Source organism: Ctenopharyngodon idella, chromosome 8 (assembly GCF_019924925.1).
Source record: "Ctenopharyngodon idella isolate HZGC_01 chromosome 8, HZGC01, whole genome shotgun sequence".
Taxonomy (NCBI): domain Eukaryota; kingdom Metazoa; phylum Chordata; class Actinopteri; order Cypriniformes; family Xenocyprididae; genus Ctenopharyngodon; species Ctenopharyngodon idella.
The window spans coordinates 8,200,809-8,344,987 of NC_067227.1; the positions used below are offsets into that span (position 1 = coordinate 8,200,809).

A 144,179-nucleotide genomic window follows, 5' to 3' on the forward strand; every position below is an offset into this window, starting at 1 on the left:
AACACCCACTTTTAACTGGCCATTTTGGCTGTTTTAGCAACACCCTTTATTAACAAGCATTCAAGAATAGGACACACCAAAGTAAGTTTTTAAAGCAATGATTTACTTAGTAAAGAACTTGACTGGTCCGCATAAAGCCCAGACCTGAAAACATATTGAATACTTTTGGTATAAATATGAACACTGACCTCACTGATGCTCTTGAATCTGAATGGGATCAAATCCCAACAAGTCAAGTACCAACATCTAGTGTAAGTTAAGGTAAAGTGAAATTGATGGGCTGTATATATGTGTTATTTAATGCAGGGCTCCAACAACTAATCGATAAAATCGATTATTATCCTTAATGAAAATAATCAAAAATGAATTTGATTATCGATTAGTCGCGTCTGCGCGCTATGCCCGGGAAACCATCAGCTAGTCACGTTGCAGTAGCCTAGTGAATAACCCATTTCTATGGACAAAACGCATATGGAAAGTAACGGAGGACACAGAGTAAGCTGCTGCGAAAAGGTATATGATCCAAGTTGTACGCAACATGAGACTGCTTTATATTTTACTTCAAACAAAAGCATTAGGTTTACTGCGTCTTGCCCTCTCGTTTTGACAGATGAATGTGCTGTTTGACACGTTTTTTCCTTAGCAAATAACCTACATTTTATGGTTATATCCTTATCTGTAAATGTTGGAAAGACCCGCGACTATTTCCATTTTGCATATTCTGACAACGAGCGTCTTGTTAAACTTAGCAGACTTCAATTAACGAGTACGCGCATGTGCGTCAAACAGACGAAGCGCAGTAGAAAAGGCGCGCAATAATTCTGACTAAAATACAAATTTTGCTGCACAAATATTTTTGTTCGAAATTAAGTGTATGAGAGCAGTAACAGTAAATGCACTATTGTTTGTATAGCCCATTATTAATGTAATATAATTAGGCTACTATGTTCAGACGAGTGAATGTGTGTGTTCCTCATAACTCGTACAAGTAAACATTTGTTCCTTTGTAGGTTTAGAATGTAATGTTTGTATTTTAACCATTTTTTGCCTATATAGATACTGAATTCACTATATTTGTTTTCATAGGCTTTATATTAGGCCTACACATTGTTTGGAGGACAGCATTGTTAAAAATAATGGATTACAATACATTTTTAATTAAAAAATATTTTTTAATGTATAATAATTGTTAGATTTTTTTCTGATTAATCAAAAAAATAATCAACAGGGCAATCGATTATAAAAATATTCGTTTGTTGCAGCCCTAGATAAATGCCTAAATCAGCTCATATAAAGCAACCATGTCTCTTCAGAAGATTTGGATTGAAAAGCTTGGATGATGTGAGTTAGTTTTCTTACTTACGTAATCTACTTTCAGTGGAGAGATAGAAATCTCTTTTAGGTTTATTACTATTCATTTGTGTTTTGAAGATGAATGAAAGTCTTATGGCTTTGGAACGACATGAAGGGTAAATGATGACAATTTTCATTTTGGTGTGAACTATCCTTTTAATGTTAATACTTTAGAAGTTAAAGTGACGATGTTTAAAAATAAAATGTTCAGCAAGTTAATTTCAGGTTTCAACGCATGGTGTAAAGTGTTAAAGTGTGGTGTCCAGGTGTCCACATGCTTGCGGTAATTTAGAGGTGTGTTGGATCACGGCGCTCCCATGAAAGCCCGTTTTTATTGTAATTCAACACTTAAACACCAGCAAAAAGGACCTTGATTATTAGTCGAGAAGCTTGAGCCCTTGAGAACCTGCCCTTCTAGAACATTCACATCATCCCAGTAATGACTCAGGAAAAGCTCTTTATCACTGCGGGCAAACTCAAAGCTATAATCTCCTCAGTATCCACATAGTCTCGATGCCTCGTAAATTTGTTTTGCTCTGTTTCATTGACCCTTCCCACATCTGTCCGCCTCCAGTCTCTCTCAGCATTGCCTTAGAAGAGCCTATCCGGATTGTAAGAAGTTTACAAGACTGCAACTCTTTCCTTCAAAGAGTGGAAATGCCGTTTACAAAGAGCAGGCCTCCTTGAATTAGCTAGATGCTATCAAGCTCGGCCGTAAGTTATGAGCACAGTCAGAGTGCCTTAGTCTCCCTGTTTATCATACACCCGCCACCAATTTGTTTCGGGATTGTTTTATTAATTGCCATGGAAACATCTGCGTATGATGGGATCAAATTAGAGACGGACCTCTTTGCGGAACAGCGACATGATCCCGTTCCTTGAGGGGGGAAAGCAGAGTGAGAAAAGTGGAATTAAGGATGAAAGGAAAGTTCAAATCCAATTTAGAGAGTGAGATTGCCTAACTTGAATGTGTGTCATGTGGTATTGGTCAAGAGAGGACAATTGGGGGAAAAAAAAGTACTGTCGAGTAGAATCTGCAAATGGGGTGAGATGAAGGGACAGATGAAAAAACAAGATGAGAGAAGGACATGTTAAAGCATATTGCAATTAACTTAGGCTACTCAGATTGGCCTCAGCAGGAAAATCACCACACCATGATCATTTATGGCAAATGTAATGAAAACGGTGTCATATTTTACTAAAATATGTCAGTCAGGTGATTGCTCACAAAACCAATGAGCCGCATATTGCAAAGCAAACAGAAAAGAAAAGATCATATAATCTGGAGAGTTACGTCTCGGGTTCGAATCAAAAGAATCTGGCGGCAGGTGATTTTCAAGGGTTTGTTTGCATAAAATCTTTCCTAATATTTCCATGTGTTGCTCTTCTCAAAATCAATCGGATATAGTATCAAGAAAAATAATGTATATTAATCCGTGTCAAACATTTAAGATGCTTTTCTCAAACAGCTGAAGTTATTAAAGACAATGTTTCCATATGTCCAAAAGAATGTCGGCTTGAAACGTTGCATGTTGTTTTTATATTTCTCTCTTTTTGGTATTCCAAGGCTGCATGTCGTGACTAGCCTGTTTGTGTGTAATTTAGTATTGCCCTGTCTCGGTTTGTTTGAGTGGCGTTTTCTTAACACAGGAAATTCTCCATTAGCATGGGAGGCTAATCAAGAGCGCTGAAGGAAATAGGAAACGTTCAGAGCAAAACACTGCGTCCCTCCCACTCTGCAAAGGCTATTCCAGTAACTTTTCTTTCTTCTTATTATTATTTTTATACTTTTTAGACTTCAAGTCCAAAGACTGTCTGTAAATAAAGTAGTACACTTTTTGGAATTGTAGTGTTTCTAAAATTAACTTTTAATTATTATTGTTCTGTTTTTTTAGTTAATTGTAAAATTTTACTTTCAGAAGCATGCACTACCAGTCAAAATTTTGGACACACTTACGTGAATTTGACACACTTTATTTCAATAGTCCACTTTAGACATTCTACTGACTATAAGTAACTTTGCAAGTACATGCAACTTATTCTACTAACCCTAAACCTACCAGTCTACTAATACTCTAATGTGAGTGAGTTAGTTGACATGTAGTTGTAAATAAATGAGAGCTAAGGGACGGTCACACTTTTCGTTCCATTGACTTCCATTCATACGCATGCATACGAATGCTGAAGATAGGGCTGGGCGATTTTTTTCGATTAATTTTCATGGGTGAGATGCTGCAAAAGACAGAGACACAAGTGCAACACCTAAACATGTCCGCCAAACATAAAAACAATTGGACAAATAGCGCAATGGAATGCAAAAACCTGTAAACCTATTTGATATTTCATGTTTGCATGATGGTGACAGGCTAAAAGCTGCTGTTGTTTTCTGTTTTTACAAAGCATTTGCTGTTAATAGCCTATTACTGGTGTTATTTATTGCTATTACTTTTTGGCTAAGAAATATTTAGCATTTTCTTATTTTATATTATTTCTGAGTATATAGGATGTGTTTAAGGTAAGTTTGTACAACATTTGCCTTCATATTTCAGGCATATTTTCTGCAAAGATATTTAACAAATTGTTTTACATTTACACTATGTTGATCACTTCATGTGTGGCGTGCACTTGGAATGGAATTTTTTTTAACCAGATTGTTAATAAAGAGAATGTTACTTAAATCATATTGTAGTTAAGTTTTTAAGTTGACTAGTTAAACATGAAAATAAATAAATAAATCGAAATCGTGAATCGGTCAATCATTCTGAAAAAATCAAGATTTTATTTTTTTGCCATATCGCCCAGCCCTAGCTGAAGAGAAGAAATGCAAGTTCCTGTGAAGAAGTTTTGCATTTCTCTGCGCTCCAAAGTTCAAGTTTGGTGAACTTTGACCTGTGAATTCCTATTACTTGAAGAAGTGTGATCAATAGAAGATCAGTATGACCTCTTAGCTGAATTAAAAGAATGCAAAATGTTTGTACTAAAGTGGAGTAGATTGTATATTTTTCCATTTTAGATTTGTTATTATTTGTTATATGCTGAATTTATGTTTTTAAAAAGACGTTGCAGAGTGACATCATATCACATTGCATATCACCGGTTATGTGTTCAAAGTCTACTGTGACCGCGGGATTAGTTAACATGTAGTTGCAAAATTACAGTACCTGTCAAAAATTTGGAAACATTATTTTTTTGGTTTATATATTTTTGAAAGAAGTCTCTAATGCCTACCAAGGCTGCATTTATGTCATCAAATTTACTGTAAAAACAGTAATATTTTGAAATATTATTAGCATTTAAAATATTTGTTTCGAAATAATACATTTACAATAATACATTTTATTCCTGTGGTGACAAAGCTGAATTTTCAGCATTATTACTCCAGTCTTCAGTCACATGATCCTTCTGAAATCATTCTAAAATGCTGATTTGCTGCTAAAGAAACATTTATTATTATTATTATTATTATTATTATCAATGTTGAACAGTTTTTGCTGCTTAACATTTTTGTGGAAACAATAGCATTCAAACATTTATGATAAGATTTAAAAAGAGACTGAGGTAAATTAATACTTTTATTCAACAAGAATGTATTAAATTGATCAAAAGTGACAGTGAAGACATTTATAATGTTACAAAAGATTTTGATTTAATAAATGCATTAATAAATTTAATAAATAAATGTAATAAGTGCAAATAAATGCTGTTCGTTGAACTTTCCATTCATAAAGAAATTCTACAAAAATGTCAAGCAGCACAACTGTTTTCAGCATTGATAATAATAATAATAAGTGTTTCTTTAGCATCAAACTAGAATTTTAAAATGAAGGATCATGTGACACTGAAGACTGGAATAATGGCTGCTGAAAATTCAGCTTTGCCATCACAGGAATAAATTGCATTTTAAAATATATTCAAATAGCAAACAGTTATTTTAATTTATAATAATATTTCGTATTATTAATGTTTTTACTGTATTTTTTTGATTAAATAAATGCAGCCTAGGTGAGCATAAGAGACAATCTATTTCTATCAAAGTTTTCTATCCAAAACATTAAAAAATGTTTCCAACTTTTGACAGGTAGTGTACTTATACCTGTAGTTGTCTACAGTGGGTTTTCAAAATAGTGTAACCTAATAATAATAATAATAATAGAGTAAGATTTTGTAAATGTTTTTTGAAAGAAGTCTCTAATGCTCACCAAGGCTGCATTCATTTAATTAAATATTGTGAAATGCTATTACAAATAAATGTTTTCTATTTTAATATTGTAATGTAATTTAGCTGAATGATTTGATGCTCAAGAAACATTTTTTATTATCAGATTTCAAAAATTGCTGCTTTTTAGTAATTTTTGTGAAAACTGTAATACGCCTTGTTTTAGGACTTGATGAATAGAAATTTGTAACGTTATAAATAATTTGTAACATTATAAATGTCTTTACCATCACTTTTGATCAATTTAATGCACCCTTGCTGAATAAAACTGTTAATTTCTTTTACCAAAAAAAAAAAAAAAAAAAAAACCTTACTGACCCTAAACTTTTGAATTAGTTATTATTGTTGTTGTTGTTAGTATTATTATCATTATTATTATTATTATTGTTATTATTAATCAATAAAATGTACATAAGGAAAGCATTTATGTGAAGAAGTACACCCATGGGTTGAAATGTGGGAACAAATGCTTTGGTCATAAGGACACCAGTATAAAGTTAAAAGAGCATAGGCAAGTACGTGCTCCACGGGAAATTACAAGACAGTTTGTTTCAGTCTTGTTTTGTCATGACAGATCCAACCAATGTAGCTTGGCAAGAGACAACTCAGTGTGTCAAAGTTCAGGAGCGTACCTCTCCCCTCATTGCATAATGGAGCTTTGGGAATGATGGCCAAATAATCTATAAGCTCTCAAGCAAATCTATCCAGTAATTGCTCAGAGACGTGCTAGAGTCAAAATCCACATGATTTGTGAAGCTCAGTTGGTCAATCTGTCTGCTCGTTTCAACACAGCAGGGAAAAAATGCAATTTCAACACAAGAGTCAAATGAGTTTTTGTGGTTCACTCCTCAGAAAAGACCAAAATTTAACTGTGTAGACCATTATGTCATGTTACCTACAGTAACATGAAAACAAGGAAACACATTGTGAAAAATACAAAACCTTTCCAGTCTTGATTGTACACTACATTCAGATTTGAAAAACAAACTCATTCAGTGGTGCACTTCCCAAAAGCATCATTAGCCAACTAACATCGCAAGTTCTGTCGTTACATCATTCACCAATGTGGCTGAACATCAGGTTTGCGACAATACGGTTTCGGGAAACAGTCGTGACTAGCTAGTTGATTTGTTCAACGATGCATCGCACTATGGTAGTGAGGCAACGAGTTACGTTGTTGTATGGGAAACGCACCCCAGGATGTTAATGTCCTTCATGTTGTGTAACTATTCACTGAAGAGTACATTTTTCCTTGTCTTGGTTTTTAAATGTAAATTGCTTTTTTTTTTTTTTTTTTTCTCACAGAGACATGGACTTGTGTTGAGTGCATGTGTACATGCAGCATGATGTGCGGCTACAGCTAGGATGCAATACCTGTACATGCCTGGAGAAAGCTCACGGTTTGCATTGGCATTCATCTCACCTGGCACAGGACATTCACCCTTAGATGTAAGTGACTTGAAGCCTGCCATCTTTACACATGGCCATTCAGTTGTGAGCCAATCACTAGGGGTGTGACGAAACAGTTATTTCATGAGACAAGATAAGACACGAGATTGAGTTCACGAGAACAAGATGAGATTGTTACGCAGTATTTTTAAAAAATCCTCATTTTTTTTAAGAAATCCTTAACTGCAGGTGAAATGTTTTAACTAATCATCTTGTAATGAATGTAATTGTAATTTCTGTTCTATTTTCTGAGTACAAACTATCATATGCAGTAAAAGACAACAATTCTCAAGCACTGTAAAAAGGTTTTGCCACAAACGCAACTGACTGGCTTCTCTCCTGTATGATTTCACGAGTCTCTTCAGAACTTGGAACTGTAGAACTGATTTATGAGCTTCTACAACTTTTGACCTCCTAACTGAAATCCTTTCCACAAATTGATCATAGAAATAAAAACAGTATAAATAAAAACGAATAACACAGTTTTCTCTTAGTCTTATAAAAGGGATAGTTCACCCAAAAATGAAAATTCTGTCATAATTTACTCACCCTCAAGTTGTTCAAAATCTGTATAATGTTCTTTGTTCTGTTGAACACAAAGGAAGATATTTTGAAGAATGTGTTAAACTGTTTTGGGGCACCATTGACTTCCATAGTAGTTTTTTTTCCTACTATAGAAGTCAATGGTGCCCTAAAGTGGCCTGTTTACAAACTGTCTTCAAAATATCTTCCTCTGTGTTCAACAGAACAAAGAAATTTATACAGATTTGGAACAACTTGAGGGTGAATAAATTATGATAGAATTTTCGTTTTTGGGTGAACTATCCCTTTAAGTGCAAACAATAAGTGCAACCATAATCAAAGTACTCTCTCAATACTCAAAGTGCAAATAGAGACCACATTTTTCTTCAAACATGATACAGAGCTAAGAGATGGTTACAACTACACAGCCCTGCCTAATGGGGCGTTCACACAAGATGCGACTTGCGCGAATAAATTGCGCTATTCGCGCGTAGTTGGACGCTTGAAAATTTTGAGTTTACTCGCTTCATTCGCACGTGAAATACACTTCACAACAGACGCGAATTCGCGTCATGAGAGGGGCTTCTGCCAGGCGGCTCGTCTCGTTTCTGCACACTTCCTCTGAATAAACACATCAACTCGTCAGTGGGAAAGTAGTTGTAAAATACGGCGAATAAGCTCAATTTACCGGCTTTAGCTAGCTTGTAGTCCCAATATGTGTATATATAGCTCAAATTGAGTAAAGAGCGTTTTTTACAACTTACCAGATTGTCTACTCTCAGGAGTAGCGTCGGTATTTTTATCCATGCAGCAAACATTTTAAAATATCTTGAAAAAATAGGCCCTACTTTAATTATAAACCGTTGATAGTTTTTCCTTTTGTTTAATAGTTTTACATTTGGACAGAATCTTGTTGTAAAAGATAGCCTAATTGTAGGCCTATTGGCTAAGACGGAAAATACAAGACTCTCTTTGTTTTTAATAAATAAAATGCTGTATGTATTATTATTATTATTATTATTAATATTAATATTAGTAGGCTACATGCAAAAAAAAAAAAGTAAAAAATAAATAAATAAAAATAACGGAACGTTAATAATACAGAAGGAACGCTGGAACAGAAACGTTAAAATACTGATTCTGCTCAGAGTGAATCGATTTAAATTTTTTTTTTTTTCGTTTTTAAGCCTTGCTAAAAAAGCTTTCATATTGGGAGATATTTGCTTCAGGGAGCTGCTTTCAAAATGCAGGGTATTTAAATCGCGTTTGCGTGTTTATTTTCGCGATCGTGTGTACTCTGTGAATAGGGAGCGGCGGTGCTGAGCATGCATTCTACATGGTCAGACGCTTAGGCTCTGTTGTGCAACAAATCCCCTGCCATGGTCTTGTCAGTCATTTCCTTTGTGATCAGTGAATTCCTACAGCTTCTGCACTACGTACAAGCTTGTGTTGGATGAGCTGGATGGAATTGAAGCGACCATTATCGAACTGAATTAAGAAAAAAAAAAAAAAAAATCCATAAAAAGCAAAACGACAGTGTGTAATGTAAATGGCATATTCTATCCCAGTTTCACCCTTATACTTCGTCCTGGCAAAATTGCAGCCTTTCACCTCTACAAGGTGGCACGAGATCTCGTCACACCCCTACCAATCACCTGAACCATAAATGTCATTTGAATAATTGCTTTGGAGCCATAGGGAAAGTCTTGACTAATATCATTGCTTTGACATCAAAGTCAGCAGACAGGAAAAAGTCCATTTCACATTTGAAGAGCCTCCAAAAAAATCAGAAACTGGTCAAATATCTGCTATAACGTAATTAAATATTTGTGATAAAGTTGAATCTAGCTGAATATAGTCATCAACAGAGAAAGACATTTTTGCATCCAGATGGTGTGGTTATCTACTAGCCAGGCCTTGGCCACGTGGATGACACTTTTGCGAGCAACCGGAGTTCAAACCTGGTTTGTGTCATTTCCTGATCCCATTCCCCTCATCGCCTCTCATGTTTCACTGTCTTCTCAATAAAACTGGTGAAAAACACAGAAGGTTGCAAATTGTATGACAGTAACAGACTTCTTTTTCTACGCCGCATTGTCCTTAAAACAAGATACTTTTCTTGAATATATTTTGAATTATTTTTTAGTATTTTTCTAAACCATTATTTCCTTGTTTTCTATGTAAAGCATAAATCTCACAAAATTTTGAAGTTTATGCTTAAAAAAATCAAATACAGTTTACCTATGGGGTGCATGTTGTTTTCAAGGATACAGCATATAAGAGTTATATTTGTACAGTATGCTTTCATAATTTTATGATCATATTCTTGTTGTGTTAGAAGTTATTTAGTTCTTTTCCTATTTTTGCAATTTATGTCTCCTGAGTTAAAGATGTTTTCTTCACATTTTTCTTGGGATGTAACATTATAATGTTTTGAAGGGTAAGCTCTGCTTCTTAACTCCCAGTTATGTCACCATTTAGAAAGTCAGTAACATAGAAATATGTAGAGAAATAGGGTGGAATCATCCTGTGAAATCCCAGCAGCATTTCTTCTTGTCTGTAGAAGAAAGGATGAGATCATAAAGCAAATGTTTAACACACACTGTGCAGGTTAGAGCAGTGCAACTATCAGTATGTGGGGGAAATCGCTGTTATTACACAAAGATTGGAAACAAATGCTAGTTTTTGCACTTTGCTTTTTCCCTTTTTTCCCCCCCATAATCACTCTGATGAGCTCGTGTTGTTGTGAAAACCTAATGTGAGAACGTGAGAGAAAATTTCAATTGCATTGATAAATTCTTAAGTGGCTTCATATGGTTCCTCTCTGTATGTTAAAAGCCCTTGAGTAGTGATAAGTTTCCTCTGCACCTGAGTCTTGCCAAGAGGAAACGCTTATAGAAATGAGGCCCTTTACATATGTTCACTCAGTAAGTGCTGCTTGGTTTCATGTTTACTTTCAGCTCATGAGTAGTTTCAAATGGGTTTGAAATCTGTCTTTATATTAAATACAGTAAAAAAAATGCAGTAGTTTATGTACTTAAATCCTCATAGTCACAGTTTATATGAAACGGCCCTTCATCACAGCACACAGAAGTGACTGTTGGTTAAAAGGTACTGTAGAATGGGGAGCAATGCACTCAATGAACTGAAGAGAAAAAAAGAAAAACTGTTCCATATGTTAGCTGATACTAAAGCATAAAATAAAGTTTAAAGGGTTAGTTCACCCAAAAATGAAAATTCTGTCATTAATTACTCAACCTCATGTCATTCCAAACCCGCAAGACATTTGTTCATCTTTGAAAGACAAATTATGATGTTTTTTTTTTTTTTTATTAAAATCTGAGAGCTTTCTGTTCCTTCATTGACAGCCTACGCAACTACCATTTTCATAACCCAGAAAGGTAGTAAAGACATCATTAAAGTAATACATTTTTTGCACAAAGCACTTGTGTCGCTTCATATAATAGAGGTTAAACCACTGGAGTCACACTTTAATGATGTCTTTACTACCTTTCTGGGGCTTGAAATTGGTAGTTGCGTAGGCTGTCAATGAAAGGACAGAAAACTCTCAGGTTTCATTAAAAAGATCTTCATTTGTGCTCCGAAGATGAATGAATGCCTTACGGGTTTGAAGCAACATGAGGGTAATTGAAGAGTAATTAATGACAGAATTGTAATTTTTGGGTGAACTAACCCTTTAATAATATATGCGTGTTTCTTCAGATATGGGACCTTAATCATCAGATATGGGACCCTAACATTTGAGATGCATTTTTTTTTCTTTTTTCTCAAAAAACCATGAAACTTCAGCCCACATTGTAAATGTATGTGTGATATATATATATTAAAGCTTGATATTTAACATTTTTAACATTTTTTGAATAAAATGTCTGACTCCAAAGGTTAATTTCGTATCTAGCATGTTGTGTATACATGCAATTAAATAATATTTTTACACTTTTTTGCATAATTTAACATTAAAGCTTGATTTGAAATATCATTAACATTAAACTTTAAAAGTTATGTTAACCTTGTTTTTATTCAGTCTTCTTGGTAAACAGGTGCAGTAACAACTTTATAAGGGGCAAAATTGGGTGGAATTGTAATCATCAATGTAGTCATCATTTTTTAAATAAGATAAATCTTTTCAGTATTGTGTGAAAATTGTTTATTTCACTCTTTATTTAGATTATTGTAGTTTTAAATGAAAAAATTAACATTTTATGATGGATTTTTATCATTTAAAATATTTGATCTGTGACAAGAGTAAAACAATAAAATAAACACATAACAGGCATTTGAAAAGTTGCATGTCTGATCTTCCTAGGGGGAAAAACAAAACAAAACAAAAAAACTGCAATAAAATTCAACCCCTGCACATAAAAGTGCACAAAGTTGAAGAAACACCAATCCATGTTGATCTTCAACCAAGTCAAGCGATTGTGATGTGAGCAGGGACAGCAGTGCTGCTAAACGCAAATGAGCAATTTGGTATTTTGTCAGATAAATACATTATTTGACTTTTAAATTTGTCTTTACACAGCCAAGATTAGGCTGCTTTGTGTCATCTCAAAATTCTGTGTAAAGGCAGACTAAACTATGCCTGCTCTGACCCAGCTCAACATGTGGTATCAAAGGCAGTTCTGATGCTGCTTTGTTTTTTTGTAAATAAATTTCAGTATCAGAGCAGACTTCAATTTTGTTGTCTTGATAGAGCATATATTTTATATTTTAGTCTTAAATTAATCTTGTAACATTATGCAACTGTAATCCGTTGTTTAAATGCATTCACGCAACCTCTAAACTATTAAACTGTGCAAAGAAACCATAAATGCTACTTAAGATGCAGCTTCAGATGAGGTTTAAAGATGGCTTAAATGTTTTATTTAATTTATTTTGTTCCCTTGTCATTTTTGTAGTCTAGAGCCTTGTTTTAATCCGGTTTGGAAAATGGCACCTGCACTCTTCAAATGTCTGACAGAATGAGAACTATTAAAATATCTGGTGTATGGGAATACCACCATCGTTTGTGTGTGTGCGCGCGCGTGACCCTCATGTTCTCAAATGTTCTGTATTTGGCCATATAACTGAAAGGCGGCAGTCTGTTTGATCAGTTCACATGGTGCATAGCGTTGGATTTGATTTCTTTAAGTAGTATTTATTTATGCAGCTTGCCTTCCCCTTAGCCTTCTACCAGGCTGATGGAGCAGAGTCTATTTATTAGTCCTAAATTCACAAGAAAGTACAGCAGTGGCTTTGGGGACTACACAGGACAGTGGGGTATTTTCAGAATGACCGTTATATTTCATCACTAGCAAAATTTTAAAGGCAGGAAACACAAACCAGCTTTACAAGCAAGACCTATTTTCACAGGCTTGGACTGCATTTCCCAAAAGCATTGTAAGCCTAATTAGATCATAAAACTATTGGCAACAATGCTCTCTATGATCTACTTAGGCTTATGATGTTTTGGGAAACAAAGCCCAGATTGATTGCTCTTCTTTTGTAGTGGTTAAAATGATAGTTCACCCAAAAATTGACATTATTTACTCAACCTTATTACAAAGTCATGAATGAAAGGTGGCCAGAGGTGACGACACTACTACTACTACTACTACTATTAGTACTATACTACTACTAATACTACTACTACTAATATATATTATTATTATTATTATTATTATTATTATTATGTATTAATGTATATTTTTATAAATGAATTTAATAGAAATTGAAAAACGTTACGGTAAATGGTACGTTATTACAGGATGTCCGGTCATAGGTGTGCATTTATAGTAACCATTTCATATTCTGCATTTATAGTCTATTCATTCAAGCTTTGCAAATTAGTGAAAAAGTCTTTAAAATAAAAATAATAATTAACATTTTATTACAAATTATATCCTAATAAATGATCAGAGGCTTTCAAGCTTATCTGAATTCATATGATGCAGTTGTGATGATGGAGGAAGTAAAAAATGTGAGATGTTTGCTTAAAATCTTCCCCTCTGCCCTATCTCTTAAAAATCATATGGGTGATTTAGAATGTGCATATTACAATTTGATATGTGACAATCTATTACAAAACACACAAGTAATAGTGATGTTTGGCATCATTGACATTAAACTTGATGTGACATGACAAGATATAGATATTTGAGTATGTCATATCGCCCACTTTTATGATTCTTATATGCTGCTTTTTGTCATTTTTGGAGTTGACAGCAACTGGTCACTCTGGTATTCACTTCCATTGTATGTAAAAGAGCACCATCAGCTTTCTGCTAAACTTATGTCCAACAGAAGAAAAAAAGTTATATAAGTTTGGAACAGCATCAGGGTAAAGGATGACAGAATTTTCATTTTAGCATGGACATTTAAATTGCACGTTTGAGGAGAAGGGTCTAACAAAACCATAAATGCAAAATTTGATCTTAGATCAGTGATTCTCAATTAGCCCCCTTGATGTTTGCTGAGGCCTCATAGTTAAGGGGCTCCAGCAAACATCAAGGGGTCTTTTCTGATTCAAAATAAGATAAAACAAGCATTAAAATAAGCTAAAAATAGAAGTAAAGAGCAAGATTTATTTATTTATTTATTTATTTTTGTGTGTGAGAGAAACAGGATTCCCTGGTTCCCAGAAAACAGTGATTTCAAAGAGTGATTTTTAGACCTTATGTAATTTACAACAAATAGTGTGTGTGTGTGTGTGTGTATATATATATATATATATATATACACATACACACACGTGAATTCAAGCGTGGTACCTTAATAGGTTGCCACCTGTGCAATAAGTCCATTCGTGAAATTTCCTCACTACTAAATATTCCACGGTCAACTGTTAGTGCTATCATAGCAAAGTGGAAGCAATTGGAACAACAGCAACTCAGCCATGAAGTGGTAGGCCACATAAAATCACAGAGCGGGGTCAGCGCATGCTGAGGCTCATAGTGTGCAGAAGTCGTCAACTTTCTGCAGAGTCAATATCTACAGACCTCCAAACTTCGTGTGGCCTTCAGATTAGCTCAAGAACAGTGTGTAGAGAGCTTCATGGAATGGGTTTCCATGGCCGAGCAGCTGCATCCAAGCTTTATATCACCGAGTGCAATGCAAAGCGTCGGATGCAGTGGTGTAAAGCACGCCGCCACTGGACTCTAGAGCAGTGGAGACGTGTTCTCTGGAGTGACGAATCACGCTTCTCTGTCTGGCAATCCGATGGATGAGTCTGGGTTTGGCGGTTGCCAGGAGAACGGTACTTGCCTGACTGCATTGTGCCAAGTGTAAAGTTTGATGGAGGGGGGATTATGGTGTGGGGTTGTTTTTCAGGGGTTGGGCTTGGCCCCTTAGTTCCAGTGAAAGGAACTCTTAATGCTTCAGCATACCAAGACATTTTGGACAATTTCATGCTCCCAACTTTGTGGGAACAGTTTAGGGATGGTTCCTTCTTGTTCCAACATGACGGCACACCAGTGTACAAAGCAAGGTCCATAAAGACATGGATGAGCGAGTTTGGTGTGGAGGAACTTGACTGGCCTGCACAGAGTCCTGACCTCAACCCGATAGAACACCTTTGGGATGAAATAGAGTGGAGACTGCGAGCCAGGCCTTCTCGTCCAATATCAGTGCCTGACCTCACAAATGCGCTTCTATAAGAATGGTCAAAAATTCCCATAAACACACTCCTAAACCTTGTGGAAAGCCTTCCCAGAAGAGCTGAAGCATATTAAGCCCTACAGAAACCCTACTCCATATTAAACCCTACAGATTAAGAATGGGATGTCATTAAAGTTCATGTGCACGTAAAGGCAGGCATCCCAAAACTTTTGGCAATGTAATGTGTGTGTGTGTATATGTATGTGTGTATATATATATATATATATATATAATATATTATTTTTTGTTTATCAGGTAGAAAATTTGAGTAAAAATTTACTTTTACATGTCCTTTACTGGAAAATTCATATAAATTTGTAGGTGGTATCTATCCCATAAGAACATTCAGCTCTTCTGGAATACTGACTTTTAATTTATGTAACTAGGAATGTCGTGAGGACAAATGTGGGCCATAAAGACAAAGAGGTTGAGAACCCCTGTCTTAAAATTATGATATATTTTTTTTTTTAACCCAGAAGGTTTCAAAAGCACACAGGGAGTGTGTAGCCTCTCTGCACTTCCTCTGAATGAGTGAATGTGTCACCGGTGGAGAGGAAACAGGGGTGCTGCTGCTGAGAATAATGCTATGGTGTGGCACAGACTTGAGAATGAAAGTAAAATAGTGTGTGTAAAAACAAAAGGAAAAAGGTTGTAAATTGAGATGTAAGCACAGTGGAAAGCTTTCAAAATCAGGTGAAAGAAAAACATGTGGATAATTAGAGTAGAACAGGCAAAAAAAGTGAGAAAACATTTTTTAACACAGGGAGCTATAGTGTTTAAACTGCAAATATATGTCTTCAGCTGAGTGAGTCAACTGAGCTGTTTTCTACACATTCATCATTACTTCTTACTCAATGTTTTTTATTTTTTTTTACTCAAGGTAAGAGAACACACAGTAATGACAAAATTGTCCTGTGAATTATGAAGCTTTCAATAATGTAATAGATGCCATATTATGTGGTGCTATAATATGGATATCAAGTAAACCTCACAGAATAAGGTGGTGGGGACTCCATGGACCGGAAATTGTTCAGCACATCCCACAGATGCTCGATTGGATTGAGATCTGGGAAATTTGGATTTTCCTGCTTCAAACACATCAAATTTGAGGACAAAATTTTCACTTGCTGCCAAATATATCCCACCCATTAACAGGTGCCGTGATGAAGAGATAATCAGTGTTATTCACTTCACCTGTCAGTGGTGCTAATGTTATGCCTGATCAGTGTAGTGTGTGATAATTGATAATAGCAATAACTATTATTATTAAATAAAAACATTGATATTTATTAATTGATTAACAATTGGTGTATTTATTTAAACAATGAAGCAAATTTGCCATTATTATAGTATTTGCAGTCATAGGTGTGCATTTATAGTCATTTTACAACTGCTTTGAACATGTCAATGTTTTAATATTCTGAGAGTTTAGTGCATTCAAGTACTAAGCCATCAAGGGCTTTACAAACTAGTGAAAATTCATTTAAAATAATATTAATATACAATCGGAAAATACATTATTATATTATTATTATAATATTTGTATCCTAATCAATGACATAAGTTCTCTTAAATATAATTTTTAATTAACACCAATTATATCCATATATATATATATATATATATATATATATATGGAATTAAATTAAACCTTCCCCCCCGAATTACAGGTTATAGCACTCATCACTTTGAGACTTTTTGTGTGAGAAAGCAATTTAGAGGATAGCTGTTACGGTACATGGACAGGAGTTGCACATCGATGAGAGTCGTTTGAATCCGGGCCTCAACGAGTATCATGACGTAAATGTGATCTCTCTGCAAACTGCGCTCAAGATGGTGGCAAGCCTGTTCAAATTGAGCTCAAACAGAGACTGAATAAAGACAAAATGGTCACACTGTGTAAATAGTGGACCATGTTTAAAAAGTGAAACTCAGAGACAGAGAGAATGACACTGCTTAGAGTGTGGGAGCTTTTGATTTAAATACAGCTCTTTTTATTTGCTGCTTCTGTCTTGCTTCTCTGCATTTTAATGTCAGAACACTTCAACCATACCATATGCAAACTATTTGTTTTTAAGTTGTGTGCATGGGTTGTTTGGGGATTTAGTGGTATAGGGCACAATGTTTGTAATGACATATTGTAAGAGCCACATGCAGGTTGCATTGCGTTTTGGATATTATGATTCTTGTTGATGATGATAAATGATGTGCATGAGAATGTTTTGGATGGTAATGTGAGGAGTCTAGAATATGATTTCCTTATGTGATATGACCCTGCTGGAGCCGAAGTTGCTCATGTGAGGGTGCAGCTGGCTTTGTGATTAAAGTTGTTGTGGTCAGTGCATGTCCGCTCAAGGAGATCCGGTTTATTGGCTAGGATGGGACTGTGAAGTTCCTGTGGTGGCAAGAGGAGAAATATGTGGGATTTTTGTGGGGGAAACAAGAAAGAGATATTGCCAAACAAAACCATATTAAGGAACAATCTTGACAAGTGTGTAGACTCCATCTATTCTTTGTATCACTGACACTTATTCTCAGCCTCATATGGCCCACCCACGGACTGATGCTGAGAAAGATAGAACTGAGTCCATCAGTTCAAATCTCACCGACTAGCCACAACCTTTGGAAGTCAGGGGTTCCCAGTGTCCACATTTTCCACAACACTGTAAAAACTCTTTACATTCAAAAACTCATTTTGTTAGACAACATTTTATGCTATATTAAATAGAGAGAATATAAAGTTTTCAGTTTGGTGCTGAAAAATAATGAATTACTTTATTATTATAGAATTTTTTCAGAATTTATATATAATTTTGTGGATATTTATATATCATTTTGTTGATATTTATAGATATAATATAAAAAGTCTATCTATCTGTCTGTCTGTCTAACGCAGGGCAAGAACTCGCTGTGTGATGTAGCCTATAGAATGCAGTTATATGCCCCTAAAATCCTAATATGCCCCTAAAATCCTAATATCTCATATTTATATCTCATGTTTATATCTCGCTGTGTGATGTAGCCTATAGAATGCAGTTATATGCCCCTAAAATCCTAATATCTCATATTTATGTATATGCAATATCACACAAGCAACGAGTGCAGTATCACACAAGTGCTGTTTTTGTCCAATGTGCAAATGTGATACTGATTTTATAAAACAGTTCAATAAATAATAAGTTAATATTGTGTTATATTTTAGACACAATATTGTCCGTTTTTGTCAATGAAAATATTACCTACAAAGCCACAGCAGAATGGTTGTGTGTCTCCGAGCAACATAGCGGTGTTTCGTTTTTGAACGGATTTGCGTTTTAAATGAATTGGTTGAACCAATGATTCAATGGTCCATTCATAAAGAGAGCCATTTACTTAATTCCTGAATGAATCAGCCGTTTCAACGAATCGAATGAATGAATGACTCAATGACTTACTCATTTAGACATTTACCGCCACCTACTGGCAGTTTAAGTTTCATACTTAGAGTATTATTTCATTTAAAAAAAAAATAAAAATCTTATTCCATATTAATAAAAAAAAAAAAAAAAAAAAAAAAAAAAATTTAAAGAAGTTTACCCAAAAATCTGATGCTTTTCTCAGTTAACACAATAATGACTTTAAATTATCTTTGGAGGGTAATTTCTCAGCCAAATGTGATGTGAATAATTTGCGATTAATTAAAGTATAACTTATATATACTATATATGGTGGTCATTTTTGACCTTGAAAGCTTACAAGTATGACTATTTTCTTTTAATAACCACAACCTAATTAAGGTTGTGGTTAACCTAACAAAGTCATGAAGTTTCATACCATTCAGATGAAGTTACTATTTTTCAAATTTCAAAACGTAAAATTTTTCAGTCAAAACACCAGCCAAGAAGAACACCAGCCTAGCCAAGCTGATTTTCAGCTGGTCGGCCAGCCGGGCTGCGTTTCCCAAAAGCTTCGTAAGCCTAAGTTGATTGTAGAGATCATTGGTGGCAATTGTTCTACGATTGACCTAGGCTTACGATGCTGTTGGGAAACGCAACCCTGGACAAGTTCCCAAAACCCTCTAAATCCTCAAAAGATGCCAGCTTAACCACCTTAGGCTGGTTTGTGCTGGTTCTAGGACCCGACGAGTAAACAGCTCCTTTATTCTCTTCATTCATGCTGCCGCTGAAGTGCCTCCTTAATGTTAATTCCCTAAACACCCTCATTTGCCTGGAGTCCTGCTAATCAATCGAGGCACCGTACATCTTGTGGGAAAAAAAAAAAAAAAAAAAGCAAGGAAGGACAAAATAACTCTTTCCATTTTATACTGATCTCTCAGCATTAGCTAACTCTCGGTAGCTGTTACAGTTGAGAAGTTTGATTGAAATTAACACCAAATATTTTTATTTTTACAGCCTTGGTGAGACTTTATGTACTGTCTGAGCTGTCAAAATAACCTGAATGTTTTTGCACAGGGCTTACTGGATGGCCTGTGTCCTGCTATTTTTCATACTCCTCAGACGTTACCTAGGCTAGTGATCAAGGCTTGCATTAGGGAGTCGGGCTGGGATGGACGGAGGAGAAAGATTTGTTTATTTTCCAGTCTGCCGTCAAAACCCTGATGCCATCATCAGAGGTGTCTGGCTTCGACATCATTCCTGTCCATCAGCCAGACCAACTCCACCCTTATTAGACGCATACACACATGTACACAAACTGTTTACCTCTTTCTCTGGCCCCTCACATCCCACCCTGGTTTGTTTCCCTGAATTCATCCGTGAGCCAGCCTTCAGATGTGATAAACTGTTAATAATGCATTTAAGTAACAGAGACAAAACATGCCTTTATTGGAAAAAGACAGAGGCTTCATTGATGTCCAGCCCTGTGGGACGTGAGGACGTGAGGTCCCTTTGAGTGGACAGAGGATGCTGTAATATGTATGTGTGTTGTGTGAGGGAGAGGTGGGGTGCGTTACTCCATCAAAGTGGTCTCTTTATGTAGTTAAGCAATGTGGACCCAACCTTGTCTACGGTCCACAAAGCAAGCACAAACATGCGCTAGTGACATCCATTTGCCTAGATAGTTATTAATCGTGGCACTTATTAAACTAACATGACGTATTTTTAAATAACTCAAAGTGACCGAGCTAAAATGTCCTGTTGAAGGATCACATAAGGTGAAACCTCAGGTGACCGCAGTGTCAGATCAACTGAAAGAGTGTGCAAGAGAGAAAAGTGTGTTTGCTGTGTACAGCGACTAACAAATTTACTAAAATACGTCATCTTCAACCATAACAGAGACGCCTCTGATGCAACAGAGCCGTGGACGGACAATTTTTATTAAAAGTAACAGATTTTCACTTTTTCTTCTTTTTGTTATATGATGGTCACATTAAAGCTGTCTTGGAAACTTTGTATCATGCCTTCATCATGTATTTTTGATACTTTTTAAATGCCTTCCATGTATAGTTTTTATTTTGTTACCCTTGAGGCGCAGACTTAATTATATCAATTATAAACTTATTACACTTATAAAATAATATATACACATGAATTGGTAAATACCACTTGTAAGCAGAATATTTATATAAATTGTGTTATTTCCAGGCAAAATTATTATTACTTTTTAAAAAAAAAAAAATCAAATTACAGTATGCAAAGATTATGAAAGTACTACAAAAAATTCTAGCTATCCAAGCCTTAGCAAGGCCATTTTATGCTATTTAATTTCCCTCATCATTTCCATAACAGAATGATATTAATCACAAGACATCAAATGTGGTGGTGATGTCTATGTGAAATGTCTATATGTCACGTACAGTTCGGAGATTATATGTAAATGAGGCACCTGAAATACAACCTATGTTAACTTGGGGTGGGGTGCTCTGGCATAGTGGCTAAAACTGGCAAATAGTTGGCTGGTTTGAGCTGGTTTGAAGGAGGAACCCATATCTGTCATGCATCTTATCACAATAAATGCTGTATGGAGAGGAGGATGGTTGAAACAAGGGGTTCATTGTAACACCATCAGTTTAAACTAGTTAGAAATGAGCTGCACACGGGTGGGATTAAGGGGAGATCATACGTTTTAGTAAATTCATTTAACAAAATCTAACATTCTGCACAGTTTAGGGATAAGTTAACATTAATTTGTTGCAGATAAATGTGGGAAAAGTATATCAACAATTGAGATGAGCAGTGTATTTAAAAAAAAAAAAAAAAAAAAAAAAAAAAAACTATACAGACTTTAAAACAAAGTTTTACAACAGTCCTGTTACATGTTTATCCTTGTAAATCTAGACATATGAAATAATAGTCCAAAAAATTTACTTTTTTTTTTTTTTTTTTTTAATGGAGCAGTTTAGACAAAAAAATCTTTTAAAAAGTTTCGCATACACTCTCAGAAAAAAAAAAAAAAAAAAAGGTACGGTGCTTGTCACTGGGGCAGCTCCCTAAGGTACAAAGGTAAAAAGGTACTAATATGTACTTTTACAGTTCTAATATGTACCTTTAAGGTATATGCACCATTTAGGGGTAAGTAAGGTACAAAGATGTACCTTTTCACTTTTGTACCTTAGGGTACTGCCCCAGTGACAAGCACTGTACCTTTTTTTTTTTTTTTGACAGTGTATGTGTTTTTTTTTTGTTGAGTATCAGATTTGATACAGGCTTTTATGCCTCATATAGCATTACATAGGAAAATATGAAGCCAATACGTGAGGAAGAAAAAAAACAACAACAACAACAAAAAAACATCGATTTAAATCAAACTGAGCAAAAATATGCAATTTGCCTCAGATGCTGATATTTATATGGCCAAAAAGTAAGATGGCATTCTGATAGCTTGTAATGTAAATCAAATTAGATCTTTACAAAAGTATATCAGAATAATTACATATAAATATCAGTTGTCACTCCATATCTCCCAATAATATGTCTTAGTAGGATGATATTTAAATGCTTAGTTTTATGATAAAGCTCTGTTTTTATAATGCATTGATGATTAGGAGACATACAAATAAACTTTCCTCAAAAGCCTGATCTATCATATTTGATACTCCCATTTTAATGTGATTTTTCAAAAAATTACGTATGGATAATCAAGTAAGATGAAGTTGCTGCAGACCATCAAGTGTTCAACGTAAAATATAACTAGCAATATATAATTTGTTCTTAATAAAGATTTCACAACCTGAAGGTGGATGGTTTTTGAATTAAAGGCATTTTACTTGGTAAAACGTATTTATCAATCAGATGGCAGAGGGCATGTAGAAGATTATGCCAACAGTTTTTTGTTTTTGTTTTTTTCAGCAAAGTTTTGATCATGTTGATAATTTAGACGCCTTAGAAATTTGCATATCACTTATGATGCAGTAGGCTTTTTAGGGTCTATCACACAGACCTTCATTACTTGGCTTTACAGCCACCAGTGACTAATTACTATAATTCTCCTCAGATGTTTTCTTCTGCACTGCTGTGAAGACTGTTGAAGATAGGTAGGTTAACCAAGGCAAGTGGTGTGGGTATTCCCTTGTGATGGAGGCCCTGTAGAAGGGCACAGCGCTCTTATCTCTGTCTGTGTGGGAGGCGATTAGCTGGGTGTCTGACAGCTTGTCGGGTTCTTCGGGCTCCAACTCCGCCTGTGGTTCAGCTGTGATAATTATCCACCAAATGAGACCAAACCAGCATGTCCACCTCAGTCTGTCGACTGCATCTCATTGTGTGTGTTTGTGTGTCGATAGCACTTTGCAGCACAAAAACAGAACTACGCTATTAAGCTTTGGGAAAAATTAATAATTGTCAATGAATCGACCACATCCTGTTTAAGCTGTTTTTGGTGTCCCGCGCTCTAACCTGATAGTCCTCTGTGTAGCCGCATTGTTTGTTTAACAAACGTGCCCTTTTATGGCCTGCACTTATACTGCTGAATTATTTCCTCAGTCTTTTCCTATTACAAGCCCCAAATGAATACAAGTCCCTTATAAAAATACACACTCATATGGACACATTCTCAGGCTTAGTTCTACATTTTTCAAACATATAGTTTGTGGTGCTTGCCCCTTCATTTTATCAGTACACTAAGTACAATTACGCAACAGTTAGTTCCAGTCCTCTAATCTGATTGGCTGTTCCAAGACTGCTGATATTTAGATCTTTCACTGCTGTCATGCAGCTTGTCTGTGTTCGCAATCATTCCAGAGCGGAGTGGAAGTGGATTTTTTTTTTTTTTTTAGGGCTGTCAAAGTTAATATGTTAAATGAATATATTAATGAAATATGTTGCAATGCAGTCATTTATTGACATTTTAAAAACCAACTCGGCATATACAGTAGTGGCCAAATTTCATGTCCAGCCTAGGAAAATTGACATATTTGCACTTTATTTAAATATTATTTAAAAAATTGTTAACAATTGTGAAACTATATTACATAATTGTGTTTGGAGTCAGTTGTTTTATTTGTGATAACACATGCCATATTGTGCTGACATAAGTTTTGGCCAGGCTGTCCATTTTTTTTTTTGCTTAAAAAGTTCATCTCTCACAGTTTAAATCCTTTTAAATGAAAATATATACACTGTTCAAAAGTGTATATAATAAACAATGTACATTGGTCAAATGTTTTAACTCTTCTTAACTTTTACATTGTAAAAAAAAAACAAAAAAACAAAACAAAACAAAACAAAAAAAACACTATTTATATTTCAAATAAAGGCTGTTCTTTTTAACTCTCAGAAACCAGGAAAAAAAATGGTTTCCACAAAAATATGAAGCAGCACAACTGTTTTCAACACTGATAATAATAATAATGATAATAAAATGTTTCTTCAGCAACAAATTCAGTGATGGTTGAAAATTCGGCTTTGCCATCAAAGGAATATATTACATTTTAAAATACAGTTGAGCTCAAAAGTTTACATACCCCTTGCAGAATATGCAAAAATGTTAATAATTTTAACAAAATAAGAAGGAAAATGAAAATTGCATGTTATTTTTTTTTTTATTTATTACTGTTTTAAATTAACTATTTCACATAACAGATCTTTACATAAAGTTCACAAGACAAAAAAATAGCTGAATTTATAAAAATGACCCCGTTCAAAAGTTTACATACCCTTGATTCTTAATACTGTGTGTTGTTACCTGGATGATCCACTCTGTTCTTCAGAAAAATCCTCCAGGTCCTGCAGATTCTTCAGTTTTCCACCATCTTTTGCATATTTGAACCCTTTCCAGCAGACTGTATGATTTTGAGATCCATCTTTTCACACTGAGGACAACTGAGGGACTCAAACACAACTATTAAGAAAGGTTCAAACATTCACTGATGCTGACACAATTCATTAAGAGCCGGGGGGTGAAAACTTTTGAACAAGAAGATGATGTGCAAGTTTTTCTTATTTTGTTTAAAGATCATATTTTTTTCATTTAGTACTGCCCTTCGGAAGCTGCAAAAGATACTTACATGTTTCGCAGAAGACAAAATAAGTACAATTTATCCTGTTCATCCAATTCAAAAAGTTTACAAAGTTTGCAGCTTTTTTAATAGCTGTGTTTGAGTCCCTCAGTTGTCCTCAGTGTGAAAAGATGGATCTCAAAATCATACAGTCACTGCTGGAAGGGTTCAAATATGCAGAAGATGCTGGAAAATCAAAGAATTTGCAGCACCTGGAAGATTTTTCCGAAGAACAGAGCTCAGTTTAACTGTTCAGGACAAACAAGGAACAACCATCACAAAACAAAACAACAGTCATGGATCATCCAGGTAACCACACACAGTATTAAGAATCAAGGGTATGTAAACTTTTAAACAGGGTCAATTTTATAAATTCAGCTATTATTTTATCTTTATGTAAAGATCTGTTATGTGAAATAGCTTATTCAGGACAGTGCTAAAAAAAATAACATGCCATTTTCATGATCCTCCTTATTTTGTTAAAATGATTAACATTTTTGCATATTCTGCAAGGGGTATGTAAACTTTTGAGCTCAACATATTAAAATAGAAAATAATTATTTTAAATTGTAACGATGCATCTCAATAATGCTGTTTTTACAAATTGTTTTGATCAAATAAATGCATTTAATTTTGAAAAACAAAACATGACAAACATGATAATGAAAACATAACCTGCCTTTATATTATTTTATATATTTTTATATATTTTAGAAAGATTTTTCTTAGGGAGCTATGGAAACTCCGACACAGTTTCCTTGGCATTATTTGTGCTATATTTGTCCAGCGTTCTGTGGGCAGAGCAGGGTTTGTTGTCTTTGCTTCACCTTAGGTCTGGTTTACTCTCCACTGTATGTTTTGTCTGGTTTGTTTTGATTGTTTGAATCAGTGTGAGGTCCCTTCAACAGAATCTAAACAGACATCAGCGTGTTATTCCTGGCTCATTGTAGACCTGTTTATTTTATTGAAATCGTAAGACTGTTAAGCAATGCTGCATGTATAGTAATTTGGTCAAGCGTGCACATAGACGAGCGTGGAACTGTTTTTGCCTTCCATTTGGTGAGGATACAGTTTTGGTGTACAGCGCTGATCTCTGGCGCCGGCTCCTGCATGCTGTAATGAGCATTCAGAGTTGCTGATTGCAGATAAGCTTCCAAAAAAAAAAAAAAAAAAAAAAAAAGTCAGTGAAGGAAAGAAAAGGGCCAAAGTTCCAAGAAATTTTTTATTTATTTTATTTTATTTTACGAAATGACTGCAGATTAAGTTAAGATGCGCAACAACCATTTTGGCCCAACAGTATATCTCAATATTACTGTTTTTACCAGTTGTTTTGATCAAATAAGTGCATTCAATTTTGAAAAACAAAACATGACACACATGATAATGAAAATATGAAAATATACACCTGCCTTTATATTGTTTTATATTCTATTATTTTATAAATGTGTTATATTATATATTCATTTTCATTCTTACATTCAATTATTTGCATGTTGAGGTGCACAACAACAGTTTTGGCCATGCAGAATTGTCATCAACCTATCCATATCCTAGTTCAATCACTCTTTGGATGGTTTGTGTTGATACAAACCTCAAACTTTATTGGAGTGCACATGAACCGTAACCTAACCCATGTTCATGCAGACTCGCTAGCATGCATTCCTCAACCAACAGACACTGCTCTTCACCAAAACCTTCTCATGGCCTGTGGTCTTCTAATACACGCAAGTGTTTTCACAGCTAACTACAATATGGGCCAAGAATAGACCCATGGGAACTGCATGGCTTGCTGTGTTTTGCTTGAAAAGATCTGAACCTGCAGCCACAGGAATGCAGCCCTGCTGGTTAACGCTTCAGCAGCATCCAGGAGACGGTGAAGAAGAGATGGGAAAGGTAAAAAAAGTGAGAGTTAAAGAAACCATGTCAAGTTGAAGGACAGCATGGCAATAGCTCTGTTTAGACAGAGGGGCAAAAAGGAAGAGAGACAGTGAGAGAGACAGTGAGTTTGACTGATTGCATCTGCCCGCTTACTTTGCAGCGGTACATTGCTCGCATTTCAAAACAGTAGATGCAGGAGCAAGACACAAGCATGGACATGTTTCTGTGCTTCTGCTGTTAAAAATGGATTTTTAGTTTTCCGTCAATCCTCTTTAAACCTAAACCACACAACTCGTATGATATTTTTAGATTATTAGTTTACCACTCTGTCTCTGCCCCTTTATTGCTGTCTTTCTCTCTGATATTAAGAGTTAACTGTCCCTCAAGACAGTGACATTTGTTCTGTGTAAACTAAAGCAGGCAGTATCTATAAATTAGAATAAACTGTTTAATTTTTCATAGTGAATTATGAATGTCTTGAATGAATCCAATGAATGTTACCTTATTTGTTGTTTTCTAGATCTAGAAAATATTTTTTTGAATATTGTTGATGGTTGTCATTCATCCTTTATATACAATACATTAACATTATAGTTAACACAATGTTCAACAATTCTAACACTAACACCAAACAATACTTTTACAGTACATATTAATCTTAATTATTAAGATATATTAATCTCTACATATTTTAATACATTTTAGCATCAAAAGGTTAAATATTTGCATTAGTGTGTGAATGTAAACTAACAGTAAAAAAAAAAAAAAATTTTTATAAATTATAGATTAAAATGTTTTAAATAATAAAAATAAAACGAATATAAATTTAAATGAGTTTAATTTAAATCAAAATGTACATATCTGTGTCTGTATATTTTTTTTCATTTAAAAAAAAATATTAATTTTAAAATGTAGCATTTTATCTTTATAAGTAATTATAACAAATTTTTATTAAAGGCACAATATGTAAGATTTTTGGATTAAAATATCCAAAAACCACTAAAACAATGTTATAAATTTTGTTGACTTGTGTACTAACATTATCCCAAATGTTTCAAAGAATGTTTAAATCCAGAGAAATAAGCAATTTTAACCAGGACACGGACCGTGTCCGAGCATCACCTATCAATGACATCATACCCGCGTTACCCTCGGTTTTCAGTTTTATTTTGTAAAAACTATGGAAACACCAAAGACGCTTTAATATAATATGTGTTTTATTAGACAGGTGAGCAACTGTTTGGATACATTCATCGACAGAAAACTAATCATTGTTATATAGCTCAACACAGTAAGTCTTATTGTTTAAATATTGTTTTATTAATTTACATTGAGTACCATGTTTTACCATGACTAATATCGATCTAGCTTACTGCAGTGTGCAGCAAGTGTCTCATAGCAGCTGCCAAGCGAACACAGAGTAACACTATAACAACTTTCAACACACTAATGTTTCTAATAAAAATTCCACTGCTCTCGAGCCATGTGTCACGCTCGTCTCTTATTAGCAATCGCTCCAGCTCTGTTATAAAGTAACAGCTCTGCTTCATATTACAGTAACGTTAATAATCTCATCCATGAACATGATGTCTGCCCGAGTCCCGTCCCAATTCTTTTCCACCGGCTGTAGATGTGAAGACAACACCTCCCGTGATCCCGCAAAATCAAGGTGTCATCAAGCTACGCCTTTATTGAATAAGCGACCTCTAGCGGCGAAAATTTACATGTGTGCCTTCAATATTTTGTAATATAGTCCTATGCATTTGTAAGTTTAATTTTTGTTACATTTTTAATGTGTTTTTCTTACATTTATATGCTGCATATACTCACCGGCTACTTTATTAGGTACACCTGCTCAACTGCTCATTTACGCAAATATCTAATCAGCCAATCACATGGCAGCGACTCCATGCATTTTGCTTGTAGACATGGTCAAGACAATCTGCTGAAGTTCAAACTGAGCATCAGAATGGGGAAGTAAGGTGAATTTAAGTTAATTTAAGTGACTAAACGTGGCACAGTTGTTGGTCTTTCAGAAACTGCCGATCTACTGGGATGTTCACGCACAATGATCTATAGGGTTTATAGAGAATGGTCTGAAAATTGAGCTGATTGAAAGGCAACAGTAACTCAAATAACCACTTGCTGCAACCAAGGTATGCAGAAGAGCATCTCTGAACACACAACTCGTTGAACCTTGAAGCAGATGTGCTACAGCAGCAGAATACCACACCGGGTGTCACTCCTGTAAGCTAAGAACAGGAAACTGAGGCTACAGTTAGCACATGCTCACCAAATTTGGACAATCGAAGATTGGAAAAACGCTGTCTGGTCTGATGAGTCTCGATTCGGCGTAAACAACATAAAAGCATCGATCCATCCTGTCTTTTGTCAATGGTTCAGGCTGCTGTTGGTAGTGGTGTAATGGTGTGGGGGATATTTTCTTGGCACACCTTGGGCCCCTTAGTACCAATTTAGCATTGCTTAAACACCAGAGCCTACCTGAGAATTGTTGCTGACCATGTCCATCCCTTTATGACCACAGTTTACCCATGTCACAAAGCTAAAATCATCTCAAACTGGTTTCTTGAACTTGACAATGAGTTCACTGTACTCAAATGGCCTCCACAATCACCAGATCTCAATCCAATTGAGCACCTTTGGGATGTGGTGGAACGGGAGATTCACATCATGGCTGTGCAGCCGACAAATCTGCAGCAACTGTGTGATACTATCATGTCAATATGGACCAAAATCTGTGAGGAATGTTTCCAGCACTTTGTTGAATCGATGCCACAAATAATTAAAGGATTAGTTCACTTTAAAATGAAAATTACCCCAAGCTTTACTCACCCTCAATCCGTGTATATGACTTTCTTCTTTCTGATGAATACAATCAGAGTTATATTAATAAATATCCTGTGGCCTGTTGCCTGAAGCTAGTTGAACAAACTCTGAGTTTAGAGTAGGTTTGGAGTTGACAAATCCAGATAAATCCAAACTGGTTTAGATCAGGCTCAACGAGCTGACAAAGCTCGGTATAAACATTCTGTCAACTCAGGGTTAATCCAGAGTTTTGCGTTCAACTCTGAAGCGCATGCACCTGAAAGTGTGACACGTGCGGCAAACAGCCAACCACACGGAACATGGAGAACGTCCGTTTGATTCACTTCTCGCGAGAGAGCCGTGCAGTGCATGTCTCTTCTGAAGATTAAAAGAACGTTATGAAAAATATCATGAAATGAAACACATTTACAAAGCAGGAATAAACATTGCTGCTGCAGTGAAAGTTTGAGAAGGCAACTGAATGAAAATATGACTATATCAATGCATGCCAATCAAACAAATAGGCCAAACAATTTATATAGCTTTACAAAGAGCTCAAAAGAATACATGTAAGTTTAACCTGTTTTAAAGCTTTATATTAATGCATGTATTATATTTATTTTAATTTAAAAGCAAAGTTTAATATTTGTCAATTAATATAATTATATGAATGTCATATGAATTATTCATAATTATAATTTATTTAATATAAATATAATAAGTAATTAACAGCAAAAGATGAGCAGTTTTGTCTCTAAAATTTTTCTAAAATTAAACTGATTTAATTTGGAGTGAGAGATACAGGGGGAGTGGTCTTTATTGCATCAGAAACAGGTCTCACTACCCTCACCTGATCAGTTTTGGTCTGCTATCTCTAAACCAGAATAAAACCTGCTCTGGAGCAGGTTAGCCGTGTAGTGTAAGTTACCATAGCAATGAAACCCGCTAAAAACCAATCCACCTTTATGAGCCCGAAAAACCAGAGTTTGCTCAAACTAATCTTGAACTTACCTGGGCAGAAACTGAAACCGGCTTTGTGCAACAGGCCACAGATGCATCCAAGCTTTATAATGACAGTAAACAGGACCAATGAGTATGAAGCTCAAAAAAGTGCATCCATCTATCCATATTTAACAAGTTATAAAGTAAAATATTTAGCTTCCGCCAGACTGCCTTCCATATTCAACTTATGAAAAAAGCAGTCAGTTATGCTTTTTTTTTTGTAAATTGAATAGGGAAGGCGTAGGGTATAGCATAAGCGTTTTGAACTGCGAGAGCTTTACACTTTCTTGAATACGGAAGGTGGTCTGGGCAGAAGCTAGATAATTTACTTCATAACTTATGGATATTTTTTTACACAAACGCATCACTTCGCTTCAGAAGGCCTTTATTAACCCCCCAGTGCCGTGTGGAGTATGTTTATGATGGATAGATGCACTATCTTCAGCTTCAAACTCGTTGTCCCCGTTTACTGCCATTATAAAGCTTGTATGCGTCAGGATATTTATTAATATAACTCTGATTGTGTTCATCTGATGAAGAAATTCATATACACCTAGTATGGGCTTGAGGTTGAGGAAAGCTTAGGGTACGTTTAATTTTAAAGCGAACTAATCCTTTAAGGCAGTTCTGAAGGCAAACGGGGGTCCAGCATGGTACTAGCAAGGTGTGTTGTCAGTTAAATGTCAAGGCAACATTTAAAATGTTCCAAAAAAAAATAAAAAAGTTTTGGTTTTTCACCTAATATTTATGTGTATTTTTTTATTTCATTTAACACTTTTTTTTTTAATAGTTTAATTTAACCATAACACTAAGATGAATGGAGAGTGTTAGCAATTTTTTTGATGGACGTGTTACAGTATATCAAAGAAACCTCAACAGACACATTGCAACATGCAGTATCAGTTGTTGTTCAAGTTTTATTTGGCACCTATAAAAAGGATGCTGGTTGAGCAGCAGTGATGTCATACCTGATAACTCCCTTCTGAATCCAAACACATTCAGACTGTTGACTTCATGGACTTTGACCTAAAACCTAACAGTTAATATGTGTCTAATGACTTACTCATGTGTCCTCATCAATATCATAATTGCACTAAGTGAAACCAACATCATCTTATTTCCTGTATCCATTTTTTTGTGTGTCTGGATATACAGTGTCTCCTTAGACCATTTTTCAGTTTAGCCAGTGATGTCATCCACCGGTGACGCACTTGAAGGTGGAATTGGTGGGACACAGATAATTAGTCTTTTAGCTAGGATTACTCAGTGTTCATTAAGCAGGACATCTTCTGTTGCTGGCCTGCAATAAGATTAAGTGTTAGTGAGACGTTTATCACTAAAGCTAATTGTCCCCTTATCGCCAGGGTCAGTCTTCAGTCTCCGTCTACGAACAGTGTGCTTTGCGACAGGTGAAGACAATTAGCGGTGTCGGGAAGATTCATGTCGCCATAAATGAATGTTCATAAATTCCGTCAAAACCCTGTTGACTGTCCCCTTAAGATGACCTTGCCGTCGGGGGTCAGCAATCAGCTGTGTGCACAAATCAAACTAGAGATGTCCACATAGCGAGCCAAGAACAAGCTAATGTTTCACTCTAATGAGCACTTTTGGCAATATGATATTGGACTCTTGTCTGGACACAACTCATCTCTCAATGAAGTTGAGCTTTAAAAGGGGTCCTGGAAGGATTACCGTAAGACCTTTGTCAGCAGTGGCGCTTTGAATTAAAGCACGTTAACATTCTATTCACATCGCTTGTGAAACTTTAAATAGCCTCCCCAAACCAACATTACGGGATGTCAAGTTGACACAGAAGCAAAAAGATCGCCCACAGTGAGCAACTTTATTTCAAGTTATTGTGACTTTACTGTATATGTCACAGTTTGTTTCCCCATGCCAATTTAGGGATTTTTAAACTGGGTTCCAGGGGGCCACAAGAAGGTTCTTGGTGGTCCGATGAAATACTAAAATAATAATTATAATTCTTTCTGTTTTTAATAATTGATAGTGAATCCTCAATCATCCTATTGACAGCCATAGTATGTGTCAGTGTAATACAAATAATAAAAACAAACATATTTTTCATATAATATTACACATTTATGTACGTATTTGTGCATGTGAGTATATTTGTACATTATACCATTCAAAAGTTTGAGGTTGGTAGGATTTTTTAATATTTTTAAAAAGAAGTCTCTAAAATAAAATATTAAAAAGATACCTTTTTTTTTCTATTTTGATATATTGTAAAATGTTATTAATTCCAATAATGGCAAAGAATTAATTTTTAGCAGCTATTCTTCTGTGTCACATGATCCTACAGTAATCATTGTAATATGCTTATTTGGTGCTCAACAGTTATTATTATTATTATTATTATTATTATAAGATTCTCTGAAAAAGATCAGCATTCATTTGAAATAGAAATCTTTTCTAACTAAATGCGTTGCATTGACCAGTCTTGCACTGACCAAATGTCACATGCCTGTAGACATGGCAAAAAAAACAAAAAAAAAAACAAAAAAAACTTGTCTAATTAAACAGTTCAGTGCCCAATCTGTTAGTTTCTGATTACCAGATCCCATCTCTGTACACAGATGTTCAGTGATTTCCCACTGCACACCAGCCCTGAGAGAGAACTGATTAGAGTCAGCTGGTTCGGAAACGCGTCCCTTTTAATATACTACTTTAATGATGCCAGATACCATGGTGCCACTGAATGGGACAGTTTGAGCCAAGAGGAAGTTGTTCATTGAGATATCAGGAGAATTACTTTTACCCTTTATGGTTGTGCAACCACATATAAGTCATATAGACATCGACTAACGTCTTGTGCATGTTGGCCATTGTTTTTAAGCAAGAGTTTTCAGAGAGAATAGGAAGTATGGTTGAAATTAAGTCCCTGAAGTGGTTTCTGTTTACGCTGCTGGCCATTTCCTGTTCCTGTTTTGTGTCCTGTGCACCTTTTTACTCTAGTCAGTGTTGTTGTTATTATCCGAGGTACATGGGACTCTAAAATCTGTTTTGACTAATTTGTTCCTGTTGGGAGAAGAGGATAAGTCAGTAAGTAGCGTATCCTTAATTAGTACTTTGGTTATTTTGTGATGGAAAAGCTTTAGAAAAGAAGAGAAACACTTGAGACAATCCCCTTGCATTACACTGACATTTCCTTTGGCCCAAAGGTATTGATTAAAGGTGAAGTGTGTAATTAGTTTGATGTTTAATGTGCAGAGACAACTATAAGTAAGCCACTTGTAATGCCAAGTGTACACTACAAGGCCTGCACACATTTAAAGACTCGTTTTATGTCATGTTAATCTGCCCTAACTAATTGCAGACTAGGTGCATCAATTACAATTATTCTCCTCCCCGAATGAAGCTACAATCATGAAATTCTTATATAATCTGTGGCACATATTAATGGTAGAGTTTGTTCATAACATGTCATGAGGAGGGACCTGCAGTCAGTTTTTGCACTTAATGTTTGTGTTTTGCTGCAGCGTGTTTCGCAAGTACGCACACTAAAAGTGAGTTAGTATCTTTTAGATTATTGTTGTAATGAGGTTTAAGGCTAGGGGAAGGAGGAGGGAACCAGTGAACGTTCAACAGACTTTATTCATAAATAAACATACGACAAAATGAAGGTAAAGCCGCATAAAAATACAAAACAACAATATAACGTCCAGGCCTGGTCCTCTTTCATCCTTTACTGTCGACACTCCTCCTTTTATCCTTCCGAGCTCCTCCGTGAGACTCAAGGCTCATTAGCACTCATGTCAGAGCTCTGTTCCCACGGCTCTCGGCCCTGCCCTTGCTTGCCACAATTGTTAACATAAAAATGTAACAAAAACTAAATTAAAACATTTTCTTTAAAGTCCCCCTGTGGTGAAAATCAAGTTTTTAATGTTGTTCGTATATGTCTATCTGGTGTTTTTAACATGCTTTAAGACAAATCATGTGTAAATTCATAAGTCAACACTATTGTGGAGTATTTTCAGCTTTAAAACTGCAGTAAACCAAAGACAGTCTTAAACCCGTGATTTAAAATCGCTGGTGTTTTTGACGTCACAATCTACCTTGTAACCAATCACGTCAACATGCCAGCGGACTTTATCCTGGTATATTTTTCTGTTGATATGAAAAACCGGGTAGATTTAGCAATATGGCGGGCGTAGGATGCATATTACGATGTTATGATGAACTATATGCCTTTCTTGACTGCTGTTCTGAGTTGTTTAAAGCATTTCTAAGGATACTGATTGTTAGAAGGCAGCTATCTGACTTGTGAATGTGAACATGGTTTGCGTAACATTAGCAACACCTTATTAGCTGTTTGATAACGAAGTCAAGCAAATTACCGTTTTAATTACCGTTATGTGTCCGATGTTGTAAAGAGCATTGTGCAGTGTTTACCTCAGTAAGTTGACAGATTGGATTTCGTCTGAGCTTGTGCGAGTGAGTGGAGGCGGGGCTAATTATCATATTCATAGGTGTAGGGTGTAGAGTTACATTCAAGCAATTTTAAGGCATTATTTTTTATTTATTTATTTTTTTTCCACAGGAAAAACATTCAAATATGTAATTTTGGTGATCAAAGATGAGTTTTAAGGGATACAATTATTGACTACAGGAGGACTTTAACTGAAATAAAAACAGAAAAGATGAAAAATTGAAAGCTACGTTGAAACTACATAGAAATACAAAATTAAAAATGGCCACAATTAAGTGGATATTCTAAACTGTATTATAAAATGTAAATTTTTACAACCTGACTTCATTAAACATGAAAATGTCACTAGATAGTAAGAACCATGCACATAAATTTAACACTGTTAAGCATATTTCAATTATATCGGTTAACACATACTGAAAAACTAGAACCAGTGTTATTTTAGTATCATTGATATACTATTTTATTTTTTGTTGATATTTTGAATTATTTTTATATATTTTATATTTGTATTATATTTTCAATTTACTTTTAAAGTTTTACTAATTTTGTTGTGTTTTTGTCATTTTTTAGTTCTTTTTAATTATTAGTTAAATGTCTAAATAATTCAATACTACAATTTGAAATGAGCATTTTGTTTGTTCTTATTGTAGACTTAAAACATGACAGAGTAATAAATCTCAGTAGGGTGTACCTTTGAGTTCCTGTGTTTAGTTGACAGTGTTTACACTCTTCGGTAACTCAATCGTACACCTAGTCCACACTACTTAGATTTATCACTCTGTCATGTTTTAAGTCTACAATAAGAGTGTGAACACTGAATCTTTGATTTCGAAACTTTGCTCTTGTCCGAACAATGAAAAAAGAGAGGAATGTATGAAAAAACAATCATTTTGTAATTCCGTTTGGTGCCACTAGTGGCGCAAAAAAAAATAAAAAATACACACTTCACCTTTACGTAAGAGTCATATGAGCAGCTTTGATAAAGGCATTGGAATTTGTCTGGGAAAAAAAGATGTTTGAGCAATTCGCTTTACTTCCAGTGATCATCTATTTGGTGTCTAACTATACTGTCAAGGTTTTGAATCTCTTGAGGTTCACTCTATCTCATATATCACTCTCACTAAGATCACAGACAGACAGGCAGACAGACCCTTGACCAGAACACGTCATCTTACACCCATGCAACTAGCTAAATCATACTTTAGAACTTATGTAATGTCCTATTGTGTTTTTAATGTTGTTCTATGTGTGTTTTTTTTTTTTTTTAATTGCACTAAAGGGAGTTGCACTATAATCTCGTTGTATTTTAATGCAAGGACAATAAAGCTGAAAACAAAAAAGAATATACAGTTTGTACAGTATAAAATCATTATGTCTATGGAAAGTCCACGCAAAATGTGTGTGTGTGTGTGTGCATGCACATTTGTGGTCATTAGTTGTCAAAGATGTGGGCCCTGACAGAGGCACTGAACAGATGTGAAGTGTAGACAAATATTTGTCAGAGAGATGTATTTTTCCACACCGGGATTAGCATTGCAGCTAAAATGGCCAGCCAAGCCATGGAAGGAAGTAACTGGACACCACCCTTTAGACTTCAAGCGTGAGGAATGATAAAAAAAAAAGAGAAAGTAAATGAGTACCTATGTGAGAAGCAGCACTTGGTGAACAGCAGGATTATCCCATAATGCCCTGCCTTTGTCAAATGCCACTTTGCCTTGATGAGGCAGCTCAAGCATTTCTCAAAGTTTCTAGATGTGGTCTGAGGAAATGGCAACTAGCTCAAGATGAGCTGTTAGAGAGTTGTTTTAACATCAACATGGAAAAACACCTTTCCACTTAAGCATTACACCCACGGTTGTGCTTGTAATAACAGTCGAGCCACATGTTACTCTCTCATTGCGAATAGCTGTCATCTTTGAGCAGTGAAGGATTTTGATGTGGGGGTGCAGAGACTGCAGAGTGTGTAATAGGAGTCCTACCGAACTACATCTCAATCAACACGTATGAAACACCTGGAGAAACACTCGCTCAAAGTGCTGTGAGAAGATTAATGGGTTCACAGCTCGAACCACAAAATCATAGCATCGTATTAAACGGATTTCTGTTGACAATGGCTTTAAAAGCAACTATTGCTTTGCTCCTGAATTGAAGTCTAATGTTTCAAGGTCATGTACAAAAAAAATCATAATTTTAATGGTAAAATACTGTAAAAAGCTACTTTAAAATTGGTTAACTGTGTGTTTCCTTACTAGTGAACAACTGTAATAAATCTTACTGTTACATTTATAGTTTTTAGAAGTAAAAAAGAAAGTGAAAGTATAATTTAATGCCATCAGTATCGGGTTCTTTCTCATTAGTCAAGTTAAGTAAAGTCACCTTTATTTCTATAGAGCTTTATATACTACTAAAGATTGTTTCAAAGCAGCTTCACAGTGATAAACAGGAAAATAATGATCAATGATACAAACATCAAATATTGAGTCAAATTCTGCTGTAAAACTGTTCTAAAACAAGACAATGTAATTTTTCAGCTCCAACCAGTTCAGTGTTGATTCAGTTCAGTTAAACAACAATGTGATTTAATAATTAATTAATTATTCCATTCTGCTCTACAGAAGAAGTGTCATTATTCACTTTGAGTTAGCTCAGTGTTGTTTCGGTTCAGTAACAGTGTTGATGCTGCAGAAAACAGTGGTGTCATCGTCCAACTCAATTCAGGTCAGGTTAGTTCTCATCCAATATTACTGAATATTGAGTGTTTTATAAACCGCAACTAAGCAAGTAAGAGTCGACAGTGGCAAGGAACCCAAACGCCATCAAGTGACAGAAATGGAGAAAAGTTATCTTGGGAGAAACCAGGCTCAGTCGGGGGCCAGTTCTCCTCTGGTCATTAAAATCAGAGAAGTGCAGAATTCCTCAGAGGCAGGCGCTCAAAATAAATAAATATATGCAATGTTGGGGGTAACGCATTACAAGTAATGCAAGTTACATAATCAGATTACTTTTTACAAGTAACTAGTGAAGTAACACATTCCTTTTAAATTTACAGTAACATATCTGACTTACCTTTTCAAAGAAGTAACACAGGTTACTTTGTTTTCCCATTTATTGACTGACAGCTGCCCTGTCCCTATATGTTGAGAAAAATTAAAGGGTTAGTTCACCCAAAAATGAAAATAATGTAATTTATTACTCACCCTCATGTTGTTCTACAGTTGTAAGACCTTCGTTCATCTTCGGAACACAAATTAACATATTGTTGATCCGATGGCTCAGTAAGGCCTCTATTGAGAGCAAAGCCATTCAAACTCTCAAGGTCCATAAAGGTACTAAAAACATATTTGAAACAGTTCATGTGAGTTCAATGGTTCTATCTTAATATTATAAAGTGACAAGAATACTTTTTGTGTGCCAAAAAACAAAATAAAGACTTTTCAACAATATCAATATGGGCCAATTTCAAAACACTGCTTCAGAGCTTTTCGAATCGAATCAGTGAATCGGAGCGCCAAAGTCCGAATCACTAATTCGAAACAAAAGATTCATAAAGCTCAGAAGCTTCGTGAAGCAGTGTGAAATCGGCCCATATAGATATTGTTGAAAAGTCGTTATTTTGTTTTTTTGGTGCACAAACAGTATTCTTAAGATAGAACCACTGAACTCACATGAACTGTTTCAAATATGTTTTTTTTGTACCTTTATGGACCTTGATAGTTTGAATGGCAATAGAGGCCTCACTGAGCCATCGGATTTCGTCAACAGTATCTTAACTTGTGTTCCGAAGATGAAAGAAGGTCTTACGGGTGTAGAAAGACATGAGGGAGAGTAATAAATTACATTATTTTTATTTTTTGGCGAACTAACACTTTAAGGCCAGTTCACACCAAGGACAATAGCTATAAAGATAACTATAACAATAACTATATTTTGAGCCCACACCAACGAACGATAACTGTTTATTTTAAGCTCACGTGCTTCTAAGCTCACGCGCTGCATTTTCAAAGTGTGTACAACATGTTTTTGCTGTTCTGGTTGCATTCACACAGCTTTAACCAGCAGATGTCCACAGCATGCTATATTTCGAGTGAATAGCTAGTGTAATCGATCTAATTTACGAAGTCAATATAGTGGAATAAAAACAATGCCTAGTCTTTTTCACTTCAACTTTAAAGGAAGCAAGACAATGTTGTCAAAACTAGCGTTAGATACCTGAGGTAATTTTGTTACACTGTTTGCTAGCCTGGCATAATGATCTCATCGTTAATACTTCTCACCATTTATCCCGAGGGTATGACCGATTGTTTTCCATATATCCATTTTCTATAGTATCATTGAAAAGGGGGTTTGACTTGTCAAACAGTGGTGGCTTTTTCTGGACCTCGGTGATTTAACTTCTCCGCAATGTCGTCTGCCATTTTAAATGCGCAAGCCCTTAAATTAGAATGGATTCTGATTGGCTGTCAGTATTTTATCGTTCAGCAGCTGGAAAAAAAAAAAATCGTTCTGAAAGTGATCCCAACGATATCGTTTCTCTATATCGTTGTAGCTGTGGTGTGGACAGTGCTATTCTTTTATATTTAGCAAGATTTTTAAAACTATATCTTTATTGTTATCTTTATAGTTATCGTTCTTGGTGTGAACCGGCCTTAAGGCTATGTGTCCACCAAAGCGCTTTCCCAATTTTTTCAATTGTTTTAAATCAGACCGCCGCGTATTTAAAATGCTATGAGCGTAACCAGGGGCTGAGCGTCTATTTCACACTGAAGCGTTGAACGCTCTGCGTTTTTTACCTGTCACTGAGAGTTGAAGAATGTTCAACTTTGGGTAAAACGTAGCACTCATCAGTGTCACTTTTTACCCAGCTGTTCAATCACAGTTGAGGACGGGCGGGACAAATACAACACTGACCAACCGCCACATTCTGCTTGTACAACGTCAACAGATGACAACAACAAGCATAATAATGGAACAAAATAATTTTAAACAAGAACCAGAACAAATATTTTACATTGTATCAACATTTTTATATAGAAATAATACAGAAACAAAATATATGTGAAATGAGATACTCAAGCGGCCACAGCTAGGCATTTTCAGTTGGTTAGAAATGCTTTGGTGGACACATGGCCTAAGTGCAGAGACGTTGTGTGCGCTGTGTAAACATGATGGTTACTGTAGTTCTAGACTAAATCTGAGCATGCATTTATCTCATTCATCTCACTTGCACAAAGACAGATTCAGTATTCCTCAAATGAATAAAAACAGTGAAATGCAAACTCGGAATATTACACAAACATGCAGTAATTTAATGCTACTGTATATTACACAAGTATACTTTATGTATTTAATCTTGCTTTATTAACCAGTGTCTTCGCTGCTGACCTTTGATGATCCAATTCAACCATACTAAAATGCAGAAATGACTTAACATAAACAGACTGAGCTGTCTGACCAATCAGAGCAGAGTAGGCTCTCGAAAAGGAGTTTGGAGAGAACAAACCTAATCCTTTATCGAGGTGATGCTGCAATGTACAATGTTTTAATTCAATGTTTTGCAATGTTTTAAATCTTGGATGCATGTAAACCTATTGTAGGAGACCTCCAAAACAAAAGTAGGAACCTTTAAAATAGCGTAATAGGGGCACTTTAATTTAAAGATTAGCATAACTTTCAGCATGTCTAAGCATTTGGTTTGTCCTCATTTTCCTTTAATGACAGCAAGACTTGAGCTGACATGAACAAAACCTGATGATCATGTTCTCAAGCATGATTTGACAATGGTCCAAAGAGCGTCTTGTGCTTTAATTTGACCTTTTGATTAAAGGAGTTCTTATGATCAATGACAGTAATTTGCTTATTTGATTAGTGCTTACTAGAAATAGACTTAAATATTTCTTCTTCATATGAAGTCATAAGGTTTCTTTGTTTTACAAAATCCTGTAACATTTTTTTACAGGTTTAAATTAGATTCTGAGTTTAATTTGAACATCTATATACAGTACACACAGTATACACATAAAGGAATAGGGTTTGGAGAGGAGACGGAAGGAATAAAAGTCTTTGTGGGTGTACAAAATGCATGATCTTAAAGGGATATTTGACCCAAAAATGAAAATTCTTTCATCATTTGCACACCCTTATGTCAATCCATTCCTGTATGGGTTTGTTTCTTAACATAAAGAAGATTTTAAGAAATGTCTGTGTTTTTGTCTATACAATGGAAGCCAATGGTGACCAAAACTGTTTAGTTACTAACAGTCTTCAAAAATATCTTGTGTTCTGCAGAAGGTCATACAGGTTTGGAACAACATTATGGTGAGTAGCCTAAATGATGACAGAATTTTCATTTTTGGGTCAAATATCCCTTTGAGGTCATGCGTCTTATACATCCATAAGACTTTTATCCCTTGTGTCTCCACTCCAAACCCCCTACAAACACACACAGACTCTCTTTTAAAGCAGCTTCTCGTGTGTCCACGGGGTATTCAGTCATGGCCACAACAGCCACTGTCACGGTGCATTACTCGCCGCTATTACGCACTTCACTCCCATCACTCTAGTCTAGATGGGCCGAGATAGATCAGGCCATCAGGTTATCTTCTGTCATTTTAGTAGACTGCCACATACCTACACGGACATGTAGCATATACTGTCTCGTCCTTATCTCAGACAGTCTGCTACCTTTAGCATGTTTCTCATTTTTTTACAAAGAAAACTGATACCTGATGCAGAATAAATTTGTCATGCTTTTAAAAGCATATTATGTAACAGAATTGTTGCATCAGCTTATGACGCTTTCTTCTGCATTTTACTACAAATTCTGTGAAAGTCTAAATGTATTTATTTTATTTAGGGTATTTTTTGTAACTGTCAGAAACGTTGTTACATATGTTTTAAGTGTTGTAAGTACTCTACCGTTCAAAAGTTAAGAAAAGATAAAGTCAGAAAGATTTGTAAATGTTTTTGAAAGAAGTGTCTTCTGCTCACCTATGCTATATTTATATGATAAAAAAAATACAGTAAAAGCAGTGATATTGTGGAAAAAAAAAAAAAAAAAAAGATGTTGATTCTGCGCTCAAGGAACATTTATTATTATTATTATCAACAGTGTTGGAAACTACTTAATATTTTTGTGGAAACTGTGGTACTTTTTTTTTTCAGGATTCTTTGATGAATAGAAAGTTCAAATGAACAGCATTTATTTAAAATAGAAACCTTTTGTAAGAATGTAAATTTATTTACTGTCAATTTAATTTATCCTTGCTGAAACACTACTTTCTTTCTGACCCTAAACTGTTGAACAATTTACTGTTTATTACAATAATTCTTGGCCAAAACAATGTTTTTATATTTTTTGCACATTACCTGTTTTATGTTTGATTTCTTTTTTTTTATAGTTGTTTAAAGGTAGATTATGCATATTTTTTGTTCATTTTTTTTTTTTTTTAATACATCATCGATCCTTCTTCCAAAATGTGTTTTTGTCTTACCTTAAGCCTATTATAATTGTTTATATTTTAGACCGGACAGAGTGGTTTTTGTGACAAAGCTCGTAATACAAGAAGAATTAACATTGGCTTCTCTTTTCGGAGATCGCGAGACCTGAGGGATTTTAAATGTTGTAAAATCGACGCAGAGATGGTTTTATTCAGTGGCATGCATGGAAGGTGGGGCTTGAGCCTCGTGGGGGACACTACCCCCCTGGCATAAATTTAAGACAACTAGTCCCAGTTTCCCCTATTTGTTTTTTTAAATAAATTAATTAATGCAGTTTATTATATAAATATATATATATATATATATAAAGATAGTCTCAGGAGAACAATTGTTACATAATGGTCATATGCCGTCATTATTATTTAAGTGAAAATGTAAAACTAAAGAATTTTCTTATTGAATAGAGAATTTCATGTCTAAAGCTTTGATAACATACAAACAGATTAGAGAGATTGTTATTGAATTCTTCATGGAGTATTGCTCAGCTAGAGCGTTATACTTCCTCAGGCTCTTTAGCTGTCTGACCTGAAGACTGTTTGCTCTTGGCGTAAATCAGAATATTCATCTGTTTCTCGTCTCTGGTGTGTTATCTTAAAGAGTTATCAAATCCTTTCTTAGACCTGTTCAGTGATGTTAAGCCTCAGTTAAGCACCGTCGCTTCTGTGAGTGAAATTTTAGAGCCTAATGCTGGTGTTTGAACTCATCACACGGTTTGTGTAAATGCACAGCAGGTGCTGCTGCTCAACGACGTGTAATTGAGAACTTCCAGACCGGAGTAAAGCAGTCACAGAATTTGGAAAGCACATCCCTTTCCACTGTTTTTTTTTTTTTCTTTTTCTTTTTCTTTTTTAGTAACAGTAACAGTAGCAATTATTGAGGATTCATTACTGACTGTGAAACAAATTAATAGTTATATTAGTACAATATGCACATGCCTCTGATTTAATTGTGATGCTCAGCTGTTTTTTCATTGACCACAGCAGGGGGTGTTTTATTGAAACAGGGTGTCTGGTTATTATCTGGATATCATCTGAAAACATTCAAAACAGAGCTCCAAAATGATCTTAATGCCAACACGTCCTGACTTTATCCATCAGTTCACAATAGGGCAGCACAATTAATTGAAATAAAATTTAAATTGTGATATGACCTAATATGATTTTATTAAACTGAAGCTGAAATGCTCTGATTTTTGCCATGGTTTTGAAATCAAAATTCAAATTATGAATTAATTCACAATTAATTCATACTTTGAGCCCCTCAAAGTATGAATTAAAATATATATTTTATGTATTTATTTATGCATTTATTTATTTGTTTGTTTTGTAGTATACTTATGTATGATGTTTTTATTTCTAGTATTTATTTATGTGTAGAATTTTTATTTTTATTTATTTTTATTTATTTATAGAATTTTTTTATTTTTTTATTTTTCTGTCTTAAATCATTCTGCATGTCAATTGTTCTCTTTCACTGGCCCTACTGTTTGACAACCCTATCATAAGCAAAATGATTTCTTCTCACTTTTGCCATTGTGTATAACATTATGTGTTTCCGAGAACATTTCCAGTGGCTCTAGTCAGCAATAGAGACATATTTTGGTAATTGTGAAGCAAGTGTAGCAACACATGCAAGTTTGGGGGTCGGGGATTGATGCAGCAATGCAAGGCTGTTTCTACATGCAGATGGATATTGTGTTAAAGTCTTTGTAGATGTGTTATGGGGGAGGGGGTGGAGTCTTTTGAAATCTGATGACATGTCGAATGATGCGAGTTCTTCCTAAAAGTATCTCATCTTACTCATAGTAAAAAAATTCAACCGTATTGTTTTCAACTGCTTATCGTAGATCAAAGGAAGGAGAGATTAAGCCATTGTTAAGAGATGAGTCTCAAGCAGACGTTTCTTGTTTATGGGCACAATGAACAACAGGTGGAGGTCTGATGGTTGTAAGGAAATGAGTAAACAATTATATGCATTTGCAAGTAAGCAGTCAGTTAGCATTTGCTTTGCATGATAGGCATACTCAATGCTGGGATTCAACCTTCATTCAAGTTTCATTCAACAATGGTTGAAAAATCAAGCTTGTTCTTGAAAAAAGCATGTAAACTATAATTTATTCAGTAGTGGAGGCCACTAATGCTATAGCTGCTTTAGCTGTAGAACAACTTTCAGCAGGTATTTGGCTATTTTATTCTAATCAAAACAGCCTTAGTTCAAATGTTTGTATTGGATGTCTTGCTTCATTCTGCTTCAGATCAAGTCATTTCACGTCATTTTAATAGGACTGAGGTCAGGACACTCACTTGGCCATTCAATACAGAGTTTCAGTCACGCTGTATGTTGATCTACTTATGTGCTTTGGATCTTTTGTCAAGTTGCATTATCATACTTTTACATTCTAGAACACAGATGTCTAGACGTTCTCATTTGAGTCTGATGACTTTAATCGTTTCAACTATTTGTTCAATACAGATATGACATTTTTCATTATTAGAGTACTAATGTTTATATATATATATATATATATATATATATATATATATATATATATATATATATATATATATATATATATATATATAAATATATATATAGTGGGTACGGAAAGTATTCAGACCCCCTTAATTTTTTCACTCTGTTATATTGCAGCCATTTGCTAAAATCATTTAAGTTCTTTTTTTTCCTGATTAATGTACACACAGCACTCCATATAGACAGAAAAACACAGAATTGTTGACATTTTTGCATATTTATTAAAAAAAGACAAACTGAAATATCACATGGTCCTAAGTATTCAGACCCTTTCCTCAGTATTTAGTAGAAGCACCCTTTTGATCTAATACAGTCATGAGTCTTTTTGGGAAAGATGCAACAAGTTTTTCACACCTGGATTTGGGGATCCTCTGCCATTCCTCCTTGCAGATCCTCTCCAGTTCTGTCAGGTTGGATGGTAAACGTTGGTGGACAGCCATTTTTAGGTCTCTCCAGAGATGCTCAATTGGGTTTAAGTCAGGGCTCTGGCTGGGCCATTCAAGAGCAGTCACGGAGTTGTGAAGCCACTCCTTCGTTATTTTAGCTGTGTGCTTAGGGTCATTGTCTTGTTGGAAGGTAAACCTTCGGCCCAGTCTGAGGTCCTGAGCACTCTGGAGAAGGTTTTCGTCCAGGATATCCCTGTACTTGGCCGCATTTCTTTCCCTCGATTGCAACCAGTCGTCCTGTCCCTGCAGCTGAAAAACACCCCCACAGCATGATGCTGCCACCACCATGCTTCACTGTTGGGACTGTATTGGACAGGTGATGAGCAGTGCCTGGTTTTCTCCACACATACTGCTTAGAATTAAGGCCAAAAAGTTCTATCTTGGTCTCATCAGACCACAGAATCTTATTTCTCACCATCTTGGAGTCCTTCAGGTGTTTTTTTTTTTTTTTTTTTTAGCAAACTCCATGCGGGCTTTCATGTGTCTTGCACTGAGGAGACGCTTCCGTCGGGCCACTCTGCCATAAAGCCCCGACTGGTGGAGGGCTGCAGTGATGGTTGACTTTCTACAACTTTCTCCCATCTCCTGACTGCATCTCTGGAGCTCAGCCACAGTGATCTTTGGGTTCTTCTTTACCTCTCTCACCAAGGCTCTTCTCCCCCGATAGCTCAGTTTGGCCGGACGGCCAGCTCTAGGAAGGGTTCTGGTCGTCCCAAACGTCTTCCATTTAAGGATTATGGAGGCCACTGTGCTCTTAGAAACCTTAAGTGCAGCAGAAATTTTTTTTGTAACCTTGGCCAGATCTGTGCCTTGCCACAATTATGTCTCTGAGCTCTTCAGGCAGTTCCTTTGACCTCATGATTCTCATTTGCTCTGACATGCACTGTGAGCTGTAAGGTCTTATATAGACAGGTGTGTGGCTTTCCTAATCAAGTCCAGTCAGTATAATCAAACACAGCTGGACTCAAATGAAGGTGTAGAACCATGTCAAGGATGATCAGAAGAAATGGACAGCACCTGGGTTAAATATATGAGTGTCACAGCAAAGGGTCTGAATACTTAGGACCATGTGATATTTCAGTTTTTCTTTTTTAATAAATCTGCAAAAATGTCAACAATTCTGTGTTTTTTTTTTTTTTTTTTTTTTTTTTTTTTTTTTTGTCAATATGGGGTGCTGTGTGTACATTAATGAGGAAAAAAAATGAACTTAAATGATTTTAGGAAATGGCTGCAATATAACAAAGAGTGAAAAATTTAAGGGGGTCTGAATAGTTTCCGTACCCACTGTATATATGTGTGTGTGTGTGTGTGTGTGTGTATATGTATGTGTGTGTGTGTGTATGTATATATATATATATATATATATATATATATATATATATATATATATATATATATATAATATCATATGGAAATCCATGTCCATTACTTTTAACATTGTTTTCCTCGTTAAATTAACATTACGTTACATTACATCAAAAAAGAAACCAAATACAATTCTATTTTGTATTTTTACGTTAACAATGTAATTAATGTTCTATTTATTAAAACCAAGTCAATCTCATCAAGTTAGTGTTTTAAGCATTTTTACATTTATTCCAAAATAATAACTAAAGGCAGTAACAATTTAACCCTCTATGGTACGCAATATGATGTCAATGAGGAAAAATTATTTGTGGTCTTTTTTCCTGCTTAAAATTGGACACTATAACAATATCAATAAACATTTTCATTAATGTTTAATTTATTTTTTAAAGTTCATTTTAAAAGTCTCATTTTATTAAAAACAAACTAAGACTATGTTGCCTGGAGGAAACACCGTACCATAGAGGGTTAAACAATATATTTTATTTGTGTATTGATTTTCAGCTGTTCTTTTTAATAGTCAACTTATTTCGGATCATCAGTCAAGCTCGGTGAACGCTCGGTGAACACTCTGTCACAGACACGAAGATGTATCTTTAATTTCACCAAGCTGATTGCTCGCTAAAACCCCCACAGTCATCATGTTTTCAGGTCTTTCACATTTGAATTTGACGTGACATAAAGCGGTGATATCTAAGTGGGTGAGCTGTTTACTTACTTTTTAAATAGTCTTCCCATTGATGCCATAATTTTGTTTATTCAGACTGACGTGTGGAACGCGCACGTAAATAAGCGGTAAATAAGAGGTTATCTCAATATATAGAGGTTACCAAACATATCCAATCATAACCGATCATATCCAATCATAGTGCGATGGAGGCATTGCCTCCCCTCACGTGACTTTCCGACATTCATTCTCTATTACCCCCCCACAAAACCCACCACACGCCTTAGGGGCTCTGCTCATTCTCTATGAGCTCAAGGGAGGCATGAGAGACGTGAACTCCCACTGTAACTTTACCTGCGGGTGTCGCTGTTGGACAGTGTTCCATTAGAAAAACGAGTGACTTGTACACTTTTTATTGTCACATTTTGTAATATTTGCGTTGTTTTATTTTTGTAATATGGATTATTTTATCATCCTAATTTTTTTGAGGAGGCACTGCCTCCCTTGGAAACGACCCTGATATAATAAAAAAAAAAAAAAAAAATATATATATGTATGAATGAAGTTATAATAATAATAATTAATTTAAATAGAATAATGCACTGCCATTCAAAAATTTGGCATCGGTAAGATTGAAAGAAATTAATAATTTTATTCAGTAAGGATGTATTAGATTGATCAAGACATTTATTTTGTTGACTTTTATATTGTAAGATTTCTATTTCTATTCATCAAAGAATCCTGATGAATTTCACAAAAATATTAAGCAGCACAACTGTTTTTTTTTTTTTTTTTTTTTTTAGATAATAAAAAGAAAATATTTCTTGAGCAGCAAATCAGCATATTAGAATGATTTCTGAAGGACACTGAAGACTGGAGTCTACAGAATAAATTTATAATAAATAAATAAATATATTCAACAGTTATTTTAAATTGTAATAACGTTTCACAATATCACTGTTTTACTGTAATTATTCTTTTAATTATCAAATGCACCCTTGGTAAGCATTTGAGACTCATTCCAAAATGTTTAAAAATCTTACTGACCCCAAACAGAATGTAAATAAACAAATCGTATAACAAGGTTACAAGAATTGGCCTAAATTAATAATAAAGAGTTTATTTAAGCTGTCAGTAGTTTGGGACCGAATGATTTATTGATAAATTTATATTTGTCATAAATTACATATTATATACACACACACACACACACACACATATATATATATACATATACATATACATACATACATACACACACACACACACACACACACACACACACACACACACACACACTGCCCGGCTCAAGATCTTGTATTGACAATGCAAGAGGTGAGCACTCTGTAAAGTCTCCTCCAGCACATCCCAAAGACTTTCAATGAGGTTAAGGTCAGTGCCAGTTCATGTGTAAAAATGATTCTTCATGCTCCCTCCCAACAATTCTTTCACAATTTGAGCCTGATGAATCTTGACATTGTCATCCTGGAATATGGCCATGATACATGGTTGTTTAAGAAATGAAAAGCTACATACTCCATCTTTTAGGGTTAAAAGAACCGTTGCCAAACATATAACATTTAAATGTGTTTTCTTTACCAAGAAAGTGGCAAGATTAAAACCACTATTTTCTGTTTCAAACTTTCACATAGCATCTTTAGGTTATAATAACATTAAAAATTAAAATCCAGATTTTGATTTTCTAAGATTTATTATAAAAACTGATAATTTTTTTTTCCAAAATGCAATAAATCCATGACACATTTTTTTTTTTTTTCCCAAAATGCAATTAAAATGCATTTAATCCATTGAATCAATATAAAAGTTATTGTTCATATTGAAACTGTTGAAAATGCACAGCAAAGTAAATTGATCCACATATATGACAGCCTCTGAACTTGGTCAATACTAATCTTATATACAGGCACTGGACTAAAAATACATTGTCATCGCTCCCAAAATGCATTCAATGGGTCATCTTGTTAATGCTATAAAATAAAGGTGCAGTAAGTGGTATTTGAACTACGCTGTTGGACATTGTTGATATTTGAAATCAACCCAAACAAACCCACCCCTCTCTTCATTGCTCCGCCTCTAAAACTCACACTCCAATTCTAACCACCCTGCTCTGAGTTGGTCTCAAACCGCTACCCGATCGCTGCTGGCATGCAAGGCGAATGCACTACCAATGACACTAAACACCTCATTCTTTAGCAGCCGTCAGTGTGCAGTGGTTTAACTGCAGAAATCTCACTATCTGGCCGCTGTTACACACGTCATGCGAGTGGATGTCTATCACAGCTGACCCGCAACAAAATGCTTCACGGAAAATGAAGTGCAGTTGATGAACAAACAAGGAAGCACAAAAAATGAACGTACAGTACACACGAGTAAATACAAAGTGTTCGTTGTTAGTCGCAAACAGCACAGCAGCTCCAGACAATCAAAACCCAGTGTACTCATGTGAGTGAGGATCAAAGCAGTTTTCAGGCCTTCCCTCTTGGCTCTCTCCAGTGCTGGAAAGCTTTTCTAATATAACCGGGTCCTAAAGCGCTTGCCCAGGCATGAACCTTCATTCCAGTGATATTCTTTTGAGCTGTTTTTGTATTGTGTCCCATTTCTCGTTCTGCAGTTTGTTTTTTTCTCTCTTTTTTTCTTATTTTCGAATCTCCCTCTTGCTTATTCTGTCTCCTCGACCGTCATACGCGTTATTGGACTCGGCCCAACTAACTTCCAAACAGTGGATTTGAAATATCACTTAGTGCCCATTTAATTATGTCTCCGTTTGTCATTACCGATTAAAGAATATCTGGCGCCACCACACGGATAAAATAAAAACAACACATTTGCCGAGTATATTGGAATTGATTGCAACTACCCAGGGGCGTCGCTAAACTGCAAACATTCAAATAGCAATCATGTTATGTTTTTTTTTTTTTTTTTTTTTTTTCTATCAGATGTTTAGTATCAAAACTAGCAATGCCAGATTCGAGAATTAATCATTCTTGGTCAAATGGCTTTTAAAAACTGTTCATGATTCAGTTTTGGGGACCGTGACAGAAGTTTGATGCTGTCGTGGAACAAGCAACATCCGGCATTTTTCTTCCTCAAGGAGTGCATCATCTTCTAAATGATTAGATTTCAATGGCTTACGTTTCTTACCCACTGCAGAAACCACCACATGTTTGTCAATGCCGTCAAAATAATTCATTTTTCTGTTTTTGTTGATCACAAAGTACAAAGTAGATTAGGAACACTAGGATGCCGGGTGTATTCAGAGCACTGCCATTACTGTTTACAGTGCGTGGAATGGTGCGCTGGAATTGGTTGAGCGGATATATCGCATTCTGCAGAGAAGGGAGACTGGCGTTTGTCGCAGTTTGGAAAAATAGGGAGAAAACATGACAGAATAACATGGCGGATATCGCATTTTGAGTAAAATTAAAATTGCCTTTTTAATACCGACCAGATACAATACTGACTTTGGCAAGAACTCATTTTTTTTTTTTAAATGCCGTTTTGGAACCAAACTCTTCATATGTACTTGAGTATTGAGTAACAAAATGTCAATTAATTATTGTTTTTTTTATTATAATATGTTTTTGTAAATTTAAATTAGATAATAGATATTTTTTTGAACTCCTCCTAGGCCGTTGCTCCGATTTTCACGAAAATTGAACCAGATCATCTTCAGACCATGCTGACAAAAGGTTATGGAATTCAAGTTGATTTCTCAAACCGTTTTTGAAAAACACATACAAATTTTACGTAGCGCTTGCGAAAATAGACATAAGTCTGTATCTCCGCAACACTTTATCATATTCAGACCAAACTTGGCACATCATCTCAAGCATGACCTGATGCAACTTGCAGCGTTTCGGCGCAGCGCCACCTACTGGTCCAGAGATTAAAAAAAGGGCTATTTTTCATATAACTTCTGAACGGTTTGTCCAAAAATCATAAATCTGGTCTTGTTAGATTTGTCGAATCGAATGATATCCAATTTTGGCCATCGGCCATTTTGAATTTTGTACTAAAATACTGTATTTTATGAACGCGTTAGCGTATCGTTGCGAAACTCTGCACGATGCCCTGAAGGACCCCGAGAAGTTTTGGACCAGTGCCACCTAGTGGAGAAAAAATTATATGCTTATAACTTTGGATGTGGTTGACTTATTTTCACTGGAGTCATTTCCTTAGATTCCTGAATCCTTGCCGAGTCCAATGATACCAAACGTTCGATTTTGCCTTCTGGTTTGTGCAATGTGGTGATTTTGCAAATATCTTCGAAACTGTTATTCCGATCAAGACGATGCCACCATAGGAAACACGGAACCATAGTTGGTTAATTAAATGTTTAAGCCCATATATCAAAATTTTGATAGGAATTGGCAAAAAAATCAAATCAAAGTCGCCCATGGGTCATTTTTTTTTATGCGCTCATACATATAAATGTCTATATCCAAAACGAAATGAGATATTTTCACCAAATTTGACACACTCTCTGAGGACACATAAAAAAGTGGTGGGATAGTGCCTCTTGGTGGCGCTACACAAAAACATGAAATTTCCATTAACTACAATACAGTATTATGATATAAAATCACAATTTTCATGCTACGTTTTATGGTTGATAATAGTTTATCTAACATATAGTTCTCACAACAAAAACATGGAATGTGCACCTCTAATGCTTAAAAAAGGGACTGGGACACCAATTTACCTATTAGTGAAAAGCGGCAAATGACCAATGCCAGTTGTTTACTTAGAGGCATAATATTTAAAATTTTTGGATTAAGATATCAAAAAACCACTAGAACAATGTTTTATATTTTGTTGACTTGTGTACTTGCATTATCCCAAATGTTTCAAAGAATGTTTAAATCCAGAGAAATAGGCAATTCTAAACAGGACATGGATCATGTCCGTGCATCGCCCTATCAATGACATCATACCCGAGTTACCCTCAATTTCTGGTTTTATTTTGTAGAAACCAAGGAAACACAAAAGACGCTTTAATATTACGTGTTTTATTAGACAGGTGAGCAAATGTTTGGATATATTCATCAACAGAAATCGAATCATTTCTTGATTAACAGCGAGTACCTTGTTTTTCCATGCCTAATATCGATCTAGCTTACTGCAGTGTGCAAAAAGTGTCTCATAGTAGTCGCCAAGCGAACGCACAGAGTAGCATTTTAACTTTCAACACACAAATGTGTCTAATATGATAAAACAGTGCTGCTTTACCCCACATACACATGACCGGAAGAAATGGAAGTGGTCATCTGTGGCATAATAAAAGCTCCAATGCTCTCGAGCCGTGTGTCTCTCATTATCAATCGCTCCAGCGGCCTCATTCCGTTCCAACGGCTTTCAGCCCACCCTGTTTCATACTACAGCAATGTTAATACATTTTATTAATACATTAATACATTAATATTAATACTTTAATACATTAGCTCATCCATGAATATGATTTCTGGAGTCCCATCGGATTCCCACTGGCTGTAGGTGTGAAGACAACAACTCCCATGATTCCGCAAAATCAAGGCTATGCTTTTGTTTGGAATAAGCAACTTCTAGCGACGAAAATGACATATTGTGCCATTAATAAGTGTATTGTTGACTTTTTAGCAGCGTTTAATGCAGAAATCCACACAAGTCTTTTTTTTTAAAGTGTATGTCAAAACATGCACTCAATGGACAGTAAATCACCAGGAGTTCCTCTTCCCCTATCTACAGTAATGAGTGTGATTAACATGATAGGACAGCTAATGATAAGACTGCAAGCTGCCAAACTTTTTTTTCCCCTTAAGTCATTGCTCTTTTTTTTTCTTTTTTTTTTTAAAGTTCCGTCCCGTGGTAATGCAGCTTCCAGACTTGTATAACAAGAATCTCTGTGTGAATATGTCAGAGAGAGGTGGCTTTACTGGTGCAATCATTTCATAATGGCTGAACAAACAAGACTGCAGTTTCTCCAGTACAGTTATCAGTGGTGGGAGAGACGCGAGTGTTTTTACTAGAGGAAACAATGGGAAGGGGAGGGTGAGCTGGAGCATGAAGCCGTTGTGAACAAACAGCAAAGTGTTTTATGCCAACATGATTTATCTTTATACCCTATGCAACTAGCCAATGGCGTTCGGTGGGAACCGTTTCCAGGCAGAGGGGAGGCTCCGGAATAAAAGCTACAGGGAATAAAGGTATTCTTTAAAAATGGAGGAAATGAGGTTTGTTTACTCATCCTATCCATTTTGTTTGCGATTCACCTCTGAAGATTTATTACAGGGTTTTTATTGTTTTGTGGTTTTTGTCACATTCCTTTCATTTTTTTTTTTTTTCCCAGACTCAGAGGCTCTGAAGAGCTTGCATCTTTTTCTTGTACTTCCCTCCCAAGAGTTTCTCATAAGCTGAAAGATTCTACTTTAAAGTAGAGAATGTTCAAAAAATATTTACGCAATAACCATTTCTCTTTTTAGCTTGTCCTTCATTATTGCAAGTTCATCTCCGGACACATGCTTAACTTAGCACAATCCTCTGTTTGTCTTCCAAGACCTACATATCATCACTTCAAGCACATGCACTCATTTCACTGCTAGTTCAGTTCATATTCTTCCTGCCTGTTGCCATAATCGCGGGTTGTTTAATGATGTGAAAAAAGCCTTGATGCCTCTCTCGGTCTCTTTTCAGTTGGCACTTACAACGTGAACTGTCATAATATTGACGCCTGCTCTGGCAAGTCTTAACAACCTTATCTGGTCAGGTCAGTCCAGTTCACAGTTTAAGCTTTTTGCTCACATACTTAATAATGTAAGCAAAGGGACAGCACTGACGTCGAGCATAAGGGTTCCATAACGGGGGACAGATGTTTTGAATCCAGGTTTGGACGATTAAGGGCTTTGTAACGTCATATCAAAGGATCTTAATCAACAGGGCTTGGAAACAAATTTATATGTATATATTTTCTGGTTTGTTTTAATTAAGACCAGAACATTGGTGTTCCAACAATCTCCATGTACCTCTAATCTAAGTAGAATAAAATAATATCTAGATTTAGTCCTTTGGTCAGTGTTAGACTATTATACTACATGTCTTGGTTTGAAGTGCAAGTATAGCCAACGTGTATATATGTCACTTACTGATCAGCACATGTAAGTCAGGCAGTTTGCTTTTCAAATGACATGTTGTTCCTTGATATAGCAATAAAATGAAATTAACAAAAATATTACGTGATTATTTTGTGGAAGTGACAAAATCATCTTTGAGCAAGTACATAACCAGCTAGTGTTTAAAACTATCTCCTTAGCCCAATTCACAACAGTAAGCTTGTAATAATGTGTTCTAATTTGGGTGGTACTGGTAGGTTTCCACAGGAAATTCGAGCATGCTGCCGTTCGTCTTTGCGTCATTACGTCATGTCTGTTTATGTAAAGGAGTCCCAGCTAGCAGGCTGTATGGCATGTGAGGATGTTGCAGGTGACAGATCATTTATAGTCTTTTCTCACAGCAGCTGGAATATTTAAACCTATCATTTGGATGGCGGATTGTATGGTATGACAAATTAACGTTAGAGATTAGACTGTACAGAAATTGAAATCTACAGGTAATGCTAATACACACTAAATACACGTAGTCACGCAATGCTGATGTTGTTAACATTAACAGTTTGAGAACAAAGTATAACAATAATAATAATTTGCATGGTTTTATTTGATCCGAGCTAAGCTATCGTTAGATTTAATCAGCCATGCAGATGCACAACCCATGTAAAGATAATTTTGCAAATAACTGAAATTGCAGGTTTCAAACAGAGATGGCGACAAATAGGCAGAACTTACGGACTGCAGCTTTAACTAACGTTAACAGTTGAAACCTTATTGTAAAGTGTTACCACTTGATTTTTGAGTACAACATTAAATTAAATTAAATTTTAAATGTAAATAAAATAAAATTTAATTTAATGTGTATCTTTAAATTCAAAGTTGAGCTTTCAGCTAACAGTTAAAGCAGAAAAAAGCTGAAAATCTGATTTCTTCTGGTATAATTAAAATAATAATAATAATAATAATAATAATAATAATAATAATGTATTTATGTTTGAGCTAACTATATATTTGAAGTTTTTTGCAATTCAGATTTTTGTGAAAATAATAATAATAATAATAATAATGTTCTGTTTATATCACTTGTTTCTTCTTTCTTTCTTTTCTCCTGCCTTTCTGAAGACCAGGGGCCGGATTCATGAAACGTTCTTAAGAATAAAATTCTTCTTAACTGCCAATTTCTTATTTTCTAACTTAAGAAAAAAGATACTAATATTTTGTATTCCCCAAAAAATCTTCTTAAGAATGTTCTTATCTTTTTTTCTTAAGATGTTCTTAAGACCAAATTTGAGAAGTATTCATATTCCCGAAAAGATTGTTCTTAAAAATCATTGTAAATAACTTCTTAAAGTTAGGATAACCTCCAACCTGTCTTAAATAGATGCTCAATGAATTTATTGGGTCGTTTCAAATATTAAGCATACAACATAACACTAGTTAGCTAAATATTATACATATTACTTGTACCCTGAATGTGGACGAGCACTCTAAAATCTGAAATTACACTATTGATAATTTGCGCGTACCTGTATATGATGCGCTCACTCAAGCTTGTACGGAGAACGGCACAAGACGTTTGCACGATTTACTAATTCGTTTCCTCTATTTATAAACAGAGTGCACGATTTAGCAAATCGAGGGAATGAATTAGTAAATTATGAGCATGATTTAGCCTACTATTTTTTTTTTTCCCTGCATGTCATGTGCGGGGCTCCGTAAGCTACAACTAGCGAGGCAGCACACACAGATACAGGACGCATTCACTCTAGAGAGAGCACAAAAAAGACAGTGTACAAATGAATGGAAAAGAACGTTGCATCTTGAGACAGGTTTTTTTTTAATTAACAATTTTAATGGACCATTTAAAACCATGACAGTGTTTAGCCCCCGTCAAACAACCACAATGAAAATAGTCTGCGCGCTCATTATGATATCTACGGTAGCCTAATCTACAGGCTTTGACAGGCTTTGCGGTGTTTTTCATTCAGTGAGTCTTTAGCAATTACCCCCTTTCAATCAAATAAACATCTTTCATTTTCTTCTTAAATTCAGATCTTGCCCTAAGTTCTTAAGAAAATATTTCAGAACTTCCTAAGAATTTTTCAAGAATTGTGCTTAGGAACATTCTTAAGAACTTCTTAGAATTTATCTTAAGAATTTTCTTAACTTCTTTCTTAAGAAGATGTTTGTGAATGCCCCTGGTTTGTAGTTCATTCAAGTTCTTTTTTTTTAATTCGTTCAGGTTATGGGAATTCAGGGCATTAAGAATTCCATATACTTTTTTTCTGGCTATTTTAAGGTCTCTTTACAATATATTAACAACATATGAAATATATTGACAAGCAGTAGTATACACAGCCTAATCCCGTTTATTCAAGTGTTTCATGTTCAGCTAAACCACTGTCTGATAAACAGTGAAAAAGAGACAAATATATACACAGCCATGTCTGCAGTGCTCGCTGCATTCAGTTGCACCATTTACACTCAAGAAAGAAAAAAATCCATACTGTACAGATTCGACTTGGAAAGTCACATCACACCCAAAATTATCAGACTGTGTAGATGGGCAAACATACTATCAGACCAAAGAACCGGTACTTTAGTTAGGCTGTGGGATTTGTGTTTGGATCTAACAGAAGATAAGACATTGATGTCAAATGCTGTGCTCTCTCTCTTTCTCTCTATTATTTTATTCTTTTACTTACCATATTATATTAAACCAGTTCCCTTTGCTGCAATTAAATTCATGTTAACATCTTAAATCAGAATACCACTAAATCAGACTTCACCACATAAATGGTATAAAAATAACTTTTTATAAATGACAGCACTTAACGTGTTTTCATAGTTAGTCTTTTTTCCTCAGTTTATTCATTTGGCAAATGAACCTGGGTTTAAAAGCAAAACCAGGATCTGAAGATTATAGAGCAGTCCAATAAAACATTAAGAAATGAGACGCATTAAAAAATGAAGCCAATTGTGTGTGTTTGTGTATTAAAGCTCACAATTCTAAGATGTGTATTTTGGAACTTCACCCATTTTATAGCTTTATAGGTTTTTTTTTTTTTTTTTTTTTTTTTTTTTTTTCTGAAGCCAATTCTTTCTACTGTTTACTTTCAGGATGCTAGTAATAAAGAAATTGTATTCTTTTACTCAGCAAGGATGCATTAAATTTATCATTAAATTATTATGTGACGGTAAATACATTTGAGTTAGAAAAGATTTCTATTTCAAATAAATTCTGTTCTTTTGAACTTTCTATTTATCAAAGAATCCTGAAAAAAAAAAAAGAAAAAAGTATAACAGTTTCCATGAAAATATTAAGCAGCAAAACTTTTTTTAGCATTGATAATAATAAGAAATGTTTCTAGAGCAGCAAATCAACATATTTGAATAATTTCTGAAGGATCATATGACACTGAAGACTGGAGTAATGATGCTGAAAATGTAGCTTTACCATCACATGAATAAATTACATTTTCAAATATATTATATATAAAATAGAAAACACTTTTTTTTTTATATATTGTAATAATTTTTAACAATATTACTGTTTTCATTGTATTTTAATCAAAGAAATCCAGTGACTTATTAAAGAAAACTTAAAAAAAATCTTATACATACCCCAGAAATACATAAACAGTGATATTTTGGTGGTGCAGGATAAACATTTTGTTGAGATTGTGATCTCTCCATTCTCCTGATTTTATTGATGCACAATTTGAGTCATTTTAAAAACACAACACTAAATTAATCTAAAACAGCTTGAAAACATCAATTTCATTAAGATCAAACAACAGTGCCCTCAGAAACCATCTACACTAAACACACTCAAAGTGTTTTATGTGCTCCATTTCTCTCTCCCTTTGTCTCTCTTTCTCTCTGCCTCTTATTTATGCACATCCAGTGTGAGGTAATTAGCACTCATTGTGTTTTAATAGCCACTTCCTTAGCCACAAACCACAATGGTTCCCCACAGGCTGTGTGAGAGATTAGAAAAAGGTAAAATTCAGCAGGATTTCCTGTCTGTTCACCAATCATGTCACAGTGTGCTAGCTGACACTTTAAGCATTCGTGATAAGATCTTAATTGGAGTCATTGGGCATAATTTGATAAAGCCAGGATAGATAGAGTACCAATGGAGTTCTACAGTGTATCATAATGAAGTATAAAGCAAACCCACAGGAAAGAAAACACACACACACACACACACACACACACACACACACACACACACACACACACACACACACACACACACAATCTCTTTATTAGCCTCATTGTTTCACACTGATAGCAGTGAGATTTGTTTATCCTTCCTTAAAAAAAAATACTGTCTCCCCTAAAGTTTCAGAATATATACAAACTGTACTCAGATTTGCCAAAATACCCAAAAAGTTGGGGATGAACTCTATTCTAAAACTGAATTATCAGAGCTGATATAAACATTTATCACACATCTCCCAGGAAAACAATTCTGGTCAGTCAGATATTTCTTGTGTATTCAGATATTTAATGTGTATTCTGTAAAAATTAACCAAAAACAATAATTCATTTTGTTTTAAAACTTCCACTTGAATTATGTAGAAAAAACGATTCTAATTAGTCCTTTAAAGAAAACAATATTTTAACACAGTGACAAAGATGTCAACTTTTCTATTATACATTTCTTAATCATTTTGGTGAGAGATTATTTCTTCATAAATTGAAACTGTCAGAAAATAAACCTAAATTTGAATTAGTTATGATAGAGTTACAAGGTTATTTTACGATGGTAAAACCCTGTAAAACAGTAAAGCAAAAAGATATTTGTTGGAGCATAGTATGTGTACAAAATGTGTATTGAAACCAAAGTTTTTAATCACTGGGTCACTTATATTAGGTGTTCTTAACTACTATACTTACATTAAAAATAAGTACTATGTTTTTATTGTGTTTATATTGCATTGCAAAACACTTTTGCTGCTATTGAGGTGGGATACAGGTAAGGTTAGGGACAGGTTTGGTGGTATGGGTAGGTTTAAGGATGTTTTAAGATATAAGGGATGGTTCAACTATAATTATAAATATAATTAAAGAAACTAATAACAGATGTAATTACTTGCAGGTATTTTTAAAAATACACACAAGTACAATGTATGTACACATTAAGTGTATTGTATCAAATGATTAATTTAAATGTAAGCACATAGTAGTTAAGGCCACCTAATATAAAGTGGGACCAATTACTGTATATTGCACTTAATTTTTAACTTATTTAACATGCCTGTCGTTTCAATTTAAAAAAATAATAATAAATAAATAAATAATAAAATAAAATAAAAAGATGAAACCCTATTGCCAAATTTGTTCAACCACATTGGTTAATGGTGTTCTTTTAATGAATCAGTTTGAGATCAAATTAATTTTTCATACGTTATCAAAGTTATTTTGCATACGTTCCAGAGCATATATGCACATGCGCACTCTTCAAAAATGGCATTTTAAATCTTTTGACAAACTAAAAGATGTAAAATGTAAATGACATTATATGTGAAATAAAAGATACAGATTGTACTGAATTTCAGCTTGCTTATTTTGTTCAAGATAAGGATTTATTAAAGGGTTAGTTCACATAAAAAAAAAAATTATGTCATTAATTACTCACCCTCATGTTGCTCAAAACCTGTAAGACTTTCGTTCATCTTCGAAACACAAATCACAATATTTTTGATGAAATCCGTGAGCTATCTGGTGTCTGACCGACTGCAACACAATTACCACTTTCAAGACCCAGAAAGGTACTAAAGACATCGTTAAAATAGTCAATGTGAGTACAGTGGTTCAACCTTAATATTATCAAAGGATAAGAATACTTTTTGTGTGCAAAAAACAAACAAAAATAACGACTGTATTCAACAATTTCTTCTTTTCCATGTCAGTCTCCTACGCAGTTGACATAGTAAACACAGTGCAGCACTTCCAGGTTCTACGTCAGAACGCCTGCTCAGTATTGGCCGACTCTGTTCACGTGAGCGGCACGACGCATGTGTAATAATGAGCAGGTGTTCTGACCACTGCACTGTGTTTACAACGTCAACTGCGCAGGAGACTGACATGGAAGAGAAGAAATTGTTGAATAAAGTTATTTTTGTTTGTTTTTTTGTGCACAAAAAGTATTCTCGTCCCTTCATAACATTTAAGGTTGAACCACTGTAGTCACATGGATTATTTTAACAATGTCTTTACTTCCTTTCTTGGCCTTGAAAATGGTAATTGTGTAGCAGTCTATCGAAGGCCAGAAATCTCATGGATTTCATCAAAAATATCTTAATTTGTGTTCCGAAGTTGAACGAAAGTCTTACAGGTTTGGTTTGGCTAATGATGCTTTTGGGAAATACAGTTAGTTGGCCATTATTTTGTAAAAGATAATCTACTGTATGTATGTGACTATATATGCAAAAAATAAATAAATAAATATTGTTTTTATTTAAAATTATCCAAAGTAATTTCAGAAGAAATTAAAATCCTTTAATAAAACTCTTTATTCTATTACTCTGGTGCTTTAACCTCTGAACAACCAAAATCCTCTGAGAATTACCACGTCTTTGCAACGTGCATAGAAAACTCGGTCCCACTTCATATAACATTTCAGTCAATCATTTGATACAATGCACTTATTGTGTACATACATGTTTTTACATTGTACTTCTGTTTTTATAAAAAAAAAAATACCTTCATGTAATTACAGCTGTAGTTAATTTCTGTAATTACATCCATAATTATACTGTTGACCCTTTTCTTACCCCTTAACCCACCACTAAACCTGTCCCAAACCTTACCCATATCCCACCCCTGTAGCAGCAAAGGTGTTTTGCAATACAACACAATAAGTACATTGTACCTAATGTTTTTTAATGTAAGTGCATAGTAGTTAAGGACACCTAAAGTGTGACCAAAAACTCCACTGTAGCTTACTTTTACTGCACATAAAAAGAACTAACACATTTCACACCTCCTCAGTTTTAAGCTCGTAAACAGCTGCTCTCCATCAACTAAAAGATAGAGATTGCATTTGATTGCTGCGCTAGCTTAGTTCATGAAAAAAGCTGGAAGTCAGTGCATGCTTGCTGTTGAGTGTAACGCTGACCATAATGACAGGAGATCCTTGGATGAAGCATTCAGCCTGTGCAGTTTTTCAGAGCAGCATCTAACATTACATCAATATCAGTCTCCTCTAGCACACAGGTGTTGGGCTGCTCTATCCAGACGTGTTAAACTCTTCAATACATGAGAAAACACAGACCTGCATTCTTACACAGACTCATTTAGTGCTGCGCAGAAGCACATGGAAAAGGAAAAAGGGGGAATTTTCTTTGCCTTTCTCAATTCATGTATACTGCTACAAAATCCCCACCCCTCAGATTACGTAAGGGATTTTGGAGTATAATCGAGAGGCATTATCTTGGAGGGAAATGTCTTGCTATGTGGGACTTTAACTGTGTCCTCTCAGCTTTGGGATCCCAGGGGCCCCTGCTTCCCCCTTGCTAATGGATATAATCAAGGGGACAATTAGACGTTCTGTCCTGGAGTGGAAAATAACAGTCAGGGTATTTGCGGTATCTAAGAAATGCCCTGAAACAAGGCTGCTTTTGTCATCTGTGATATTTTAATAATAACATTATCAAACCAGTGTTTATCAGTACAGCGTTCAGTTAGCAAGCCAGTGATTAGGATGGTTCTGAAGAGGACGTCTATCCAGAAACAAGAAGCAATGGAAAACTTTCATTCCAAGTCTCATCTAGGCAAGCCTAAGGATGCAGATATGCATACGAGGAACATTTCTGTCTAACTGGACTTTTTAAATAATTGAAAAAATGTTTATATATATATATTTGTTTTTTAAAGATTTAGAACTTTGAAATTTACAAGTTTCTTTCTTTTGAGCTTCACCCTCACTGTGCCATATAGACTTAACAAAAAAAATTATCGGAGTGTCTATTTACACTAAGTGCAAAATGCTATTTACATCAGCTTCGCCCACCAAATGTCTGGTTGGGCCACTCAAATTTTAAGTAAGACATGCTGAATTTAATATCTTCAGTGGCGCAGCAGTAGCGAGTAAGGCTCGCAGACCTGGCTTTTAACGCAATGAACGCAGGTTCAGATCTGCCTTTTGCCAAGCTTGCATTTATTTTCTATAAAAATGAAAATAATGTTCTAAAAGTGGAAATAAACTGCAAACGAGTGTTTAATAATATTAAAAGTGTTTATTGGGTAGGGTTAGGGGAAGGTGTTGGGATTTTTTTTTATTTTTAAGGCAGCATCCATTTAATAATTTTAATAAATATAATCATTTACAATCTATGATATTATTGCATCCTGTTAATGTATGAAAATACTGAGGTGAAAATAGTGTCTGCCAACATAAAGTATAGATAGCATCTAATTACGATTTACTCTTATTGCAAAGAACTGATACTTTTACATGGTGTAAATAGAATATCGCTTAGAAAATGCTGCTATTGTCACTTAGAGTAAATAGAATATATTCCTATTTTCGCTTAGTGTAAATAGCATCTATAGCTATTTGCACTTAGTTGTAAAGAAGCTTCAGCGAAGTGAGGATCCATTTGCAGCTTTATTATAAACTTGGTCATACAATCAAGGTCAATCACCAGCAAACACAGCAGCAGAGATAAGGCAGCTCGTAATCCAGAAACAGGCATAAGGTCAGGGCAGGCAGCAAACAATCAAAAATCAGTCCACGATAGAAAACAGTCCAGGGCAGGCAGCAGAGAATCACAAAGAGAATAAACGGTCCAAATGTAATCCATGGGAAGGCAAGACACAGGAAAAAACACTCAGAGGTGTTCACCAGGGCAAAACAAAACTTCGCAATAAGGTAGAGTCTGAGACCATCTTAAATAGTCCACTGATGAGAGTCAGGTGCAAGGGTAATCAGTGACAGGTATGTAAGAAGGAAATGTAGTTCAAAGGGGTTTAATATTCAGGAGAGGGATCCCTCTGGTGGCGAGCAGAAGGAACTGCCGGAGTCTTATTTGTGACATTAGTGTAAATAGCATACACCGCTAAGAAAATGCTGCTATTGTCACTTAGTGTAAATAGAATATATTGCTATTTTCACTTAGTGTAAATAGCATCTACAGCTATTTGCACATAGTGTAAATAGCATCTACCGCTAAGAAAATATGCTATTTTCACTCAGTGTAAATAGCATCTATAGCTATGTGTACTTAGTGTGAATAGCATCTATCTATCTATCTATCTATCTGTACTGTTGTCATTACCACATTAGTAATGGAAATTAGAAGTGACAGCAGCAGAGTGACAGTCTAAAGATTATAGATGTAATTAAATAGATTTTTACATTATGATCTGCAGTGTTGGGGAAAGTTACTTTAAATAATGCATTACAATATTGCGTTACTCCCTAAAAAAGTAACTAATTGCGTTGCTTAGTTACTTTTTATGAGAAGCAATGCGTTACATTGAAAAATAAAACAAAAATAGTTCTATTTTTTGGCAATATAGTTAAAGCTATTCTGAGATGTTAGCAAATCATTACCATCAAACATGCAACACGCCAAAATCTGAACCATTCTGTATGATGACATATCATAAAGACTTTTTTTTACCTCCTACTTTAATAAATGAAAACAGAGCACTAACCCTGAATGAGCGACAGTATAAGGCTTTCACCGTGTGCCCAGCACACAGCTCCTGTTTGGAGTTTGTCAAGCCTGGAGCCGAGACTCATACCTCATTAATCCTTTCCCAGGACAGACTTTCAACCGCATGATGAATTGCGGCAGTAATTTGGTGTAGTCTCCGCTTCATAAACCCATGTGATTGTGGCTGGTCATTAATAAAGCGGCCCCTTGAAAAGACCAAAGCAGCCAAATTATTGACATATGTGTCCTTGTCAGTTTACTTTACCAAAGATCATATACACGTTGGAACATCTTTATAGTACAATACTGATTTTGCCCACGGCATTATATCGATAGAAATGTCAAAACATCACATTCAGCAAAGGAAAACTGAATTCATAAAGGCTCTGAACATGATCCTTCTCCTTACTGGGATTGGAAAAAGAAGAGCAGTTTATAATCCATTTAGCTGTTGGTGCTGAAAAACCAAGCAGCTGCAGATAAAAATGCAATAACATCATAAAATGATGTAGTCAACAGGAATATCCACATATCTGTAAGATCATGACTATATGTAAACAACAAAGAACCATGTGGAAAATGTAGCTTTATATGACAATATTTTTTCTGCTGGTAAATGTCACAGCAATGCCAATAGGACATGGGAATGAAACGTATGGCATGGCACTAGACACCATACAGTGTGAGAAATGGATATAAAACAGTACAGTGCTATTCACTCCCTAGGACTGGACAATTTTGATCTGACACAACCAATTTTTAGAGAGGAACAGCAAATATTATTGCAGATGGAGTCATGTAAATTGTTATTTCACTTAATACTGTTTAATATGTTAATTTTAGCAAAACTCTCAAAAAAAAGAGTTCTAATAGTAACTTATGGTTTGCACATTGCGAGGGTGAAATACACCACAAAAGAAATTGCAGCTGTCGTGGAATATTGGCATCTTGGCTAATAGGAACCGAACTTTTAATCAAATGCACTTCAATTTTACAGATTTTTTTCACTCATAGCCTCAATGAATTGGTCAAGTAAATGATTTTGTCCCTGTACCTTGGCAGGTAAAAGTGGGTTGCTGTGCTGATGGAGTGCAGTTTTGGCTGGATGTGCAGGTATGTTCAGTGGGGAAGATTTGTGGTTGGACCACTAAAGCATAAATGTTTTGTGTGAGATCAGTTGACAGTGAGATCATGAAAGCCTGTCTGCACTCTGTCTGTGTCCCACCCTGATTTTCTTTAACAGAAATTATTTTCGGTTCCAGTTGTTCTTGAGTCTAAACTTTTGCTTATTTAATTATTTTAAAAACCTTGGAACTAACTTTCACTGGTTTCGAAAACCAGATTTCATCGCGTGGGTAGCACTGTCGCCTCGCAGCAAGAAGGTCTCCGGTTCGAGCCCCCGGCTGAGCCATGAGTCCTTTCCGTGTGGAGTTTGCATGTTCTCCCCATGTCAGCGTGGGTTTCCTCCGGGGACATGCAGGTTAGGTGGATTGGACATGCCAAATTGGCCGTAGGAGTGTGTGTGAGTGTGTCCCAGAACTCTCTGTGCTGGGTTGCGTCTGGAAGGGCATCCGGCATAAAACCTGTGCCAAATCCAATGTGTGTGTGGATACTTGCGATGAAGCGGATCTTGCAAATGAGCTGGACTAATGCTAGGAAATATATATGTATATATATTATATAAAAATAATGGAAGTCTATGTCATGTCTGTCACATATGCCGATCAGCAAGCAAGCGCGACAAAGATTCAATCCAGCAGTTAGAGGGGAACCACATTGCACCAACACCAACTCCACATATTCGGCAAAACTCCCTCGAGGACCTTCCCTAGACAACTTAGACAACTAAGGTGCTGATGTAATAAAAAGTGCACAGGAAGTATCTGGCAAGTGGTTCAGGTGAGCCAGATCTAAAAACTCACGGGTGTAGTCCTCAAGGGAGCGAACCACTTGTGTGTGGCAGAGAAGCCGAACTCATGGTTGTTCCATCTCTTTTCTAGCTACTCGTCTTTAGGGTTCGGTGTTCTGTCATGTATGCTGATCAGCAAGCAAGAGTGATCAAGAAGATTCAATCCAACAGTCTTGATCTACAATCCAAAATATACAGAAGAACACAGGAATAAATGTAGGAGAAAATGCTATCTAAACATAAACATAGACAACAGAACTCAGGACTTAAATACACAGGGATGATAATTAACAGAACAATAACCAGGTGTGTAACTCAATTGGAAACCATACTGACAAACAAAAGGTGTATCTCAATCTGCTCCCTAGCTTCTGAGGTCGTGAATCAGTATGTTGCGTGCATTAATGCGGGCACTGGTAAAGACAGTAAGTACTCACTATACATTGGGAAACTGATGAATATATTTCTGGCGCCATGACAACGTACTCATTGTACATCACTACTGGTATTTATGAACAACAGCAGAACTGATATATTTATTATATTATTTTTTTTAAGTACATTGTGAAAAATACTTTGCTTGTTACATATACGTGCAACATTTCAGCCGTAAATAAATTATAAATGTTAGCTAGACTATGTTCATTACCTGTCTAGTGATGTATGTTTATGCTGAAATATAATTAAATAATGGATTGTATAAATAATTGGCTCACATGATTTATGTTTCACACTTCAGAACTTCTGTTAAAGGAACAGCATTGCATGGTGTGAGGGATTTTTTTATGGAACTTTTTAGGGAGCGAACGTTTCATTGACCTGGAAGGATTTTGCGATTGAGACAGCCCTTAAAGGGATAGTTCACCTAAAAACGAAAAAAAAAAAAAAAACTCACCCTCAAGTAGTTCCAAACCTGTATGTATTTCTTTGTTCTGCTGTACAAAAAGGAAGATCTCTGGAAGAATGTCAGGGCGAGATGACATTCTTACTGACATTCTTCCGAATATCTTACTTTGTGTTCAGCAGAAGAAAGACATTCATACAGGTTTGGAACTACTTGAGGGTGAGTAAATGATGACAGGATTTTCATTTTTGGGTGAACTATCCCTTTAAAATGGCCTACTCTCTGATCAGTGCCCTGACTTCTGACCTAGGTAGCTGATAGAGATGCACCTAAGGAAAAAAACTCAGTGAAAACGAAACCAAAACAGAACATGACTGTTACGATGTCCTGTTTAGATAAGTACAGTAAACGTGTTTGTGTCTGTTTATGACACTGCTGAATTGTAGAATTGACACCACTGTACGTGGTTAGATTTGGAAGTGAAGGTAAACAACCTATCCAAACTAGGACATAACATCAAAAATGCAACCATGTTACTACTTGAGGAAATACTGTGATTTCATTTTTGGGAATGAAAATGCCAAGAACAAATTAGAATCATAACAGATTACTGTGGACTGTGCCACAAATAATTAATTTTAAACTATATTAAATAAAAAAGTATTACATTTTTACTATGATAGTTTATATAACATATATTTTATATATTTATTTTTGAATGTTTATTATATTTTTAATGATACATTTTTATTATATAATAAACAAAATTAATAAACAGATTATTTATTTATTATCATTTTATTTATTTATTTTGCAGACTACCGCTGACTTTACAAATAAATTATGGAAATCAAACCAACTTTATGTAGCACAGCAGCTTGCAATGCATTCCTTTTGTTCAGTGATGTCTACATCCAAAACCAATATTTTTCAAAGTTGTTCATGACTTTCTAGTAGTAAAATAATCTGTAATTTGGAAGAAAATGACCTGAGGTTTGAATAAAAAATAATAATAAATAATAAAAATACTTGGCTTTATATGAAAAGTTCTACAGCCAAGGCAAGGCCACACACAACTGTACCAGTCTCTTCAATCATTTGGATAACCTGTCTGAGATGTTTGCACAAATCCACTCAAGGATGCCAAATCCAGTGTGGACTGATAAGAGATTTTCTTGGCTTTCCTCCTGCAAGATATAATATTTATTTTCTTGTACAGTGTCAAATACAATTAGGTTGTGTCTCCTAACTGCAAGCAAGTCCAGTGTCATTAAACCTTTGCTGACAATAATAATGAGAACTATTGCTTTGTTTTTTCTGTCTTGCTCTGACCATCCACTAATTATTTCCAGATTGTTTGACATGCATAATTGGATGTGATATCATGACGACTCATTTGGGCCATGGGTTCCTCTGGGTCATCTGCATCTGTGTTCACCACTTAACGTTTGGAGTCAAAAACACACAGCTGGCCATTTGAGGAGGCCGTCCCTGTGAATCTGTCTATTATGGATGAGGTTCTCAAACATCTGAATTGACAGCCCATGGCCCTGCAGACCAGAGGGAAGCATCAGTGCGCATCTCCTGAGAATTTTGTAGAGCTGGAAGACAAAAGCCTCTGCTGATGCTTTCCATCTGGCAAAGACTGAAGCTGGACTTCTAAAATGAGGCAAAGTCCCCGCTCTGTGTTTGTTTTTTGTTTTTTTTAAGTCATGTTCCAATTACATTTGATGTTTGCATGGTTTTTGGGTTGGCAAATAAAAGGCAAATGAAACCGCATGTATCTTTCACTATCACCAAGCAACAAAAACTATTTTTATATTTACGTTTACATACAATTTATTAAAATCAAGTTCTTATGAAGCTTTTTATAACGTTGTTTTACGTTCCCTCAAAAAAGAAACGCTAGCCTCCATACTTTGCAGCATGGAAGCAAACTATTTTCTACAGATTCCCTAAAAGGACATGGTGATAAAAAAAAAAATATGAGATGACGATGCATTTGCGTTTTGTTGGAAATGTTTTGCGTTCCCCTAAGAAACTTTGCACTCACTCACTCACAAAATGTGTTCCCCCAAGAAAGTTTGCGTTCGCTCACAAAACTTTTGAGTACTTTTGAGTACTCTGATAAAAAGTCTCTCAGGGGAATGCAAAAGTTGCAAAGGTTTTTGCAAGCAAATGCAAAGTTTCTCAGGGGAATGCAAAAGGATTGATATACTTTTTCTCCTATCTCATATTTTTTCATCACCATGTCCTTTTAGGGGCTCCGCAATTTTCTGTGAATGTGTGAGTCTTCCGGTTTATTAGCTGCTATAAGAAAATAATTAGAAGAATAACAAAGTGCAGTAAACTGTAAAAAAAACTTATGCTACAAACCAGTGTATTTACAATTACTATGCTGCTGTTTTTCAGCTATTATTATTAATAGTCACCTTTCACTACTTTTTCACAACTGCAGTTCCCTTACTTAATTATAAAAATAAGGTAGAATTCAGTTCACGCCGTTGGAATTATACCCAATTTTAACCCATTTTTCTGCAGATAAATGTGGAAAAATGATTAGCTAGCATTTTTCAGCTGTTGGTTTGAATGAAATTGATAAATACTCTCTTGCAGTAGGAAAACACTGGCACTGGAAATGCATTATGCAGTGGAAACTTTTCAAGAGTTGATATATTTGACTAATGAGGTGGAGAGAGAGAGAAAGAAAGAAGCAAAAAGTGCTTGTGCAAAATGAAAGGGAAAGCAAAGACACATCAAAAATCATTATTATTATTATTATAATTGTGGGACAATGCTCTGTTCTGTGTTAGTTCATCTGTGTTAGTGTACTCTCTCTTTCATATTGTTCAGTATAGTCAGTTCACTCATGTTTGAGTTTGGCAGGTAGTATAGTGCCTAGATGCATCATGGACTTTCTTCAAAATGTTGACAAGATCAGGACATAATGGGACATTTGGTTTTGTTAAAAGTTGACCTTTCAATCTCATCTGAGACAATTCTCTCAATCGCTTCACAAATTGTCAAGATCGGTACTTGGGTGAGGAAAGCTGGACCAGTGTCAAAGTACCAATAACTTCTGCCCAGACTAATTTGTTCATGCGCCAACCAGGCACCAATTGCCAGAGTCCAAGAGCAACTCAGACAGTGGAAGATTCATTTATTTCTACGTTTAGACTGTTGTGAATGGTTCTCTCCTTTAAAATAATAAATAGCCAAAATGAGAAGGAAAAAATGACACTTAATGTAATTATCATCATACTTTGGAATGGGATCCATCTATTAGAACTTTAGTAGCAATAAATCTCTCTGTTTGATGCACATTATCTTAATAGAAAATCTGTTTAGTGTGTTGTGAAAAATTATGTAACCCTAATCAGTCATTAAAACTAATTACGGCTGTTCGTTCAATGTCATTTTTTCCCCATACGTGACTGGTTGCAGGCCTGTATGATACAGTTGCTTAAAGTGCCAGGTGCTGCAAAGAGAGCATGACAATTTGAAATTTTCCTCTTCAGTTTCAACCTCACAGCTCAGCATGAAGCATGTCGACACTTAGATTGGTCTGGGGTGGAAAACATAATGCCATGACCTTTTCTGATCAAGGAAATCAGTGGATGGCCTTCCTGACACACATAGGCCTATTATATTATATTATATTATATTATATTATATTATATTATATTATATTATGTTATATTATCCATCCATCCATCCAGATTATTTTTTTAATGCTGGATGGCCTTCCTGACACACATAGGCCTATTATTATATTAATTATATTATATTATGAATCATATTATTTTCCTTATTGAGTTCTGCTTTAAATGCTATTAAAAAAAAAAAATGTAATTAATGTATAAAATGCTTGGTGCCCTATCACATAACAGTTTTCAAAAACGTTTAATCACTCACTTCTGTTATGTTTCCATCTCTCATGGACATAATTGACTTAAAAAGGCGATTTCTGCTTTTTGCATTTATTTTGATTTTCACTCATCTTCCACTCAGTCTGGGCAAATCATTCGCTTTTATTTGGCAGTCAAACATAAATATCTGCTTCCCTGCCCCTGGCTCACTCAACACTTGGAACACGAATAGCAGAGCAATTATTTCTATCCGGAACATGTTCAAAATGGTCCCCAACACTTCACCCATCACGTAGCATCCAGCGGGTGTGATAACATGCAGCTGTAGGCTCTTTGCATCACAGAAGAGCATATGATATTTTGACAGCACCATGTGAGAACTGGCTGGATTGTTCATGTTGTCACAATTACAACCATTTTTGTATGTTTTCAGTCAGGATACTAAACATTATATTACTGGAACTATGTTAATAGAAAAAAAAAAAAAATAATAATAATTTTAGTCGTGATTTTTACTTTTTTTTTTTTTTTTTCTTTACTTTACATTGTTCTGCCCCTGTTTAATATGCAGAGACAAATGTAAGTAATACAATTATAAATTAATTCCCCCATAGAGTGTAAACACTGTGGCACTATTAAAACATTGCTCTGTTTGTTTGAACCAGTGGAGTGAGTTTGGGGCGGGATAACCTGTTTGGCTGACCAATGGCTAACCAATGGCAGACAGGGGAGGGTTCTGGAAAACCTGTTTGAAAACGGTCATTATTTTTGCATTTCTGTTTGGAGACTAGTGGCGCATAAATTACTCACTTCTAATGCTAAATTAATTTTCTTAAAAAAAACAACAAAGATTTCGTTAATCATATAATTTCAAATACCTCCTTAACTTACATAAACATTTGGCTGCTCCAAAGGGAATTACATTTCATCACTTGCATGCATTTGCTGATAATCAAACGCATGATGTTAGCATTGCTAGCGCCATGTTTTACTGTTTGAGCTATAGGAGCAAAATAAAATAAAATATAATTGAAATAGTGCTTTAAAGGTTGTAAATCATGGCCAAGGGTGGTTATGTATAAAACTATTATTGACTCAGCACTGGTCTATCTCTGAAGTCCACTGGGATTCTATGGTTATGCAAGACTTATCATTTGGTTCTTGTTAGTTCTTGTCCTTCCTCCCAGGTTTTTTTTTTTTTTTTGCTACTTGCTTTTGACTCCTTCTTGATTTATGTCAATGACCTCTAGCAGAACTAGTCAGAGAGAGTTAATATCTGCTTCACTGTTGTCACATGCCTATTTTAAGATCTTACAAAAAAAAAGGTCATTATCCTTCAATTAAAAATGTGTTTTGAAAATGTTTTTCTTATTGTAAGATGTTAGGCTGTATCTGATGTTAGCCTGAAAGTGATTATAGTTCTCTTTCAAGGGAACTCAACACTGCGTCATGGTGTTGACGCTATGGAAATTCATTCAGGCATGACCGGTGTACATGTACAACACACCAATCTTGATTGGCTGACGGCAATAGTAAGATGTCACATGGAGCGCCACTGAGTATAAAAGGGTGCTTGCATTAGACATCATCAGCTTTTTTGTCTTCAGGAGCCACTTTGTTTGCATGCGTATGTAAGACGAGAATCTGGATAAGCGCATTCGATTCTCGAGGGAGCTGGATGTGCTCATTGTGATGCTTTTGAGGTAAGAGTTTTTGTTCTTGCTTGATTCTCTCTCGAGGGATAGAATCTAGCATTTGCACAGAGCAAGTTTGGCTCTCGAGGGAGTTGAATGCACTCATAGCAATGCATTAGCAGTAATATGCGCTGTTCTTGAGAATAAAGTATTGAGAATAAAGCGTTTGCGTGGAGTGTGTTTGGCTCTCGAGCAAGCTGAATGCATTCACTGTGATGCGTTCACTGTGGGAAGCTCCACCCATGCTTGACCCTCTCTTGAGAGATGAGAGTCGAGCATCTGCACCTCGCAGTTCGGGTCCCACGGCCACTGAGGTGGCAGGGTGGGATCAATCATTAGGATTGTAGGAGTGTGGGGATGGGAGTTTTTCTCTTTTGAGCTTCTCTTGATTGCTCCATTGACAAAACTGTTTTCAATGTGAGTTAACATTGTGCTTGGTAAGTTTTTCATCTTCAAACCAAATTTGGGTCTTCAGCCAACAAAGTTTAAATCCTGTCTGGTTAGCGCGCTTCCCATAATGTTTATGCGTTAGGTCATTTGGCAGAGAGAAGGCAGTCTTTTGCGCTGTTTAAACACATTTGTATTTAGCGTCGTCCACTTCTGATCCGATCGACCAAAATGCATCTTAATACCAGGTGTAAACAGGGCATTTGAAGCTTGAAAATATTGATTAACTAGATTTTCAATGGATGGACAAAAAAATTATGGGATAATACTAAAAATATCTATATAGCAGTATATATGGTAGTTTTTCACTGTGGTATCAAAGTATCGTAACAACACTAGTTTTAAGTAGGATGTTGTGCTCCCCTGTGGATGGGTTAGCTTTATGGCCTCTATCTTAGGTGAACAGAAGGTTGGTATGGGGTTGGCAGAATTTGGATAGGTCGTATCTGCCTGTTGCTGCCCTGTAGTTTGAGAGGCATGCTGAGATATAAAGCCACTCCCTAAGTGAAAGTAAGTTAGAGCTGGAAGAATGAGAGTTATCAACCCCAGTTCCCATTCTCTCATTTTGCCTCCTCCCCAATTGTTATTGGGGTTTTAAGTAGGGTTATGCTCCCCTGTTTAGAGTCGCTTTCTGTAGCAAGTTTGCATAGGTGCTAGTGGAAATAGAGTGAGTTTCATAGAGTTTTGACTCCGGATTCCTCTGTGGCTCCATCTATGACTAAGAATATACCAGGACATAGTGTGACTATGTTAGTGGAATTCCCTGGACAGCTCTGCTCCTGAACTCTAGGCAGGTGCCTGTAAAGCTTTTGGGACTTGGGCTACCTTTGTTGGAGTTTCCCTGCTAAATGGGGATAAGGTAAGTATTGGAGCTTGGAGCTCAGGGGTTTTTCCCTAGCACCTGTTGTCACTGGCTTATAGGGAATGAGGCTTTTGTATAAGTCGCATAGGATGCACCCAGTGGTGTTGATTTTCAGCACCGGGCTTGGCTGTAGAGTTGTTATGCCTAGCTCACTTTGGCAGTTCACAACTCAGTTGTAGCAGGTAGCCTTGTGGTGAAGCGTGGAGATATATATACAGGTGCTGGTCATATAATTAGAATATCATGAAAAAGTTCATTTTTTTATTGTAATTTATTTTAAAAAATGAAACTTTCATATATTCTAGATTCCCTACATGTAAAGTAAAACATTTCAAAAGTTTTTTTTTTTTTTTTTTTTTAAATTTGTTGATTAGAGCGTACAGCTAATGAAAGTCCAAAATCCAGTATCTCAAAATATTAGAATATTTACATTTGAGTTTCATTAAATGACCATCCCTACAGTATAAATTCCGGGTATCTTTTGTTCTTTGAAACCACACTAATGGGGAAGACTGCTGACTTGGCAATGGTCCAGGAGACAATCATTGACACCCTCCACAAAGAGAGTAAGTCACAGAAGGTCATTACTGAATGGGGTGGCTGTTTACAGAGTGTATATCAAAGCATATTAAATGCAAAGTTGACTGGAAGGAAGAAATTGGGTAGGCAAAGGTGCACAAGCAACAGGGATGACCGCAAGCTTGAGAATACTGTCAAGTAAAGCCAATTCAAACACTTGGGAGAGCTTCACAATGAGTAGAATGAAGCCGGAGTCAGCGCATCAAGAGTCACCACACTCAGACATCTTCAGGAAAAGGACTACCAAGCCACTTCTGAACCAGAGACAACGTCAGAAGCATCTTACCTGGGCTAAGGAGAAAAAGAACTGGACAGTGAACAGTGGTCGAAAGTCCTCTTTTCAGATAAAAGTAAATTTAGCATTTCATGTTGAAATCATGGTCCCAGAGTCTGAAGGAAGACTGGAGAGGCACAGAATCCAAGCTGCTTGAAGTCTAGTGTGAAGTTTCTGAAGTCAATAATGATTTGGGGGGGCCGTGACGTCTGCTGGTGTTGGTCTATTGTGTTTTATCAAGTGCAAAGTCAATGCAGCCATCTTCCAGGAGATTTTGGAGCACTTTATGCTTCCATCTGCTGACAAGCTTTATGGAGATGCTGATTTCCTTTTCCAGCAGGACTTTAGCACCTGCCCACAGTGCAAAAACCACTTCCAAGTGGTTTGCTGACCATGATATTACTGTGCTTTATTGGCCAGCCAACATGCCTGAACTGAATCTATGGGATATTTTCAAGAGAAAGATGAGAAACAGTCGATCCAACAATATACAGATGATCTGAAGGCTCAATAGTGCCTCAGCAGTGCCACAGGCTGATCACTTCCATGCCACACTTCACTGATGCAGTAATTTGTGCTAGGAGCAAGTCATTTGCTGTAATATGTCCTGCCGATCAAGTATTGAGTGCACAAAAGAACATACTTTAAAGAACTTGAACTTTTCTGTTTTGCAAATCCATTTTTTGATTGATCTTAGGAAATATTCTAATATTTTGAAATACTGGATTTTGGACTTTCATGAGCTGTACGCTCTAATCATCAAAATTTAAAAAAAAAACTTTTGAAATGTTTTACTTTACATGTAGGGAATCTAGAATATATGAAAGTTTCATTTTTAAAAATAATTTATAATAAAAAAATGAACTTTTTGATGATATTCTAATTATATGACCAGCACCTGTGTATATATATAGTGCCATTGCGCTTAGGGCGACCAAATTTCGAGTCCCGGCTTGTGGACTTTTATTGATCCCGTCTCCCTCTCTATCTCTCCTACTTCATGCCTGGTCTGCATAAAAAAAAAAAAAAATGTCATCATAAAAGGCAAAAATACCAAAAAATAAATCTTTAGGGCAGTTGTGGCCAAATAGTTAGAGAGTCGGACATGTAACACGAAGGTTGCGGGTTCGCGTCTCATTACCGGCAGGAAATGTGGGTGGTGGGAGTGAATGAACAGCGCTCTCTTCCATTCTCATTACCCACAACTGAGGTGCCCTTGAGCATCCCCCAGTCGCTCCCGGGCGCTGCAGCAAAAATGGGTGCCCACTGCTCCAGGTGTGTGTTCACAGTGTGTGTAAGTTCATTAATCACTGCAGTGTGTGTGCACATGGATGGCTGAAATGCAGAGCACAAATTCTGAGTATGGGACACCATACAGTACTTGGCTACACATCACTTTCACCTTCATTCCCTCAGCATGGCGTAGTTGGTATAAGCGTTCCCATAGCATCAACACCATGATGCAGCGTCGAGTTCCCTTGAAAGGGAGCATCTTAGGGTTACGTATGTAACCCCGGTTCCCTGAGAAGGGAAAGCGACACCGCTTCATGATGCCATGCCTCGGGCACGCCTACGCATCTCCTTCAGAGTCAGACAATAAAGCTGTTGATAATGATAATACAGGCACCCTTTTATGCGCACAGTGATCCATGTGACATCATACTATTGCTGTCAGCCAATCAAGATTGGCATGTTCCACACAAGCTTCAGACACTGGTCACGCCTGGATGCGTTCCATCCAGGGGTTATGTATGCAACCCTAAGTCATTTCATGGCTACAAGTAACCACACATTGGTTTAGACATATGTTTACTGTTATTACTGCTTTAATAATCTGTCTTCCTGTGTGTCAAAGAGCCTGGCAGATTCAGAACAGGAGGGTTCAGAACAAACATTCAATAAACAAAAAAAAATAATCTTTTTTACAAATTACATCTCCATATCAGCTGCATACAATAGCGATCCGTGGGTCGCAGTTATAGCTAGCTATATCTGCGCCGCAGGTCGGGCAGATCGAGTAACTTTGTGTGTGCGTGATGCGCAGCACTCATGCTTTCAGAGCTGTGCGCTTTCATTAACTTGCGTAATTTAAATCTCACACAATCATATTTATAGCTTCTAATTTAAAACAAGCTTGTTACTATGATGAATGATTGCCTCAAAATGTAGATCTGTATGTGCAATGTACTTTGAATAAATACATACACATCTCTCGCTTTTGTGCACATGCCAGCAGCTTTGCTTTGAAAAAATGTTCATTTAAAAGCAGCCTTCAGTGTAATACGTTACCATATCATTGCGCTTAACACTGAGAATTTGAATAATTGTAATGTGACGATTGGGTGCAGGTTGGGTGCGGATATTTACATCAGAGAAAATCATAGGTGCAGGTGAATGATTTGTTTTCACAGCAGATTCGGGTGATGTTAGAGCTAAACCGCACATCTTTAGCATACAACAACAAACTAAAACAAAGCAATACAACTCACCAAAACACGAACAAAATGTGTGGAACCAAAGTTTTCTGAAATGTAAATGTGGTGTGTTTTAAAGGGGAAATTAATAGTACAGTGGCTTATCTATATAGCCTAGACATTTTTTCTCCAGAACGTTTTTGCGACCCAGTAGCAACTTTTCCATGGCCCGGTACTGGGTTGCAACCCGGTGGTTGGACACCTTTGCCAAAGCAACTAGATGACAGGCCTGCAACCATTAGCCAAAAAAGTGTAACGGCTAATGCTAATGCTAATGCTGCGGCTGCCAGTACGTAGGAAAGGAGACCAGAGGCTTTTTTTTTTTTTTTTAAATGGATGTCAATGGAGAAGAGGCTTCACTACACTGAATAAACCGCTTTTGTGAGGAAACAGCTTATCATTTAATGAATCGACTGCCTGTCTGCTAATCTTCAACATGTTTTACGCTAAATGCGTTTGTTGGGAACGATATGTAGATTTTACTATGATAAAAAGGTTCTTTAATAAGAGAAGGCAGAGTAGGGAATGTCGCAACAGGTAGGACTCATTTGCGGCATTACCATAGTATTTAATAGTAATATTGAGTGATATTGTATATTGTCTAAAGAAAAAGTAGAATATACCGATGTTTTCTTTCTTTGGCTTTCAGGTTTTACCAGTTATGAATAGACTTGAATGGTAATGACTATTATAACTGCATGTATGTACATGACGCTGATATTATGCATTTTAATGAATAAAGAGAAAATTAATAATTTATTGTGTTATATTGTATGTTGTTTAATGAAAATAAAAAAAAATAAGTATTCTTTCTATCGCTGCCAGGTTAGTCGTGTGTTGTAATGATTTATGACTTTGCTGTGTAAAACAATACATATAATTAATGAATTAAATATGTATTAAATTACAAATAAGTTTTTAGTGTACTCTTAAATGTGGTTTAATGCACCCTGCAGTGAACTTTGCAGCTAATAGAGATATTCACGCTCTTTTTTCCGCTCAGTAAAGCACATTACACAAACAATGCAGTCCTACTGTACGTTTACTAGTGATATAACACCAAATATAGAACATTTATTCACAAGACCAGTGCGTTAATCCAAAAGAAACTGATTAACTTAAACTGTAACTGACTGTCATAAAACTTTGAACGGCGGGTACTGACGTCACTGCCATTACACGATAGGCTGAGAGGTGCCGCACATGATCCAAGTTAGCTGTTATGCTTTCTCCAATGGTAAGAGATACAGACCCTCATCTCTCTATAATAAGACAATCTCTGTGTCTGCTCTAGAAGTTCTATATTATTATCATTATTATTATTATTATTATTATTATTATTATTATTATTTAGATGACCTGAAATGGACTAAAGCCGCACATACACAGTACATATGGTCCCTCTCTAAATAGTGTTAAAGTAACACTGAAGCAGAGTTAAAGTTAGAGATAATTAGGCGATTAATTAAGTGATGAATGGGCATTATTGATGAACACCTGCTGTTAACAAGCAGAATCACTGAAGAAAAGATAATCCTCCTCTGCTGAGATCTTGAGAGATATAATGTCTTTTATCTTCAGGTGATTTCATCTAAGACTGTGGCTGAAGTCAGTTGTAGTTCTCGTGTTTCTCTTTTCTTTATTGATTCTGCTTGTTAACAGCAGGTGTTCATCACTAATCGCTTAATTATCTCATTAATTTTAACTCTGCTTTAGTGTTACTTTAACACTATTTAGAGAGGGACCATATGTAGTCCGAGCAGAGTTGATTTAACTCTGGTGATTTTGCTGTGTATTGACTTCAGTGTCATAAATCCAAGATTTATTCATAATATCTTATGCAGTTTTGTTTCTCAAGTATATCTTGTTTTAAAGATGTTTAGCTATTTTTACTTAAAAACAAACCAAAATTAAAAAAAAAAAAAAAAAAAAAAAAGTTCTATCCAAAACGTTCAACAAAAAGTTGTTGAACCTGGTCATTTTTGTTTTTGACTCTACTGAGTAACTGAATCATTCATCTCCTGTGGTTATCAGCTATCAGAAAGTGACCAGGTGCACCAAGAGTTCATGTTTATCATTTTTTTTTTTTAACTCTCATTACTTCATCTTGTTCTTTGTAGTCTGTTCAAACACACGGTTTCTAAACTAGGTTGCTCTGAGTTGAGACTGCATCAGGCATCTTTTTGATGCTGGCAGGGAAGGCATTTGTTATTTGTTAGAAAGCATTCTTTAATTGTTAGTCTTTAGAAAGCATTCTTTATCAGGGCTCTCTGATTGCGACCCAAATGAAGCAAGTACTTTGAGATTATTTCCAGGTGTGATATTGATCTGTAAAGCGTTTGAAGGTTGTGTTGTGTGCGTGTGACTGGTGACAAAAAGGGTGGAAATAGATTGTATTTGGCCCATTAAATGCCTCACAAGTTGACGATGATTGATAGAACACTAATATTCATGATCCCCAGCTGACCTTAACAAACCTCTTGATTTTACAAGCCATTCTGTCATACCTTTGATCATTTTAATGTAAATACAGATATCAAAATACCCCCATGGTGAGGTCAGGATCCCTTTGGCCCTGTTAACACCTGGTATTAAGATGTGTTTTGGTCGATCAAAACCGATCACTACCAGTAGACAACGCTAAATAGGGATGTAAGCGGGGTAAACATTTTGAGCTTGTCCACTTTCAACCACTTCCGGAGGTAGTCGAAAACGGATTCTACCACATTGCTTTCGTAGTGTAGACGCTCATGTGGTTGTATGTGTTCGAACAGCAACAAAAGACCGCCTACTCTCTGTAGATGCTCTCTCTTTTTCAATTCTCTTTTGCTGTGTTCACATGTAAATTGAGCAAGCTTATTTTGTTTTAGATCGAAAGATCTGAAAAACAAAAAACAAAAACAAATATCCACCCATAGACCTTCCCCTCGAAGAAATCAGGACAAGAAGTGGTTGAAAGTGGACAAAAGAGACACCAGGTGTTTAACACCAGGTGTAAACAGAAACGTGTCTCCCTGTGACCTGATCGACCAAAACACATCTTAATACCAGGTGTAAACTAGGCTTTATTTACATTCAACAACCTTAATACTGCTACCTGTGAAGTTGTGAACAAAACAGCTGTTTGGAATCAAAAGAACAGGCATTAAACTTTTGGCACACAAATTTCAAATATGCATGAATAAAATTAAATTTCAGTGTAATAATCTAATTAATGTTTCAGAGAAGCTGTTATGCATTACCTTTTTACGCTCTCTAACTTTACATGCATGCTTTAAGACAAGACATGTCTGACATGTATAATATTAAATGCAATTCATTAATTAACACATAAATATATTATTTATTCTATAGCTTCTCATTAACTTTATTATTATAATATGATTATTTACACAACAAACATAATGGAAATAACGCTATACATTGCTCAGTGAAGGATTGAAAATTAAAGTTAATTTTAATTTAATTTTGATGATTTTATATTCATTTTTATATTGTCATTACTATTTCTGTAATTTTATTCAACAGAATTGAATGTTTTAAAGAGATAAAAACCAACTAATACCACAAGATGCCACAGAACAACATCACTGAAGAGCTGCTAATTAAAGTGATATATACAAAAGACTATCCCAATGAAAAGTGAAATTGATAATCAATGTAAACAATATTCTCAAGAAAAAGAAATGTTTGGTTTGAATTTTGATTGGACATTTTTATTAAAAAAAGGGAACAGATGAAATATTTAGTTTTTCCTGCCAGAAGTTGTAACATGACACAGCATCCGTACAAGTTGAAAAATGATTTAAAATTCAATTAAAGGATTAGTTCACTTCTGAATGAAAATTTCTTAATAATTTACTCACCCCCATGTCATCCAAGATATTCATGTCTTTCTTTCTTCAGCCAAAAAGAAATTAAGGTTTTTGAGGAAAACATTCCAGGATTATTCTCCTTATAGTGGACTTCAGTGGGGTTCACTGGGTTCACTCAGTGCAGCTTCAAAGCGCTCTACGCGATCCCAGACGAGGAATAAGGGTCTTATCTAGTGAAATGATCGGTCATTTTCTAAAAAAATAAAAGAATAAAAATGTATATACTTTTTAAGCACAAATGCTCATCTTTCACTAGCTCTGCGATCCACACATGACGTAGGAGGAAGTACCGATCCACTGTCTATAAAGGGAACATGCAAAGATTAAGCCAAACGTCCTTTACAAAAAAAAAAAAAAAAAAAAGGAGTTTGAAGCTGCACTGAAACTGCAATTTGGACCTTCAACCCGATGGGTGAACCCCATCTTGGATGACATGGGGGTGAGTAAATTATCAGGAAATTTTCATTCAGAAGTGAACTAATCTTTTAAGTTCACTTAATTGTAAGATTTTGAAACAAGAAAACTCGTATAACTCATATAATTTCTTTAACCCTCTATGGTACACATTATGTTCTAACCATGAAATATTTTTTTCAAATAAGTTTTTATTACATGAAATAGGGGGTACTTTGGGAAACGTTGCCATATGGCAACTCTGTACCACAATGGAAAATGGTCAAAAAAGTAGTTTTTCTATAAAATTATGATTTTCTTTTCTATTTAAATGCACATTTATCCACAAACTTAATTCCAGTGCTGTGACATTTGTTTCGTATAGTAAACTCTAATGGTCAAATATATTTGCAACTACGTAAAACAGAAAAAATAAATAAATAAAATAAATAAAGCCAGAGAGCTTTGTGTTCACAAAACACAAAACAGTTAAGTTATAAGTTAAGTTATATTAAGTTATATTCACAAGCCAAAACTGTTTGTCACCTAGAGTCTGACAGAAACTATATGTGAGTGAGAATGACTGTTTATGCACTGTTTATGACAACGAAAGCAGCATGAATTGGTACTGGATAAATGCATGCTTATTTCTCACCCACATCGTCTCAGCTGTGCGAACATTCTCCGCACTCTCACACTCCATCAACGAAGCTCTAGACTTGCCAGAAACAGCAAAGGCTGCTGAAGCTGCCCAGTGTAGGGTGAGCAATTTACATAAGATAAACACTGCCTTGCCCACTAGTGGACTACTTTTATGGATGACAAGTAAAAATGAGTAGTTATGTAAGGCCTACCAGATACAGGCTTGTGAATAAAAGGAACAGGTGCATTTGCGAAGTTGTGGATTCACATCTCTCTTCCCACTATAACCAAACCCCCCATACAAACTCATGCAAACAATGCTCAAACTTCATACAGATATTAGGCGCATTCCACAGGAAGCTTTAACATCGCTCCTTCCTCTGTGCCTCTTATCCTCACTGATCTGAGCTGATTGCTGTGGCCTGGGAGGAATGATAATGGAGGAAAGAGAGATATGAAAGAAGAACCACGACAGCATACACATCATCACCTTCCTCCTCACTGTACAGCTGTCTTTATTTCTGGTCTTAGCACATCAAGCTAGCAGATGTCATATTCATAATTTACAGTCCATTTTATTCTGAATGATATATAATTTCAATAAATGAAAACAGTATTTTATTTGACAGTAATGTACAGAATGACAAAAACCTAAACTGTAAATAACCAAACTTGTTAAAACATTTAGTATTTAAATATGTATAAAAAAACCTATTAATATCAATACTGATCAATATAAACAAAAAAAATATTTAATTTTCTAAAAACATATCTTTCAGTGTTTTTTCATATATATGTATTTGTTTTTATGTTATATATTTCACCAGCAGTATGTTTTAATTAAAATAATGTAATTATCATTACGTTGCGCCGTTGTTTTTTTTATTTTTTTTTATCTCATATTCATTATCATAGATGAAATTTAAAAAAAAAAAAAAAAAACTTTATTAATGAACATTTTCATCATTTAATTGACAAAATTATCACTGATGTCCATTTTCCATCAGCGATCAACATTCTCTTAGCAGAATTTGCTATCGTATTCTGTTCAAAATGTAAAGTATGAGTCTTTCCATTGTTCTTATTAAGGCCTATGTGCCATTCTCGGAACAGTGGAAATGGTGGGCTGGGCTAAGCATTGTGGGAAAGAGACAGTGAGATGTGACTCTTTGGAGCAAAGCCATGCCAACATTGCTGTAAAATGAAAGCATCAAATGAAAACACCATTCCTTTAGAGAGAATTAAACGGAGACAAACAGTGAGTGGAGCTGTAAGAGAAAAGTCTGCCTTCAATTTTCTACATGGACGATTTTGGCATCGCGTTCAATGTGTTCTTTTTCTTTGGGAAAAGAAACCGCAAATTGTTCAGACTCAAGAGTTGTCAAATGTCTGTGGAGTCATTTCCTGAGGGTATTGAAAATGGGCAACTATCAGACAACAAGCAACTGATGGCTTTAGATTTTACATTGATGCTTTGTTTCAATTTGCAGCTTTATTCTTTACGATGGATGTGCTCTTCAGAAAAGGATAAGGGACATCTGTGACCACAGACCTTCAAATTGTTTGGCTTTTTTCTTTCTTTTTTTTTTTTTTTGGACAGAGATGTTATTGTGTTATTGTATTTACCTGGCTGCACACTATTTGGCCAGACATACATGTAATACAATAGTTTGGGGCCAGTAAGATTTTATTTTTATTCAGCAAGAACACATTAAATTGATCTGTAGTGTAAAAAAAGAGACGGACATTTATGTTTCAAAAGATTTTTGAACATTTTAATATTAATTTTTTCTATTCATCAAAGAATCCTGAAAAAAAGTAACATGGTTTCCACAAAAATATTAAGCAACGCTTTTTTCACTGTTAAACTTATTTCAACAGTGATAATAATAAGAAATGTTTCTTGAGCAGCAAATCGGTGTATTAGAATGATTTCTGAACGGTCATGTGACACTGAAGACTGGAGTATAGATGCTGAAAATTCAGCTTTGTCATCACAGGGATAAATTATATATATATATATATATATATATATATATATATAATAAAGGTTTATAAATTCAGGTTTCTTTGATGAATAGAAAGTTCAAAAGAACAGCATTTATTTGAAATAGAATCTTTTGTAACATTATAAATGTCTTTACTGTCACTTTTGATTAATTTAATGCTTCCTTGGTGAATACAAGTATTAATTTCTTTACTTTCTTTCCAAAAACAAATTAAAATAAACTCTTACTGACCCTTTTGAATGGAAGTGTATAATGTTACAAAAGCTTTCTATTTCAGATAAATGCTGTTCTTTTGAACTTTCTATTAATCAAAGAATCCTGAAAAAAAAAAAAAAAAAAGTATACAGCTGTTTTCAACATTTATAATAATACTAAATGTTTCTTTAGCCGCTAATCGGCATATTAGAATGATTTATATGAAGATAATTGGTTACACTTTAAGGTGTTAGTATTACAGTGTAATTATACATTTTAGTACTGAGTAATAATAATTAACTGCATGTGTACTCACTATAGGTTTAGGGTTAGGGTGAGGGTTTGGTTTAGGGTTAATTGGATGTAATTATTCATAATTTCTAGTTATTACTACAGTAACTACATGTGTAACAATGACACTGTATAAAGCAGAATTTATAAAGACTTTGTATAGACTTTATAAATAAACATGAAGGTTAAACTCTGACCTGACGCATGACGTATTGACGAAAGCAGAAACGCAGAAGATAGAGCAAAACAAAACACCGGTTACAAATTAGAAGTCTAAAACAAGAATTTTTAAAGAGAAGTGTCGGAGGAGCTTGAGTTTGTTGCCCAGTGGATTGTGGATTACTTTATGATGGATGGATGCGCTTTTTTTTTTTTCATGACACATGCATAATGCTGCCTTATAATTGCCTTAATGTAGCATTTATTATCTCTGAATGTTGTTTTAGAGTATTACAAGTTGTGGAGGATTTCTGGTGAGGAAAAGAAAGCCAAACAAACCAAATATAACTATAAATAGACTATTCACATGAGCATGTTTAAACTGAATGATTTCAGTTCATTTCAGTTCAGTTCATGTTTCCCGAAACCATATTGTTGCAAAACCTGTCATTCAGCTAGGTTGGTGAATGATGTCATGCAGGTGGTGGAGTAATAACTTCTTTAAATGAATCCGTTTAAGATCGAATTAATGCTACATTTTTTGCTATAAATTACGAACATGGCATCTGAGGACTACTTCATTTTCTTTTTTTTTCAGTTATTTTGCTTTATTTCCAGATTCAATCATAGGCTCGTTTTTGACGTACCAGAGCATGTACGCACATGCGCACTCTTCAAAAACGTTGCTTCAAATCTCTTGACAAACTAAAATATGTAAATGATATTTGTATATATTCAAAATAAAAGATATACATTGTACTTAATGTCAGCTTGCTTATTTTGCTCAAGATAACGATTTATTAAGTCCACATGTAATAAAAACAAACTATGCTTCTAACAACAGCTCGAGCTGTAGTTCCAACCACACAAGTTTGCGATGCAGTTTGCAAATGTTCGTTTGAACTATGGTTTCGGGAAACACCAAATGATTGAACTATGTTAGTAATGACGGAACTTGCTATGTTAGTTGGCTAACGATGCTTTTGGGAAACGCACCCCTGATGCAGACTTATATACAGTGCTCAGCGTAAATTCGAGTACACCCCCTTTGAAAAGTAACATTTTAAACAATATCTCAATGAACACAAAAACAATTTCCAAAATGTTGACAAGACTAAGTTTAATATAACATCTGTTTAACTTATAACATGAAAGTGAAGTTAATAATATAACTTAGAGAACAAAATTTTAAGTTTTACTCAAATTAGGGTGAGGCAAAAATGAATACACCCCACAACAAAAACTATTACATCTAGTACTTTGTATGGCCTCTATGATTTTTAATGACAGCAGGTCATTAAAAGTATTCTAGGCATGGAATGAACAAGTTGGCGACATTTTGCAACATCTATCTTTTTCCGTTCTTCAAGAATGACTTCATTTAGAGACTGGATGCTGGATGGAGAGTGATGCTCAACTTGTCTCTTCAGAATTCCCCATAGGTGTTCGACTGGGTTCGGATCAGGAGCCACTGAATCACTTTCACCCTCCTCTTCTTCAGAAATCCAACAGTGGCCTTAGATGTGTGTTTAGGATCATTGTCATGTTGGAAAAGTGCACGACGACCAAGGGCACGGAGTGATGGTAGCATCTTCTCTTTCAGTATAGAGCAGTACATCTATGAATTCATGATGCCATCAATGAAATGCAGCTCCCCGACACCAGCAGCACTCATGCAGCCCCACATAAGGACACTGCCACCAACAAGTTTCACTGTAGGCACCATGCATTTTTCTTTGTATTCCTCACCTTTGCGACACCATACAGTTTTGAAGCCATCAGTTCCAAAAACATTTATCTTCGTCTCATCACTCCAGAGTATAGAGTCCCAGTAGTCTTCATCTTTGTCAGCGTGGGCCCTGGCAAACTCTAGGCGGGCTTTTTTGTGCCCAGGCTTTAGGAGAGGCTTCTTTCATGGACGGCTCCCATGCATGCCATTCCTCTGCAGTGTACGCTGTATTGTGTCACGGGAAATAGTCACCCCAGTTTGGCTTTCTACTTCTACTGATTTTCTTCAACCCTTCTCATCAGAAGGCGCTCCTGTCGAGGTGTTAACTTCCATGGACGACCTGGATGTCTCTGTGAGATGGTTGCAGTTCCATCTTTTTTTAAATGTTTGTACCACTTTTGCTACAGTATTCTGACTGATAAGTAAAGCTTTGCTGATCTTCTTGTAGCCTTCACCTTTCTGGTTTAAAGAAATTATTTTCTTTCTCAGGTCTTGTGACATTTCTCTTCCATGTGGTGCCATTGCTGACAGCATGAAATGTGAAGGGGTTTTAACACCCTTTTATAGTCAGCTGTTTGCTGGACACCTGTGTAATGAATAATTAGATTCACCTGTGGTTGAATTCTTGTTAAATTAGACATTTGTAGTCTAAAATTTAGCTTTGCTCCAGAGACTTTCAGTGGGGTGTACTCATTTTTGCATCACCCTAATTTGAGTAAAACTGAAAATTTTGTTCTCTAAGTTATATTATTAACCTTACTTTCATGTTATAAGTTAAACAGATGTTATATAAAACTTAATCTTGTCAACATTTTGGAAATTGTTTTTGTGTTCATTGAGATATTGTTTAAAATGTTACTTTTCAGAGCGGGTGTACTCATTTGCGCTGAGCACTGTACATAGCTGAAGCGGATTTATATCATCTTGGTCTGGAGCGAGGTTTATGCAAGGCAACGTTGGCTCTAAATGGCCCCAATGGCACCCACTGCCCAGTTTATAGGCTATCATAATGCATGCCTTCCGAAGCCACAATTTTATTATATGCTTCTCACTTTGACTTAAAATAATCTAGAAAATCTAGAAACTATTTGTTGCAGAATGCTGAACACATTTACAATTTGATATTGATTCAGTCCTATATAGAGGTGTATGTGGATGAATAACACCTCTATATCAATGAGGACTCTACATGGCTTTTGATACGATAGTCAAGTTTGGGTCCTTGCTTGTGGAAATCATTAGCGTTCTGATAGATAGTGTGCATATTTAGAGCTGCGGCTGAGAGACTAGAGGAAGCTGCCCACTCAGGTATTCACCCCTGACTGTGTCCAACATACGGATGGGATCCAGATGTGCAGTGTGTGTGCTATTTCACTGATGTGTCCTCATTGAGTTGAGTGAGATCAGTGTTGCCATCTGGAACAGCGCAAGAGAAAAACACGCATTTACATATATCTACCCCACGATGTGCTGTCATATGAAATAAAAGATTTAGTGTTACTATGAAACAGCCCATGGCTGAGACTACACATTTCAATTTGAATACAAATTTTGCTGATTAAAATAATACACTTGTGTCAGGAGTGCAGAAAGAAAGAGGTACCATACAGTACTTTGGTAACTCAGGCTCACTGCTTGAGCTGGTCTATATTTGCATTTGGCTTAAGGATGTGACACACTCTTTTTTTTTTTCCTTTTTTTCCTTTTGGCTTTTAAAAATTAAAATGGCAAAAAAAAAGAAAAAGCCCCACCAACATGAACACAATTACACATGTTAACACCTTTTTATTATAGTACTGAGTATGTCATGTTATGGGAGTTACTTTAAAGTCAACATGATATCAAAATTGACCCTATTTACTTTCTTAATGCACTTTACCAATCTTATTGTGACCGATCCATTGGTGCATGTTATTCTAAAGAAAAAAAAATGTTTGTCTTCGTAATCTTTAATCAAAATGTAATAGCGCGCTCTTCCTATGAAACAACTTTCCTTTCCGCTGACGATAATCTGACGGCATGGATGAGGACCAACAGGTCATGGTTTGCCTAGTCTCACGTAGCCCGACCTTCAGATTGACGGCAGAAGGTCTGGACTCTGTAGCAGCTTTCATTTGCCAAGGACCGCCCAAGAGGCCGCCTGACTGACATGTAAAGCAACCAATCACAGTTAGTTTTGTTTAACGTCATGTTTAAAGAACACAACATCTCCTGGAAATCCTGTAGAATTCAACCAATCAGTTTACAACTTTGAAACTCACAAACGCTACGTCCGAAATCGCGTACTGTCTGAATAGGTACTACATTCAAAATTGAATTTACTTTGTGACCGTTAAAAAAGTATGTTCTGTATAGTATGAATATGGGTTGTATGAATGAAATTTGTACGTACTAGTAGGTCATCCAGGGACTTTTCGCCTACTGTTTTTCGAATACTATGTTTTCGGACATACTAGTCTTTTGTGTTTTTTGCATACTATATAGTAGGGAAGTATTTAATTTCGGACGCAGCAAAAGTGTTTCCAATTTTGTGCGCCTTATGCATTAGATGGTCATCCAACAGTGGCTGTGACATCTGGGGCTGAGACTGTGTTTTGGCTTTATCATTGCCCTGTTGGCCCCTTGCAAGTAAATGCCATAATACACTTTGAAAATTCTGTTAAAAAAAATTAAATAAAATAAATAAATAAGATTTTCTCCATTAACAGACTTTCAAAAATATGTTTATTCTGACATAATCAATAATAAAAAAATAAAAGTACATTTTCTTTTTCAAACTAACAGTTTAAACTATTATGTCAATTAAAATAAGAATGATTTTTATGGCATTTCTCTTTAATATCACACCAGGGGACAATAAATGGATAAACAGAAAGTTAAAAAAAAAAAAATTAAGTTTCCTGATTTAAAACAACAACAACAACAAAAAAAAATCACGTGTTTAGTCAAGACAAAATACAATTTTATACAATTTTAGGTGTTATGTCTTATTATAAACAACTATTGTTGTTTATTACTAAATCAATTACTTAATCTTGAGAAAAAGAAGTGTGCTTAATTAAATTGAATTTGCACACGTAGTGTACTTCAAATCTTAAAAGTATATGTTTAAAAACCTGTACTTGCAGATAATATTAATGAAATAATAGGGAGTAAAATTTCATTACTGTTTACTTAAAATATTATCTTTAAATGTAAAATAAAATAAAACACACTGTAAACCCTAACACTCAAAGTAATTAATTTGTTTAAGTAGGGCAAACTTAAACAAATTAGTTCAGTCAAATTAACCTTTATGCGTATTTAGCACTTTATTTTTCTTGTCCACAGAACTGATATATTTTAAGTAAACTGAACTGTTTCATTGTTTTGAGTTTTATGAACATATTTCTTTTAATTTAGATCAGGGATGGGCAACTTCGATAGTGACAAGGGCCAACATTTTTTCTCCTTAATAACAGGGGGCCAGATTACTAATCCACATTAAAACATCTCAATTGCATTGTCTTTAAATTTGCAACAAACAAATGTACAGATGTCCTATTTTTGATTACAAGCCTATAGAGAACATTTTCAGCTCAGCCTCGTTAAAAAGCGCTTATTTAAAAAATAGTTGTTCCGGCACTCAAAAGGGAGAGTAAATGCTAAAATTAAGTGTTATATAATGTCTTTGTGCAAGATTAATCTTAAGTGGGAGATTTAGTAGTGATTAATGTTTTGTTATGCTAATTTAGAAGAGTTTCTGTTAATGTGGGTTTTTGGAGAGTTACCATCATGGTGACAAGTGGTGCATGCGGCTTGGTTTGAAAGCAAGTATGTTAAATGCTTTATATTGCTGCACTCATTCAGCAAGTGCTATACCATGCTATTGTTAACATGTTAGCAAATTAGCAAGTTAGCATTTTCTGAATTAGCTTGTTAAGCTAGCTAAGTTTACATTAATAAAAATGTTCACATTGAGGGTACATGGAAATTTTAAGTTAAATGTATGAATTAGTGTACTCATTCATTTCAAGTTAAGAACAATTAAAATGTACGAGTACAAAATAAAAATCTTAACTTAGAAATTTTGAGGCAACTCAAATGTTTTGAGTTTTGCCAACTTATTCGGGTTTACAGTGCACTACAGTTAAAATTATAAGCAAGCACTTTGCATGTGCTTTACATGTTAGTCTACATATAAAAATATGCATACTTATTTGATTACATTAATAAATATAATGATTTAAAATGTATATTAAAACTTTTAATTTGACATTGACAAAATTTGACAAAAAAAAAAAAAATCACTTAAATGTACTAAATTGCATCTAGCATTACAAATGTGTAGTTATAACAAATACATAACATATAAGTTCAAATAGAAATGACATTAAAGTATATTTTAGTTTACCATAAATGCCTTACAATATGTTTAGTAGTACATTTTAAGCATATTTATAAGAACATAGAATTAATTAGAAATTTCATATAAAGATGTACTTTGGTCCTACTTAAGTGGGTCAGAAAAGCACTCTTAAGTTCAACTAATTGCATTTAAGATAAATTTAAACTATAATACATTTTAATTTAATTGTAAATAATGAAATTAAGTGTCCTGAAAACATTACATAAGTTCATACTTTAGTATATTCTTTTAAAGCATATTATTTCCATAACAGTATTTCCATAATAAAGTATGCTAAAGTGTACTTATTTTTCACAAGGGTGAATTAGCCTAAATAACAACAAACAAACAAACAGAAAAGGGCCTGTATATAACATTGTAAATGAAGGATGTTTCTGCAGGCACAGATTATTTCATGTGATCCTCTGACGACAACAACAGTGTTAAAATGTTACGGATAAGCAAAGAGGTTATTAATTAGACTGTTCACACAACAGTGAATCGAAAGCGCCACAATGGCATCAGACCTCAACATTTCATTATCAAGTTTCTTGTTTGATCATTACAGTTGCATGGAGATAATACCTTCATTAAACATTCTTCACTGTGACTGCATGCCACATCTACTTTGTGGTGCTCCTTCATATCCAGGATCATCTCTACCACGGGACTCAATCTCCATTGATAGGATCCTGTTCTAGCTCCCATTTTAGCCCTCTCACGAAGGTTTCCTGTCATCTATGATAACCCATCTTCCTGTCTTCCACCCTGACCTTATACAAAAGATGCTTCACTTCAAAGAGTCTGGAAGAAGGAACTTGGTGGTTGTGGAGGTCCTGAGTAGGGAACGAACATTTCTGGGACAGTCAGTGAAAAATCATCTTTGAAAACAGAAGCTTCTCTAATGAGGCATTAAGACCAACCCAAACACATCAGAGCTCATCTGTCTCTCTTTTTTCCATTTGTTGACACAGTACTGAACACTGTCCATGACCCCTGAGCTTGTGATTGTGAAAACAAATATGCAATATTAAAAGATTTTCTGATTACACGCCTCTCTGAAACCGTCTTTTTCTATGACTAATAAAGCAAAACCAACTTTATTTATTACTCAAGCTGACATTTTGATTTAGGTTGATTCAAATGTAATGACGTGAAACTGAGGTGAGAAGCTAAATTTCAATACCTTTTTATACAGAGGAAATTAAATCTTAAATGAGGACATCATACTAGATCACATGCATGTGTCTATATATATGTAGTATATGACAGATAAGATGAAGATGGGCTTTCTTGGAGAAGCTCCAGAATAGGATATTTGATTACATGATTGAGCTTTAGTACAATAACTTGTGCTACAACAGCACCATCTGGTGTTTAAGTGGCGCTTGGGCAACTTAAGTTAAAGTTTTATACTTGGCTGACCAACATTTTACAGTTTACAATTTATTTTTCTTTTCTTTTCTTTTCTTTTCTTTTCTTTTCTTTTCTTACTCATTTTAAAATAACAAGGGGTAGCCTATTGTGCAGATCTTACTATGATCGAATTGATATACATATACTGTGTTGCTGTTTCTGGGTTCTTGGGGAAGAAAAGCAAAATATATATTCAAACAAGGGTACAAAAATGTTAATCAGTGTTTAATTTTTCACAAACTTTTTTCTCTCTCTCTTCCAGAGGTTCTGTGATAAAGCAGATGGGATGGGCTGTCGCTTGTAGAGTACTGGTAATAAATTACTAATGAGCTGACATGAAAAGTGTATTTTAAATTCAATTTAAAGAAGTACAATTAAATTACACTAAAGATCTAGTGGGTGATACACTTCTTACTTCATCTAAACGTATTTAAACATATGGAAGCTTGTTTCCACCACATAATAAAAAGGTAATTGCAACTTTTTGTTTCACAATTTATTTACAGTCCGAAATGCAAGATTGTTCTCTCCAGCAGGACTCTGAGACCTCTTGTTCCTCGCACTGCCCTCCTTTGCTCTTCTGGTCATCTCATTCCAGTGGGCGGGGCTCACTTGTGCTCCACTTCTTCTCCTTCCTTTGGGTGGTCTGCCAGCTCTGCTGCCTGTCTTTCTGTTCTCTTGATTATTTGTATTACACTATCATCTTGTCTATCAGTTAACTAGTTGACTTAAATGCCTCTGTATCTGGGTCCTCCTTCATAATAACGTGTGCACATAACTGGTGCGCATATGCGCATGCGTGGTTAAAATGAATGATTAATACCAGAAAAAATTATTAGGGGTGCAACGGATCGCAGTTGATCCGTGATCCGTACGGACCAGGCCCCACGGTTCGGCATGCATGTGATTTGAAAGTTTATCATTTGGACGAGTTTTGTCTTGCCAATTTACACATTCAAACGATTTGAAACGTGGAAGAAGAGAGAGAGAGAGGCTTTTTAGACAGCGCTCGAACACATAATTAATTCTTCTTTCATGTTTACTTGCGCTTGAACAGACACATACACAAAAAAAATTGTCAAAATTCCAGTCTCGTAAGTATCTCGGTTATGTCATAAGTGAAAGGTTGAGAAAGAAACTGGATGTGTGTTAGCATATTCGGTCCGTGCATTCGGTCTTAAAGTGACAGCAGATGCTGTTGTTTGTGTCATTACTGTTAGTAAAATAAAAACAAAACATCATCATCTACCATATTCGAGCGCAAAGAAGATAGTGAGGAGAGCAGTCAGGAGGAAAGTGATGACGACAACTTGTAGGTTAAGAGTGCTGCGTAAAGTGTGAGTACCAGGCAGCATCTCCAGGTGCTCCCTTGAGAACCAGACCAAAAAAGTTATGTGCACCCCTGATAATAACCCTTACCTTCCTTTGTCTTTTGAAGGCACTGGCGAAAAATCCACCAAATGGTTCCATGATGGAGGCAGAGCTCTGCTGTGGATCTTGAATGGGTATAGCTTTACTGTGGTCCAGCCCATAATAATCTGCAGATGGTAGGCCGTAGTCCTGAAGCTGGAAGAGGTCAGATGGCTCACAGTCCACTGTGAAACTGTTGGAGTGGTTATCGGACACAGATGTAAGGAACCCTGCATCGGCCCAAAAACGGAATCCGACGGCCTGGGCGAAGGTTAACGCGTGTATGTCTTTTCAGCACATCTGTGAAGTTCACTTAATTTCACTCGTTTAATCTGACTCCAATTTTAAATGATTATTACTCTTAGGTTGTGTTCCCAATTAGAAATTACTCATTTGTTATGTATTAATTTAGATTTTTGATTATTCTGGGTATCTCATATTTTCAATTATTCGTTCATTACGGACCCATATCACTTAGAAAAGTCACTTCGGCCGGTGAGTGCCTTTCACGATCACAAACTCGCCAGTTCTGATCTTAGTCAGAGGGTGCAGAGTTTACTAATGCATTTGAGTCGAACCGCCACATGCTTGTTCATACAAAAACACAGTTTTCTTAGTCACGATACTGCAACTTGCTAAGCCAGTTGATAGACAAAAATTAGAAAGTCCCATGATGTGCTCACATGCTCCTTTCATGGGCCTTTAGTTTGAATCTATCCTGACGCAGATTTGCGGAAATATGGACTCCAATAATTTACTGGTCATAATGATTTCAGAAGAATCCAGAGTAAATCAAATATAACATTTTATTTGTCAAGTAAAAATGTATCATGCCAATTACATTACAGTTAGACAATTAGAAGCCAATTCAGAAATAATAAATGCATAACATCAATTACTCAAAGAAATGCATATACACACAGTGATGTGTGAATGTCTTCAGACATTCACCCATCTCTGCACAGGGGCTTCTGGCTACAGATGATCCCCCCTGACTGCTTTGCACTTTACCTTATATACAGACCAGAACAAAAGGGTTGTAAATATTTATTACACCAACACCTGTTTTGGGGGAGAGGAGTGGGTGTTTCAACACCCAAAAGGAGGACAGAATTCTCCTTAGTTTTTAATCTTCTTCATAATACTAGTGACTGCTGTGAAATTGAGACCATTTTACCAATCGCACTGAGACATTTAAAATTATACCAAACATGAAAGGGAAAAAACAATAGGTATACAAGTTACATTATACATAGAATATAAACTTTCAGTGACTTGAGTCAGGGGGAAAGGAAGGAGGGTTTGTGTGTGTGTGTGTGTGTGTGTGTGTGTGTGTGTGTGTGTCAAGGCGTTGTCCTATGCTATTTCTTTGAGATCTTCTCTCCGGATAAGCTTTATTGCTTTATTGCAGGTTTCTTGTTCTCAGTTTTTGTCTTAGCAGGAAAATCAAGTCTTACACAGAGTAGGAGTGAACTGTAGCCATGTACAGTAGTATTACAACACAACACTGGAGAAGAAGCCACTGATAAACCTTCCCCATGTCTTAAGAGAAAACTTAACCAGGGCTGCGAATGAATCCAAACATGTAATCAATTATGTTATTACAAATAAAACTGGAGATGGGAGCTATAAACCAGATCATCTCTTCAAACAGTTTTTGAATGATTAAGTCTGAGTGAATCACCACAGTCAGCAGGGTCAAATGAGTCCAGACGAACATGCAGAACAGCAGGCGATAGCACTTCTTCACCAGACTCTAAACAACCATGCAGAACCCTATGAGGTTCAGGGCAAAGGGAATGAAGTAATGATATTTGCTGAGCATGTGCACAGACCCCCTCCCTCTGCACCAGAGTGAAAAAATAATCTGTGATCTTTTCCTCATAGAAGAAGTAGCTCACGCACAGCAGGAAGTACAAGCTTATGGTTCTGAACCACAGCATGTGGTAACATTGATAGACTCTGTAACCAGTTGTGATGATCTGATGGAAGCACTTGATCAGAAACGGCATCATCATCATCAGCGCCATCGGACCCAGATAAACAATAAGGATGAAGAAGAAGGAGGGGATCATTGCCGGAGTGAGAATCTCCCACAAGTATCTCTGCCACCAGTTCTTCAATCATAAGGAAAGGCCTGAGAGGATTTTGTTAAGAACCTCTGGTGTGTCATCTGCAGGAACGGGAACTTCAGAAACCCCAGAGTCTGATTTAGCTTCATTGTCTGAGACCTTTTGCTCCGAGTGCTGATGTTGCAGCTCCAATTGAAGGGGTTCAGAATAACCCTCCTAGAAGAAAGACAATTCTGATAATGGTTAGATGGAAATAGACGTACATTTTAATCAATTAAATTCTAAGCATGTAGAGCAGGGGTGTCCATTCCTGTTCCTGGAGGGCCACTCCAACACACCTGCCTGGAAGTTTCGAATGATCCTAAAGATCTTTACTAGCTGGTTCGAGTGTGTTTAATTAGGACTAGAGCTAAACTGTTCTGGATAATGGTTTATTGAACACCCCTGATGTAGAGCATGTCTGATGTGTTTTAAATGTTAAAATATGAAACCCCACCTTTAGGCCATCATCCAAGCGAATCACTGAATAAACGGTTCCAAAGCCTTCTTCACTTAGCTGAATGCTAAATTTGCCACTGCAGGCATTGATGTCTATTCAAAGAAAAATAAGAGTTGTTGACATGAAATGTCAAGCAGTGACAGCAGTGTACTGTAGGGTGACATATTTCTTCATCTAAAACTTTTGAAACAAAATTTGTCTAATTCATAAATTAATTGAGATACTACATTGAATAGCTGAGCTTTTGCCTATTTATGTAATAAAAATGTTTTTCTCAGTGTAAAATACAACTTCATTTTATATATGCTTACAAATTTAAATGAAATCTTTTTGAATGTTAAAAAAAAGTTAATTTACATGTTATCAACTACACTGAAAGATCACATTAGTCATTTAAAGTATACACCATCGAACTGCTGATTGTTTTGTGTCTGAGTAAAAATAGATCTTGTATCAAACATGTTATGTTAGAGTTGTGGTAGCAAACGGTAAAGACTAGAAGGGATACAGCTACGGCCACTGGCCATGTGCACATCAATTTTGTGTCATTTAATTACTGTATTTGCATTATTGTAACGGTAGGCTTAGGGGTTGGGGTAGGTGTAGATGTTAATAAAACACAATCTGATAAGTAGCAAATTAGTTTATTGTTATTTTATCATGAGATTTTTCCTCACTTCTAGCCGTTGCTTTATCCCTTCTAACAACAACCGTAGCAAACTAACCCATTATTGTTTCCTCATTATCCTTCAGTTGGCTTGACTGAGGTGCCACAGTGTCCTCTGTTGGATTATCTGAAACTTGTGGGACGTCGACTCTACAGTCTGACACAGCAGAAACTGGAACTTTTCACAGTTTGTCTTTGCATCATTGCATCACATCTGTATACGTAAAGAACGAGTCCCAGCAGGCTACATCGCTTGTGAGGTGGATCATTTATAGCCTTTTCTCACAGTAGCTGCAATAATTAAACTTATCATTTGGATGGTGGATTGTATGGTATGACAAATTAACGTTAGAGATTAGACTGTACAGAAATTTAAATCTACAGGTAACGCTAATGCACACAAAATAGTCACACAATGGTGATGTTGTTTACATTATAACAATAATAATAATTTGCACGGTTTGATGTGATCTGAGTTAAGCGATCATTATATTTAATCACCATTGGTAGCACAATTTATTGTAATGCTTTTTTTCTCAGTTGGTCAGAACAAAAGTGGCAGACATGTTACTTACTTGTTCAGATGACATTTTCTGGTGAAAATTCTTACTTTGGTCATACTACAAGACTACAATCTGTGATTCCGAAGTACAGTATCCACACCGGTGTGGTGATTGACAGCAAACATTAGATTCATCTGCGCTGAGGAGTCGAGTTGATGCACAACCCACGTAAAGATGATAATTCCGCAAACAACTGCAATTGCAGGTTTCAAACAGAGATGGCAACAAAGAGGTAAAACTTACGGACTGCAGCTTTAAGCTTGCTCTAAATTACGACATGATTTTGTGGGGGAATTCTCACACAAAGCATTCTAGGTTTCCACTTTTTCAGTTGTCAGTCAGTGTGCACATACGTGGATGCCTCTGTTCTGGCATGTTTAATAGTTTGGTTTTTCAACAACAAGCGTTGAACACCATGAGCATTGTGTTTTTAAAAGGAATTGTCAATTTAAACAGTTAAATGTGCCTTGAGTTCCCTACATGAAGTTCTATTAAGTTGCGATTGTGAATTCTGTAGTAAAATTTCAGTTTTTAATTCATGCTTGTCACAGCAATACAATGTATATGTATTAAGTTACAGACTTTGACTGTGCCCCTAAATTTTTGACTGTCTTCCAAAACATAAAAGTGTTAAGCCCTGTGCAGACACTAGTAAACAAAAGGTGTTACATATTTTCATAACATGGACATGTATTTCATTTAGGCCTACCATCAGTACTACCCATGTGTAGTATATCACTCTGGTCAACTTTTTCATCTTGACCTGAGTATGTGTTCTTGACTTCTCTCCTTTCTCTCAGAAGTAAAACAGTTAGTCCCAGTAAGGTAAGTAATACCATTTTGAATGTGGTAATTACCATAGGCTGCCAGATGTGCAAATGAGTAACACTTTACTGAGTAACTAGCAACAAAATGTGCAAAGTGAGAATCCACGCATGAAGCTGCAAGATCTGCAAAGTGAGTGACACTAGAATAAGCAATTAACTGCAAGTGATACAGACAAGTGTGTTTTTAATTGTATTCTACATTGTCTCCTATAGGCATTTAGACAATCAAGATCCTTCTGTCAGAGTGAGTAGCTACTTACTCTAGCCTCCTCTTGGATTTTACAGTCTTTCTGGTGGACAAACACTTTTGTCTTCTCACATGAGGTGGGTTTTAATAACACATTAAGCATGCGCCTGTCATAATTCTGTCATATATGGGAAAGATACAGGTAAAGCATAAAGATGACAACCATACATGTAGGAAATGTTTAAATATTTTTACTGATCACTTTAAGGCAGATGCATAAGCACAGAAAACAAACAGTAAAATGACAAAGGTTTTACATTTTAATTAAATAACTTACTGCACTTATAATGGAGGTAAAATCAAGATGTTTGGTTCTTCCATATCTCTCATTGGCTTCTTCTATTGCTCTGTCAATAATATCTGTCTCATATTGGCTTAGCTGATGATATTCTTTGTCTCCCACTGTTGACTCCAGCAGTAACAGAGCACTAAACAGTAACAGTAAACCTCTCATCTTGCACAGTAACTGAACTTCTTCACTGTTTGTCTGATCTGGTCAGAAGCAGTAACTGGTGTCACGTCTACACAGACCACAACAGCTGTGATTGGTCTGCTTTGCAACCAGAGGCAGGTTTCTGCCCGGTCTGCAGTGGTCAGTATCTATCAAAAGTGTCCAAGGAAGGAACAGTGGTGACCCGGCGACAGTGTCATGGATGGCCAAGGCTCATTGATGCACGTGGAGAGCGAAGGCTGGACCGTGTGGTTCGATCGAACAGACGAGCTACTGTAGCTCAAATTGCTCAAGAAGTTAGTGCTGGGTCTGATAGAAAGGCGTCAGAATACAAAGTGCATCACAGTTTGTTGCGTATGGGGCTGCATAGCCGCAGACTAGTCAGGGTGTCCATGCCCCATCTCTAAGCCGCAATGTTCAGAAAAGATGCATCTGCGCATGTTTATCTAGTTCCTCTACGGGTTACTGAGAGTTCTGTCATGACAACTGTTAGAGAGATTGGCATAGTAATGGATATGTATCTGACATTGTCAAATACATTAACATTGTCATTTAATGACAATGCAGCATAACCTTCAGGTTTACAAGGTTTCAGGTGTACAAATGGAAAGTTTACACAACCCCTGATAAAACATTCAATGTTTGATTTGAACTCAAACCAACATTATGCAAATATAAACCTTGACTTTTTATGCCTTGTTTATTTCGCTTTACTACACTTCAACCATAATTCCAGTGCCTGTTATTCTTCTAAACAGAGGGCAAAGGTCATGAAAACAAAAAACACCAAAAAGATCTGTGTATTTTAACAAAACAAGCCTCCATTCAATTTCATATAGAGAAAAGACCCACGTGTCATATGAAGAATTTATTGTTCTGGCATTTGAAACCAAGAGCATCATAACAGGCTATTGACAATACTTTAAACAATAAGAGGGAGAAAAACAACAACAAAGAAACTGAATTTGAACAGCATCTGATTGGTGGAATGGGAGTAAACCAATGAACCAAAAAAGGGGGAGGGGCAACCAGTCATTCACATTAAGGTACAGCAATAAAAAAAAAAAAAAAATTATTTATGAGCGTTTCCTTGCCTCTGTCCCATGAAGGGATCATTAATAATATTAATATCAAAATCAATAAAAAAAACAATTACAAGTTTTAAAGAGAAGCCAGTTCCACTGGGAAGAGTGTCTGGCGGCTGCATCTGTGTAAGTGAGAAAGGAGGAAAGGAGAGATAGAGAGAGAGAGAGAGAGAGAGAAAAGTTCCAACCCTGCTCCAACACACCTGTCTATAATTATCAATAAACCCTAAACACCTTGATTAGCTGGTTCAGGTGTGATTGATTGGGGTTGGAGCTAAAATATCTGCAGGATGGTAGCTCTCTAGGAGCAAGGTTGGACACCCCTGCTGTAGACTGTGGCAAAAGTGTACAGAAAATAGTTTAAAAGTCACCTCTCTTCACTGTAGCATTGTGAAAGGATTGACTTGTATACACTACCATAACCATTCAAAAGTCTGAGGTCAGTAAGATTTATTTATTCTACAGAAATTAATGTTTATTCAGTAAGGATTCAATTGATTCCTTACGGTTTAAACATATTAATTATCATTACCGTCATTATCAATTATCAATTGAATAAACATTCAATTGATCAAAAATGGCTGTAGAGACATTTATAAAATGAGATTTACAAAAGATTTCTAAAATAAATGTCATCTTTTTCAACTTTCTATTCATCAAAGAATCCTAAAAAATGTTTTCATAGTTTTTGGAAATTAACAACCGTTTTCAATATTGATAACTGAGGACTGCATTAATGGCTGCTGACAATTTAGCTTTGTCATCATAAGGAATAAAAACAACTTTAAAATGTATTAAAATAGATAACATTTATTTTGAATTGAAATTTTTACTGTTTGATTAAAAAAATGCAGCCTTGGTGATCATAAAAGACATTAAAAAAAAAAAAAAAAAAAACACCTCTGAACTGTATGCCAAAGTAAAATCATTACTATTTGAGAACTTACCTCTTGTATGTACCTCCTGGCACAGTTTAAGAAAAAGTTCACCCAAGGCTGAAGTTTCAATTTTTTTTTTTTTTTTTTTACTGTGGAAAAAAGAGGAAATATTAGAAATACATGAGCAGGGCATTGCTCTTCTTTTTTAAAAAAATAAATAAATAAATAAATAAATACATTGAGTGGAGATGGTAGTCTACGCTAGTGATGTTCCATTCTTGAAGGAATCGTTCTTTTGAGCTGGTTCTCAGGAAGACACCGGTCGAGCCATTTCACTAATCGAACTGAATCAAACTTTAGTTCTGGATTGATGACGCAAGACGCACAGCCGAAGTAGCAGGACCGACTCAAAAAGAACCGACTGAGCCGGTTCAACCAACTGTCGAAGTTTGCCGAAGATTACAGAGAACTCAAAAAGAACCAAATAAGCAGGTCCAAATGACTGTTGAAGTTTGCAGAGAATTACTGATGAGTGAGTTGACAATACAATGCAAGCCTTGAGGCACGTACTGGAAATATGCTCATTATGACTACTGTTCTTAAATAACATTTTATTAAAACCTGCAAAAACCTTTCTGTCGAGAGTTGTAAATAAATTTTACAATTGTAGACATGTAGAACATATCCGCATTTGTGCATCAAATGTGTGCTGTAGTTGCTAATATTATCCAAGATGCATGCAGGCTACTTGATACTGGTCAGTCGTATCCGACATAAAGGATCCGCAAATTAAACTGTGACCACAAACATCTTTAACTAAGTGAATGAAAGGCAATAATCAGCAATATGTACGGTGGCCGAGAGAGCTCATCGCGCTGCAAATGAAGAAAACACATGCAAATAGAAAAACACCAGCAAATAAAGAAAACATCTTCATCAGTTTGACAACACATGCGCTGCAAAAGTCCACAACACAAATAGAGAAACGCGCTGCAAAAGTCCACAACACATGCAAATAGAGAAACACGCTGCAAATAGGCCTGCTCATAATGCACATACGATCAGAATGTTAAGATAAACAAAAAAAACCTCACCTTTCAGGTGCACACCACTGAAGGGTAAACATTGAACAATCCCAGCCAGCGGTCCCAGCCAGGTACATCTCTTGAGATCAGAGGAGTGAGGTTTACTCGCACAGCAACTGCTAGCTGGCCTCCGTTACACTCAGCCCCCTAAACCTCACTCCCATCCGGGTCACGGCACCAATGTAACCCCTCTACCCAGGTCCTACTTGCCCTGCTCTGTGCAGGCCTCGAACATGGGTCTCCGGCGTGGGAGTTGGACGCTCTAACAAGGAGGCTAAAGGCTGCAACCTCTACCATCAGTCGCTAGAGCATCTCTTGAGATCAGAGGAGTGAGGTTTACTCGCACAGCAACTACTAGCTGGCCTCCGTTACACATATGCAAGTAACAAGTAATGCTGTGTTCCAGACAGATTGGATTTTGGATTTTTCCCACTTCCTTCTAGGAAATAACGTCTGGAACGCCACTCAAAGTCGGACATTTGCCGTGTGTACTTGGGATACATTGATCAACCCAGACCTCAGCGAGACTCGTCATATGACGTCACTTCCAAGATGTCGGCGCATCCTGATTCCAATGAATATGAACATAAAAAACAAACTTTAACATTATACCTCGTTTCAAAGCGATACCATTTTTATTCTATTTTGCTGTAACTGACAAAAACACGATATGCTTTCATTGTGTCATTGCGGCATCACGTGGTTAACATGTCAACGTGACGTATGAGTGACTGGAACTCACTGAGGTCTGAAGTGGGACATTTAATTTGGAATATTCCCGTGTCCAACCTCGTATAGAACGCAGCATAAGATCTGTAGTGTCTAGCCTGCTGCGCAACAGTAATCAGACAGACAATGCCTCTTCGAACATGCTTTAATCATACCCGGGAAGATCTCGGACCAATTTAACAGAATTCTGCTTGACATAAAGTGTACAACAGTTTTTATAGAATAGGAGCATGAAAAAGTTAACATGATTCATTACATCATTTTTCTCCAATATGATTGGTTCTTCATATGTATAATTATCTGTTACTAGGTAAAAGCAAATCTGGATTTCTTGATTACTTTAGCTTGTTACTCAAGTCATGAAGTTATATTTAGACAGCTGTCTAGTTTAGTTTCCCCTTTTTGTTATATTCAGACACATTTTGGCCCAAGTGTTGGGGACATTTCATTTTCAAAAGCATATAAATGTTAATCCTGAAAGAAAAAGGAATGTTAGTTATGATTAATTAAATTTCTTAACAAAGCAGTTAGCATTTGACCTTCAGGTCCCTTAATATAATCTGTAACTATTAAGCTACATCAATTTAAAACACTAATGAAAACAACTGAAATAACTAAATAACAGCATCACTGCAGGACATCTGTTTACGGATCTCTTCAAGATTATCTTGGACCTCTCAAATTCAGTGCCAATAAATTGTCTAAAGATCAAGATTTTATTCATGGGGGCAATTTTACAATGTTTTCTATGAAGAATATTTATACATTCATTGTTGTTTTTTTAAACAATTATTAATTTGACTTTGTATGTTATTCAACACTAGGACATCCTAATTAAGGCTACTGTATTTTCCATATTTCTCTCAAAATTACATCATTACATTGAAACATATTGAGAAAACTGCTAGTTGAGCAAAAATACACATTAATCTTCATAATTAAATTCTAGTTAAAGAAACTTTAACTAGGCCTGAGAGGTCAAGTTTACAGGTTACATTTCATTAGTAGTTTTGTTTTTTAATTCATATGGCCAGTTGCAAAGATCCTTGATCATTTTTATTTCTCAGGCGCATTCCAGACATTCAGGTTTGTTATTCATTTCCTACTGAGAGTGCCAACAGATGTCCTTCCCCAGTATAATGATGAGCATTGATCACTGATGGAGGATGCAAACATTCCGATATTGATTGTTTAATCTGCAATGGGAACAGTTAAAATCTTTAAGTGCAGGAATATCTTGACAACATAAAGGTTGAATCATAGTGGTGAATAAATTAGGTCTTTGTCCCCATGGACTAATATGTGATGTACCTTTATTTTTTCTCTGAGAGGCAAACAGGTCATATTTCCATGACAATCAACGCAAGAAACTCTAGGCTGAGAAAAATAGAACAGTGTAAGTTTTTTTTTTTTTTTTTTTTTTTTTTTAAGGGGAGACACTACAGGCAAAAACAGTTTTTTTCTGGCACATGTCAATTTTGAGATTTTGCACTTTTTGGCTTTTCATAAAGTGTTTTTTTTTTTTTTTTTTTTTTCAGACTGGTGGAAAATTTTATAGCACTTTATCTATTAAATATCTTAAATATCTTCAAAGGCCGTTTTCTCAAAATAAGTTTTTTCTCCTGCTCTGAGTCAGAAATCTCCACTTCAGCAGAACTTACATACACCAAACTTTACAGTTTTATTCCTATCTATATTCTGAAGGTTTTTACAGAGGGATTTGTTGATATATAATTTGCCTGATTTTATACAACATTTTATTCCTAAAAAGATAGTGAAAATTTTTTTCTGGCTGTTGATAGTATTTTCTGATTTATGGAGTGATAAAAAAGAGATATCCAAAATTCCCTCTGTAAAAACCTTTGAATTTAATATGTCCAAAAAATTAAATGAGAATTTGGAACCTGACATCATCCAATATTCAGATTTTTGTTATAGAAATGTATGCAAATTAGCGCATATTTAATTAGATCACGTCATTTGCATATTAAAACATAACATTTTAGAAAACTTGTAATACAAAAAATGTTTGCAATTTTTAATGTAATCAATCAGCTGGGGTAGTGTGGCGATATCTATTAATTATTTTTTTATTTTTTTACCCTATTTACCTGGGGTGTCTCGCCTTAAGTGTATTCTACATTGTCTCCTATAGGCATTTAGACAATCAAGATCCTTCTGTCAGAGTGAGTAGCTACTTACTCTAGCCTCCTCTTGGATTTTACAGTCTTTCCGATGGACAAACACTTCTGTCTTCTTACATAAGGTGGGTTTTAATAACACATTAAGCATGCGCCTGTCATAATTCTGTCATATAGGGGAAAGATACAGGTAAAGCATAAAGATGACAACCATACATGTAGGAAATGTTTAAATATTTTTACTGATCACTTTAAGGCAGATGCATAAGCACAGAAAACAAACAGTAAAATGACAAAGGTTTTACATTTTAATTAAATAACTTACTGCACTTAAAATGGAGGCAAAATCAAGATGTTTGGTTCTTCCATATCTCTCATTGGCTTCTTCTATTGCTCTGTCAATAATATCTGTTTCATATTGGCTTAGCTGATGATATTCTTTGTCACCCACTGTTGACTCCAGCAGTAACAGAGCACTAAACAGTAACAGTAAACCTCTCATCTTGCACAGTAACTGAACTTCTTCACTGTTTGTCTGATCTGGTCAGAAGCAGTAACTGGTGTCACGTCTACACAGACCACAACAGCTGTGATTGGTCTGCTTTGCAACCAGAGGCAGGTTTATGAACTTTCACTGTTGTTAGTTTCACTCAAACCACCCTTGTTCACATTACTTAAACTCATGTAACTACATGAACGTAATTTAACTGCGTTGTTTCTACTAAAAAAACGAGTATTGTCAGCTTTACTTAGTAAGCGTTTGTTCAGTCAGCTTAACATTGCTGAGTGAAACGCACAAATTAATGTAGACATAACTAACTGGGCTAGTTCCCAGCATGCTTTGCAAAGGGACTTCATTAAGAGAGTAAATTTAGGGATTAAAGTGTTATTTTATGTGTTTTTCAGTAAAGGGAAAGATGTTGTTAGTTTATGTTAGTGTTTAATGTTCAGTTATGTTGGACATTTACAGGAGTTTCTGTAATGTTTTTGAATTTTGTGGTTACCATTATGCAGAAGAGTGTCGACTGTGTTTAGGCTGTGAGCGCTCATATATGCATGTTTAGGATTGAATTCCTGCTCTTAATTCAACTGAGTTTGTTCAATGAGTTATTTTTTGTAGAGAAAATAGTTCATTTAATAAGGTAAATTAAGTCAATAAATGTGTTCACCTTACGTAATAAACATAACATTATTAAGTGAACTGCACATATAAATATTATGTAACAGTGACATTCAAATGATTTGTATTTACTCAAAGAAATTTTGTCAGCTTTACTTGAATTTCTTTTGTTCATACAACTAAATTGTTATTTGTACAAATTACTCAATATAGTTGCGTGGAACCACTTGACACTTCTTTTTTTAAGTAAATCCAACAATTCATATTTTTAAGATCAAGAAGTTTTTAAGAATAAATCAAAGGTTACACTATGTCAGCAAATAAGTTTTTAAACATACTCATTCATAAAAACTTTGAAGTTCAATAAAATCTCTTATTTTCTTATAAGAATATTCTGATTTGTCAATCTAAATGTCTTTAGATGAGCCAATATAATATTATATAATAAGATCTGCATGACTCAAACCCAACTTATAAGATGGCCCTATAACAAGAATATATGGGAATATACTGCAAAATATAAAGCGATATATTGCATAATACATTTCCATATGTTGGAAACTAGTGCTTATATTTTTCAATATGCTGCAACATATGCATTGAGCATGTATGCCTAAATATTGATAGCTACATATAAAAAAGTGAAAAATAGCTTTACATGTCATATTCATAAAGTGATATACATTACTGTGTTCATACACTGATCGGGCATAACATTATGAGCACTGACAGGTGCTCATAATGTCAGCCCTTGTGGTTTGATCCAACAGACGAGCTACTGTAGCTCAAATTGCTCAAGAAGTTAATGCTGGTTCTGATAGAAAGGTGTCAGAATACACAGTGCATCGCAGTTTGTTGCGTATGGGGCAACATAGCCGCAGACCAGTCAGGGTGCCCATGCCCCATCTCTAAGCCGCAATGTTCAGAAAAGATGCATCTGTGCATGTTTATCTAGTTCCTCTACGGTTTACTGAGAGTTCTGTCATGACAACTGTCAGAGAGATTGGCATAGTAATGGATATGTATCTGACATTGTCAAATACATTAACATTGTCATTTAATGACAATGCAGCATAACCTTCAGGTTTACTTAATGCTCACGTTTTTCTGCTTTCAAAGGACAAATGGAAAGTTTACACAACCCCTGATAAAACATTAAATTTTTGATTTGAACTTTGAAACCAACATTATGCAAATATAAACTTTGACTCATGGCTGCGTTTATATCCACTATCTATACCTTGTTTATTTCGCTTTACCACACTTTAACCATAATTCCAGTGCCTGTTATTTTTCTAAACAGAGGACAAAGGTCATGAAAACAAACAAACAAACAAACAAAAAAACACTAAAAAGATCTCTTTGAAATTGTATGAAGGCTTGTTTTGTTGAAATACACAAAGACCCAAGTGTCATATGAAGAATTTATTGTTCTGGCATTTGAAACCAAGAGAATCATAACAGACTATTGACAATACTTTAAACAATAAGAGGGAGAAAAACAACAACAAAGAAACTGAATTTGAACAGCATCTGATTGGTGGAAAGGGGAGGAAACCAATTAACCAAAAAAGGGGGAGGGGCAACCAGTCATTCACATTAAGGTACATCAACAATAAATAAAAAAAAAAAAAAAAAAAAATCATGAGCGTTTCCTTGCCTCTGTCCCATGAAGGGATAATTAATAATATTAATATGAGCATCGATAAAAAATAATTACAAGTTATAAAGAGAAGCTAGTTCCACTAAGAGTGGCTGGTGGCTGTGTATGTATAAGTGAGAAAGGAGGAATGGAGAGATGGAGAGAGAAAGAGAGAGGTATGTATTTGACAGTCTATGCGGAGAGGTCACTGCTGTCAAACCGTTCCTGATCGTACACCTCAGCGATGACCTTGTGACCTCCAAACCAGCATTTGTTGAGTGCCTGAATGGCCTTGTACATCTCTGATGCTGCTGAAATCTCTAAGAAGATCTTCACAATGACTTCGGCATCCTCCTCCTCACCCTGCTTCTCCTGGGAAATGATCACTCTATTAACGGCTCAGAACTTCCCACATTCCTCCGTTATTTCTCCTTCCAGATCATCATCTACGTCTTCAGGTCCAACCATGTTCCTGAGCACCATAATTGTAGACTGTGGAAAAAGCGTACAGAAGAGAGTTTAAAACTCACCTGTCTTCACTGTAGCATTGTGAAAGAATTGACTTGTATACATGACCGTACCATTCAAAAGTTTTGGGTCAGTAAGATTTATTTATTCTACAGAAATGGATGTTTATTCAGTAAGGATTCAATTGATTCCTTACCAAATAAACATATTAATTATCCTTATCGAGCAACATATTAATAAACATTCAACTGATCAAAAAATGGCTATAAAGACATTTATAAATTAAATGCCATCTTTTTAAACTTTCTATTCATCAAAGAATCCTAAAAAAATGTTTTATAGTTTTTGGAAATTAACAACCTTTTTAAATATTGATAAAAATAAATGTTTCTTGAGTATCGAATCATCAGAATCTTGTGACACTGAGGACTGGATTAATGGCTGCTGACAATTTAGCTTTGTCATCATAAGGAATAAAAAGAACTTTAAAATGTATTAAAATAGACAACAGTTATTTTAAATTTAAATTTTTCACTGTTTGATAAAAAAAAAAAATGCAGCCTTGGTGATCATAAAAGAATTTTCAAAAAAATTGAGAACTTCTTGTATGTGCCTCTTGGCACAGTTTAAGAAAAAGTTCACCCAAGGCTGAAGTTTCAAACACTTGAGTGGAGATAGTAGTCTACACTAGTGATGTTCGATTCTTGAACGAATCGTTCTTTTGAGCCGGTTCTCCGGAAGCAACCGGTCGAGCCAGTTCACTAATCGAACAGAATCAAACTTTAGTTCTGGGTTGATGACGCAAGATGCACAGCTGAAATAGCACATCTGACTCAAAAAGAACCGAATGAGCCGGTTCAACCAACTGTCGAAGTTTGCCGAGGATTACCGAGGACTAGGGATGTAACGATGCACCGCGAGTCGGTTGAAAATTGATGAAAATAAGTGACGATTCAAGTCGGTTGAGATGTTAAACGAATCGCGATACACATTTTAAACCGCAGGGGCGCTGTTGCTGAAGCTGATTACTGTGGCGTGCTTAACAGGCACGAGAGCAGCGAGCAAGTTGAGCATCAAGCCAGAGAGTCTGCCTTCTCTTAAAAAAATACATTTTTATCAAGCTAAAACCTACATATAGTTCCCAACGAAAGTATTGTTTAGTGTAAAACATGCTGAAGATTAGCAAACAGGCTGTCGATTAATTAAATGATTAGCTATTTCCCCACAAAAGCTGTTTAATCAGCATAGTGAAGCCTCTCATCCATTGGCATTCATTCAAAAAACAGCCTCTGGTCTCCTTCCCTGCGTACCACCAGAGGCGGAGCCTTAGCATTAGCCATTACGCTTTTTTGGCTAAGGGTTGCACGCTTGCCTTCCAGTGGCTTTGATTGTATATTATAGGGAGATGAGAAGGTCTGTATCTCTTACCATTGTAGAAAGTGTAACGGCTAACTTAATCACGTGTGGCACCTCTCAGCCTATTGTGTAACGGCAGTGACATCAGTGCCCGCCGTTCAAAACTCCTTCCCTGCGTACTGCCACAGCCGGAGCCTTAGCATTAGCGCTTTTTTGGCTAAAGGTTGCAGGCTTGCCTTCCAGTTGCTTTTACACAACATCTATTGTTCTATCTGTCAAACAGTAATGCGGCACATTTGCTGTTGGTAATGCCGTAAATGAGTCCTGCCTGTCGCAACATTCCCTAGTCTGCCTTCTCTTAAAAAATACATTTTTATCAAGCTAAAATCTACACATAGTTCCCATCAAAAGTACTGTTTAGTGTAAAACATGCTGAAGATTAGCGAACATGCTGTTGATTAATTAAATGATTAGCTATTTCCCCACAAAAGCTGTTTAATCAGCATAGTGAAGCCTCTCGTCCATTGACTTCCATCCAAAAACGGCCTCTGATCTCCTTCCCTGCGTACCACCAGGGGCGGAGCGTTAGCATTAGCCGTTACGTTTTTTTGGCTAAAGGTTGCAGGCTTGCCTTCCAGTGGCTTTGACCAAGCGCAGCAGCTGTAAGCGCTGATGTTAAGGATGACCCATCCTCATTCAAATGCAGGATTGGCAACATTTACAAAGACTAAAAATGTACTAAGACCGGCACAAAATGAAAAGTTGCGATTTTCTAGGTCGATATGGCTAGGAACTATACTCTCATTCCGGCGTAATAATCAAGGAACTTTGCTGCCATACCATGGGTGCAGCAGGCGCAATGATATTACGCAGCGCCTGTGACCCCCTGCTTGCACGGGGAGCAGTATAGTTCCTAGCCATATCGGCCTAGAAGATCGCAACTTTTCATTTTCCGTCGGTCTTAGTACACGATGTAACTACAGAAGAGTCAAGTTTTAAATAGGAAAAATATTGAAACTCTTTGGTCATTTTTAAGCGAGATGCTAACGGTCTAATCGGATTCAATGAACTATGCTAAGCTATGCTAAAAGTGGTACCGCCAGACCCAGAGATCGGCTGAATGGATTCGAAAACGGTAAAACTCAATTGTTTAACTCTAGGGGAGCTGGAAAATGAGCCTATTTTCAAAAAAAGTGGAGTGTTCCTTTAAGGTGCAGATACCGCAAGATGATGTTAATATACACTAATAGCACACTAATATACACAATAGCAGTCGGTGACAAATGCAAGATCTGTGTTTTCATGGCAAAAGATATGGTCATTTTCCATCGTAGAAAGTTATTCTGGTCTGCCTCATCTAACGTTAGAGAAAGGATGTAAATTTTCCACAGACTGAAGGAGAAAGCTGTGCTTGTGCAGGTACTGTATTTGCTAACATGAACAAACAATGAACAGCTGGATTTTTATTAACTAACATTAAGGAAAAGATTAATAAATACTGCAGCAAATCTATTGCTCATTGTTAGTTCATGTTAGTTAATATAATGTTAACATGACACCTTACTGTAAAATGTTACTGGATTTTTTTAATAACATGTAAATTAATATAGCATATTTTTCTGAATGTGTTCAAAAGTAATTCTTGAAAGTGTAAAAAATACAAATGATAGCAAATATTAAAATCTTGCCTCTGTCACTGTTGTACTCAGATTTTACTTCTTATATCTGCAGCCTCTTGACCAGACAGACACAGCAGGAGCTGAGCCTAAACAAACCTCCTCCTGAGAAAACAACATTGGAAGATCTAATTGGAGGGACTTTTTGGGATTAGTTCTAAAATTAAAATTTAATTTTGTTATTTGATCCAAGATAGTTCAGTTTCACAAAGAAATATGCAGCATTTCGTCTTAGAAATAATAAAATAATACTTTTTCATTTATAATTTGTCTTTAATAATTTTTGAATCAGTACATTGAGCAGAACTGTTCGAAAAGAACCGGTTTGCAGAAAAGAGTCAGACTTTGCATCACTATTTACTTGCCCTCTTGACTGAAAATCAGTTGATATCTATCTAACTATCAAGTTGGGGTAATTATTTGCTGACTGTGTCCACTCTTCATCCTGTGGTTCTCTCATTGCCATCACAACAAAAGCAAACCCAGTGTAAACACTAGAGGGTGCTGTTTTACCTGGAGGCTTGGCCTGCCACTCTCTCTTTTTGTATTTAGTGTAGGTCTTTGCTTCTTACCTCTCCCTCCAACTTGTACCTTTTAAGTTCTAACAATATTTGGACACTCTTTTGAATCCAACTCAGCCAATTTTCCTTTCATTGCCCCTTTGACTGAGAATCATTTGATATCTACTCTAACTTTAGTATCTTTCTTTTCAACCAAAGTAGAAAGTGCTATCAGGATGGGTTAAATATTTACTGATTGACTCCCATGTGTCCACTTTTAATCCTGTGGTTATTTGCCATCATAACAAAAGCAAATCCAGTGTAAACACTAAAGGGTGTTGTTTTACCTGCCACTCTCTGTTTTTGTATTTATATACGTCATAACTCTCCCTCCAACTTGTACCTTTTAAGTGCTAACAACATTTGGGCACTATTTTGAATCCAACTCAGAAGCCAATTTTCATTACCTTGCCCTTTTGACTGAGAATCATTTGATATCTACTCTAACTTTAGCATCTTTTCAACCAAAGTAGAAAATGCTATCAAGATGGGGTAAATATTTGCTGACTCCACTTTTTTTTTCAGATCCCTTACATTTAAAGAGTCCCTTTAGATGACTACAAAGAGAAGCATTCCTAATTCTGCGTAAGAATAAGTGCTTGTCTTTAGCTCAGTCATGTTGGTGTTGCAGCATAAGCAGTGTAAACACTAGAGCAGGGGTCAGCAATTAAGTTTGGCAGCGGGCCAAAAAAAAATTTTCGTCACAAGATGGCGGGCCAGAACATAGTCAAAGGAAACTTGAATAAGCCCGTTAATGGCATATTTGAGTCATGCTCTTAACTAACGGTTTTATTTCCTCTCTCCATATTGTGAATAATAAATGTGTATCATTTTAATTTGCTTGTTACACAATGGATCCTAACTTATTGTAATAGTTATTTGACGTAGCCTACTTTTACACTCAGAATTATTCCTCAGCATCCTCACGTACTAAACTGCATTCTTTTAAATTGTTTGCGTGCTGGAGGTACGCTATAACGTCGTGTACAGTGATGTTAACATTTAAGCTAACTGGTGAGAGAAAATGACACTATCAAAGAGTCTAAAGAGAAAAATTGACAGCGAAAATAGGGCGGAAAGACAACTATGCTTTCATCCTACCTAGTTTTGTGAATGCAAAGTCGGTGTGTCTTATCTGCAACAAAGTTGTCACTGTTTGCAAAGAATATAATATTAGGGGCCGTTTACATATCGCGTCTAAAAACACGTGGGAAGTGCGGCCGCGCCTCTTTCTCCTCCTTTCCAAAGCGCTTGCGCTCCCGTGGCTTCTGTGGTTGCTATGCAACCATGAACTGCTCTCTCCAGACAGATCTATTTCAGAACCAGCCGCTATCAAAATAATCTGCCTGTGGGTGCGGGCCAGATATTATTGCTGGCAGGCCAGTTTTGGCCAGTCTTTCCTTTTAAAATGACTCTGGACTAAATTTAGGAATGCATAATTGTTGCATTTGCATGAAGTGTTTTAAATGTGTAAAAAGTCCACCCATGCTGAAAAATGCTGAGTCATTCCAAAGACGTTAACACGGCAATCAAAACTTGATGGGATTCACAGAAAAGCAGAGTGTCAATCACCATGGCATAGCCAAGGGAGCATGGACACCCTTATATTGGGTGCTGGTAAACCACATGGCTCAGACCAGCTCTTCCTAAATACAGGCAACATCTCTGATTCGTCCCATCCTACCGAGTTTCAGGCTATACACTGGACAAGATTTTCAGCTGCTTCTACTGTCACTATCGGTACCCTCACAATGGCACTGACTCGTCTGTTGTATTTGGTAAGTGCTATTTGTTGGGGTAGTTTCAAGTGATCAGTGCTACAGGAGACTTTTGGAACTCAACACTGCGTTCTCCATGCAATGGTCAATTAAACACAAAGTTCAACACATTAAGGGTGCTTTCACATTAACACTTTTGGTGTGCACCGGGGATCGATTGATGTCAGAGTTCTGTACGTTTGGAAGATGTGAACACTGTCTTCTGAACTTGGGTGCGCACCCGTGAACCGTACCTGAGTCCGCTTAGGGTGCTTTCACACCTGCCTCATTTAGTTCGGTTGAATCGCACTAGAGTTCGTTATCCTCTTTGTTGCGGTTCGTTTGGGCAGGTGCGAAAGCAGCAATCGCACTCGGGTGCGCACCAAAAGTGTACCAAACAAGCGTACCGAGACCACCTCTTCAAGGCCTTTCAAACGAACTCTGGAGCGGTTCGTTTGTGGTGAGAACGTGATCCGACCTCGAACAGACCCAACTGCAAAAAGTACTGATCATTTTTGGACTAAACCAGCTGCCGTAGTCAGCTGCGCTGTGCATTATGGGATGAGGAAGTGTTTGTTGACAGTTTGCACTTTAGCATGGCAGCTCACGGACAAACTTGGAGTTGTGAGGAGGTGGGGAGCCTCATAGAAATTTGGTCTGATGACCATATTAGGTCCCAACTTTCGAAAACTCACAAGAACAGCGCAATCTTCTCATTGTTTAGCAAACAACTCAGGGAAAGGGGGTTTGATAGATCTGTGGAACAGTGCCGGGTTAAGGCAAAGAAGCTCTGCCACCAGTACATCCAAGTGCAGGATGCACTTAATAAAACCAAAAAATCACATGACAAAAAATCACATCTACCAAAAAAATCACATGATGTTTATTTTCTAATCATAATGTTTTTGTAGCCAACATTTATGGCCAAGTTACATTTGTCTGAAGTTAAACAGGCAAGTTTGGTGTTAAGAACGTTCGAATTTTTATTTATTTATTTATTTATTTATTTTTTATAAGAACTGTGATTGTGTTTACAAGTGTAACATGGCTAGTCCAGTGGCCTAGCAACTGTTAGCAGGCAGTTGAAGGACTAGCTGGAGGCAAAGCTCCCTAAGACCACCACTTGCGCACTGAAATAATGGCGTAGTGCCTTTAGCTTACCGTGTTTATGTGTGGTCTTTCACATGGGAGATCGAGGTTCAAATTACAAGCATGTTACCTAATTTTCAAGGTTTTCTTTTCAAAAACCTTTATTTTTATTGTAATTTCAGACAATGTACCAGACACATAGCACTATTGAAAAAAACTACATTTTACTTTCTAAATGTAGAAAAAGATGTTCAGATGTGTCAACTTTACATTTGTTACAAATTAAACAGAAAATAAAACATTTTAAAGCAAAAGTGTTTCCATTCCATCCATTTTAAATTAGACAAAATAAGTTCAGTATATGGTGGTTCCTATACTAGCACATACGAATAACTGAAGATGAACTCATCGAGAGATAACACAGCATAACTATTTTATTTTTTTTTTTTTTAAATACTGAATACTGAACACAGAGTATTTGCAGGCTTTGGTCATTCATATTGTAGCAAAGTAGCTACACAGTGCATTTCTAACATTGTGTTGCTGCTGTGCCTGCCCCTGCTTATCATGTACAGGTCCCTCTTCCTCTGCAACTCTTTCTCCCTCCAGAAATTCCTCCTTCTGTACCTCACAGAAATTGTGCAGCACACAGCAAGAAGACACAATGCGGCTTACAAAAGTTATGTGGGCCTCATTTTCTTTAAGAAGGCAACGCCAGCGTCCTTTGAGGCACCTAAAGGCACGCTCAACTGTCATACGGGCTTGGCTTAATCTGTGGTTGAAGTTGAGCTGCTGTGGTGTTACTGCTCCTACTTTCCCACACGTTAATTCTGACCAATCGAAAATCAGTTTAGGAAATATGCCATGGCTAATGAGTGATGTGGATGTTGTCATGTGACTGCATTTTGGTTCGTTTCAACTGGTTCAGACCAAAGCAATCAGTTACCCCTTTTCCACCAAGGCAGTTTGAGTGCTGGTTCAGAGCCAGAGCCTAGTTTCAAATCAGTTCTTTATCTTTTGACACCCAAAGCACCAGCTCCGAACCAGGAAAAGTGGTTCGTAAGTTGCACCAAAACATTGCTGGGCTAGAAGTAAGAACTGCTTGCATCAGGGGCTTTGGCGGGGTTACCGTGACCAACAAGAAACTTGTGACTGCTATTTTTGAAATAGCAGCTAATCGAGCTAATAGCAGCTCGATTGTAATCTCCATCTATATACAAATTACAGCGAGCCGTGTTTAGATGCCGATGTAGGTTTGCAAAGTCATGAGCATCAATAGTAGCGAAGCGTCCGCCATTGTTGATGGAAGGCTTGTTCAAGATGCATCGGAGCAGTGCGGACCGTTTCGCCGGGTGACATCGGAGTGCCGCAGGTCCGCGGGAGCGTTTGTAGAGCATACGACTCCTTGTACTTTTGGATCGTTCTCGCGGTGCTTTGATGTCATGCGCCGATCGCTCTGCGAGAAGCCGATGCATCTCGAACAAGCTTGGTGTGTTTGTGTTTGCCGCTGCAGCGCTAGATTTGCTGTCAAATATGAGACGTATACAGTGACGTAAAACCTGGCTCTGTGCTGGCTCTCTAGCCCGTGGAAAGGCAAACCGGTTCTTAGAAGGCTTGTCAGTTGAACCAACTCCGAACTGGCACTAGCACTAGCTCAGAACTAGCACCCGGTTCGTGCTGGTGGAAAGGGGGTGTGTGTGGTGTGAAAAGGAACCAAAACAGCTGAAAAATGCTACATTGTATAATTGTTTGCCCTTGGTTTGGACCAAATGAACCGAATTACAGATGTGAAAGCACCTTTAAAAAGGGTGGTCTGGGATACGGTTCAAGTGAACTCCGGTACCGTTCGCTGCTGATATGAATGCAAACGTACCAAATCACATAAGTGAACCATTATTAATGCTGTATTATTTGATAAAAATGTGTGTTTGTTTGTGTGTTTCACTCACTTTACCGACGAGCGTGACTGACGTGCTGCAAGCAGAGCTGTATATCTCATTTCTGCTCACCTTCAGCGTTCTACATTCACAGCAGATAGATGCAAGTGTCCACTTTTCGTCCTGTGCTTCTTCCATTGCCATCACAACAAAAGCAAATCCAGTGTAAACACTAGAGGGTGCTGTTTTACCTGGAGGCTTGGCCTGCTACTCTCTGTTTTTGTATTTAGTGTAGGTCTTTGCTTCTTACCTCTCCTTCCAACTTGTACCTTTTAAGTGCTAACAACATTTGGACACTCTTTTGAATCCAACTAAGCAGCCAATTTTCCTTTTCTTGCCCCTTTGACTGAGAATCATTTGATATCTAGGTAATTTAACTTTATTTTGATAGTCCATCTGTTGACACTCTACTAGTTATCAGTACTCATATAGTAGCATGTCAACAGTGCATCAGTTGACATTCAACAACATTGTTTCAACAGACAAGTAACATACATTCAACTAACTGCCTGTAGATTATAAGGCGCATTTTAATTTCTAATCTATAGATTTTACAAAAAGTGCATGCTGACTGTCAGTATTTATTTCGCAACAGGTTGTTAACTAGTAGTCAGCTGACTTTCTGTAGATTGTGTTACCATCCTCTAAGTTGTCTACCAACTACTCAAAATCAATCTGTCAGTTGAAAGTCTACAGTCATGTCAACGTATGATCAAGAGCATATTATATCATCCTTACTTAAGGGTCTCAAATGCATCAAATTAATAATTATTTAACCATTTCATTTTTATCAAGATCACTAGTTTATTATCTGTTGATAGTCAGCTAAACATTGGTTGTGCATCTGTTGCTTGTCAACTAGTCTAAAGTTTACGTTCAGAAGATCATTAGTAGACATTCTTAACTAAGCATTTGTAGATATATTTTAGGACTATCCAATTAAAGTGAAAAACAGTTGATAACAGTTGAAAGTCTATAAGCTATCAACAGAAAACATACAGCCATCCATTAATTATATGCAAGATATTTACCGTTTAAAATGAGAAGTTAATACCAGACTATGAACTACAATAGAACCAACACTACAGACAGGATATTAGAGAAAGTTGTTTTATTAACAATATATTTATACAAACCCATTGTTCACTAGGGCATCAGATCTGAACAGTCTAATTATGTTGTATCAAACTTTACTTGAATTAACATTACATAAAACAAAAACAAAACAACAAAATAAAATAAACATGCTGCACTGGCAGCACTACAAATAATCAAACAAGTCTCTACCATGTCATCGTAGGGGCAAAGCAACTTGAACTTTAAATTATGAAAAACAAAACATATCTACTTACAATCTACTCAAACTTAGCTAACATCCTGTTTCCTACATTCAGTCTTTCTTTGCAGAAAAGGGGATGAGCTGTTTGTTATTTTTCAATATTTTTCAGTCATCAGTGCTAGTATCAGTGCTGGAGTCCAGCATCATGGCCTGTGGCTCCTCATCTCCAGTGGCCCATTATCTTCATGTTCCCATCTGTCAAATGATAAAACAAACACAAATAATGTTTAGAGCGTAACTTCACCCTCAGCTCTGCACTTTTATCCACTGCATAACTTTATAGAATGTTTATTTTTGTTAATTATTAATGTGGTGAAGATTACATTGTGTCTAAAGAGACATTGCAGAACTACAAATAATGTGTACAAAATCTCATAGGTTTGATTTCACATACAAAAAGAAGGAGAGGCTTATCATAAGGCTATCAGATCTGAACTGTGATTATGTGTGGCAAAAATGAAATGAAAAAACAAACAAACTAACTAACATGCTGCTCTGCACTGCCATCACTACAATTAATGAAAGTCTTTACTATGCAGTGTTATTGGATGAACTGTAGGGAAAAAAAAAAAAAAAAAAAATCTTCAATTCAAATTTATTGTCCCTAGGCCAACAACACCAAAGCAAAATAAAATAAATAATAAAAATAATAAAATAAAATAAAAAATATGAAATATATGAAAATTAAAATGAATGAATTCTGCCTTTCATGATAGTAAGGGGGTCTTAAACTGATCTGTGGTTACTTACATTCCTTATGTCTTTGAGAAGTCTTCCAAGTACACCATGTTTATGTCTTCTGGCTAACCAGTAAGTCCACTCAATGAAGCAGAGCTGTTTTTTTAAGGCCTTCTCAGACCGATTCCCCCGCATACGCCAAATTTCCCTCTTATATGTCTGCCACGCTCTCTCAATGTTTTGAGTGTGTAGTCCTGTTTGAGGATCTACATAATTCTGGCTGTGGTTGACTCTCACATGCTTGTAGCCCTCCTGAGAAAGGCTGGTGTATGCTCTCCACTCATCACTCACTACAAGACTTTCTCTTTTTACGTGTTTTTTGATGATTGGAACAAGGGTTTCCTTGTTTCTTTTTTTTCACAAGGCGAAGAATTGGACGTCTGCTTGCAGCTTTGATTTCAAGTATACCAAAAACCCATGTTCTCTTTCTCTTCCAGGTGTTACCAAAGCGTCCTCTTGCATACTACAAAAAAAAGTATGAACAGTGTTAGAAAATAATCGAAAATAATCTCTTGACCATGTAAAAGTATATTACTAGTTAGGAGTAATTACATGATAATACTTTTTCCATCCAAAACTTTTTAAAATTCCATATAATACAATAAATATGCTTACAATATAAGAAAATAAGAAAAAGTAAACCAAATTTGTATTAACTGATTGACAGCTTTGGGGAAAGTGATGTCCACCCTCACTACTTATATCTATCCTAAACTATGATGCACATATTGATGTCAGCTCTTTCTGGTTCTACAATATGTAACACATTTCATCAAGTGCATTGCATTTAGATTACATTACCTTGCGTTTATGGCAGAACTTGCTCTCATCAATGTGAACTATGACATTAACTCCACCAACTTTTTGCCTCTTTTTCTTTCTGTGCTTTTCCAGGATTTTTACACAAATTCTTCTGAGTTTCTTTGACATCATAGAAAGTGTTGCTGTGCTCTTTGCAATGCCATCTTGAAGCATGTCTACGTGCCGTAGATGTAAACCCTGTGCGAATCTACAAAGGATCAACATTAACATTTGTCAAAAGTTTTCTTTCCAGTGAATTCATAAAGCCGCCAGATCGAGCTAGTAGGCTAACTGTTTGTCAATTTAACGACCAAGACAACCCAAAAATTAAAAACTGGCGCACTTTCATTTCATTGGCTAAATATGTTATCAGATACACCTACCACGGTTGAGTGTTGGCAGAGTTGTCACGTGATCGAGCACTTCAACAATCGGATTGGCTAAGTCGCACTCCCTGAAAATTTGGTTGTCCAGATGGTAAGAGTTAACTCCATTGAGAAACATTGTTCTTATTTCTTTTTGAAATTGGTTGTTATTACTTGCATGTAAACCAAAATCGTTATCAATTTTCTTTTCAGCATCAACATAACATGTTTGATCCAGAGCATTCAGTACACCGCCCCCCATCTGGCAATGGGAGCAGTGCGCTGGGTACCATGCATTTTACCCGGGCAAAGGCACGGAGGGGAAATACCGAGGGCGAAGTAGAAGATTCCACAAACAAAAGTGGTAAGTTGTGTTTATAAATGTTAAAGTAGTTTACATGAGGCTGATATTTAGCGTGACGCAATAATATATACAAAGTCAATTAAAAGACGCAAATGAACACAAATTCGATGCGTCACGGGAGAATGCGTCCGACAGAATTGAAAGTGATTCAATTCACTGATTAATGTATTCCTTATTTTTTCTCTAATTTGTTGGTCTAAACACGCTAGACAAAAGGTATAACGTTAGCTGTTGACTTTTGACTCTGTGCTTGAGGGTCTTCTGATGTATTACAATTTTTTCATGTCATGTTTTGCAGCTGCTACGATGGACAGTCTCAAGCCTGTTAAACAACATATTCTCTGGAAGAAGAAGGCTGAGATGCTCCAGTCTCGGGTGGATGAGCTGGAGGAGGAAAATGGCTTACTCAAGAAGCAACTTGAAGAGAAGTCTGCACAAGAACAAGGTATGTATAAAAAATAAACACGTTTATGTGAAAATAATTAAATTTAAAACTACATGGCGCTGATTTTTGTCCATAATGTTTAATTGAAACAAAAAAGGGTTGCCTTCAATATTATAATAGTTATAGTAAAGTTCTACACAATGCAGCTTGAAAATGGAACACTACTGTATTTTTTTCTTTTTGTATATATTAAACATAAGAGACTTTGTACACATTATTTATAATTCTGCAATGTCTCTTTAGACACAATGTAATCTCCACCACATTAATAATCAACAATAATAAACATTCTATAATGTTATGCAGTGGGTATAAGTGCAGAGCTGAGGGTGTTTAGTGTTGGGTATCATTGAATATCAGCCAGCTACATAAAAACTGGACTCATTTAAGAGCTGTTTGTGTGCAAAATAGAGCTGCATAATTCTGGATAAATTGAGACTTTTTTTTTTTTTTTTAATGAAGGTTGTAGTTCTCTCACAATTCTAAAGAAAAATATTAGACAACTAAACAAAATCTCATGGAATTTATAAATGGAATGATTCAATGACTCACTCAAGATTTACTTGTTTTATTATTGGATGAATCAGTGTTTTTGAATGAATCTCTTGAATGAATGATTCAAAGACAAATACATTTTTAACAGCCACTTTCGCCACCTAAAAAAAAAAAAAAAAAAAATGTTGCACACCCAGGAATAGATGGAATTGAACTTGAATTTTACAACAACTACCTGATTCCTGAACTTAAGTATCCGATTCTGGAATTGGACTTGATTTTCGATTCCCAGTTCGAGGTAAGTTACGCTCTAAACATTATTTGTGTTTGTTTTATCATTTGACAGATGGGAACATGGAGATAATGGCCACTGGAGATGAGGAGCCACAGGCCATGATGCTGGACTCCAGCACTGATACTAGCACTGATTCAAGCTCTGATGACTCCAGCTCCAGCTCTACCTCTGACTCTTCGGTTGAGGAAAAGAAGAAAAAGAAGTATAAAAAGAAAAATGGCAAGAAGAGAAGTAAAAAAAGAAAGAAGGAAAACAAAAAAATGAAGAGGTCAGGCAGAAAAGGAGAGCGAGGTATGGTAGGCTCTTAAGACATGCTGTACTTATTTAGGTATTAGCCTAGGTGTTTAGGTTATCATTTGTATCTTACCTGATAGCACACGTACATGTAGACAGCAGATGCTTTCCAGATCAAGAGATCATTAACAGACATCTTACAGACTTACGTGTGCTATCTGGGTTAGTGGCTTTTTAACTGGATTTGAGGCATTGTGCACACTATCCCGCAACATCACTCTTATCATCTCTCTTTTGAATGACATGAAATCAACATGTCAAAAGCTTAACTGTTCTGTTTGTTTTTCTTGATGTTGAACATTTGTTTTCATATGTTTTGAATGAAGTAAATAAAGACAGACTGTGTATGCACTTACTTGTTATGGCTGGATGAGGTGAAGCTGTAATTAATCATTAAATATAAAGAATATGCTGGCTAGTTTTTACCTCATTTTTAAACCAATAATAAGCAAATAGTCTTGCCTTAATTAGCAGACTGCCCTCACACTATAAAATACAACAGATGTTCTAAATCAAAGACACACACCTTAATCTAAGTTGTAACTTTCCTTTTGAAGAGAACATTTTTGGGAAACACTGTGGCTAACCCTGCAACTAAGACACCACACAAGACACAACATAGAACTCATTGGTGATTTATTCAAATTGTTTTCTTTTCAGTTGCCTCAATTTCAGATGTGGTGAAAAGATATCTGCGTGTCCTCAAACTTGTGCAAAAAGGCTTCAGGATGACCGCAGCCTTCAAGAAGGCTCACGTTTCAAGAAATGCTGTGAAAGACACGGCAGCGATTGCAGAGATTTACATAGCAGACAAAAGTGTCCTAGACCAGTTCAAGGGTAAATACACACTTTTGAAACTAGCACAACTTTGTCAAAAAAAAAAAAAAAAAAAAAAAAAATAGCTGGTGAACTGGCAGAAAAGATCATTGAAATGAAAAATAACAAACAGCTCATCCCCTTTTCTGCAAAGAAAGACTGAATGTAGGAAACAGGATGTTAGCTAAGTTTGAGTAGATTGTAAGTAGATATGTTTTGTTTTTCATAATTTAAAGCTCAAGTTGCTTTGCCCCTACGATGACATGGTAGAGACTTGTTTGATTATTTGTAGTGCTGCCAGTGCAGCATGTTTATTTTATTTTGTTGTTTTGTTTTTGTTTTATGTAATGTTAATTCAAGTAAAGTTTGATACAACATAATTAGACTGTTCAGACCTGATGCCCTAGTGAACAATGGGTTTGTATAAATATATTGTTAATAAAACAACTTTCTCTAATATCCTGTCGGTAGTGTTGGTTCTATTGTAGTTCATAGTCTGGTATTAACTTCTCATTTTAAACGGTAAATATCTTGCATATAACTAATGGATGGCTGTATGTTTTCTGTTGATAGCTTATAGACTTTCAACTGTTATCAACTGTTTTTCACTTTAACTGGATAGTCCTAAAATATATCTACAAATGCTTAGTTAAGAATGTCTACTAATGATCTTCTGAACGTAAACTTCAGACTAGTTGACAAGCAACAGATGCACAACCAATGTTTAGCTGACTATAAACAGATAATAAACTAGTGATCTTGATAAAAATGAAATGGTTAAATAATTATTAATTTGATGCATTTGAGACCCTTAAGTAAGGATGATATAATATGCTCTTGATCATACGTTGACATGACTGTAGACTTTCAACTGACAGATTGATTTTGAGTAGTTGGTAGACAACTTAGAGGATGGTAACACAATCTACAGAAAGTCAGCTGACTACTAGTTAACAAACTGTTGCGAAATAAATACTGACAGTCAGCATGCACTTTTTGTAAAATCTATAGATTAGAAATTAAAATGTGCCTTATAATCTACAGGCAGTTAGTTGAATGTATGTTACTTGTCTGTTGAAACAATGTTGTTGAATGTCAACTGATGCACTGTTGACATGCTACTATATGAGTACTGATAACTAGTAGAGTGTCAACAGATGGACTATCAAAATAAAGTGTTACCGATATCTACTCTAACTTTAGCATCTTTCTTTCAAACAAAGTAGAAAGTGCTATCAAGTTGGGGTAAATATTTGCTGACTGTCTCCCCTGTGTCCACTTTTTTTTTCTCAGATCCCTTACATTCAAAGTGCCCCTTTAGATGACTACAAATGAAGCATTCCTAATGTAAGAATAAGTGCTTCTCTTTAGCTCAGTCATGTTGGTGTTGCAGCATACCCAGTGTAAACACTAGAGGGTGCTGTTTTAAACCTAGAGTTTTGGTCTGTCTTTTCCTGTTTTTGTATTTTGTGTAGGTCTTTCCTTTTAAAATGACTCTGAACTAAATTTAGGGAAAAAAGCTCATAATTGTTGCATTTGCATGAAGTGCTTTAAATGTGTAAAAAGTCCACCCATGCTGAAAAATGCTGAGTCGTTCCAAAGATGTTAACACGGCAATCAAAACTTGATTGGCTTCACAGAAAAGCCGAGTGTCAACGACCATGGCATAGCCAAGGGAGCATGGACACCCTTATATTGGGTGCTGGTAAACCACATGGCTCAGACCAGCTCTTCCTAAATACAGGCAACATCTCTGACTCGTCCCATCCTACCGAGTTTCAGGCTATACACTGGACAAGATTTTCAGCTGCTTCTACTGTCACTATCGGTACCCTCACAATGGCACTGACTCGTCTGTTGTATTTGGTAAGTGCTATTTGTTGGGGTAGTTTCAAGTGATCAGTGCTTCAGGAGACTTCTGGAACTCAACACTGCGTTCTCCATGCAATGGTCAATTAAACACAGAGTTCAACACATTAAGATTACTTCAAATGGGAGCATTGATTGGTCCTGTGTTCATAAGTGCTTCTCTTTGGGGTAGTTTTAATGAGGAAGTAAGCTACAGGCAAAACTCAACCTCTTTTCTATGGAATTTCATTTTTCAGTGGACCTAATATGGCTGCACCCTTATATCCCTCCCTTCAACTTTTAAGTGCTAACAACTTTGAGCAACATGTGGACACTATGTTGCATCCTTTGTAGCCATGTTTCATTTCCTTGCCCTCCTGACTGAAAATCAGTTGATATCTACTCTAACTTTAGCATCTTTCTTTTCAACCAAAGTAGAAAGTGCTATCAAGTTGGGGTAAATATTTTCCGACTGGCTCCCATGTGTCCACTTTTCGTCCTGTGCTTCTTCCGTTGCCATCACAACAAAAGCAAATCCAGTGTAAACACTAGAGGGTGCTGTTTTACCTGGAGGCTTGGCCTGCTACTCTCTGTTTTTGTATTTAGTGTAGGTCTTTGCTTCTTACCTCTCCCTCCAACTTGTACCTTTTAAGTTCTAACAATATTTGGACACTCTTTTGAATCCAACTCAGCAGCCAATTTTCCTTTCATTGCCCCTTTGACTGAGAATCATTTGATATCTACTCTAACTTCAGCATCTTTCTTCTCAATCAAAGTAGAAAGTGCTATCAAGTTGGGGTAAATATTTGCTGACTGTCTCCTCTGTGTCCACTTTTTTTTTCTCAGATCCCTTACATTCAAAGTGCCCCTTTAGATGACTACAAATGAAGCATTCCTAATGTAAGAATAAGTGCTTCTCTTTAGCTCAGTCATGTTGGTGTTGCAGCATACCCAGTGTAAACACTAGAGGGTGCTGTTTTAAACCTAGAGTTTTGGTCTGTCTTTTCCTGTTTTTGTATTTTGTGTAGGTCTTTCCTTTTAAAATGACTCTGAACTAAATTTAGGGAAAAAAGCTCATAATTGTTGCATTTGCATGAAGTGCTTTAAATGTGTAAAAAGTCCACCCATGCTGAAAAATGCTGAGTCGTTCCAAAGATGTTAACACGGCAATCAAAACTTGATTGGCTTCAAAGAAAAGCCGAGTGTCAACGACCATGGCATAGCCAAGGGAGCATGGACACCCTTATATTGGGTGCTGGTAAACCACATGGCTCAGACCAGCTCTTCCTAAATACAGGCAACATCTCTGACTCGTCCCATCCTACCGAGTTTCAGGCTATACACTGGACAAGATTTTCAGCTGCTTCTACTGTCACTATCGGTACCCTCACAATGGCACTGACTCGTCTGTTGTATTTGGTAAGTGCTATTTGTTGGGGTAGTTTCAAGTGATCAGTGCTTCAGGAGACTTCTGGAACTCAACACTGCGTTCTCCATGCAATGGTCAATTAAACACAGAGTTCAACACATTAAGATTACTTCAAATGGGAGCATTGATTGGTCCTGTGTTCATAAGTGCTTCTCTTTGGGGTAGTTTTAATGAGGAAGTAAGCTACAGGCAAAACTCAACCTCTTTTCTATGGAATTTCATTTTTCAGTGGACCTAATATGGCTGCACCCTTATATCCCTCCCTTCAACTTTTAAGTGCTAACAACTTTGAGCAACATGTGGACACTATGTTGCATCCTTTGTAGCCATGTTTCATTTCCTTGCCCTCCTGACTGAAAATCAGTTGATATCTACTCTAACTTTAGCATCTTTCTTTTCAACCAAAGTAGAAAGTGCTATCAAGTTGGGGTAAATATTTTCCGACTGGCTCCCATGTGTCCACTTTTCGTCCTGTGCTTCTTCCGTTGCCATCACAACAAAAGCAAATCCAGTGTAAACACTAGAGGGTGCTGTTTTACCTGGAGGCTTGGCCTGCTACTCTCTGTTTTTGTATTTAGTGTAGGTCTTTGCTTCTTACCTCTCCCTCCAACTTGTACCTTTTAAGTTCTAACAATATTTGGACACTCTTTTGAATCCAACTCAGCAGCCAATTTTCCTTTCATTGCCCCTTTGACTGAGAATCATTTGATATCTACTCTAACTTCAGCATCTTTCTTCTCAATCAAAGTAGAAAGTGCTATCAAGTTGGGGTAAATATTTGCTGACTGTCTCCTCTGTGTCCACTTTTTTTTTCTCAGATCCCTTACATTCAAAGTGCCCCTTTAGATGACTACAAATGAAGCATTCCTAATGTAAGAATAAGTGCTTCTCTTTAGCTCAGTCATGTTGGTGTTGCAGCATACCCAGTGTAAACACTAGAGGGTGCTGTTTTAAACCTAGAGTTTTGGTCTGTCTTTTCCTGTTTTTGTATTTTGTGTAGGTCTTTCCTTTTAAAATGACTCTGAACTAAATTTAGGGAAAAAAGCTCATAATTGTTGCATTTGCATGAAGTGCTTTAAATGTGTAAAAAGTCCACCCATGCTGAAAAATGCTGAGTCGTTCCAAAGATGTTAACACGGCAATCAAAACTTGATTGGCTTCAAAGAAAAGCCGAGTGTCAACGACCATGGCATAGCCAAGGGAGCATGGACACCCTTATATTGGGTGCTGGTAAACCACATGGCTCAGACCAGCTCTTCCTAAATACAGGCAACATCTCTGACTCGTCCCATCCTACCGAGTTTCAGGCTATACACTGGACAAGATTTTCAGCTGCTTCTACTGTCACTATCGGTACCCTCACAATGGCACTGACTCGTCTGTTGTATTTGGTAAGTGCTATTTGTTGGGGTAGTTTCAAGTGATCAGTGCTTCAGGAGACTTCTGGAACTCAACACTGCGTTCTCCATGCAATGGTCAATTAAACACAGAGTTCAACACATTAAGATTACTTCAAATGGGAGCATTGATTGGTCCTGTGTTCATAAGTGCTTCTCTTTGGGGTAGTTTTAATGAGGAAGTAAGCTACAGGCAAAACTCAACCTCTTTTCTATGGAATTTCATTTTTCAGTGGACCTAATATGGCTGCACCCTTATATCCCTCCCTTCAACTTTTAAGTGCTAACAACTTTGAGCAACATGTGGACACTATGTTGCATCCTTTGTAGCCATGTTTCATTTCCTTGCCCTCCTGACTGAAAATCAGTTGATATCTACTCTAACTTTAGCATCTTTCTTTTCAACCAAAGTAGAAAGTGCTATCAAGTTGGGGTAAATATTTTCCGACTGGCTCCCATGTGTCCACTTTTCGTCCTGTGCTTCTTCCGTTGCCATCACAACAAAAGCAAATCCAGTGTAAACACTAGAGGGTGCTGTTTTACCTGGAGGCTTGGCCTGCTACTCTCTGTTTTTGTATTTAGTGTAGGTCTTTGCTTCTTACCTCTCCCTCCAACTTGTACCTTTTAAGTTCTAACAATATTTGGACACTCTTTTGAATCCAACTCAGCAGCCAATTTTCCTTTCATTGCCCCTTTGACTGAGAATCATTTGATATCTACTCTAACTTCAGCATCTTTCTTCTCAATCAAAGTAGAAAGTGCTATCAAGTTGGGGTAAATATTTGCTGACTGTCTCCTCTGTGTCCACTTTTTTTTTCTCAGATCCCTTACATTCAAAGTGCCCCTTTAGATGACTACAAATGAAGCATTCCTAATGTAAGAATAAGTGCTTCTCTTTAGCTCAGTCATGTTGGTGTTGCAGCATACCCAGTGTAAACACTAGAGGGTGCTGTTTTAAACCTAGAGTTTTGGTCTGTCTTTTCCTGTTTTTGTATTTTGTGTAGGTCTTTCCTTTTAAAATGACTCTGAACTAAATTTAGGGAAAAAAGCTCATAATTGTTGCATTTGCATGAAGTGCTTTAAATGTGTAAAAAGTCCACCCATGCTGAAAAATGCTGAGTCGTTCCAAAGATGTTAACACGGCAATCAAAACTTGATTGGCTTCAAAGAAAAGCCGAGTGTCAACGACCATGGCATAGCCAAGGGAGCATGGACACCCTTATATTGGGTGCTGGTAAACCACATGGCTCAGACCAGCTCTTCCTAAATACAGGCAACATCTCTGACTCGTCCCATCCTACCGAGTTTCAGGCTATACACTGGACAAGATTTTCAGCTGCTTCTACTGTCACTATCGGTACCCTCACAATGGCACTGACTCGTCTGTTGTATTTGGTAAGTGCTATTTGTTGGGGTAGTTTCAAGTGATCAGTGCTTCAGGAGACTTCTGGAACTCAACACTGCGTTCTCCATGCAATGGTCAATTAAACACAGAGTTCAACACATTAAGATTACTTCAAATGGGAGCATTGATTGGTCCTGTGTTCATAAGTGCTTCTCTTTGGGGTAGTTTTAATGAGGAAGTAAGCTACAGGCAAAACTCAACCTCTTTTCTATGGAATTTCATTTTTCAGTGGACCTAATATGGCTGCACCCTTATATCCCTCCCTTCAACTTTTAAGTGCTAACAACTTTGAGCAACATGTGGACACTATGTTGCATCCTTTGTAGCCATGTTTCATTTCCTTGCCCTCCTGACTGAAAATCAGTTGATATCTACTCTAACTTTAGCATCTTTCTTTTCAATCAAAGTAGAAAGTGCTATCAAGTTGGGGTAAATATTTTCCGACTGGCTCCCATGTGTCCACTTTTCGTCCTGTGCTTCTTCCGTTGCCATCACAACAAAAGCAAATCCAGTGTAAACACTAGAGGGTGCTGTTTTACCTGGAGGCTTGGCCTGCTACTCTCTGTTTTTGTATTTAGTGTAGGTCTTTGCTTCTTACCTCTCCCTCCAACTTGTACCTTTTAAGTTCTAACAATATTTGGACACTCTTTTGAATCCAACTCAGCAGCCAATTTTCCTTTCATTGCCCCTTTGACTGAGAATCATTTGATATCTACTCTAACTTCAGCATCTTTCTTCTCAATCAAAGTAGAAAGTGCTATCAAGTTGGGGTAAATATTTGCTGACTGTCTCCTCTGTGTCCACTTTTTTTTTCTCAGATCCCTTACATTCAAAGTGCCCCTTTAGATGACTACAAATGAAGCATTCCTAATGTAAGAATAAGTGCTTCTCTTTAGCTCAGTCATGTTGGTGTTGCAGCATACCCAGTGTAAACACTAGAGGGTGCTGTTTTAAACCTAGAGTTTTGGTCTGTCTTTTCCTGTTTTTGTATTTTGTGTAGGTCTTTCCTTTTAAAATGACTCTGAACTAAATTTAGGGAAAAAAGCTCATAATTGTTGCATTTGCATGAAGTGCTTTAAATGTGTAAAAAGTCCACCCATGCTGAAAAATGCTGAGTCGTTCCAAAGATGTTAACACGGCAATCAAAACTTGATTGGCTTCAAAGAAAAGCCGAGTGTCAACGACCATGGCATAGCCAAGGGAGCATGGACACCCTTATATTGGGTGCTGGTAAACCACATGGCTCAGACCAGCTCTTCCTAAATACAGGCAACATCTCTGACTCGTCCCATCCTACCGAGTTTCAGGCTATACACTGGACAAGATTTTCAGCTGCTTCTACTGTCACTATCGGTACCCTCACAATGGCACTGACTCGTCTGTTGTATTTGGTAAGTGCTATTTGTTGGGGTAGTTTCAAGTGATCAGTGCTTCAGGAGACTTCTGGAACTCAACACTGCGTTCTCCATGCAATGGTCAATTAAACACAGAGTTCAACACATTAAGATTACTTCAAATGGGAGCATTGATTGGTCCTGTGTTCATAAGTGCTTCTCTTTGGGGTAGTTTTAATGAGGAAGTAAGCTACAGGCAAAACTCAACCTCTTTTCTATGGAATTTCATTTTTCAGTGGACCTAATATGGCTGCACCCTTATATCCCTCCCTTCAACTTTTAAGTGCTAACAACTTTGAGCAACATGTGGACACTATGTTGCATCCTTTGTAGCCATGTTTCATTTCCTTGCCCTCCTGACTGAAAATCAGTTGATATCTACTCTAACTTTAGCATCTTTCTTTTCAACCAAAGTAGAAAGTGCTATCAAGTTGGGGTAAATATTTTCCGACTGGCTCCCATGTGTCCACTTTTCGTCCTGTGCTTCTTCCGTTGCCATCACAACAAAAGCAAATCCAGTGTAAACACTAGAGGGTGCTGTTTTACCTGGAGGCTTGGCCTGCTACTCTCTGTTTTTGTATTTAGTGTAGGTCTTTGCTTCTTACCTCTCCCTCCAACTTGTACCTTTTAAGTTCTAACAATATTTGGACACTCTTTTGAATCCAACTCAGCAGCCAATTTTCCTTTCATTGCCCCTTTGACTGAGAATCATTTGATATCTACTCTAACTTCAGCATCTTTCTTCTCAATCAAAGTAGAAAGTGCTATCAAGTTGGGGTAAATATTTGCTGACTGTCTCCTCTGTGTCCACTTTTTTTTTCTCAGATCCCTTACATTCAAAGTGCCCCTTTAGATGACTACAAATGAAGCATTCCTAATGTAAGAATAAGTGCTTCTCTTTAGCTCAGTCATGTTGGTGTTGCAGCATACCCAGTGTAAACACTAGAGGGTGCTGTTTTAAACCTAGAGTTTTGGTCTGTCTTTTCCTGTTTTTGTATTTTGTGTAGGTCTTTCCTTTTAAAATGACTCTGAACTAAATTTAGGGAAAAAAGCTCATAATTGTTGCATTTGCATGAAGTGCTTTAAATGTGTAAAAAGTCCACCCATGCTGAAAAATGCTGAGTCGTTCCAAAGATGTTAACACGGCAATCAAAACTTGATTGGCTTCAAAGAAAAGCCGAGTGTCAACGACCATGGCATAGCCAAGGGAGCATGGACACCCTTATATTGGGTGCTGGTAAACCACATGGCTCAGACCAGCTCTTCCTAAATACAGGCAACATCTCTGACTCGTCCCATCCTACCGAGTTTCAGGCTATACACTGGACAAGATTTTCAGCTGCTTCTACTGTCACTATCGGTACCCTCACAATGGCACTGACTCGTCTGTTGTATTTGGTAAGTGCTATTTGTTGGGGTAGTTTCAAGTGATCAGTGCTTCAGGAGACTTCTGGAACTCAACACTGCGTTCTCCATGCAATGGTCAATTAAACACAGAGTTCAACACATTAAGATTACTTCAAATGGGAGCATTGATTGGTCCTGTGTTCATAAGTGCTTCTCTTTGGGGTAGTTTTAATGAGGAAGTAAGCTACAGGCAAAACTCAACCTCTTTTCTATGGAATTTCATTTTTCAGTGGACCTAATATGGCTGCACCCTTATATCCCTCCCTTCAACTTTTAAGTGCTAACAACTTTGAGCAACATGTGGACACTATGTTGCATCCTTTGTAGCCATGTTTCATTTCCTTGCCCTCCTGACTGAAAATCAGTTGATATCTACTCTAACTTTAGCATCTTTCTTTTCAACCAAAGTAGAAAGTGCTATCAAGTTGGGGTAAATATTTTCCGACTGGCTCCCATGTGTCCACTTTTCGTCCTGTGCTTCTTCCGTTGCCATCACAACAAAAGCAAATCCAGTGTAAACACTAGAGGGTGCTGTTTTACCTGGAGGCTTGGCCTGCTACTCTCTGTTTTTGTATTTAGTGTAGGTCTTTGCTTCTTACCTCTCCCTCCAACTTGTACCTTTTAAGTTCTAACAATATTTGGACACTCTTTTGAATCCAACTCAGCAGCCAATTTTCCTTTCATTGCCCCTTTGACTGAGAATCATTTGATATCTACTCTAACTTCAGCATCTTTCTTCTCAATCAAAGTAGAAAGTGCTATCAAGTTGGGGTAAATATTTGCTGACTGTCTCCTCTGTGTCCACTTTTTTTTTCTCAGATCCCTTACATTCAAAGTGCCCCTTTAGATGACTACAAATGAAGCATTCCTAATGTAAGAATAAGTGCTTCTCTTTAGCTCAGTCATGTTGGTGTTGCAGCATACCCAGTGTAAACACTAGAGGGTGCTGTTTTAAACCTAGAGTTTTGGTCTGTCTTTTCCTGTTTTTGTATTTTGTGTAGGTCTTTCCTTTTAAAATGACTCTGAACTAAATTTAGGGAAAAAAGCTCATAATTGTTGCATTTGCATGAAGTGCTTTAAATGTGTAAAAAGTCCACCCATGCTGAAAAATGCTGAGTCGTTCCAAAGATGTTAACACGGCAATCAAAACTTGATTGGCTTCACAGAAAAGCCGAGTGTCAACGACCATGGCATAGCCAAGGGAGCATGGACACCCTTATATTGGGTGCTGGTAAACCACATGGCTCAGACCAGCTCTTCCTAAATACAGGCAACATCTCTGACTCGTCCCATCCTACCGAGTTTCAGGCTATACACTGGACAAGATTTTCAGCTGCTTCTACTGTCACTATCGGTACCCTCACAATGGCACTGACTCGTCTGTTGTATTTGGTAAGTGCTATTTGTTGGGGTAGTTTCAAGTGATCAGTGCTTCAGGAGACTTCTGGAACTCAACACTGCGTTCTCCATGCAATGGTCAATTAAACACAGAGTTCAACACATTAAGATTACTTCAAATGGGAGCATTGATTGGTCCTGTGTTCATAAGTGCTTCTCTTTGGGGTAGTTTTAATGAGGAAGTAAGCTACAGGCAAAACTCAACCTCTTTTCTATGGAATTTCATTTTTCAGTGGACCTAATATGGCTGCACCCTTATATCCCTCCCTTCAACTTTTAAGTGCTAACAACTTTGAGCAACATGTGGACACTATGTTGCATCCTTTGTAGCCATGTTTCATTTCCTTGCCCTCCTGACTGAAAATCAGTTGATATCTACTCTAACTTTAGCATCTTTCTTTTCAATCAAAGTAGAAAGTGCTATCAAGTTGGGGTAAATATTTTCCGACTGGCTCCCATGTGTCCACTTTTCGTCCTGTGCTTCTTCCGTTGCCATCACAACAAAAGCAAATCCAGTGTAAACACTAGAGGGTGCTGTTTTACCTGGAGGCTTGGCCTGCTACTCTCTGTTTTTGTATTTAGTGTAGGTCTTTGCTTCTTACCTCTCCCTCCAACTTGTACCTTTTAAGTTCTAACAATATTTGGACACTCTTTTGAATCCAACTCAGCAGCCAATTTTCCTTTCATTGCCCCTTTGACTGAGAATCATTTGATATCTACTCTAACTTCAGCATCTTTCTTCTCAATCAAAGTAGAAAGTGCTATCAAGTTGGGGTAAATATTTGCTGACTGTCTCCTCTGTGTCCACTTTTTTTTTCTCAGATCCCTTACATTCAAAGTGCCCCTTTAGATGACTACAAATGAAGCATTCCTAATGTAAGAATAAGTGCTTCTCTTTAGCTCAGTCATGTTGGTGTTGCAGCATACCCAGTGTAAACACTAGAGGGTGCTGTTTTAAACCTAGAGTTTTGGTCTGTCTTTTCCTGTTTTTGTATTTTGTGTAGGTCTTTCCTTTTAAAATGACTCTGAACTAAATTTAGGGAAAAAAGCTCATAATTGTTGCATTTGCATGAAGTGCTTTAAATGTGTAAAAAGTCCACCCATGCTGAAAAATGCTGAGTCGTTCCAAAGATGTTAACACGGCAATCAAAACTTGATTGGCTTCAAAGAAAAGCCGAGTGTCAACGACCATGGCATAGCCAAGGGAGCATGGACACCCTTATATTGGGTGCTGGTAAACCACATGGCTCAGACCAGCTCTTCCTAAATACAGGCAACATCTCTGACTCGTCCCATCCTACCGAGTTTCAGGCTATACACTGGACAAGATTTTCAGCTGCTTCTACTGTCACTATCGGTACCCTCACAATGGCACTGACTCGTCTGTTGTATTTGGTAAGTGCTATTTGTTGGGGTAGTTTCAAGTGATCAGTGCTTCAGGAGACTTCTGGAACTCAACACTGCGTTCTCCATGCAATGGTCAATTAAACACAGAGTTCAACACATTAAGATTACTTCAAATGGGAGCATTGATTGGTCCTGTGTTCATAAGTGCTTCTCTTTGGGGTAGTTTTAATGAGGAAGTAAGCTACAGGCAAAACTCAACCTCTTTTCTATGGAATTTCATTTTTCAGTGGACCTAATATGGCTGCACCCTTATATCCCTCCCTTCAACTTTTAAGTGCTAACAACTTTGAGCAACATGTGGACACTATGTTGCATCCTTTGTAGCCATGTTTCATTTCCTTGCCCTCCTGACTGAAAATCAGTTGATATCTACTCTAACTTTAGCATCTTTCTTTTCAACCAAAGTAGAAAGTGCTATCAAGTTGGGGTAAATATTTTCCGACTGGCTCCCATGTGTCCACTTTTCGTCCTGTGCTTCTTCCGTTGCCATCACAACAAAAGCAAATCCAGTGTAAACACTAGAGGGTGCTGTTTTACCTGGAGGCTTGGCCTGCTACTCTCTGTTTTTGTATTTAGTGTAGGTCTTTGCTTCTTACCTCTCCCTCCAACTTGTACCTTTTAAGTTCTAACAATATTTGGACACTCTTTTGAATCCAACTCAGCAGCCAATTTTCCTTTCATTGCCCCTTTGACTGAGAATCATTTGATATCTACTCTAACTTCAGCATCTTTCTTCTCAATCAAAGTAGAAAGTGCTATCAAGTTGGGGTAAATATTTGCTGACTGTCTCCTCTGTGTCCACTTTTTTTTTCTCAGATCCCTTACATTCAAAGTGCCCCTTTAGATGACTACAAATGAAGCATTCCTAATGTAAGAATAAGTGCTTCTCTTTAGCTCAGTCATGTTGGTGTTGCAGCATACCCAGTGTAAACACTAGAGGGTGCTGTTTTAAACCTAGAGTTTTGGTCTGTCTTTTCCTGTTTTTGTATTTTGTGTAGGTCTTTCCTTTTAAAATGACTCTGAACTAAATTTAGGGAAAAAAGCTCATAATTGTTGCATTTGCATGAAGTGCTTTAAATGTGTAAAAAGTCCACCCATGCTGAAAAATGCTGAGTCGTTCCAAAGATGTTAACACGGCAATCAAAACTTGATTGGCTTCACAGAAAAGCAGAGTGTCAACGACCATGGCATAGCCAAGGGAGCATGGACACCCTTATATTGGGTGCTGGTAAACCACATGGCTCAGACCAGCTCTTCCTAAATACAGGCAACATCTCTGACTCGTCCCATCCTACCGAGTTTCAGGCTATACACTGGACAAGATTTTCAGCTGCTTCTACTGTCACTATCGGTACCCTCACAATGGCACTGACTCGTCTGTTGTATTTGGTAAGTGCTATTTGTTGGGGTAGTTTCAAGTGATCAGTGCTTCAGGAGACTTCTGGAACTCAACACTGCGTTCTCCATGCAATGGTCAATTAAACACAGAGTTCAACACATTAAGATTACTTCAAATGGGAGCATTGATTGGTCCTGTGTTCATAAGTGCTTCTCTTTGGGGTAGTTTTAATGAGGAAGTAAGCTACAGGCAAAACTCAACCTCTTTTCTATGGAATTTCATTTTTCAGTGGACCTAATATGGCTGCACCCTTATATCCCTCCCTTCAACTTTTAAGTGCTAACAACTTTGAGCAACATGTGGACACTATGTTGCATCCTTTGTAGCCATGTTTCATTTCCTTGCCCTCCTGACTGAAAATCAGTTGATATCTACTCTAACTTTAGCATCTTTCTTTTCAATCAAAGTAGAAAGTGCTATCAAGTTGGGGTAAATATTTTCCGACTGGCTCCCATGTGTCCACTTTTCGTCCTGTGCTTCTTCCGTTGCCATCACAACAAAAGCAAATCCAGTGTAAACACTAGAGGGTGCTGTTTTACCTGGAGGCTTGGCCTGCTACTCTCTGTTTTTGTATTTAGTGTAGGTCTTTGCTTCTTACCTCTCCCTCCAACTTGTACCTTTTAAGTTCTAACAATATTTGGACACTCTTTTGAATCCAACTCAGCAGCCAATTTTCCTTTCATTGCCCCTTTGACTGAGAATCATTTGATATCTACTCTAACTTCAGCATCTTTCTTCTCAATCAAAGTAGAAAGTGCTATCAAGTTGGGGTAAATATTTGCTGACTGTCTCCTCTGTGTCCACTTTTTTTTTCTCAGATCCCTTACATTCAAAGTGCCCCTTTAGATGACTACAAATGAAGCATTCCTAATGTAAGAATAAGTGCTTCTCTTTAGCTCAGTCATGTTGGTGTTGCAGCATACCCAGTGTAAACACTAGAGGGTGCTGTTTTAAACCTAGAGTTTTGGTCTGTCTTTTCCTGTTTTTGTATTTTGTGTAGGTCTTTCCTTTTAAAATGACTCTGAACTAAATTTAGGGAAAAAAGCTCATAATTGTTGCATTTGCATGAAGTGCTTTAAATGTGTAAAAAGTCCACCCATGCTGAAAAATGCTGAGTCGTTCCAAAGATGTTAACACGGCAATCAAAACTTGATTGGCTTCACAGAAAAGCAGAGTGTCAACGACCATGGCATAGCCAAGGGAGCATGGACACCCTTATATTGGGTGCTGGTAAACCACATGGCTCAGACCAGCTCTTCCTAAATACAGGCAACATCTCTGACTCGTCCCATCCTACCGAGTTTCAGGCTATACACTGGACAAGATTTTCAGCTGCTTCTAATGTCACTATCAGTACCCTCACAATGGCACTGACTCGTCTGTTGTATTTGGTAAGTGCTATTTGTTGGGGTAGTTTCAAGTGATCAGTGCTTCAGGAGACTTCTGGAACTCAACACTGCGTTCTCCATGCAATGGTCAATTAAACACAGAGTTCAACACATTAAGATTACTTCAAATGGGAGCATTGATTGGTCCTGTGTTCATAAGTGCTTCTCTTTGGGGTAGTTTTAATGAGGAAGTAAGCTACAGGCAAAACTCAACCTCTTTTCTATGGAATTTCATTTTTCAGTGGACCTAATATGGCTGCACCCTTATATCCCTCCCTTCAACTTTTAAGTGCTAACAACTTTGAGCAACATGTGGACACTATGTTGCATCCTTTGTAGCCATGTTTCATTTCCTTGCCCTCCTGACTGAAAATCAGTTGATATCTACTCTAACTTTAGCATCTTTCTTTTCAACCAAAGTAGAAAGTGCTATCAAGTTGGGGTAAATATTTTCCGACTGGCTCCCATGTGTCCACTTTTCGTCCTGTGCTTCTTCCGTTGCCATCACAACAAAAGCAAATCCAGTGTAAACACTAGAGGGTGCTGTTTTACCTGGAGGCTTGGCCTGCTACTCTCTGTTTTTGTATTTAGTGTAGGTCTTTGCTTCTTACCTCTCCCTCCAACTTGTACCTTTTAAGTTCTAACAATATTTGGACACTCTTTTGAATCCAACTCAGCAGCCAATTTTCCTTTCATTGCCCCTTTGACTGAGAATCATTTGATATCTACTCTAACTTCAGCATCTTTCTTCTCAATCAAAGTAGAAAGTGCTATCAAGTTGGGGTAAATATTTGCTGACTGTCTCCTCTGTGTCCACTTTTTTTTTTCTCAGATCCCTTACATTCAAAGTGCCCCTTTAGATGACTACAAATGAAGCATTCCTAATGTAAGAATAAGTGCTTCTCTTTAGCTCAGTCATGTTGGTGTTGCAGCATACCCAGTGTAAACACTAGAGGGTGCTGTTTTAAACCTAGAGTTTTGGTCTGTCTTTTCCTGTTTTTGTATTTTGTGTAGGTCTTTCCTTTTAAAATGACTCTGAACTAAATTTAGGGAAAAAAGCTCATAATTGTTGCATTTGCATGAAGTGCTTTAAATGTGTAAAAAGTCCACCCATGCTGAAAAATGCTGAGTCGTTCCAAAGATGTTAACACGGCAATCAAAACTTGATTGGCTTCACAGAAAAGCCGAGTGTCAACGACCATGGCATAGCCAAGGGAGCATGGACACCCTTATATTGGGTGCTGGTAAACCACATGGCTCAGACCAGCTCTTCCTAAATACAGGCAACATCTCTGACTCGTCCCATCCTACCGAGTTTCAGGCTATACACTGGACAAGATTTTCAGCTGCTTCTACTGTCACTATCGGTACCCTCACAATGGCACTGACTCGTCTGTTGTATTTGGTAAGTGCTATTTGTTGGGGTAGTTTCAAGTGATCAGTGCTTCAGGAGACTTCTGGAACTCAACACTGCGTTCTCCATGCAATGGTCAATTAAACACAGAGTTCAACACATTAAGATTACTTCAAATGGGAGCATTGATTGGTCCTGTGTTCATAAGTGCTTCTCTTTGGGGTAGTTTTAATGAGGAAGTAAGCTACAGGCAAAACTCAACCTCTTTTCTATGGAATTTCATTTTTCAGTGGACCTAATATGGCTGCACCCTTATATCCCTCCCTTCAACTTTTAAGTGCTAACAACTTTGAGCAACATGTGGACACTATGTTGCATCCTTTGTAGCCATGTTTCATTTCCTTGCCCTCCTGACTGAAAATCAGTTGATATCTACTCTAACTTTAGCATCTTTCTTTTCAATCAAAGTAGAAAGTGCTATCAAGTTGGGGTAAATATTTTCCGACTGGCTCCCATGTGTCCACTTTTCGTCCTGTGCTTCTTCCGTTGCCATCACAACAAAAGCAAATCCAGTGTAAACACTAGAGGGTGCTGTTTTACCTGGAGGCTTGGCCTGCTACTCTCTGTTTTTGTATTTAGTGTAGGTCTTTGCTTCTTACCTCTCCCTCCAACTTGTACCTTTTAAGTTCTAACAATATTTGGACACTCTTTTGAATCCAACTCAGCAGCCAATTTTCCTTTCATTGCCCCTTTGACTGAGAATCATTTGATATCTACTCTAACTTCAGCATCTTTCTTCTCAATCAAAGTAGAAAGTGCTATCAAGTTGGGGTAAATATTTGCTGACTGTCTCCTCTGTGTCCACTTTTTTTTTCTCAGATCCCTTACATTCAAAGTGCCCCTTTAGATGACTACAAATGAAGCATTCCTAATGTAAGAATAAGTGCTTCTCTTTAGCTCAGTCATGTTGGTGTTGCAGCATACCCAGTGTAAACACTAGAGGGTGCTGTTTTAAACCTAGAGTTTTGGTCTGTCTTTTCCTGTTTTTGTATTTTGTGTAGGTCTTTCCTTTTAAAATGACTCTGAACTAAATTTAGGGAAAAAAGCTCATAATTGTTGCATTTGCATGAAGTGCTTTAAATGTGTAAAAAGTCCACCCATGCTGAAAAATGCTGAGTCGTTCCAAAGATGTTAACACGGCAATCAAAACTTGATTGGCTTCACAGAAAAGCAGAGTGTCAACGACCATGGCATAGCCAAGGGAGCATGGACACCCTTATATTGGGTGCTGGTAAACCACATGGCTCAGACCAGCTCTTCCTAAATACAGGCAACATCTCTGACTCGTCCCATCCTACCGAGTTTCAGGCTATACACTGGACAAGATTTTCAGCTGCTTCTAATGTCACTATCAGTACCCTCACAATGGCACTGACTCGTCTGTTGTATTTGGTAAGTGCTATTTGTTGGGGTAGTTTCAAGTGATCAGTGCTTCAGGAGACTTCTGGAACTCAACACTGCGTTCTCCATGCAATGGTCAATTAAACACAGAGTTCAACACATTAAGATTACTTCAAATGGGAGCATTGATTGGTCCTGTGTTCATAAGTGCTTCTCTTTGGGGTAGTTTTAATGAGGAAGTAAGCTACAGGCAAAACTCAACCTCTTTTCTATGGAATTTCATTTTTCAGTGGACCTAATATGGCTGCACCCTTATATCCCTCCCTTCAACTTTTAAGTGCTAACAACTTTGAGCAACATGTGGACACTATGTTGCATCCTTTGTAGCCATGTTTCATTTCCTTGCCCTCCTGACTGAAAATCAGTTGATATCTACTCTAACTTTAGCATCTTTCTTTTCAATCAAAGTAGAAAGTGCTATCAAGTTGGGGTAAATATTTTCCGACTGGCTCCCATGTGTCCACTTTTCGTCCTGTGCTTCTTCCGTTGCCATCACAACAAAAGCAAATCCAGTGTAAACACTAGAGGGTGCTGTTTTACCTGGAGGCTTGGCCTGCTACTCTCTGTTTTTGTATTTAGTGTAGGTCTTTGCTTCTTACCTCTCCCTCCAACTTGTACCTTTTAAGTTCTAACAATATTTGGACACTCTTTTGAATCCAACTCAGCAGCCAATTTTCCTTTCATTGCCCCTTTGACTGAGAATCATTTGATATCTACTCTAACTTCAGCATCTTTCTTCTCAATCAAAGTAGAAAGTGCTATCAAGTTGGGGTAAATATTTGCTGACTGTCTCCTCTGTGTCCACTTTTTTTTTCTCAGATCCCTTACATTCAAAGTGCCCCTTTAGATGACTACAAATGAAGCATTCCTAATGTAAGAATAAGTGCTTCTCTTTAGCTCAGTCATGTTGGTGTTGCAGCATACCCAGTGTAAACACTAGAGGGTGCTGTTTTAAACCTAGAGTTTTGGTCTGTCTTTTCCTGTTTTTGTATTTTGTGTAGGTCTTTCCTTTTAAAATGACTCTGAACTAAATTTAGGGGAAAAAAGCTCATAATTGTTGCATTTGCATGAAGTGCTTTAAATGTGTAAAAAGTCCACCCATGCTGAAAAATGCTGAGTCGTTCCAAAGATGTTAACACGGCAATCAAAACTTGATTGGCTTCACAGAAAAGCAGAGTGTCAACGACCATGGCATAGCCAAGGGAGCATGGACACCCTTATATTGGGTGCTGGTAAACCACATGGCTCAGACCAGCTCTTCCTAAATACAGGCAACATCTCTGACTCGTCCCATCCTACCGAGTTTCAGGCTATACACTGGACAAGATTTTCAGCTGCTTCTACTGTCACTATCGGTACCCTCACAATGGCACTGACTCGTCTGTTGTATTTGGTAAGTGCTATTTGTTGGGGTAGTTTCAAGTGATCAGTGCTTCAGGAGACTTCTGGAACTCAACACTGCGTTCTCCATGCAATGGTCAATTAAACACAGAGTTCAACACATTAAGATTACTTCAAATGGGAGCATTGATTGGTCCTGTGTTCATAAGTGCTTCTCTTTGGGGTAGTTTTAATGAGGAAGTAAGCTACAGGCAAAACTCAACCTCTTTTCTATGGAATTTCATTTTTCAGTGGACCTAATATGGCTGCACCCTTATATCCCTCCCTTCAACTTTTAAGTGCTAACAACTTTGAGCAACATGTGGACACTATGTTGCATCCTTTGTAGCCATGTTTCATTTCCTTGCCCTCCTGACTGAAAATCAGTTGATATCTACTCTAACTTTAGCATCTTTCTTTTCAATCAAAGTAGAAAGTGCTATCAAGTTGGGGTAAATATTTTCCGACTGGCTCCCATGTGTCCACTTTTCGTCCTGTGCTTCTTCCGTTGCCATCACAACAAAAGCAAATCCAGTGTAAACACTAGAGGGTGCTGTTTTACCTGGAGGCTTGGCCTGCTACTCTCTGTTTTTGTATTTAGTGTAGGTCTTTGCTTCTTACCTCTCCCTCCAACTTGTACCTTTTAAGTTCTAACAATATTTGGACACTCTTTTGAATCCAACTCAGCAGCCAAATTTCCTTTCATTGCCCCTTTGACTGAGAATCATTTGATATCTACTCTAACTTCAGCATCTTTCTTCTCAATCAAAGTAGAAAGTGCTATCAAGTTGGGGTAAATATTTGCTGACTGTCTCCTCTGTGTCCACTTTTTTTTTCTCAGATCCCTTACATTCAAAGTGCCCCTTTAGATGACTACAAATGAAGCATTCCTAATGTAAGAATAAGTGCTTCTCTTTAGCTCAGTCATGTTGGTGTTGCAGCATACCCAGTGTAAACACTAGAGGGTGCTGTTTTAAACCTAGAGTTTTGGTCTGTCTTTTCCTGTTTTTGTATTTTGTGTAGGTCTTTCCTTTTAAAATGACTCTGAACTAAATTTAGGGAAAAAAGCTCATAATTGTTGCATTTGCATGAAGTGCTTTAAATGTGTAAAAAGTCCACCCATGCTGAAAAATGCTGAGTCGTTCCAAAGATGTTAACACGGCAATCAAAACTTGATTGGCTTCACAGAAAAGCAGAGTGTCAACGACCATGGCATAGCCAAGGGAGCATGGACACCCTTATATTGGGTGCTGGTAAACCACATGGCTCAGACCAGCTCTTCCTAAATACAGGCAACATCTCTGACTCGTCCCATCCTACCGAGTTTCAGGCTATACACTGGACAAGATTTTCAGCTGCTTCTACTGTCACTATCGGTACCCTCACAATGGCACTGACTCGTCTGTTGTATTTGGTAAGTGCTATTTGTTGGGGTAGTTTCAAGTGATCAGTGCTTCAGGAGACTTCTGGAACTCAACACTGCGTTCTCCATGCAATGGTCAATTAAACACAGAGTTCAACACATTAAGATTACTTCAAATGGGAGCATTGATTGGTCCTGTGTTCATAAGTGCTTCTCTTTGGGGTAGTTTTAATGAGGAAGTAAGCTACAGGCAAAACTCAACCTCTTTTCTATGGAATTTCATTTTTCAGTGGACCTAATATGGCTGCACCCTTATATCCCTCCCTTCAACTTTTAAGTGCTAACAACTTTGAGCAACATGTGGACACTATGTTGCATCCTTTGTAGCCATGTTTCATTTCCTTGCCCTCCTGACTGAAAATCAGTTGATATCTACTCTAACTTTAGCATCTTTCTTTTCAATCAAAGTAGAAAGTGCTATCAAGTTGGGGTAAATATTTTCCGACTGGCTCCCATGTGTCCACTTTTCGTCCTGTGCTTCTTCCTTTGCCATCACAACAAAAGCAAATCCAGTGTAAACACTAGAGGGTGCTGTTTTACCTGGAGGCTTGGCCTGCCACTCTCTGTTTTTGTATTTAGTGTAGGTCTTTGCTTCTTACCTCTCCCTCCAACTTGTACCTTTTAAGTGCTAACAACATTTGGACACTCTTTTGAATCCAACTCAGCAGCCAAATTTCCTTTCATTGCCCCTTTGACTGAGAATCATTTGATATCTACTCTAACTTCAGCATCTTTCTTCTCAATCAAAGTAGAAAGTGCTATCAAGTTGGGGTAAATATTTGCTGACTGTCTCCTCTGTGTCCACTTTTTTTTTCTCAGATCCCTTACATTCAAAGTGCCCCTTTAGATGACTACAAATGAAGCATTCCTAATGTAAGAATAAGTGCTTCTCTTTAGCTCAGTCATGTTGGTGTTGCAGCATACCCAGTGTAAACACTAGAGGGTGCTGTTTTAAACCTAGAGTTTTGGTCTGTCTTTTCCTGTTTTTGTATTTTGTGTAGGTCTTTCCTTTTAAAATGACTCTGAACTAAATTTAGGGAAAAAAGCTCATAATTGTTGCATTTGCATGAAGTGCTTTAAATGTGTAAAAAGTCCACCCATGCTGAAAAATGCTGAGTCGTTCCAAAGATGTTAACACGGCAATCAAAACTTGATTGGCTTCACAGAAAAGCAGAGTGTCAACGACCATGGCATAGCCAAGGGAGCATGGACACCCTTATATTGGGTGCTGGTAAACCACATGGCTCAGACCAGCTCTTCCTAAATACAGGCAACATCTCTGACTCGTCCCATCCTACCGAGTTTCAGGCTATACACTGGACAAGATTTTCAGCTGCTTCTACTGTCACTATCGGTACCCTCACAATGGCACTGACTCGTCTGTTGTATTTGGTAAGTGCTATTTGTTGGGGTAGTTTCAAGTGATCAGTGCTTCAGGAGACTTCTGGAACTCAACACTGCGTTCTCCATGCAATGGTCAATTAAACACAGAGTTCAACACATTAAGATTACTTCAAATGGGAGCATTGATTGGTCCTGTGTTCATAAGTGCTTCTCTTTGGGGTAGTTTTAATGAGGAAGTAAGCTACAGGCAAAACTCAACCTCTTTTCTATGGAATTTCATTTTTCAGTGGACCTAATATGGCTGCACCCTTATATCCCTCCCTTCAACTTTTAAGTGCTAACAACTTTGAGCAACATGTGGACACAATGTTGCATCCTTTGTAGCCATGTTTCATTTCCTTGCCCTCCTGACTGAAA

At 36.6% G+C, this 144,179-nt stretch overlaps 2 long non-coding RNA genes and 1 pseudogene across 2 annotated transcripts; 2 read left to right on the forward strand and 1 right to left on the reverse strand.

Moving 5' to 3' along the window:
- Nucleotides 1-367: 367 nt before the first annotated feature.
- On the forward strand, nt 368-68,601 carry LOC127517554 (uncharacterized). The gene is made up of 4 exons (XR_007931279.1): nt 368-513; nt 6,875-7,018; nt 65,132-65,182; nt 68,175-68,601. It is a non-coding gene; the product is annotated as an uncharacterized LOC127517554 (long non-coding RNA).
- Nucleotides 68,602-93,489: 24,888 nt separating this feature from the next.
- LOC127517939 (phosphatidate cytidylyltransferase 2-like) lies at nt 93,490-105,358 on the reverse strand (annotated as a pseudogene).
- A 14,931-nt stretch (nt 105,359-120,289) lies between these two features.
- LOC127517657 (uncharacterized) lies at nt 120,290-121,479 on the forward strand. The gene is made up of 2 exons (XR_007931342.1): nt 120,290-120,428; nt 121,270-121,479. It is a non-coding gene; the product is annotated as an uncharacterized LOC127517657 (long non-coding RNA).
- Nucleotides 121,480-144,179: the final 22,700 nt, after the last annotated feature.